The 113,146-nt window shown below is 45.2% G+C and overlaps 6 protein-coding genes and 2 long non-coding RNA genes across 13 annotated transcripts; 4 read left to right on the forward strand and 4 right to left on the reverse strand.

Annotated features, from left to right (window-relative positions):
• The first annotated feature begins 9,083 nt into the window (after positions 1 to 9,083).
• Positions 9,084 to 11,260, forward strand: NR0B2 (nuclear receptor subfamily 0 group B member 2). Its single transcript, XM_077137582.1, has 2 exons — positions 9,084 to 9,653; positions 10,508 to 11,260. Exons 1-2 carry the CDS (start codon positions 9,113 to 9,115, stop codon positions 10,747 to 10,749), a joined length of 783 nt encoding a protein of 260 aa, XP_076993697.1. The 5' UTR covers positions 9,084 to 9,112; the 3' UTR covers positions 10,750 to 11,260.
• Positions 11,261 to 15,881: 4,621 nt separating this feature from the next.
• On the forward strand, positions 15,882 to 22,576 carry GPATCH3 (G-patch domain containing 3). Its single transcript, XM_077150700.1, has 7 exons — positions 15,882 to 16,640; positions 17,942 to 18,366; positions 19,926 to 20,100; positions 20,319 to 20,378; positions 20,968 to 21,089; positions 21,198 to 21,325; positions 21,811 to 22,576. Exons 1-7 carry the CDS (start codon positions 16,190 to 16,192, stop codon positions 22,025 to 22,027), a joined length of 1,578 nt encoding a protein of 525 aa, XP_077006815.1. The 5' UTR covers positions 15,882 to 16,189; the 3' UTR covers positions 22,028 to 22,576.
• Positions 22,577 to 22,704: 128 nt separating this feature from the next.
• GPN2 (GPN-loop GTPase 2) lies at positions 22,705 to 48,329 on the forward strand. The gene is made up of 5 exons (XM_077150702.1): positions 22,705 to 23,304; positions 23,874 to 24,030; positions 26,135 to 26,295; positions 42,802 to 42,932; positions 45,146 to 48,329. Exons 1-5 carry the CDS (start codon positions 22,894 to 22,896, stop codon positions 45,216 to 45,218), a joined length of 933 nt encoding a protein of 310 aa, XP_077006817.1. The 5' UTR covers positions 22,705 to 22,893; the 3' UTR covers positions 45,219 to 48,329.
• LOC143674663 (uncharacterized) lies at positions 45,477 to 54,068 on the reverse strand. Its single transcript, XR_013171147.1, has 4 exons — positions 53,545 to 54,068; positions 51,337 to 51,485; positions 49,401 to 49,521; positions 45,477 to 48,268 (listed from the first exon to the last, which is right to left on the reverse strand). It is a non-coding gene; the product is annotated as an uncharacterized LOC143674663 (long non-coding RNA).
• Positions 54,069 to 54,840: 772 nt separating this feature from the next.
• Positions 54,841 to 56,249, reverse strand: SFN (stratifin). The gene has a single exon (XM_077150708.1). It carries the CDS (start codon positions 56,080 to 56,082, stop codon positions 55,336 to 55,338), a length of 747 nt encoding a protein of 248 aa, XP_077006823.1. The 5' UTR covers positions 56,083 to 56,249; the 3' UTR covers positions 54,841 to 55,335.
• A 5,837-nt stretch (positions 56,250 to 62,086) lies between these two features.
• Positions 62,087 to 86,324, reverse strand: ZDHHC18 (zDHHC palmitoyltransferase 18). Its single transcript, XM_077150707.1, has 8 exons — positions 85,990 to 86,324; positions 80,212 to 80,372; positions 69,128 to 69,277; positions 67,432 to 67,569; positions 67,273 to 67,321; positions 66,582 to 66,684; positions 65,031 to 65,143; positions 62,087 to 64,141 (listed from the first exon to the last, which is right to left on the reverse strand). The coding sequence occupies exons 1-8, from the start codon at positions 86,322 to 86,324 to the stop codon at positions 64,024 to 64,026; spliced, it is 1,167 nt and encodes a 388-aa protein (XP_077006822.1). The 3' UTR covers positions 62,087 to 64,023.
• On the forward strand, positions 84,192 to 107,520 carry LOC143674667 (uncharacterized). The gene is made up of 3 exons (XR_013171150.1): positions 84,192 to 84,219; positions 97,516 to 97,638; positions 107,460 to 107,520. It is a non-coding gene; the product is annotated as an uncharacterized LOC143674667 (long non-coding RNA).
• On the reverse strand, positions 99,478 to 109,086 carry PIGV (phosphatidylinositol glycan anchor biosynthesis class V). 6 transcript variants are annotated; one of them, XM_077150705.1, is made up of 5 exons: positions 108,737 to 109,086; positions 107,956 to 108,044; positions 106,103 to 106,242; positions 101,592 to 102,713; positions 99,478 to 100,310 (listed from the first exon to the last, which is right to left on the reverse strand). In XM_077150705.1, exons 3-5 carry the CDS (start codon positions 106,178 to 106,180, stop codon positions 100,029 to 100,031), a joined length of 1,482 nt encoding a protein of 493 aa, XP_077006820.1. In that variant the 5' UTR covers positions 106,181 to 106,242; positions 107,956 to 108,044; positions 108,737 to 109,086; the 3' UTR covers positions 99,478 to 100,028. The 6 variants fall into 6 exon arrangements, 4 of the variants coding, with proteins under 4 accessions (XP_077006820.1, XP_077006819.1, XP_077006818.1 ...); XM_077150704.1 differs by having other exon boundaries at positions 106,103 to 106,237; positions 107,956 to 108,049; XM_077150703.1 differs by having other exon boundaries at positions 107,956 to 108,049.
• Positions 109,087 to 113,146: the final 4,060 nt, after the last annotated feature.

Consider the following 113,146-nt stretch of genomic DNA (forward strand, 5'->3'; position numbering starts at 1 on the left):
ACTATGCAGTTTTCCCTTTTGTATCTCCTGCATCACAAATTTCTTCCTTCTGGATCATTCCTATCTACTTACAAATATGGTATAATAGTAATTAAAAAACAAAATCCATGAGTTCACTTTTCTCCTCCTGCTCCGATTTTTAGTGCTCATTCTATAGCACAATTCTATGCTTGTTTCTCCACTTTCCACCTCTCATCTTGCCTCAACTTATTCTAATTGGTCTTTTCTTAAACAGCTCTGATCAAATTACAATGACCTACATATTACCAAAGCCAATGGACCGCTGTTATCTTATGCAACTTTTCAGCTGCAACTGCTGCAGTTGACCCCTTCTTCCTTCTGGAAACACTTTTTTTCTTTAGGCTTCTGTGTCACCATTTAACTGGTTTTCTTCCCAACTTATTAACATTTCTCAGTGTCCTGTGCGTCACAGACTTGTAAAATGTTGGAGGTTCTATCCCCTGCTTTTTCCTCTTTTCCTCTCTAGCCACACTCTCTCCTTAGGTGATCTCATTGACTCCAGTGGTTGTCCTGATGATGTCCAAATCGATATCTGTGGCCCTGACCTTTCCTGAGCTCCAGGCTCATCTATCTAACTGCCTCCTGGACAGCTCCACTTAAATAGTAGACATCTGAAAAGTAACATGGCGGACTTGGAACACCCCCTCCCCAACTACTTCCTCCCAAAGTCTTCCTGATTGAGTTAAATGGCTCTTTCAAACTCCCATTTGCCAAAGCCAAAATCTCCATTCATTCACACATTTGTCCAAGCCCAATTCTAGTTTCATCTAATCCATTAGTAAATTCTGTCAGCTCTCCCTCCAAAATATATCCTGATTCTGATCCCTTTTGATCATCTATGCTGCTACCACTCCAGTCGTTGCTTTGACAACCACTCCTACAGTTTCCTAACTGGGCTCCTTACTTCCTTTCTTGTCCTTTTATAGTCCACTCTCCACCCAGTAGCCAGATCAATCCTTCTAAAATGTAAGCCAGATTTTGTTACTTCCTTCTTAAAACCAGCCCTTTGGTGGAACTGCCATTGCATTCAGGATAAATTCCAAACTCCCAACTGTGGCCTCATCAGGGACTTGGCCACCTCTCCAGTCTTATTACATCCTGCTTCCTTCTTCATTCACCCGGCTCCCTCTTCACTGGCTTCCTTCACTTCTTCTAATTCCTTGCCCTAGGTTCTAGACCTTTTCTGGCCAACTCCTTTTCATTCATCAGGTCTCAGCCCAAGTGCCACTTCATCTATGAGGCCTTTACTGACCATTATGTACAGATTAAATCTTTATAGCTTTTACTTTCAAAATGTCCTCTGCTATGTGGCCTCTCTCTCCAGCCAACACAACAAGCAAACTCACTGCCCTCCCTCTGTCTATGTGGGACATGACTCCCAGGGATGTGGACCTTCCTGGCAACGTGGGACAGAAATCCTAGAATGAGCTGAGACTCAGCATCAAGGGATTGAGAAAACCTTCTCAACCAAAAGGGGGAAAGAGAGAAATGAGACAAAATTAAGTGTCAATGGCTGAGAGATTCCAAACAGAGTTGAGAGGTTATCCTGGAGGTTATTCTTACGCATTAAATAGATGTCACCTTGTTAGTCAAGAGGTAATGGAGAGGCTGGAGGGAACTGCCTGAAAATGCAGAGCTGTGTTCCAGTAGCTATGTTTCTTGACGATGATTGTATAATGATATAGCTTTCACAAAGTGACTGTGTAATTGTGAAAACCTTGTGTCTGATGCTCCTTTTATCTACCTTATCAACAGACAAGTAAAGCATATGGAATAAAAATAATTAGGGAGAACAGATGTTAAAATAAATTTAGTAACTTGAAATGCTAGTGATCAATGAAAGGGAGGGATAAGGGGTATGATATGTATGAATTTTTTTCTGTTGTCTTTTTATTTCTTTTTCTGTATTGATGCAGATGTTCTAAGAAATGATCATGATGATGAATATGCAACTATGTGATGATATTGTGAATTACTGATTATATATGTAGAACGGAATGATCATATGTTAAGAATGTTTGTTTTTTGTTATATATATTTTTTAAAGAATGTTTTTGTTTGTTAGGTGTTATATTTTTTAAAAAAAATTAATTTAAAAAGGGGGAAAAATGTCCTCTGCTTGTCCTTTGTAATTACTTATTATAATTTGAAATTTATGATCAAGAAATTGTGGTTCTACACCAAGATCCAGTAATCTTCTCTTGCTGGAATATAAGCTCTATGAAAGCACGTGTCTGATTTTTCACTATATTCTGAGCATTCATCTCAGAGCCTCAAACATTGTAAAAACCTCAATAAATACCTGGGAAATGAACAAATGGTCTTTGCCTGATACCTTTGAATCTCATTATAAATTTATCAATAAATATTGGTAGAATTTACTGACTTCTCACTGTGTCCAGTACTTGACTGAGCACTTTAAAAATATTATTTGACTTAACCTATACAGTGTTCCTATGATGTAAATGCTGATATCCCCATTTGGGGAGTGAGAAAACAGGGACAGAGAAGTGAAGTCACATGCTGAAGTTTGCACAGCTGGAAGGGCAGAGGCAGGATTCAAACCCAAGCAATCTTGCCCAACAGCCCACACACTTACCCACTTCATCTTAGAATTCTACCTCCCTGAATTGACATTCTGATTTTGTAAATCAGTCCTGGATGTTTGTTTGATGAGAAACCAAGACCTGAAATTAGACCCTGGTAAGTTCACCGAGATAATAAATATTGTCCAGGAAGGCCCCTTGGTGACTAGTCAGCCTCCCCTAATGCCTTCTGACCCCATCCACATTTGGTAATGAGTGACGGCACTATGTGCTAAGTGCTTCATTAGATGTGGACTAGGTGACCTTGGAACTCAGGGAGGGAGCAATTTATTCTACTGAAGAGGTGGAGAGGGAAAGACCAGAAGGCTGTGCTTAAGTGGTAACATTGGAGCTAGACCAGGAGCTTACCAAGCAAACAGGCATCCCAGGCAGTGGGTGACCATGAGCAAAAGCTTTGAGGCATGGATGTGTATGACACCTCCAGGAAATGAAAAGGTGCCCAGTGCTGGCTTGCATACTCCCAATCCTTAACCCCGCTGACTGCAATCTGGGATTTTCCAGCTGCCCCCTGGACCAGTCCAAGACTTCTGCACACAAGAGTAACCGTATGCACCCTGGTCATGGGATTGTAAAGCAATTTCAAATACATTATCTCATTGGATGCTCTTTAATCTTACAGTTAATGTCCCGTCCAGTACCTGGCACATGGTAGATGATCAAAGTGACAGCTATTATTATTGTTAATGGCAACGATTGAGGTTTCTACTTGAATAGTAGCATTGGCCTCCCATTGCTGCCTGAAAATTAACTGAGATAACCGTTGTCAAGTACTTTGTAAACTGTGAAGTGCTATACAGATGGGAGCCTATCCTTTCTAGTTCAAGCTCTGCCCACTCCATTTTAGCATTCACTTCCACCACTGATGTGGATGTCCTGGCTCCCCTATTAGACTTGAAGCTACTAAAAGCAGGTCTGTGTCTCTAGATCTTAGATTTCCTGAAGGTTGATGCCTAAACTAACTACCACACTATATAACCATGAAAATCAGAAAATTAACATTAAATATTTTACCATCTAATCTCAGACCCCATTTAAGTTTCACCAAATGTTCCAGTGAAATTTGTAGTAGTGAAAGGACTCAGTCTAAAGTCTCTCCTGACATTTACTGTCATGTCTCTTTAGTCTGTCAGTCTGGAACAGTTCCTTGACCTTTCCTTGCCTTTCACAACCTTGAAACTTTGAAGAGTTGTAGTTATTTTGTGGCATGTCACCCAAGTTGAGTTTGTCTGACGTTTCCTTGTGATGAGACTCAGGCTATGAACCTTTATCAGAAATATCACAGAAGTGATGCTGTATTCTTGGTACATCCTATCAGGTAGTGCACAATTTCCATTTGTCCTGTAGTTTATTTTGGCCACTTGATTAAGGTGGTATCTGCTAGGTTATCCTTCCCCCTTTGTGATGAATGAGTATTCTAAAACCCTCCTCATACTTTCCATGTATGGTTTGAAACTATTATGTATCCCAGAAAAGCCATGGTCTTCTAATCCATTCTTGTGGCTGCAGACCTATTGTTGGGTGGGGTCTTTTGAGTAGGTTGTTTCCATGGAGATATGACCCACTCAATCCAAGATGGGTCTTAATCTTTTTTTTTTTTTTTTTTTTTTTTTTTTTTTAAAGACAGAGAAGGAAGGAAGGATGGAAGGAAGGAAGGGAGGAAGAAAGGGAAACATCTTTAAACATTTTCTTATTTTATTATATTTTGTTTGTTTGTTTGTTTTTTACATGGGCTGGGGCCGGGAATCGAACCGGGGTCCTCCGGCATGGCAGGCAAGCACTCTTGCCCGCTGAGCCACCGCGGCCCGCCCGGGTCTTAATCTTTTATAGGAATCCTTCAAGAGCTCATAGGGAGAGAGAAAGCTTAGATAGAAATGCCCTGGAAGAAACAAGCAAGGACTGGCAGAAGCCAGCAGAAGTCGTCATGTGCCTTCCCATGTGACAGAAGAATCTCAGTTGCCATCGGCCTTTTTTCAGTGAAGGTGTTCTCTTGTTGATGCCTTACTTTGGACATTTCCATGGCCTTAGAATATAACTTGTAACTTTATAAATCCCTTTTGCAAAAGCCAATCCATTTTTGGTATAATGCATTCTGGCAGCATTTTAGCAAATTGAAAACTATGTATTTATTTCTTTATTTTGGTGTGTACTGATGGCCTCCTATTTTACTCAGTGGGTTACAATCTGCAACTATCATTATTTATTTTGATGCTCAGATTGTCCCAGATTAGGCCAATGGGAATTCCTTCCAGTTGGAGTCTATGTCCTTTTGCCATGTCCCCATCATTCTTTGAACACCTCTTTGTTTTCTGGTGTAAAAAGTATTTACTTCTCCAGCCCCAGCCTTGGAATCAATCAGTACTCCAAGAAGCTCTGAAGGTCCCTAGTTCTGTTGCTGTGAACATGAGCCAATGGTATATGAAGCTCATCTATTGCAGATTACATCTGCAGTTGGCTAGGAGGTGTGCCTGCTGCAATGTATGATGTTTGAATTAATTGGCTGGAAGCTTAAATGTGAGAGCTCAATGCAGCTCTCTGCCCAAGTAGCTCAGAATACTTCATCTCAGCACTTCTCAGCTCAGTCCAGGCCTTTGGAGATGCAGAAAGGAATCACCCCGGGGAAAGTTGTTGGGACCCAGAGGCCTGGAGAGAAGGCCAGCAGAGATCGCCCTGTACCTTCTCGCAAAGAAAGAACCTCAGTTGAAAGTTATCTGCCTTTCCTCTGAAGAACTATATGTTTTTAACTAAGTAAATCCTCTTTTATTAAAAGCCAATCCATCTCTGGTGTGCTGCATTCTGGTAGCTTTGGCAGACTAAAACAGATTTGATACCAGGAGTGGGGTGCTGCTGCAGTTTGCAAATACCAGACATGCTGGAACAGTTTTTTGGATGGATAAGGGGAAGATTTGGGAGGAACTGTGAAGAGAATGATGGAGAAGTCCTGGAGTGCTTGAAGAGACTGTTGGTGTAAGTGGAACCACTGCCAATCTGAACAAAGTGGGACACAAAAAGAACAAATTGGAGTTTGCAGAGTGAGAACCATGGAAGCTTAGGTCTGAAGCCAAGAAATCTCAGGCCAGGAGAGTGAACCCACCTATATACATGGAGAGAGTGAATTTTCCCTGAAGGCAGAGGATGAGTCTCCCACCTCATTGCAGTGGAAGAGTTGTGTCACCTCAGGCTTTGGAGAAGGTACTCCTTGGGAATTGGGGAGAGCCTGGCTACCATCAAATGGAGGGGTTGAGCGTGTGCCCCAGAAATGGCAGAGCCCAGGTGTGGCCCCGATGCTTGGAGCCAAGAAAAAGGTGGTCTCCTCAATGTCCCCTGAGGTTGATTCAGAAAGAGGTGGGCCACCACATAGGCCCTTGGAAAGGGTGGGATTGCCACTTTGTAAAGCCAAAGGATATATGACTTTCAGACTTTGAAATCCAATGGAATTTGCCCTGCAAGTTTTCAGAACTGTTTGAGTCTTGTGACTCCTGTGTTCCCTCCAATTTTTCCTTATAGAAATGAAAACATGTATCCTGTGACTGTCCTTCCTTTGCATATTGGCATCAGATAACTTGTTTTGAGATTCATAGGTCCACAGCCAGAAGAGATTTTTTGCCACTTTAATATCGTTTAAAGTGATATGTATAGTTGCCAAGTTGACAAGGGGTAGACATGTGGTAGTTAGGTTCAAGTGTAAACTTGGCCAGGTGTAGGTGCCTAGTTCTGTTGCTGTGGACATGAGCCAATGGCATATGAAGCTCATCTATTGCTGATTACATATGCAGTCAGCTAGGAGGCATGTCTGCTGCAATGAATGATGTTTGATTTAATTGTCTGGATGCTTAAATGTGAGAGCTCAGTGTAGTACAGCCAAGCAGCTCAGCATGCTTCATCTCAGCACTCACAGCTCAGTCCTGTCCTTTGGAAATGCAGAAAGAAATCACCCCGGGGAAAGTTGCTGGGACCCAGAGGCCTGGAGCGAAGGCCAGCAGAGATCACCCTGTGCCTTTTCACATAAGAAAGAACCTCAGTTGAAAGTTAGCTCCTTTCCTCTGAAGAACTATACATTTTTAACTAGATAAATCCTCTTTTATTAAAAGCCAATCCATCTCTGATGTATTGCATTCTGGCAGCTTTGGCAGACTAAAACATATGGGGTTATGTAGGAGAATGTCCTTGTTTGTAGGAATTATACACTAAAGTATTCAGGGGTTATAGGGCAAAAAAAAAAAAAATAGCAAAGTATTCTCAAACGGTGAAGGAAATAAAAAAGCTTCCTTCTACTGTACTTAGGACTTTTCTGAAAGTTTGTGAATGCTCCAAAATTAAAATTAAAATATCATTGACATATGAAGAGCTAAGCAAAGATTATGCAGCTACAAAGTGTAGGCAAATTGATCAGGCAATTGATGAATAAAAATATTTTATTGTTCTCCTAGTTTAGGGATGTTTGTGCCTTCTGTCAGTTTAATTTGTAGTGATTTATCTTCTCTTTGTTAATATTCACCTTCACACCTGATTTTCAATTCTTTTCTTACAGAAGGCCCTCCAAACTGTGTAAGTTTCTAGCCCCACAAAACCAATATCCTCTCTTGAATGTTCTGCCACACTTTAAAAATGAGAAAATAGTGATGCACAGGTGGTTAAATGGTAGAATGCTTCCCTACCATGTGGGGGACCCAGCTTCGATTCCAGGCCCATGCTCCCCTACCCCCAACAAATGAGGAAACTGAGGACAAGGAGAGAAGTGAAGTGGCTTGCCCAAGGTCACTCATTAGGAAGTGATGAAGCCAGGATTTGAACCCAGGCAGTCTGACTCTAGAGTCTCCGTCAGTGGGATGGTGTGAGGATCCAGTGAGGTAGGAGGACATAGAAAGAACTTAACAAATGAAAGGAATTAAGATTATTCACAAGCAAATGAAAGATATTTGCCTGTTTGTGTGCTGGTGCTTAGTTCCTTAGGGAGAGGAAAAGAGCAAAGTCCCCAAATGAATGCCCAAACTGCTTAGAACTTGACATCTAGAACCTCACTTGGTCCTCACAACAGCTCTGCAGACAGATATTATTGTCCCCAAAGAAACTCCTGAGGTCCACAGAGGTCTGAGGATCAGTTCAAGGACATAGCTAGTATGTGATGGACCCAGGAGCAGATGCCAGGGCTGGATGATGCCAGAGCCTATCACTCTCTGTCCAGGGCACCACACTGCCTGGCACTGTGGTAGCAGAAGTTTGCCAGGCTGGACATGCCAAAGTCCAGGGATGTGACACAGTCAAGGAGACTCATGCTCCTTCTCATACCATATGTCTTACCATCTGAGGACAGAGGACCCAGGGGATGGGCAGAGCAATATTTCCCTCCAGATCACAAGTGGGCATCACCTATAGACCAGGAAGCAGCTAGGTGGGGGCCCAGGTAGCCACCAGCTCTGAGAAAGTCAGGTAGCATAGCTCTGGCTGCATGTTGGGTCAGCGAGTACAGAGGGACAGCAAGGACTTCGGAATCAGGTAGATCCAGGCTCTGACCCTTCCCAGTTGCATGACCTTGGGCAAGTTGCTTCACCAATTTGAGTCTCACAAAGTAAGACCTTTGCCTCATAGGGAAGCTGTGAATATTTACATGGGAAGTGCCTGGCACGTAGCAGATCCTTGATAAAGAGCAGCCATATTTCATTATCGATCCATGAGGACTTCGTGGCAGACATGTCCTTTTAGGAGTTATAGGAATCTAGGCTGGGGAGAAAGTGTTCTGAAGGACCTCATTTCTGCAGGGCACCCAGAACTGGAGTCAGAGAAAGGGGACCCCTTGATTGCATAGTGGGCATAATCTTCCCAGCCCCCAGGGTCCTGGCTCTCTTCCTGGCTCTCCTCCTGACAGCAGGAACACGTTCCCAAGGCTAGGCAAACAAACCAGTGATAAGGCACTTCCTGGTTGGGCCTTGCATTCAAGGCTTCTCCAGCTCTGCTGGGACTGGCTTCCCGGCTTAGGAAGAGTGCTGGGTTTTTTTTTGTTTGTTTTTTGAGTATACAACAGGCTTCTCCACTTTTGGGGCTGGCTTCTCAGTTTAGCAAAAGCCCTGGTTTTCTGTGCCTAAAAGAGCAGGCACCAGTTGGGATACCTGTCATGGCCACCTGCTGATTGTGCACCTGAGACCTTGGTGTCCTGGTACAGCCTGGGTTAATGACCCTTTATATTCTCTTGAGTCATCCGATAAGGGGCAACGGGCCAGCGGGCAGGCAGCCTGTGCCCTGCAGTGGCCCCTACATTGACTGAAGCCATATCAGCGCCACGTGGAGCTTCTACTGCCCTCCTCCCCCACCATTCCCCGCCAGTCCTGCCAGGGTCAGTATGTTTTTTTTTTCTCAATGAACATGACTTCTGGAGTCAAGGCTATTGGGGCCGTTCCTTCCCACCCCCCACCCTGAGGGATATAAATAGCACCCACAGTACAGAGCAGAGGGCAAAAGAGCCAGGAGAAAGAAGGAGCAGATTCTGAAACATGAATTCCAGCCAGCCAGGGGCTTGCCCATGTCGAGGTGCTGCAGGCCGCCCAGCCATCCTGTATGCACTTCTGAGCCCAAGCCCTGGGGCCAGGCCCTCAGTCCCAGCATCCCGTAGCCACTGCCTGTGCAGGCAGCACCGACCCGTCCGCCTGTGTGCTCCCCATCGCACCTGCCAGGAGGCCTTGGACGTTCTGGCCAAGACAGTGGCCTTCCTCAAGAACCTGCCATCCTTCTACCAGCTGCCCGTCCAGGATCAGCAGCGCCTGCTGCGGGGCTCCTGGGGCCCCCTCTTCTTGCTTGGGTTGGCCCAAGACACTGTGACCTTCCAGGTGGCCGAGGCCCCAATGCCCAGCATACTCAAGAAGATCCTGCTGGAGGAGCCTGGCAGCAGTCGTGGCAGTGTTCAGCTGCCCGACAGGCCCCAGCCCTCCCTGGCTGCAGTGCAGTGGCTTCAGTACTGCTTAGAGTCCTTTTGGAGCCTGGAGCTGGGCCCCAAGGAGTATGCCTACCTGAAAGGGACAGTCCTCTTCAACCCTGGTGAGCTCCCAGACACTCCGGGATGGGGGCCAAAGTGGAGGGAGGACTCATCCAGGGAGGGTACCTTTGAAGGGCTTGACATCCATCACCTCTTTGGTTCCCCATTATCGTTAAATATTCATCACACAGAAAAAACTCAGAGAGAAGTGGGAGGGGAAGATGAGAAGAGAAAGGGGAAGACTGTGTGGTGAGGTTCTGAAGGTAGAACTCCATAGGTCTGGAAAGACCACACAGACAGGAAGAACGAAGGGGGTGTAAAAGAGAAAAGGGAGGGAGTCTTAGTGAAATGCACCTAGGAGAGCAGCAGATGGAGACCATGTTCTCTATAATCTGGAGAGCATCTAAGATAAGACTATTCCACCAAATGGCCCCTGTGGAATGCTTAAATTATAGCAATTGATTATAATAATACTTATTATTATAACTGAAATAATTATAATAGTGAACACATATTATACTTACTGTATGCTAGACCTTATTTCTAAGGGTTTTACATATACTAAATATCATTTAAACATCATAACAAGCTTAAGAGTAGGTATTATTATTAGCCCCATTTTATAGATGAGGAAACTGAGGCACAGAGATTAAGTAACTTGTCCACAGTCGTGCACTAAATAAGGGATGGCACTGGGATTGAAACCCAGGTAGTCCGGCTCTTAACCATTACTCTATGCTGCCTCTCCATAAATGGATGATGAATAAAAAGATAAATGAATAAATGAATGAAGTAGGAATGGGGCCTTAAAAGCTGAGCAAAGAAGCAGGGCAGTGCCTGCTGGCAGCCTCAGGTCTCGTCCCTTGGTGGCTAGGAGTGGGGTGCTAACCAGCCTTCTCACCCTCTCTGCCTACAGATGTGCCTGGCCTCCACGCCTCCTCCCACATTGGGTACCTGCAGCAGGAGGCTCATCAGGCACTATGTGAGGTCCTGGAGCCCCAGTGCCCAATAGGCCAAATCCGCTTGGCCCGTGTCCTCCTCATGGCCTCTATCCTCAAGTCATTTCCACCCAGCCTGCTCAGAGACCTCTTCTTTCGCCCGGTGATTGGAGACACTGACATCACCAGCCTCCTCGAGGATGTGCTTTTGCTGAGGTGATCTGCCCCGGCCCTAGCAGAGATCCAGTGTAGATTGTGCAGAGGTTGGCAATGTTAATTCAATCTGGCTTGGCCTGCCTGTCCCCAGGAGTGACCTGATGCTCCTGGAAGGACTAAGCCTGTATAGCCAGCACTCAGCCCTCTAGGATCAAGCTGAGCCTGGCTCAGCCAGATGGCCTGTGGAGCCCCTCACTCCAGCCAGGCCCTATCTTGGACTTCCCTCATTTGGACACAGTGCTTCAGCCAACTGGCCAGCTCTTGGTGATCCCCAGAGTCTCTGGACCAAGACTCCTGTCTCCTCCTGGGATATGGAGGGCTTAGGTTGCTCATAGGCCAGAAGTCCTACTTACTTTGTACAGAACTGACTTAAATTATTACTTTTTGTAATAAAAGGTGTGACACTTTGGAGCCAGACATTGTGGTTTGTACATAGGTAAAGAACCACCTCACCTCCAGGGCCCTTCCTGCCCCTATGAGTAGGAGCCCAAGGGAAAGAACCCATAATGGGTGTAGGAGCTGGGTCTCAGGGAATCAGGGTATTAATTTCTCAGAGTGAGATGATGATTTCATTTCTGAGGATGAGATGCATTTTGCCTCTGCTTGTGAACCCAAGGGATAGCATCAGTTCCCAAGCCCCTTACATATCTGCCTTTATCCTTGGTGGGGGAGTGGGGCGGGGGGAGGATTCTCCCTTATCTCCAACCCCTACCGACTCTTCCCTGGTCCCATCCCCTACAGGCTTCCATTCACCTCAGTGAGTCTGATCATGGTCAGTCAGGAAAATGAAGCAGCCCATTCCCAAATTGAAACAGAGACGCTCACTGGAATTTCTGCAAGTTTGGGACAATTCATTCCCCTACCCGACCCCCATTCCCCGTAGTCCATAGAAGAATGTGCCATTTTTCTCCTAGTTGTGGGGAGTGTGTGTGGGGGGAAAGTCTCCCTGGGCTGCCTAGAAGCTGCTTAGAGGCCAAGGCAGGCTGAAGTTTAGCTGGCCCACAGTGTTACAGCTACACAAGTTGTTAAGAATCTGAGATGCCTCCATGAAGTTTAGCTGGCCCACAGTGTTACAGCTGCACAAGTTGTTAAGAATCTGAGATGCCTCCATGAAGTTTAGCTGGCCCACAGTGTTACAGCTACACAAGTTAAGAATCTGAGATGCCTCCATGACAGGCAGTTAACAGCTCCCTCCCTGGGTCCCCTTCTACTGCCCTTCTGCCCCAGCCTCTGTCCCAGGATCCTCTTCCCAGACATTCCCATCATCCAGCTAGAGGTAAAAACTTGACATGACCATGGCCTCCAGGACTGCTCCATTCAGTGCCACAGCTTGTGTCTTCTCTGGTTGGGTGATGCCTGTGGCTCACTGTTTGTTAATCAGATTGAATATCACCTCTGGGTCAGGGTGACTGACCCCTCTGGTGGGCAAGAGGGAATGATAACACTCATGACTAGAGGACCTCCTTTTGGAGCTCCTCTCTCCACCCTCTTCACCACCACAGTTTGGATTCCTCTCATGGGGGTTCAGGTTAATTATTGCTCAACCAGAGATCATTCACTCAGGGCCCACAGTCCAGGAGTCATCACCCAGGCCTTTTACAGGATGGGGACCACAGCTGAACTGGCCACATATCCATCATAGGGTCCTGGTGCTGGCAGGAAGGGCATGACTGTCCCTTACCCAACGACCCACTCACAACTCAGACACCCTGGAGGAGTAAAAAACATACAACTCAGACCCCACAACAAAGACCCACACAACTCAGACCTACAACTCTTATACACACACTAAGACCTATATGAACTCATGAAACAGCACAGCCCAGACTTGTCTGCTCAGCAAATACAACAGACTCAAAAACATTCATGTAACAGTCACGTAATGAACCCAAGTCAAACAGTCACACAATGACCCCTGCACCCGAGGGTTGGGTGTGCAACAAGGATATGCCCTCACACAAGGGTATGTTCTTCATCTTCCTTACATTACAGCAAAGGGAGGCATGGGCCCCAGAGAGGATAACCTGTATCTGTCTGTCTCCAGAGTCTCTCCTGAACCTGCAAATCCAGGCCAAATTATTTGGCCTGGCATTTGGGACCTCATCTAACCAATTAGTCCCTTGTCCATGGAGACCACAGCATCCTTCCTCCCTTAGCCAGGCCACACCATACTTAACAACTCCACCTGAAAAGCACCCTGTCCTCAGCCAGGAAGTAATAAAATTTCCAAATTGACGTTTCCTTTAGATTCTAGAACAAGGAACCTACTCCCAGCCCTTGGAAGACACCCCTAGACCCAGACCTCAGCACCCCTGGTACCTCTTCCTGCCCTGCCCTCCTCAGCTCTCTGGAACATACTACCCCATCTAACATTGTAGACTCATCCTTCTTAAAGGGCATATAACTTGACCTGAATCAGTAACAAGCACTGAGGTCCAACTGTTTTCTTCTCTTCTAATGCCCTATTTAGATTGGACATATAAAAGGCACTTGGTTGAAGCTTCTTAAACAGAATTTTAAAGTTCATGGAGTCAAATCCAGCAGATTCATGTCACTCACCATCTTTTGAGCCCCTTTACTAAGTGCCCCCATTAGTTAACTGTTGTACCTCTTGAATCCTTATACTGAGTCTTCCTTATCCTCTTCCTGTCTGTCCATCAATCCTGAACTACCTCTACAAAGCATTCCTCTTCATCCCTCACCCTGCCTTCTTCCCTCAGAGTGTTTAATATTTCCAGCATCCAAACAGCTTCTCTATTAATTTCTTGTAGCTCCTTTTTAAATTTCTTTCCTACCTTTCCACATGGTGGGGGAGCTACACTGCTGTATGCTTACTGCCTGCATTGCTTGTGTCACTCTGTGTGCCCTATCTCCAGGCCTTGTACTAGAACATGAAGATAAATACAGCCAGACTAAAGAGATAATTGTGGTACAATGTAATAGAGGCAATGATGCTTTCTCTATGAGGTTGCAGGCTCCCAAAAGGTAGGGAGCTGTGTCCCAATTATCAGCGGTGTAGGGGTGGAATCTGTGTCTCATCTCCCAATGAGGGTAGGAAAAAGGCCTCGACGGGATATGTAACTTACCCAAGGTTCTGGGCTGATTACTGTTCTGCTTTGAAATGCAAACTCAAGCCTATGTGACTCAAGGTCAGGCTCTCACTACTAGCCCAGGCCAGAGTGAGTCATGGCAGAAGTCCAGCTGTCTGGAGACAGCTCAGAAACTGTTTACTGACCATTTATTTCTCAGGCAGGATCCCAATTCTCAAGTCCAGACAGAGGTGACTCATTCGAAAGCAGGAGAGTGGCTGCCGCTCCAAGTCAGCATTTTACTGCCATCATTACCTCTACCTTCATTAGTCAAATCATTAACTGCTTATTAAGAAGAAGATCAGGCAGCTGATAAGTGCTATGTTCTGTACTGACACACTCTGCTCTTGGGACATTCACGTAACCTAGAACCAAAGAGCCAGTGGCCACTCTCCATCCATTCATTCTTTTCATCATTCAAACTTTCTTGACATCCACTTGCACCAGACACTGTGCTAGATGCTGGGAGCACAGAATTAATAATTCATAGATCCTGCCCTCATGAAACTAATTCCCTGTCTGTGGTAGAGGAAGACACAGAAATAATTGTAACACAAAGTGGTTCAAACTGTAATAGAAATATGAACTACAGGTAGCAGGAGCTCAGAAGAGGTGATGATTAAATTTGCCTGGAGGTAGGAAAAATGCTTCACCCAAGAAGTGAATGGATTGAACTAAAGAGAATGATAGATGTTGCCAGATAAATCAAGGGATGGACATTCCAGACAGAGAGAATGGCATGTGCAAAGCACAGAGATGTGAGAGCCAAACAAAAGAAAATTACGATCTAAAGTATGTAAAATATAAAGAATAACAATACAATTAACCCTCATCGTTTCAGAAGTTTATTACCTTCACTTGAAGTCCCTTCTTTAAACCCATCACTCTCTGATTCTGATTCTCCTCAGAGATAATCACTATCCTGAATTTTGGGTTAATTGTTCATTTGTTATGGTTTTACAGCATGTTCATTTATGATCCCTAAAAAATATTTTTTTAGTTTGCATTTTTTGAACTTTATATAAACAGAATGATTCTGTGTTTTGCAACTAGCTTTTTACACTCAACTTCACATACCTGAGATTGTTAATACTAAATGCCAAGTTTTTTGCTCTTACAAACTCTGCAGCTACGAACATTCATATAAACAATTTGCAAGGTATATATTTGGAAGTGTAATTGCTAGGTCAAAAGACATACATGCAAGCTTCAGCTAGATATTGCTAATTGCCACTGTTCGCCAAATTTCGACCAACATCATTCTTGTTAACCCTAAAGAACAACTAGGACTCTAAGATTCTACAAAAGTTTCATGTGCTAGGTTTACTTTCCAGAAACCTATAACCTCCAGATAGTTCCTAGGCCACATAAATCTTGAAACCTAGAGGGGCCAGCCTCTCCAAGAACATCAAGTAAATTCTATCCCCTATCCTATGTTGTCAACACCCCTTTTCAACATGAAAATGTTAGAATGTACATAGCCCAAATAGTCCCTAAAAATTGGGAGAAGGATCAAAGAAGAAGGAGGAGATATAACCCAGAAGATAGGATTTAATGACTGCTGAATCATTAATACGGATATTTCTTTTAATTTCCAGCGTGTTGGAGCAGCTAGAAGGGAAAATATCAAATTGTGGAATTGTAACCCATACCAAACTTTGAAATGTGTTCCATAACTACTTGTTAAAATGTACTTAGAAACGTACTGCTTTTATATATATATATATATATTTCACAATAAAAAACGTTAAAACATAAAGATAAAAGACATACGTGTACCTTCACACTTTTACTACATAATGCCAAATAGTTTTCCAAAGTAGTTGCACCAGATTACGCTTCCTCGAAAAGTGAGAGCTCCAGTTGCCCCACGTCGTCACCGCTGGGGAAGGCGAAGCGTCTCACTGTGATTCCTCAACTATTAATGAGGTTATTAATTATCGAGGTTATTGGACTCCGAGTGTCCTGTGAATTGTCTTCGGCCCATTTTTCTATTGGGTTTCTGTCTTTTTCCTACTGATTCGTGGGAGTTTATCAGTATGTTTTGGAACAATAAATGACTAGACGACTGAAACAAAGACTAAATTGAGAAAGAACTGAGATTAGGTTTGGGAAATCTCTAACAGGTGATCATTTTAAAAAGGGCCCGTTCCGTAGGCTTCTTACGAAAGAGTCTGATGATCCCATTTCTAAGATAAGTTTTCCCATCATCACCAGCTTTTCTCCAGCTCTAGGTTTCAACTCCAAGCAACGCGGGCGAAGCAATCACTCGTCTCACGACGTTGTTACACTAAACACCTCATCGCGGATTGCCACGGTATCGCGAGACTTAGGTCGGTCATGTGACAACCCAAGATGGCAGCGCCCAGCGAGGTGGTGGAAGAAGGGGCCGTTTACCTGGTAGTGAGCGGTATCCCTCCGGGGTTGCACTCGGCCCAGCTACGGAGCTACTTTAGCCAGTTCCGAGAGCAACGCAGTGGTGGTTTTCTCTGTTTCCACTACCGGCATCGGCCTGAGCGCGTCCCTCTCCAGGCTGTTTCCGACTCTGCCCTGGCTCCTAACGATCTTACAGCTGAGCGCCAGGTTCTCCCCCAGACTTCGGCAGTCGACGCCCGAGCTCTCTCGTCCCGGGGTTCTGTTCCGGTCGAGACTCCCACCTGCTGCTGCGTTATCTCGGTACGGGGGACGGCTCAAGCCCAGAAGTTTCTTCGCATGTACTCTGGTCGCCAGTGGCTGGATTCTCAGGGGACTTGGCTGCCGGGTCGCTGTCTCATTCGCAAACTTCGGCTGCCTACCGAGACGTCAGGTAAGAGTGAAAAACGTAATAGGAACAGAGCAGCTTTTCTGGGGAGTAGAGAGGATAAGTCAGGCCTCCTGTTCCGACTCATTAGGAGTTTAGGTCATTTCCGATTAGAACTTCAGGCTCAGTCTGTACGTTAGTTTAACGCAGGAAAGAACAAACACCGGAGATGTTCAGATGATCTTCCATTTTCCAATTTATTGGGTCCTTTCTGACACCCTTTTCTCTACCTGAGGAGCTGTGTTTGCACTGACACAGAAAGAAAAAGAAAAAGAAACCAGATTTCAGGCCCCCTAATTGTTTTTCTCTCCTGCACCCACTTCCTATTTCCCAACTGTCCTCAGTCTTGCCAAGGAGAAAATGAAGATGCAATCTCTTTCCTCTGGTCAGCTCCTTATTTAATTATCTATTAAACCACTTTGTTGGGGAAAGAGAAAACACAGAGCCCTCCAATTCGTTCATTCTTACAAATGCTTATACTGCTAGATCTAATGTGTCTCTACCTTGGTATGCAAAGAACAGTTTCACAGTCTGTGACTCAGACTCCACAGAAAAGACAGATTGTATAAAGGTAATTGTCAGACACGTCATTATAGTTGTTAACATTTACTGAAATCTTGCTATATACTAGGCATTGTTGTAAGCCTTTCATTTCATTATTGACTTCTCACAACAAACCTATGAAGAGGGAACTATTGTTATTCTTACTTTATAGCTGAGGAAACTGAGGGATGCAGAAGTTATGTTGCTTGTCCAAGATTACAGAATTAGTAAGTGGCAAAATCATAAAACAAACTCAGAAAGTCTGTTCCAGAGCCTGTGCTCTTTATCACTGAGTGCTATGAGGTGACAGAGGAGGGAGAAACCAACTTCCTAGAAGGATTAGCAAATGTGGCTTTTCATCTGAGTCTGGACAGATAAAAAGGAGTTTGTGAGGAAGATTGGTATTCAAGATAATATTTTCAGAAAAACATCAAGATGTGGAAGCTTCTGAAACTTTCAGGGCATGGTAAATCATTCAGTGTGGCTGAAGTACTTGGTTGGTATGAGGGTGTAGAGGGGGTAGGGGTTGGTGACAGTTGAGGCTGGAAAGGTTAGCAGGAGCCAGCTCTGGAAGAAATGCATGCACTTGGCCAAGTTGTTGAGAAATATGAAATTGCTAGGTGGGTCTGGTCAGGGAAGGGAGGAGAACTTAGAAAGAGAAGAATGACATTAGGTTAAGGGATTTAAAGCTTGACTGATTTCTAGCTCATGTGTTGCTGGAGGCTTCTGGGTTTCAAGAGCCATTCTTCTCCCTCCTTCCTAAGGCTTGGACTCCTTTCCTTTCAAGACACGAAAGGAGCTGCAGAGTCAGAAGTCCAAGGGTGAAACCTTTACCCTGGCTGACTTGAGACAACTGCCAGAGTTGAACCCACCAGTGCTGATGCCTAATGGAAATGTGGGGACTCCCCTGCACATATTTTTGCAGTTGATCCAGGCCTGCCGCCTACCCCCCCGGATCATTACCCAACTGCAGCTCCAGTTCCCCAAGACTGGTTCCTCCCGGCGCTATGGCAATGTGCCTTTTGAATATGAGGACACAGAGACTGTGGAGCAGGAAGACCTTGTGTACACTGCTGAGGGCGAGGAAATACCCCAGGGAGTCTGCTTGGCAGATCCTCCAGCCAGTCCCTCTGGAGAGCCAGAGAAGGAAGGGGAAAAGGAGGAAGAAGAAGATTCTCACTCAGATGATGTGAGTACAGTGAGGCCTCTCTGTCCTTGCTGACAGCTTGGAGAGGCCAAGGCATTAATAATCTCTCTCTTCAATTGTATATTACAAGCTTTCTTAACTTGGGGTCTTCAGGAGAGTTCCAAGGAACGTGAGAACAATATGACATTGAATGTAAAACCTCATTTTCGGGGGCATATATGCATTTTTTTAGGGAGAGAGAGGGCCCACTCTTTTATTAGAAATTTCTCAAACTTTTCATTGTCTCACATGGAATGTAAAGAGGGTTCCTTCTGATAGATGAAAACCTACCTACCAAGAGATGTGCAATGACTTGTGTGAAGTCATCTACGGAAAATAGAAGTAGATCTGGAAGGTAAACCCAGTCCCTCTCACTGCAACCTCTATGCGTTTTTATGGTGCAGCTGAGAAGTCGTCTCTGTTTTCTGACCTTGAGCCTGTGGATTGAATGCTAGCATCTACTCTGACCTTGTTATCAATGAAATAGACATTTCTTCTGTCCCTTGCTTCAAACTTGGTTGTCCATCCATTAAACCAGGGGGGTGCAATTTGTTGGGGAAACTTTTTTTGTGGATATTCTGGAAATAAAATAAAACAAAACTCATTCATTTATGTCTTCCAAGTTCCCAGGCCAGAGTTGCTAACACACAAGGACCACATCCTTAGTGTGGTCCTGTCCTGACTTTTCTCTACTATCTGGTGTGAGCAGTGAGTCCTGAGGCCTCTTGGGAATTTAGCTGGGACATGGGTCCCAAGGTTTCTAGCCAGAAGTCATTTCATCATTCTACAATTCAAATCAGACATTTGTGAGACAGAGGCTTTTCCTGCTCTCAGAGAGCCTAAAATCTTCCTAAGAGAGAAAATCTGTGTCTAGAGAGGCTGCAAAATGTGGCAGCTGGGTTTGAACACTGTCTCTGCCATTCTCAGGGTACTTTCTTGGGCAAATTACTTTACTCCTCTGAACCCAGGTTTTCATAGCTGTAGAATAGAACAGCAATAATGGTACTTTCCTCAGAGGCTTGTTGGGATGATTAAAGGAGCTAAGTGATGTGCAGGCCTGATGACAGTTGACAAGTGTTAGTTCCTATCCCTTCTTTCCTTGTGAAATAGTGTATAAAGGGCTAAGCTGTGTACTAATTAGCACTGAAAAGTTCAGAGATTGGTACAAGCGCTGTGGGCCCAAATATAGGGGGACTTCATGTGGGGTATAGGACTTGAGAGATAAAGATGAGGAAGATTTAACTAAATGGAGAAGAGAAGGTTGTATAAGAGCAGGGTATATATTTCAGGCAGAGGGAACAGCATAGCCAAAAGCACAGAGATGAGCATGAGTCAGTCTTGTGGAGTGGGTGGGGGAGAGCAATGTATGTTGAGAAACAGTGAGGGGATGGAGAGATATATTGAATAAATCCTCAAGTGCCAAATATGTGCTGCTTCTCAGAGAAATTTGAAGGAATGGTGTCAAGGACTTAGTCTCACATACCTCCTTTGCCCTGAATAGCCGCCTTTCTGGGCATGAGGTCAGAAAGTTAGACAAGTTACCTGTCCCCACCTTTTCCTAGGATGAAGACCGGTGTGAGGAATGGGAGCGGCATGAAGCACTGCATGAGGATGTGACCAGGCAGGAGCGTACAACTGAACGGCTCTTCGAAGAAGAGATTGAGCTCAAGTGGGAAAAGGGTGGCTCTGGCCTGGTTTTCTACACTGATGCCCAGTTCTGGCAGGAGGAAGAAGGAGGTAAAGCTAGTACTCAGGCAGGGGCAGGGGTGAGCCCTGCTGCATTATCTCAGGGTTCTCTGTTCCATGCCAAATTCTAACTGAACCTGTCAAAGGAGAGATTAAAAAATACAAACAAAGTCCCAAGTTCAGGAACATGTGTCTAACTCTAGATTTTGCTCTCAGCAGAACTGAATGACCTTATCCCATTCTGTTGGATGCTTTTGTTGTTTCTGCAGACTTCGATGAACAGACAGCTGATGACTGGGACATAGACATGAGTGTGTACTACGACAGAGGTACTGAGCCAGGGGTTGCAATACTGGGAGGTGGAACTGGTGACCTGGCCTTGTACTCTTTATAGACCTGCTTAACAGAAGTTGAGATGGAGGTGGGAAAGGGACCAATTCCCTTGGGATAGCTTATGGAGAGCATTCCCTTCTTAAAACATCTCTAATTGAGTGCATTAAGTGTTTGTGTGGGCAGAACCTTTTCCTGTAATCTTTGTGGAAGAGGAAGGACAGGTAGGATCACCCTCAGGGAGCTCTAGGTCTGATAGCAGGCCCTAGTTGAGTGAAATGGTCAAGAGCTCAGGCTGTGGTTGAGAGTTTAGATTCTGGCATCAAAACTGACCTGTTTGTTGGCTGTCTGACCAGTTCTGTCATTTGTTGGCCCTCTGACCTCTCTACTCCAGTTTCCTTATCTATAAAATGGTAGACATGGTACCTACTCTTGGTGAACTCCCAATCTAATGAGAGATAACTTAATATAACAGATCCCCATAAAAGTAAGTAAGTAAATCATGTGAGGGGATCCTAAAAACCTGATTCCCTCCCCTCACATTCTGCTAAGAGGGACCTTCTCCCAAACTGGGCTCTGGTTCCTCAGATGGTGGAGACAAGGATGCCCGAGACTCTGTCCAAATGCGTCTGGAACAGAGACTCCGTGATGGCCAGGAGGATGGCTCAGTGATCGAAGGCCAGGTGGGCACCTTTGAACGCCACACCAAGGTGAGCTCTGTGCCCAGACCAACTATCCCTCTTTTTACCTTCCCAATCCCCACTCCCCCACCCCACCACAGGAGGCTCAGCTCTAAATCTTGTTCCTTCTCTCTGCAGGGCATTGGGCGGAAGGTAATGGAGCGGCAGGGCTGGGCGGAGGGCCAGGGCCTGGGCAGCAGGTGCTCAGGGGTACCTGAGGCCCTGGATGGTGATGGCCAGCATCCAAGGTGTAAACATGGATTGGGGTGAGTGTTGCTAAGGGGCTTCCCTGGGGATCCAAGCCGACCTTTCAGCTGTTCCGTGGTTCCCCTTCCCACTTGTTTGTGGGTAGGTACTGGAGACTTCTAGGCAATGAACTTTGAAGCAGAATTAGGAGGAAAAAGTAGTTCTGGTACTTTTTTTAGACCAATCCTCAGGGCACATCTTGATCCCTTGTCATTGATTCCCCCCAGTTTGAGTAGTTTGGATTTGGGAAATGTGATTGGCATTAGGAGGTTACTCCCTGAGCAGAGTGGTGACAGAATTAAAGTAGTATGTGAGACCCTGGTTGCTGGCACTGACTGTTGATGGATGAGGGCGCTGAAGAGCAAAGATAGAGATTTAAAGGCTTGGCCTTTGGGAGAAACCAGATATGCAGATATGTAATAGCCCCATCCCTGTCCCTTCCCAATACCTTCTTTTGGGGGATTTGAGAGAGATCAGCCTTCAGTAAGAGCTTTTCTTTATCCAGGTACCATGGAGAGAAGCTGCAGCCATTTGGGCAACTGAAGAAGCCCCGTGGAACTGGCTTGGGGCTCATTTCCACCATCTATGATGAGCCCCTACCCCAGGACCAAGGGGAGTCACTGCTCCGACGTCAGCCACCCACTAGCATGAAGTTTCGGACAAATATGACGTTTGTGAGGGGCTCCAGCTGTGCCCTGGACAGCACTTCAGAGCCTGAGTGACAGGGTTAGAGGCTTCCTCGGTAATAGATCACTTACAAATTGCAGAATGCAGCTCTCTGTTCCAGCCTTACATACCACTGAGGCAGAAAGGAGTCTGGGAGCAGTAGACAGAATCTGCTCAGGGTGCTTTGTTCTGAATTTGCCTTCCAGTTTTCTACCTCGAGGTCTTTTTTACAAAAGTTCCTTACCCACCCCTTTGATATTAAGTCTTACTGACCTCTCCTTACTGGTCTCCTAAGTCCCTGTGTTTGCTCTTGCCTCCTTAAAGACTTTGAAAAGCTGTATTTACCGAGGTTATCAGCACACACTTCCTTGGGGGCTCTTAAAGGGGTCACCGTGAAGGTCAGAAAGGAAAGGGAAAGGGAAAGAGTAGAGGATATGTGGAGCTAGGGAGAAAAGGTCTTGGGGCGGGCCCTCCACCGCCGTCTGCCCCTCCTTGGCCGGAACCGGGCAGCGGAGACTCTGCAGAGGGTCTGGGTCTGCGACGTAACGAGAGAATAAAGACATTTACGAAACAGTTCTCTGTTTTTCTTTCGATTTGGCTCTGAAGAAAGCTCGGAGAAATCCCAAGAAAAGTTCTTAGTTCCCACACCCAGTGGGGCAGAAATGCGGCTGCGTCGCCAGCTTGGGGGCGGGACTTCCTCTCCCGGCCCTCGCCGCTTCCGACGTCGTCCGGAAGTCGAGCGCTGACCTCGGTCAGTTCCGGGAGGTTTGCTGGCTTTAGTGGCGGTTTTGCTTTACGTGATCCCCGGGCCTCACCGTTAGCCCTCACTGAGGTGCACGTTGAAGATCCTCCGCCCTGGGGTCTGTTTCCGGCCCATTTTTCCGCTGAGCTTCCCGGCTTTTCACGGGGCTGTGTTTCATCCATGGCGGGGACCGCCCCGACCACGGCCTTCGGACAGGCGGTGATCGGTCCGCCGGGATCTGGGAAGACCACGTACTGCCTGGGCATGAGTGAATTCCTGCGCGCGCTGGGCCGTCGCGTGGCTGTGGTGAACTTGGACCCGGCCAACGAGGGGCTGCCGTACGAGTGCGCCGTGGACGTGGGCGAGCTGGTAGGACTGGCGGACGTGATGGACGCGTTGCGGCTAGGGCCCAACGGCGGCCTGCTTTACTGCATGGAATACCTGGAGGCCAACTTGGACTGGCTGCGTGCCAAGCTTGATCCCCTCCGTGGCCATTACTTTCTCTTCGATTGCCCCGGCCAGGTGGAGCTCTGCACGCACCACGGCGCCCTACGCAGCATCTTCTCTCAGATGGCGCAGTGGGACCTCAGGGTGCGTCTTGGGTCCGGGAGACCCGTTATACAGATGGAGGAACTAAGGTTTAGGGGGGAGGTTGTGTGTCACGCCCACGTCAAAATGAGGTAGGGGCTGAGTCATTTTGGAGTAAAATGTATTGTGTTCAGGGCTCTGTCCTGACTGGTTGTGTGGTCCTGTGTAAGTTGGTTCCCCTCTCTGAAGTTCAGTTTCCTCATTTGTAAAATAGATATGTTAATACTCAACTTGGGATTTTTAGAAGTATAGAAGGGGTTATGTGTAAAGTGGCACAATGGTTGTCATTGTGAGTTAGCGGGCAAATAAGTGCAAATAATGGAGTCAGGTGCAGTGGGAAGTGAGCCAGTTGTCCACTGAGAGGCTCAGTGCTAGATATCTTTTAAGAAAAAAATGCCCCATATCCTCTGGAAGAAGACTAGGGTGGCTGTTAGCATGAAACAAGCAGGAGTAGACTAATGGGGAAGATTTGCCTTTGTCCTCAGGAACCCCCGCTATCTGATGGCATGACATAAGACCTAATATTCTTGGCCTCCCCAGACAAAATCTCATTTTGTCTCTTTCTCTCCCAGCTGACTGCAGTCCACTTGGTAGATTCTCATTACTGCACAGACCCAGCCAAGTTCATTTCAGTATTGTGTACCTCCCTGGCCACCATGCTGCATGTGGAGCTACCCCACATCAACCTCCTTTCCAAGATGGACCTCATTGAGCACTATGGGAAGCTGGGTAAGGGCTTCTGAGTCTGTCAGAAAGTGGCTGGCTAGGATTGAGGCAGATTTCTGCTGAAGCCTTAACAATGGTAGTCTTAGGCAGGTCCTGACCCTTGCCTGTTTATTTTGTGTTACTCTTTGTCAGTTAGAGCTACAGATGGTGATATGTATTACGATGAAATTTAAAAAGGGGGATGTGACAGCGAGTGGCTGGGAGTGAGGGACTGCTCTCGAAAGCAGTGACATCTGAGGTAAAAGCTGAAGATGCTGAGAAGGAGCCAGCCAAGGACTGTAGTGGTAGGGGAAAAGCCTCTTAAGCAGGAAATAACTTTCTGTGTTTTAAGAAAAGGGGGGAAAAAGAGTCCAGATTAGCTAAGATAGTGGTCAGGAAAGTGATAGGAAATGAGGGTCAGAAAGGTAGACAATGGCCAGACAATGTACTTTTTAAACACAGAGGAAAGCCACTGATGAATATTAAGCAAGGGAGTGGTATGATCTGTAAAGATCATTTTGACTGCTTTGTAAAGAATGGATTGAAAGGAGTAAACGTGAAAGCAAAGATCAATTAAAAGGTTTTTGCAGCAGCCCAATCATGTGTAGTGGGCATGAGGAGAAATGGATATATTCAAAACCTAAACAGGAAGTAGAATTGGCAAGACTTCCTAGGGATTGGACATTATGGGTAAAAGAGCAAGAGGAATTAGGGATGATTCTCAGGTTTCTGACCAAGCCAGTGGATAGGCGTGGGTGCTCTTTGTCAAAGGAGGGAAAACTAAGGATTCCAAATGCTGGCTGTTACAAGATAGGGCAGTTGCCTAGGGGGCCCTCAGCCAGCTTTTTATTTTTCCTGCCGAATTAGTGCTCTCCTAAGCTGGGGGCATCAGTACCCTAGCTAGCATCACTGGCCACAAAGAAACCTAGAGAAGAGCAACTAAAATGACCAAGCATAAGCAGGGAGGGAGGTTATTAGGAAAGTGATGAATCAGGAGCCTTGTCCAGGGAGACCAACTGGCTGACAGCCAGGACATAGAGGCACATCAACACTGTGAAGGGACCACTGCAGCACAGCATCTTGGTCCATCTTTTGGCAAGCTCAGAAACCGCATTTTCTCTGTACCCAAATTTGCAGTTCTCTTTAGCCCTTCTCCCTGTCACGGTCTCCAACCCAGATAGCTATATGGTGGTCCTTTCTAGCTCCGACTCTTACTAGTCATTCTCACAAAAGACTTATTTGCAAACCAGATGAAGAAACCAAGGCCCAGAGACATTACATGAACTACTCAAAGTCATGCACACAACTAATAAGTTAGCTGAGATGCAATCCAAATCTAAGTGTATCTGGCTCCATATTGTCATTTCTCAGAACCGTACCTTTCAGGCAATCTAGGAAGTTTTTGTTGGGGTGCACAGGACACCTTCATTCTTGAACCTTCGTTCTTAATTTCTGATTAATAGTTTGCTTATTGAGCTTGGAGGTAGGGCACAGGAAGTGAGTTATCTATAACAGCCTGATTCCCCATCTTACTTTGAAACAGATCTACCAAGCAGCCTAAGTGCTTGCATGATCTGAGCAGAAATGGACTGCCAGGAGAGGGACCCCACTTTCTTCTGATGGGAAGTTCGTAGAATTGAATCAGGGACCTCAGAATCTTTTCTCTTCATTTTGTATTAAGAAGAAACGAGCCCAGAAAGGGAAGTTATCTACCCAAGAGACCATCCTGGATACTAAATGTATCATTCATGCTATTTGACCAGCATTTATGAAGTCTTTCCACTACATGTGCAGGCCTGGGGGTACTACTTGACTGTGAGCTCCTTAAGGAGGAAACCATGTTCCCTGCTTTGGTTCTAGCACCAAGCATGATTCTTGATCCATGATCGTTATCATCATTTCTGCCATTGATTAAATATTTTTTGTACCAGACACTATACCACCCCTGAGGTGAAATACCTGCCCATATAGCTAGTAAATAACAGAGCCAGTATTCTCTCCTTATTCACCTCATTTTATTGCCTCAACAAATATTTGTTGAATGAAACCAAAGAAAGAAAGTATGGTCTCTGTTGTCAGGATTTTGACCCAATGCCATCTACTCCTGAGCACTGATTTCTCTCCTTAGCCTTCAACCTGGACTTCTACACAGAGGTTCTGGACCTCTCCTACCTGCTGGACCACCTAGCTTCTGACCGTTTCTTCCGCCACTACCGCCAGCTCAACAAAAAACTGGTGCAGCTCATTGAAGACTACAGCCTGGTCTCCTTCATCCCTCTCAACATCCAGGTACTGGGGACCAGGAGGCCTCTTCTTGGTTGTAGGCTCTGATAGTATCTAGGACCTCACCAAGCCAAGGGTACCAGAAGCTTTGAGGGCACAAACGGTGGTCTTTGCTCTGTTCAACGCAGAACAAAGGTATGTGTCCTTTAGTTTCAGGGCCAGTGATTATGGGGGGCAGAATTTCAACAAAGGAGTTGGACCAGACTTCTGATCCCATCTATTTTGTAATACTGGGTCCTCTTTACACACATTCCCTCCTCAGTGTGAAAATGGTTGAGTTCAGAAATTCATCAGCAAGGGAATTGACCTGAGGTGTCTCTTTAAAAAAACATCTTCAAGATGGGTAACCTCCTATTGACTTCAAGATGGGTAACCTTCTTCAAGATGGGTAACCTCCTATTGACTTTTTTTTTTTCAATTTTTACTAGAGAAATTGTGGGTTTATAGAACAATCACGCATAAAATACAGGATTCCCATATACCAACCTGTTATTTTTTAACTCTTTGCATTGGTGTGGTATATTTGTTACGACCAGTGAAACTTTATTTTTGTTTTATTTTTAATTGCCTTATTTTTAAAATATAAAATGTATTTCATAGCATCACGTTACTCTTTTTTTTTTAAGTTTCCAAATAACTTTATGTTTAACATTACGCTCAAATTGGTGCTCAACTCATCTGCTTCCTACCGTGCACCCTGCAGAGATAAAAACCAGGGAGACCCAGGTACATGTTAGAATCCTTTTTACAGTGGCTAACCTTGAAGTAACTTGTCTCCCTTTCTAGTGTCACACCATTCTCTTCTGAAAAGAGTAGATTGAACCCTCTGACATTAATCATAAAAACTACCACTTAATGAAAGCAGGCACTATACTAAGGATTCTACATATATTACCTGGATCTGTCCTTCACACCATCTGATTTGTATACTATTCCTTTTTTTAAATTTTTATTGTGGTAATATATATACAAATAATATTTCCCATTTTAACCACTCTCAAGTATACGATTTAGTGGTAATAGTTATATTCACAGTTTTTCTGTCATCATCATTTGATATTATTAAAACTCTTCCATCATCTCAACAGAAACACTGCACCCTTAAGTATTAACTCCCCATTCCCCACCCCTACCCCTGCCATTGTTAACCTGGAATTTACATTCTGTTTTATGAATTTGCATATTTTAGTTATTTCATATGAACAAGATCAAACGATATTTGTTCTTTTGTGTCTGGCTTATTTCATTTAGTCTTCAACGTTAACAGGTATCATAGCCTGTGTCAAAACATCATTCCTTTTTATGGCTAAATAATACTCCATTGTATAGATAGATCACATTTTGTTTATCCATTCATCCGTTGATAGACACTAGGGTTCCTTCCATCTTTTGGCTTTTGTGAGTAATGCTCCTTTGAGCATTAATATGTAAATATCTGAGTCCCTGCTTGTAATGCATTTGGATATATACCTAGAAGTAAAATTGCCAGACCATATGCTAATTCTATATTTAACATTCTGAAGAAACCCAAACTATTTTCCACAATGGCTGCACCATTTTACATTCCTACCAACAATGTACAAGGGTTCCTATTTCTCTGTGTCCTTGCAAACATTTGTTATTTTCCATTTTTAAAGTAATAGCCTTTCTCGTGGGTGTGACATGATACCTTCTTGTGGTCTTAATTTGCATTTCTCTTATGACTAATGATATGGAACATCTTTTTCCTGTATTTATTGACAATTTGTTTATTTTCTTTGGAGCTGTGTCCATTCAAGTCTTTGACTCATTTTTTTTTTAACTTTTTTATTGTATAGTATAACATATATACAAAGCAATGGTTTTCAAAGCACTCTTCAACAGGTGGTTACAGGACAGATCCCAGAGTTTGTCATGGGTTACCTTACAATGCTCATGTTTTTCCCTCTAGCTGCTCCAGAATATAGGAGGCTAGAGGGCTTAAGTGTTTTTTTATCATCACAATCGACTTTTTTTCCTTCATTTTTTTTGTGAAAAATAACATATATACAAAAAAGCTATAAATTTCAAAGCACAGCACCCCAATTAGTTGTAGAACATATTTCAGAGTTTAACACAATTTTAGGTTTTTACTTCTAGCTGCTCTAAAATACTGGAGACTAAAAGAGATATCAATTTAATGATTCAGCGTTCATATTCATTTGTTAAATCCTGTCTTCTATATATAACTCCACCATCACCTTTGATCTTTCCATCCCTCTCTTTAGGGGTGTTTGGGCTGTGGCAATTCTAAATTTTTCATATTAGAAGGGTCTTTCATTAATATGGGGTCAGGAAATGGAACTATCTTATGTTCTGGAGAGGCTGGGCTCTTTGGCCCATTTTTAAATTAGGTCTTTTGTCATTGAGTTGAAGGAATTCTTTATCTAGTCTGGATATTAAACCCTTATCAGATAGATGTTTTCTCAGAATTTTCTCCCATTTTGTAGGTTGTCTTTTCACTTTATTGATAATATCATTTGATACACAAAAGTTTTTTTTAATTTATTTTTTATATTTATTAATCTTTGTGATACACAGAAGTTTTTAATTTTAATGAGGTCCGGTTTATTTGTTTTTTCTTTTGTTGCTTATGCTTTTTGTGTAAAGTCTTAAAAATCCATTATCTGATATAAGGTCCTGAAGGTATTCCCTTATGTTTTCATTTAGAAATTTTATACTTTTAGTTCTGCATTTAGGTCTTTGATCCATTCTGAGATAATTTTTTTTTTTTTTTTAAAGTATTTTGTTTATTTTATTATTTTTTGTTTGTTTGTTTGTTTTTTACATGGGCTGGGGCCGGGAATCGAACCGGGGTCCTCCGGCATGGCAGGCAAGCACTCTTGCCCACTGAGCCACCGCGGCCCGCCGATAATTTTTTTTATATGGTGGGAGGTAGGCGTCCTCTTTCATTCTTTTGCTTGTGAATATCCAGTTTTCCCAGCACCAGTTAATGAAGAGATCATTCTTTTCCCATGGAGTAGACATATCACCTCTGTCAAAAATCACCTGGTGAATGTTTCTTGAAGATGATTGTATAATGATATAGCTTTCGCAATGTGACTGTGATTGTGAAAACCCTGTGTCTGATGCTCCTTTTATCTACCTTATTGACAGATGAGTAAAATATATGGATTAAAAATAAATAAATAATAGGGGGAACAAATGTTTAAATAAAATTAAATTAAAAATTAAATTAAAAATAAAATAAAGTAAATGAAATACTAGTGGTCAATGAAAGGGAAAGTTAAGAGGTATGGTATGTATTTTTTTTTCTGTTTTCTTTTTATTTCTTTTTCTGAATTGATTGATGCAAATGTTCTAAGAAACGATCATGATGATGAACATTAAAAAAAAGAAAAGAAAACATTCCTGCCAATCCTGAAGAACGCTTAGGACATTATATACAATTCTGCAAAGGTTCCATGTACTAGGGTAACTTTCCAGAAACCTACAACCTCCAGGTGGGTCTCTGGACCAGATAAGTCCTGAAATGCAGAGTACCCAGTCTCTCCAGATCATCAACTAGTTCCATCCCCCTATTCCCTAGTATCAACAATCCCTTCCAACATGAGAAGTTAGAATGGGCATGGCCCAAATACTCCTGAAGAGTGGGAGAAAGATCAAAGTTGATGGTGAAGTTATACAGAGAAGGTAGGGTTTAACAAATTAACATGATTGCTGAATCTTTATATTGATGTTTTTAGTCTGCAGTATATTAGAGCAGCTAGAAGTAAAAACGTAAAATTGTGAAATTGTAACCCATATCGAACTCTGAAATCTGTTCTACAACTAATTGTTGTGATGTGCTTTGAAATTTATTGCTTTTTTGTATATGTTATTTTTCACACACAAAAAAGTCAATTGTGATGATAAATGAAAAAAAGTTGTAAGCTCTTACAGAAGTCACATTTACTCTTGAGCTTCAAGTGTTATTTCTAAATCCTGAAATGCTTTGCTGTTTGTATAACCTAGTAGTTTCTTAGAACTTTTTAAGTATGGGTGTAACACCTAAGACTCAGAATTAAAGTGTATGCCATATAACAAAATGTAAAAAAAAAAGAAGTCTGAGATTAAAATAAAAGTGTATTTAAAACAAAACAAAACAAAACAAAAAAATCAACTGGCAATAAAATGCTTACCAAGATGGTGGAGTGAGATGCCTCAGGGTTCTCTCCTTCTACAGAAGCTTTGAACAACCAGCAAGAATTGGCAGAAACATTTTTCTAAAAGCACCAGAAAATAAAGGATTGCAGTAACAGAGTGAGTACCAAATTGAGAAAAAGACCGCTTAAAAGCAGTAGGATCTTGTGGTATCCCAGCTGGCCCCTGGCCCCTCACCAGCTCCATGTGGAGCTGGCCCACATTCCCAGTACACATCCCCAGTTCTGGTTCCAGACGGAGCACAGTAGCTCTCGTGCACATACTGGGAGCATGTGTGTCTGCTGTCCCAGAATTTGTCCTGCGTGTAGAAGAAGGCTCACCAAAAGCTGTAGGAGATCAGTCAAGTGTTACTACCTGGGGCAAAGGATTGCTGACTCTAGGACATGTAGTTTCCTGCCTGGGACTGTCAGGAAACTGTTTCCTAGAGAAGAGGGAACATGCTGAACCATGTGTGGGAATTTCTAGGTTCACAAGCCCATGTATAAGACAAGAGGCATTCTCAGGATTAGGAAGGCTCTATACATTGCCATGGATCTACTCTCTACCTTCTGTATGGATAAGCCCTGAGGGAGAGGAGTTGCACAGGTCAGTCAGCAAAGAGTGGGAAACCTGTTTTCTTTTTATCCTGTTTTGTTGTTGTTAGCTCCTGGCATTCAAACACTAGTTTGTCATGGGCTACCATATGATCCTCTCATATTTTTCCTTCTAGTGCTCCAGAATATAGGAGGCTAGAGGGCTTAAATACTTTTTTATCATCACAATCAACTTTTTTTCCCTTTTTTTGTGAACAATAACATACATACAAAAAAAGCTATAAATTTCAAAGCACAGCACCACAATTAGTTGTCAAACATATTTCAAACTTTGACATGGGTTACAATTTCACAATTTTAGGTTTTTACTTCTAGTTACTCTAAAATACTGGAGACTAAAAGATACCAGTTTAATAATTCAGCATTCATATTCATTTGTTAAGTCCTATCTTCTGAGTATAATTCCACCTTCACCTTTGATCTTTCCATACCTCTCACTGAGGTTGTTTCAGCTATGGCAATTCTAGATTTTTTATATTGGAAGGGTCTGTCACTGATATGGGGTAGGGAGATGGAAACATCTGATGTTCTGGAGAGGCTGGGCTAGGTTTCAGGACTTCTCTGGACCAGGGACCCATCTGGAGGTTGTAGGTTTCTGGCAAGTTACTCTAGTGCCTGAAACCCTCATGGAATCTTATAAATTGCCCTGAGTGTTCTGCTGGATTGGTCTTGTATGGGAGTTGGCAGGTTATGATAGGTAGCAAGATCTCCCTGAAGCTTACATAAGAGCAACCTCCCGAGTATCCCCTCTACTCTACTTGAACTCTCTCTGCCACTGATACTTCATTAATTACACTTCTTTTCCCCCATTTGGTCAGGATGTAAAGTTGATCCCATGGTGCTAGGTCTAGATTCATTCCTGGGAGTCCTCTCCCACGTCACCAGGGAGACTTTCACCTCTGGATGTCATATCCCACATAAGGGAGAGGGCAATGATTTCACTCCCAGAGTTTGGCTTAGAGAGACTGAGGCCACATCTGAGCAACAACAGAGGTCCTCCAGAAGTAACTCTTAGGCATGCCTATATAGTCTAAGCGTCTATGCTACCTACATAAGCTTGACAAGAGTAAGCCTTATGATCAAGGAAATGGCCTATTGATTTGGATGTCCCTAAAGTTTGACACAGGGCGGGCCACGGTGGCTCAGCAGGCAAGAATGCTTGCCTGCCATGCCAGAGGACCCGGGTTCGATTCCTGGTGCTTGCCCATGTAAAAAATAATAATAATAATAAATAAATAAATAAAAAGTTTGACACAGTATCAGGGGATTCCCTGATGGTAAGGTTTAATAGTTCCATAGTCTTTCTCTCCTCCTTCAGGGTACTTTGCCAATACTTTTTGATTATCTGCTTAATATACTCTAGGATTTTTCCAGGCATTACAATAATCTATACAGGATTAAAGTATCTCTTTCTCATTCTGTGCTCTCTGTATTTCATTTGTTCATATAAGCTATACAGATAGGTTGGATTGGATCGTGCACTACAGAAAATTTCAGTTCCAGATCAAATAAACCTTTCTTCTGTTGGTCTCAAAGAGTATGTATGGTTCTGAAATATAGAGATCGTCTTCCTTACCTCTATGTTCTAAATTATTTTAACCGCAACCTGTTCAGCTTTGTTCTTACCTCTAAATATCAGATTATATATAAAACAATCTCTTAAAATCCAGAAATAATAATCACCACTCTGGACTTAATGTGTCTGCTCTAAAAGTTTACAGTCTAGGCCCCTGTTTTCTTATAAGCATTTTCTAAAGGTGACCCTAACATTTTTAGTTTTTTGTTTCTGGCTTATTTTGTCTCACCAAATGTCCCACACGTTCATTCACATCGTTGCATGCCTCACGACATTGTTCCTGTTTGTAGCTGCACAGCCTTTGTTCATAAGTATACATCATCGTTTGCCATTCTTCTTCTCCATCACTGCAGCCTTCAGCCACCCGCATTCATTGGGAAGCAGGTAGAGGGCCCAAAGTCCACAGTCTATCAACATTCTAAATTCTAAATCATTTCATTGTTCCCAAGAGACAGAAAACCACTAAACACATCCTCACCAAATAGAAAATGTAAACCTCCTCTTAACTCTTGTCCCTCACCCCATTATTTACTTCAGCTGTTGCTCTGGTAATGCTGATGGTTTCCTTTTGGACATAGCTCATAGCATGCAATGGCGGTTTTCCCCAATACCCTGGACTTGAACACTCTTTATACAACAATCTTATCTTTGAAGTAATTCTTATAAGAGCTCATTCATATTTCTAGTGTGAGTCAGTGGGACACGTAGGTCTGTACAACCCCTTTCAATCTTGTTCATCTTCAATATGGTGATGTTACTTCTAGACCCACTAGAGAATCACCTTCGCTCCTATCTATTCCCTTACATTGAAGTTCAACCTCATTAGCTAACGGTTCACCCATCTCTTCCTGTCTTGTATGATGTCTTTACATTTAAAGTCTATTTTGTCTGATATTAGTACAGCTACTCCTGCTTTCTTTTGGTTACAACTGGCGTGGAAGATCTTTTTCCATCCTTTCACTTTCAATCTATTTGTATACTTGTGTCTAAGATGAGTCTCTTGTAAACAGCATATAGCTGGATTATGTTTCTTAATCCATTCTTCCAGTCTGTATCTTTTCATTGGTAAGTTTAGTCCATTAACATTAAAAGTTATTACTGAAAAAGGCATTTCTTGATTCCACCATCTTATCTTTTTTATTTTATTTGTCAGATCTATATATTCTTTTCCCTCTTACTCTTTGTATTCTTTATGTTACCCTTAGTGCTACTCTTCAATTCTGTGCCCTCCTCCAGACCTCCTTCTCCTGTCTTTTTTTTTTTTTCCAGCTGGCATAACTCCTTTTAGTATTTCTCTTAGGGCCAGTCTCTTGATGACAAATTCTTTCAGGACTTCTTTGTCTGTGAAAACTTTAATCTCTCCCTCACTTTTAAAGGACAATTTGGCTAGGTATAGAATTCTTGGCTGGAAGTCTTTCTCTTTCAGGATCTTGAATATATCATACCACTGCCTTCTTGCTTCCAGGGTGCTAGTTGAGTAGTCTGAACTCAATCTTATTTGATTTCCCTTGTATGTGGTAGATTGTTTTTCTCTTGCCACTTTCAGGATTTTCTGCTTCTCTTCAACATTTGACAGGCTGATTAGTATGTGCCTTGGGGAAGGCTTGTTTGGATTTATTCTGTTTGGAATTCTTTGGGTTTCTTTGACTTGTATATTAAGTCCTTTATGAGGGATGGGAAGTTTTCCCCCATTATATCCTCAACTACTCTTCCTAGCCCTTTACTCCTCTCTTCTCCTTCTGGGACACCAATGATTCTTATATTTGTGTGCTTTGTTTTGTCTGTCATTTCCCTGAGTTCCCATTGAATTTTTTCCGTCTTTTTTGCCATTAGCTGTTTTGAGTCTTCGGAGTCAATTATCCTGTCCTCTATATTACTTATTCTTTCATCTGTCTCTTCAAATCTGGTGTTGTGTGCCTCTGTTATGTTTTTTATTTGGTCAACAGTCTTCAGTCTCTGTAATTTCACTATTTTTCTATTTATTCTTTCAAATTCCTCTTTGTGCTCTTCTACTGTCTTCTTGATCTCCTTTATGTTATTTGCTATCCTGCTTATTTTATTAAGTAGAGTTGTATGAACTTCTTTGATTAGTTGTTCCAATGTCTTTGTCTCCTTAGGTGTTTTAATTTGGTCATTAGGCAGGGCGATATCTGTCTGCATTGTGATATGCGTAGTGATCTTCTGCTGTCTTCGTCACATGTAGATATCTTGTTAATTTACTTTGGAAGTTGATTTCTTTCAGTAGTCTAAGGCCTTGTGTTTGCGGGATGGTTGTACAGCAAGAAGCAGGGCACAGGGTGGAGCACTGAGTAAGGTGATTTGTTTCAGGGCAGGTATGGGTGCAGGTTGGGGATGTTACACTGATGCTTGTGAACATGGGCACCCAGCAGCCAGGGAGGATGTAGCTGTGCGAGTGCACTGGTCTGGGGAACATAATCCTGGTGTGTGCTGTCTAAGGCATGGGGCCCTTTGTGCACTTGCATAAAGTTGCAGCAGTTCGGCGTTATGACTTTGTGGATTGGGGGCAGATGTGACCTGGCTGTGCCGGTCGGCACTTTCTCAGAGCTGGGGAGTGAGGCTGAGGGCTTTGCACATGCGCAGTTCTAGGACTGCTGTAGTGTGCAGTTCCTAGAGCTGAATGATGTGATTGGGGGCCTGAGCGCGTGCATGGGCCTGGGAGTGCCATAAATGGATGCGCTGAGCTCAGGGAGGATGGGTTGAGGCTGTGCGACACTATGTGTAGGGGAAGGGGTATAGCCTAAGTATGGAGTTAGTGCCCATAACTTTTATTCGCTGGCAACAGCCTGCAGGGAACAGGGAGTGGGAGGTAGTGCTTGGGAGGGATGCAGGAGAGGTGGGTTGGGCTGCAATTGTGGTGGCGGTGGGAGGCAGGTACATGCACTTGGAGCTGATGGGGTGGGGGCACCCAGATCGTGGGGAATGGGAGTGGGTGAGAGGGTTCAGTGGCGTGGGGTGTGGGGTGTGGGGTGAGTCGCCAGTCACGGAGCTGTCTTGCTGAGGGTAGTGCACCCAGGGAATGCTGCCTGGCTTACTTCCTAGTCTCGTGCTCCCATCCGTGGACTCCGCCACTCCATGTCTCCTCGCCAGGCTATGCTCTAGCTTTCTGCCTTTTAGTTCCTCAGCCTCTGCAACCAGGGCCGTCACATGTGGGGCAGAAGGCTCTCCAGGTTCAGATGCACTCCAAAATGCTGCTTCAATCACACTCCTGTCCCTTCTCTAACTTTTCTGTGGAGCAGGGCTAATCTCAAGCTACTCTAGTTGGCCATCTTCCCGGAAGTCCCTATTTATTTATTTTTAACCCATGTGTTTTACTCATCTGCCCATAACCATAGATGAAAGGAACATCAGACACAAGGTTTTCACAATCATGCAGTCACATTGCGAAAGCTATATCATTATCCATCATCTTCAAGAAACATGGCCACTGTTTCTTTCAATAAATAAAAAGAAAAAGAGACTGACTAAAGAGACAATAACAACTAAATGCAATACATGATTTTGGACTGTATAATAATGGAGGAGAAAAGGCCCCAAAAGACATCATTGGGGCATAGGAGAAAATTGGATGTAAGTTTTATATCAATGTAACATTTCTTGAATTTGATAACTATACTAAGAGTGATTACATAAGTGAATATCCTTGCTTTTAAGGAAAGTACATACAAGTAGTAAGTATTTAGGAACATGATATATACAACATAGTCTCAAGTGTTTAGAAAATAGGTAGGTAGATAGGTGGGTGGCTGGGTGGATGGAATGACTGGGTGAGGAGGTATGTTGGAGATTTTCACGTGGATTTTTTATTCCTTTTTTCTCCTTTTTTTTTTTTGCATGGTCACGCACTGGGAATTGAACCCAAACCCGGGTGTTCTAGTTTGCTAGCTGCCAGAATGCAATGTACCAGAAACGGAATGGTTTTTAAAAAGAGGAATTTAATAAGTTGCTAGTTTACAGTTCTAAGGCTGAGAAAATGTCCCGATTTAAACAAGTCTATAGAAATGTCCAATCTAAGGCATCCAGGGAAAGATACCTTGGTTCAAGAAGGCCGATGAAGTTCAGGGTTTCTCTCTCAAGTGAGAAGTCACATGGTGAACATAGTCAGAGTTTCTCTCTCTCATCTGGAAAGGCACATGGTGAACACAGCATCATCTGCTAGCTTTCTCTCCTGGCTTCCAGTTTCATGAAGCTCCCCACGAGGCGTTTTCCTTCTTCATTTTCATAGGTTGCTGGCTGGTGCACTCTGCTTCATGGTGCTACAGCATTCTCTGCTCTCTCCGAATCTCTTGCTCTCTCCAATATGTTTCCTCCTTTATAGGACTCCAGAAACTAATCAAGACTCACCTGAAGACAATATTTGGAAATGATATATCAGATAAAGTTCTAGTATCCAGAATATATAGATATGGTTCAACTCAACAACAAAAAGACAGACAACCCAATTACAAAATGGGCAAAAGACATGAACAGACACTTCTCAGAAGAGGAAATAGAAATGGCCAAAAGGCACATGAAAAGATGCTCAACTTCCCTGGCTATTAGGGAAATGCAAAGCAAAACCACAGTGAGATATCATCTCACACCCACCAGAATGGCCATTATCAATAAAACAGCAAATGACAAGTGCTGGAGAGGATGTGGAGAAAGAGATAACTTATCCACTAACTTATCCACTGTTGGTGGAAATGTCAAATGGTACAACCACTGTGGAAGGCAGTTTGGCAGTTCCTCAGGAAGCTAAGTATAGAATTGCCATATTATTCGGCAATACCATTGCTAGGTATCTACTCCGAGGACATGAGGGCAAGAACTGAAATGGACATTTGCACACCAGTGTTTATAGCAGCATTATTTACAATTGCAAAGAGATGGAAACAGCCAAAATGTCCATCAACAGACGAATGGCTAAGCAAGCAGTGGTATATACATACGATGGAATATTATGCAGCTGTAAGACAGAATAAAGTCATGAAGCATGTAACAACATGGATGGACCTTAAGGACATTATGCTGAGTGAGATTAGCCAGAAACAAAGGGATAAATATTGTGGTCTCACTGATATGAACTGACATTAGTGAATGAACTTGGAGAATTTCAGTTGGTAACAGAGACCATCAGGAGATAGAAATAGGGTATATATTGGGTAATTGGAGCTGAACGGATACAGACAGTGCAACAGGACTGATGGTAAAAATTCAGAAATGGATAGCACAATACTACCTAACTGTAATACAATAATGTTAGAACACTGAATGAAGCTGAATGTGAGAATGATAGAGGGAGGAGGCATGGGGGGGGCACAAATGAAATCAGAAGGGAAGATAGACAATAAAAACTGAGATGGTGGGTGGGCCACGGTGGCTCAACAGGCAAGAATGCTTGCCTGCCATGCCAGAGGACCCAGGTTCAATTCCCAGTGCCTGCCCATGTTAAAAAAAAAGTTAAAAAACTGAGATGGTATGTATAATCTAGGAATGCCTAGAGTGTATAATGATAGTGACTAAATGTGCAAATTTTAAAATGTTTCTGCATGAGGAAGAACAAAGGAATGTCAGTAATGCAGGGTGTTGAAAATAGATGGTAATTAATATTTTAAAACTTTAATGTATGTGTGAAACAAGCAAAAAATATTTATTGGTACAAAATTTATGTTTTGACTAGTGCACTTCCTAATATAACTTATGTGGACAGCTTAATCAAACACCATAGTACTTGAAACCTTGTGTAGGGCATGGGATTTTATAGGTTTGTCCAGAGTGATGCCCAGATAAATCCCAGAGCGATTTGAACAGAGAATAGGGAAGTATTTGCAGAGTCCCGTAGGAGGAATGGTGAGAAAGGGGGAAAATTCAACTTCCCCAAGTGGAGAATACTTGATGTTCTCACAGGCAGTGGGGACAGCTAAAGCAATAGGCCGAGCCTCCAATCTTGGGGGTTGTTCAGATGAAACTTAATCCCACAAAGGATAGGCTAAGCCTACTTAAAATTAGGTCTAAGAGTCACCCCCAAGAGAACCTCTTCTGTTGCTCAGATGTGGCCTCTCTCTTGGCCGACACAGCAAGCAAACTCACTGTCCTCCCCCTCTCTACGTGGGACATGACTCCCAGGGGTCTGGAGCTTCCTGGCAACGTGGGACAGAAATCCTAGAATGAGCTGGAACTCAGCATTAAGGGATTGAGAATATCTTCTCGACCAAAAGGGGGAAGAGGAAAATGAGACAAAATAGAGTGTCAGTGGCTGAGAAATTCCAAGCAGAGTTGAGAGGTTATCCTGGAGGTTATTCTTACGCATTAAATAGACATCAACTGTTTAGTTAAGGTGTAATGGAGAGGCTGGGGGGAGCTGCCTGAAAATGTGGAGCTTTGCTCCGGTGGCCGTGTTTCTTGAAGATAATTGTATGATCATATGGCTGTCGCAGTGTGACTGTGGTTGTGAGATCCTTGTGTCTAATGCTCCTTTTGTCTACCTTATTGATGGACAAGTAAAACGTATGGATTAAAAATAAATAAATAATAGGGGGAACAAATGTTAAAATAAATTTAGGAGATTGAAATGCTGGTGATTGGTGAGGGAGGGGTAAGAAGTATGGTATGTATGAATTTTTTTCTGTTTTCTTTTTCTTTTTCTGAATTGATGCAGATGTTTTAAGAAATGATCATGATGAATATACAACTATGTGATGATAGTGTGAGCTATTGATTATATAACAAGAATGGAATGATCATATGATAAGATAGTTTATGTTTGTATGTGGTTTTGTATCATAAATAAAAAATAAATTGATTAAAAAAAAAATACCCACCCAAATGGGTGGAAACATGCCTCCATCTAATCCAGTTTAACAACCACTCTTAATTAAATCACTTCTCCAGGGAAATTATCTAATTATAGTTTTCAAACATACAGTACTGAATAGGGGTTAGAAGAAACGGCTGCCTTTACAAAATGGGATTAGGATTAAAACATGGCTTTTCTAGGGTACGTACATCCTTTCAAACGAGCACACCGAGTCTCCGGCATGGCAGGCAAGAACTCTGCCTGCTGAGCCACCGTGGCCCACCCTTTATATTCTTTTTACATCTGTCCTATAAGTTTGAAATTGTTTCAAAATAAAACGTTTATATTCAATAAAAACCAGTTGGCCATAGATGTGAGTGTTTATTTCTGATCCTTCAATTCTGTACCATTGGTCTTTATATGTCTGTCCTCGTGCCAGTACCATACTGTTTTGATTACTGTCACTTTGAATTTCTTTCAGCGGTGTTGTATAATTTTCTGTATACAAGTCCTTTACATCTTTGGTTAAATTTATTCCTGGATATTTGAATCTTTTTGTTGCTATTATAATTGGAATTGTTTTCTTGATTTCCTTTTTGAAAATTGTTCATTTGCTGGTGTATAGAAATATCACTGATTTTTGAGTGTTAATCATGAATCCCACCACCTTGCAGAATTCCTTTATTAGCTTTCTTGTGAATTCTTTGGGATTTTTTACACATAGGATCATGTCAGCTGTAAGTAGAGAAAGCATCTTCCTTTCCAAATTTGGATACCTTTTATTTATTTTTCTTGCTTAATTTCTCTGGCTAGTACTTCCAGTGTGGTGTTGAATAGCGACGAAGGTAAGTATCCTTGACTTGTTCCTGATCTTAGGAAGAAAGCTTTCCGTCTTTTACCACGGAGTATGATGTTATTTGTAGATTCTTCATATATGACCTGTATTATGTTGAGGACTTTTCCTTCTGTTCCAAGTTTGCTGAGTGTTTTTATCAAAAAGAGGTGCTGAATTTTGTCAAATGCCTTTTTTGTGTCTATTGATATAATCATGTGGGGGTTTTTTTTCCTTCATTCTATTATATAGGTTGATTTTCTTTTGTTGAACAACTACCCTTGCATACCTGGGATAAATCCCACTTGGTCATGGTATATAATCCTTTTAATGTGATATTGGATTTGGCTTGCTAGTATATTGTTGAGGATTTTTGTTTCTGCATTCATAAGGGATATTCTGTAATTTACTTATAATGACTTTTTCTGGCTTTCCAATTAGTTAATACTGGCCTCATAGAATGAGTTAGGAAGTGTTCCCACCTTTTCAGTATTTTGGAAGAATATGAGCAGAATTGATGGTAATTCTTTGAATATTTGGTAAAATTCACAAGTGAAGCCATCTGGCTCTTGACCTTTTTCTGTTGGGAGGCTTTTGGTTAATTCTGTCTCTTTACTTGTCATTGGTCAGTTGGGTCTTTTATTTCTTCTTGAGTCAGTTTAGGTAATTTGCATGTTTCTAGGAATTGTCCATTTCATTGGGGTGTCTAATTAACAAATTTTTATAGCAAGCATTTGTTATAGTATCCTCTAATATTCCTTTTTATTACTGTAGGATTGGTAATAATGTTCCTCCTTTCATTTGTGATTTTAGCTATTTGCTTCTACTTTATTTTTCGTTTGTCTAGTTAAAGGTTTGCTGATTTTATTTATCTTTTTAAAGAACCAACTATTGGTTTTCATTGATTCTAACTATTTTTTTCTGGCTTCTATTTCATCTATCTCCACTCTGATCTTTTATTTCCTTCCTTCTGCTTGCTTTGGGTTTAGTTTGCTCTTTTTCTGGTTTCTTCAGGTGTGAGGCTAGGTTACTGATTTGAGGTCTTTCTTTTTTAATGTAAGCATTAGAGCCATAAATTTCCCACATATCACTGCTTTTGCTGTATCCCATAAGTTTTAATATGTTGCATTTTCATTTTCCTTCATCTCTAGATATTTCCTCATTTTCCTTGTGATATCTTCTTTCACCCATTGATAAGTGTACATTGTTTAATTTTCACGTTTGTGAATTTTCCAGGTCTCCTTCTGTTACTGATTTCTAGCTTCATTCCATTGTAGTTAGAGAAATTACTGTTTTAGTTTCCTTGGCTGCTCAAGCCAATACCATGCAATGGATTGGCTTAAACACTGGGAATTTATGAGTTCACATTTTGCAACTAAGAAAAAGTCTAAATCAAGGCATTTTAAAGTCAGTGCTTTATTCCCAAAGACAGACGTTTTGGGACTGGCTACTGGTGATCTTTGGTCCTAGGCTCCTCCTTATCACGTGGCAATGCACATAGCGGCTTCTCCTGACCTTTCTTTATTCTGGGTTCTCTTCACTGTCAACTTCTTGTTTCCGTGGCTTTCTCTCTCTGTCTGGATTTCATTCTGCTTATAAAGGATTCCACTAACAGGATTAAACTCCATCAAAAGGTCCTGTTTATGATGGTGTTCACACTCACAGTAACAGATTAAATTTAAGAACATGTTTTTCTGGGGTACATAGCTCCAGACCACCACAGATGCTTTTTATGATTGCAGCCTTTTTAAATTCACTGTGACCTGTTTTGTGTTTCCTACTGCTTTTAAGTTGCCCTTTACTTGACTTGATGCCCAGTTACTGTAACCCTTTAATTGTTTTCCAGAACTCTGAGAAAGATGGTTCTGCCAGTTTTTGTTAGTTATTTAAAGATTTTGTGGGGCCGCGGAATTCTGGAGCATCTCATTCTGCCATCTTGGTCAGAAATGATCTTTTAACAAACTGACAAATTCTGGGGCCATGACTAGAACCAGTTCCTATCCCTGGTTCCTCATCCCCAGTTCAGTACCCAGAGATCCTATGCTACCAACACCCTCTTAATGGACTGTTCTTATCACTATTAGATGGGTGATGAAACAGTGCTAGGTTGATTTACTCATATTCGATAGGTGTCTGCTATTAGCCAGGTACTGTGCCAGACTCTGGGGATACCTCAATAAATTGGTCCCTAACCTCAAGATAAACAGTCAAGTAGGAGAGGCAGATGAGTTATTAGGCATTTATTAGATGGTAAGATCAGAGTTACAATAGGGATAAACCCTGGGGACTGTTGGCGTGCCTAAGAGGAACTTATATGTTCTCATCAGGGTGGGTTGGTCATCAGGGAAGACGGAATTTGGCCAGGCTGCTGGGAGGGTGTAGAGGTACTCTAGATTGAGGAAGCTGCATGTACAAATGCATCATGAGACAAGACTGAAGGCTTTTATTTGGAGATTGTAAGCAGTTTGGTATAAACTGAGTTCCTCACACCTCTGTTATCACTCACGGAGCTGTTTCTGTTCTCCCTGCCCAGGACAAGGAGAGCATCCAGCGAGTTTTGCAAGCTGTGGACAAAGCCAATGGCTACTGCTTTGGGGTCCAAGAACAACGAAGCCTGGAGGCCATGATGTCTGCCGCAATGGGAGCCGACTTCCATTTCTCTTCGTATCCTTGCTCTCTAGCCTCACCCTTTTCCTGGCCATGGCCAAGAGGATGAGACCTGTGGCTCAGGGATGACCTCAGTCATTCCGTGACAGTCATTCATTATTCAAGGGTTTGGTCCTCAGAAAGCTTCATTCATTGTTCATGGAACCTGAGGATGAGGGTGGAAATTGATCAGAAAGAACAACACATATAGAGCCTGGAAATGAGAGGCCATTGGGCTTTTGGATAGAATGTATAGGGTTTACTTTGCCTGGTATATTGCATATGAAGGGGACAGGGAGATAGCGGGCATTCAGGGGAGGTAGGGAGCGCTTACTATGGAGAGCCTTAGTGCCCTTCTAAGCAGTTTGTAGTCTTTAGTTTGTGGGTAGGCAGCATAGTGTTAAACAAGGTATGACATGACCAATTGTACATTTTAGAAACACCTCTGAGTTTGGATAATGCTTTTAAAGGCTGTGATTGTGGGCAGGGGGATTTTTGCATTCTTTTTAGATAGAAGGGTGAAACACTTACAGTGAGAATAGAAAGAAGAGTGGATTGGGAACTATGAAGAGATAGAGTACAAGATTTAGGGTCTGTGTAGTTATGGGATAGATGGAGGAGGAGCAGAATTTAAATTACTAGCTTTCTGGGCTAGACAGTGGGATGGGTGGTTTGCTGTTCACTGAGACAAGAAAAGAAAGAGGATAGGCATGTTTGTCTTGGGGGTAGACAAGATGAGAATAGGTAGTAGGGGGTGCTATGTTTGAGTGGACTGTGGGACATTCAGAGATATCCAGGGCAGTTACCTTCACAACTGGTGCTGGGTTAGTGACCAGTGGGGTTGGAGCCAAGGGCATGGGTGGTGTTTCTCAGGCTATGTGTGAGGCAGGACAAGAAAGTTGAGGCCTTCTAGGCTGACAGTCTCAAAGAGATTTGGCATCTGAACAAAGAATGCTGGAGACAAAGGAAGCTCCCGAGTCTGAGTATAGAGGAAAAAAATTCCTACCAATTATCAGAGGACGGACAAGTTATAAATGATAGCATTAGAGTGTGCAGTGACTGATGAAGGTGCCAAGGAGCTGTCTCACACATGCAGTTAATGTTGGTAAATTTAACAGCATGTGCTAAGCAAACAAAAAGTGGGGGGTCAGCAATTTAAATAATACTGTATGTTTTGCACACTGTACATTACTTTGTGCATTCATACATACACAGAATTATGTTCACAAAACCATGTATACTGTAGTTAATGGGTGATTTAAGGAATTTTCAAGGGTAATTTTAACCATAACTATTTGTGATTTTAGACCCTACCCCCTTAAGGGTCTAAAATCCTTAAAGGAATAAGGTTCCACATCACTCTATAGTTAAGATAGGGATTGGTACAAAGAAGGAAACTGTCAGCTCTGCTGGGGGTGGGGGTAGGGGGTAAAGGAAGCTTCGTAGTGGTGTCCTATCTGGACATTAAGCCAGCCAGGTGTATAGGCTCCTTCAGCAAGGTCAGTCTTTTCCTTTTTGAATCTGGTTTTTGTCCTTCCTGCCTCATTTTTCTGCTGTCTCAGAGAGAGATAGAGATAGAAGCCCAAGCAGAAATTTGTTAATTTTTTGGAGCCCCTGTTACATTCCCTCCCTTGGCATAAAAAGTGAAGTCACGGGCAGGCCACGGTGGCTCAGCAGGCAGGAATGCTTGCCTGCAATGCCAGAGGACCTGTGTTCAATTCCCGGTCCCTGTCCATGTAAAAAATTAATAATAAAAAAAAAAAAGTGAAGTCACAAACACTTTTTGAGCTGAGCACCTACTGTGTGTCAGATGCCATGCTAGGCACTCCTTTATTGTCTCCTATAAGCCTCACAACAACTCTTAGAGATGTTTTACAAATGAGAACAAAAGAAGTGACAAAATCATGTTTTGAGCCCCTGCAGTCTGGTTCCAGGGCATATACCATGACACAGAGATGGAGGGTTAGCAGTCTCTGGATCCTCAGCAGTGTAGTCAAGAGGCAAATATAGAAGCATTTTGATTTGGATGCTTTGGTGGACTTCTTACACCTAAGAAGTATTCTTCTTACACCTTTAGCTGTGGCCTGAAGATATAATTATCAGGAAGGGAAGGATATGGGAGGACTATACCAGACATGGTTGAGGGGTGGGCATCCATGGAAGTCAGATCCTGCCCATAGCAGTTCCACATCCTCTGCCTTTGCTATCAGCCTTGACATGCTTTCCCTCAGCACGCTGGGCATCCAGGAGAAGTACATGGAGTCCTCAGACCAGTCAGTAGAGCAGGAAACCATGCAGCTGTAGCAAAAAGCTGGGCCCTGGAGGGCAGGACCACGGCCCTAGGAAAGTGGTGGTTCTTGGAGGACAGCAAGCAAACCAGCCAAGAGGAAATCCTCCCAGCCAAAACTGGGGGCCTGATGGGGGAACACTCAGCTTTGCAAAGGACTGCTGACCAAATAAGCCAGCCAAGGCCCCAAGCATAACACCCACTGCTCAGGGGTGCTCACAAGCTCTGGGCCCTGCCAGCAGGCTCACTGAGCATCAGCCCCATTCAGCCTCTGATGGAATGTACTATAACAATACAGTAGCTTATTTTCTACTTTTGGTGGCTTCCAAACTCTTCAACCATCCAGGCCCAGGGAGTTCGGGCAGAACAAGGGAATGTCACCTATTTCTTATTATAGGGTAGTATTTCCACTGTAGCACAGGATCATACTAGAAGATTGACACTCAGTTTCCAATCAAGTGCTTTTGTTAATCTCCAATTTTAACAGAGCCAGTCCTAGCCTTGAGCCTTCAGAGCAACACTTTCTAGCTAGATGTTAATGTATTTTATTTTCATTGTATTTATTTTACAATTGTATTCTATTTTTGGCAGTTGTTACTAGTTTTCCATTTTAGTGATTAAAAGTTTACTTTAAAAATAAAATTAACATTGTGAATGTAATTAATGCTACTACGTTGTACACTTAAAAATAAAGTGGCACATTTTGTTACATATATTTTACAATAAAAATTTTGTAATACAAAAATTAAAGTAACATAAAATGAATCATTTTAAATAAAATATTAAGTACATAATATGACAGTTACGAGGGTGTGGCAAAAATTGTCAGGACAGCTCAAACTTGGGAAATAACTAGTGTTTCCTTCCTTTGCACTTCTTGATCTGGTTAAGTATAGCTCATACTTTCAACCAATAGGTGGCAGCCCAGGCCCATTTTTGCAGTAAGGCCTGGAGGCAGAAGGTGACAGATGGCCTAGGGAAGGCTCATGTGCCAGTTTTCTTTGCAGATATTCGGGCTTGTTAATGCATGTGAAAGGCTTGGCAGTTTACAAAGTGCTTCCACACACATGGCTCTCATGTGATTCTTAGAGCAACCCCTAAAGATAGACAAAATGGGGAATATTACTAAGCCCCATTTTACAGTAGGAACCCAGAAAGATGAGTTTGAACTTCTGCTAACCTGGCATTCTTATAGCCCACTTTGCCGAATTCTTAATTGTTAGTCCCTCCTTTGCTATCCCACAGGATCTGTAGCCAACCAGGAGAAAGAATCTAGGTACCTGTAAAGCATTACTGAATCATAAATTGAGGAGGAAGGCAGGTCACTGGTGGTTTCAGCAGTTGGAGAATTCAGTTTAGCAACATCTCTTCTGAAGTAATATTGAGATGAGGGTGACTCTGAACTTTGTTTTCCATCTTTGGCAGCCAGAGCAGAAGACAGAAGAGCGACAGGCTCTGTGGAGGCTTCTATAGCTGGAATAGTATGAAAGCAGCTGACCTCAGCTTCCACGCCTGGTTGTACGAGGAATAATAAGTGGGTGCTGCCTCCACAGTCTCTTTCATCTGAGGAGTTCAAAGCACCTCACCCAGTTTAACATCCTGCACAGTAGGTGAGGAGTATCAATCAACTGAGCAGGCCAGGGAAACTGAGGCCAGGAGGCACAGTTTGGAGCTGTCTATGAGTCATCTGTGGGACCAAGAGCTGAAGCATCCTGACGCCCAGGCTACTGGACAAATCCCTCATCAGCTAGGTTATGAGGGTGGGTACTGTGTTTTTGAAAACAGTACCAATATTTGTGGTCATAGGTTTTGATGTTTACCCTACACGGAGGCCCCAGATCTCACCAAAGCAATCCAGGCGTGAGGGCTGAAAGGCGTCACCTAGAGCTTTATGGCCTCATTCCAAGCACCCTCAGCATTTATTCTCCACAGTCATAGAGTGGAGAAGGATGGAAACAATCCAAAACTTTATTTCCAGGCCTTGACAGAACAGCAAGGGTGTTTTGTGTTTCTTTGTGTTTTTTTTTTGGCTTTTGAAAAGGGAGAATTTATTAAGTTGCAAGTTTACAGTTCTAAAGCCATAAAAATGTCCAAATTAAAGCAAGGATATAGAAATGTCTAATCTACAGCATCCAGGGAAAGATACCTTGGTTCAAGAAGGACACTGACATTCAGGGTTTCTTTCTGAAATGGAAAGGCAGATGGCAAACACAGCGACAGCTAGCTTTCTCTCCAGATTTTTTGTTTTATGAGGCTCCCTCAGGGGTATTTTTCTTCTCATCTCCAAAGGTGTCTGGCTGTGTGGGCTCTGGTGATTCTTATGGCTCTCTAGCATTTTCCAAAATGTTTCCTCTTTTTTTAAATTAATTAAAAAAATTTTTTTTAAATACCAAAAAACACCAAACGCAAACATTCTTATCTTTTGATCATTCCGTTCTACATATATAATCAGTAATTCACAATATCATCACATAGCTGCATATTCATCATCATGATCATTTCTTGGAATATTTGCATCTATTCAGAAAAAGAAACAAAAACAAAACCGAAAAAAATTCATACATACCATACTCCTTACCCCTCCCTTTCATTGAGCACTAGCATTTCAATCTAAATTTAATTTGTTCCCCCTATTATTTATTTTTATTCCATAAGTTTTACTCATCTGTCGATAAGGTAGATAAGAGGAACATCAGACAGAGGTTTTCACAATCACACAGTCACATTGTGAAAGCTATATCATTATACACTCATCTTCAAGAAACATGTCTACTAGAACACAGCTCTACATTTTCAGGCAGTTCCCTCCAGCGTCTCCATTACATCTACAGCAAGGGTGTTTTATTCCCCAGGAAATGTAGCTTCTGTCCACCTCCCACTGATACCAAAATGAATCTCTATTCCCCTGTGCACATACTGACAGGGACAGCACCATGCAGAAAGGGAGAGACATCTGGGTTCCAGGTGAGGCCAGTTCAGGTTGAAACACATAGGCTGAGAGAAAGAGCATCCACCAATATGGTTGGCATGTGGTAGCCGTTCTTAAGGTTTCCTTTCTTTTCCTTGCCTGATAAAAATAGAAAGGTAAAAGATTTGTTAAAAAGAAAAATAAGTCACTTATAATTCTGTAGCAGAAATAATAATTAGTATTTATAATCTATAATAAACTTTCTATATAAATGTATCAATATATTTTGTGTATTTTCTTTCAGTCTTATTTTTCTGTCCATACAAAGGGATGATATAATTATAAAAGTGGGATAGTTCGTAATTGTGACTTGCTTTTTTCAGTTAACATCATTCTGTGTAGTTAAAAATACCAAGACCTTTTCATGTTTATTCTGTGGTATGGCTATGACATTGTTTACCTCTCTAGACTTCCATGGTTATTGCCAATTTTTTGCTGTTGTGAATAGTGCTGTGAGTACTATCTTTGTACCTAATCTTTGTGTGAATCTCTGATTTTTTTCCTTATGAGAAAGTCCTAAGAGTGAAAGAACTGACATTTTCCAGGTTCTGGATTCATATTGCCCAAGTGCTTTCCAGAAAGTGCTACTTTTTACTGTCCCCAACAGTATGTGAAGGTGTCCATGTCACCCCCGGACCTCACTTGGCAATTTTAAACAACTTCTGGAGAGAAGAAACCAAAATGACTCTGAGTGCCTTAGAATGGAACTTACTGATCATCTCTGCTAACCACTGCCATTAGTATATAGGCAATTCTTGGCTCTGATTTAGAGACCCCTAACAGTTGGGAGGTAGCATCTCTACCTTATCAGAGGCCACTGGTAACTGGAAAGGCTTCCAACCTAGACAGGTTTAGGTGTGAGGGTAACAAATTCATTCTGCTCTCAGCTATTTCTGAATTAGCAAAATGCAGAATGCTGAGAATAAGAAGCATTAGGGCCTGTGGGAAGGAGGAAAGGAGAGTAGATTTTAGGGGTTCTCTGTCCCTTGTTAATGCTATTGGTAAGGGGAGTAGCTTCAGACTCATCCCAACAATACCAAGGCCTACCCTGATTTTGAAAGGAGGGAAGCCCAACTACCCCATAATCCTGGAAGAAAATTCTCCAGCAAGCTGAGTAGCTCTCTCTTTTCCACTTTTCTTCTCCTCTCTTGCCCCTGGCTGTTGAGCCTTCACTCAGCCTGGTCTGGTATGTCCACCTCCTCTTTCCCTCCCCTTCAGAAAGGGAAGATACCTCAGATTTGGGCCTCTTCTTCCAGCCAGGGAGCCCACATCAGATGGTCCCCAAACCCGGGTAGCTAGGTGGATTAAGACTGAGGGGCAGGGAAGGCTTGGGTTGCGTATTTGGGACCTGGCTGAGGTGAAAAAAAGACTTTTGTTAAAGTATCTGGGCTAGAATACACAGCAAGGTTTTAATTATTTTCCCTATTCCAACTTCTGGAGCAGCAGAGGGAAATGAGAGATCCCTTCAAAGCCACCCCAGCAGTATGGTATGTATAATCTTTTTTTTTCTGTTTTCGTTTTATTTCTTTTTCTGAGGTCTTTTTATTTCTTTTTTCTGAATTGATGCAAATGTTCTAAGAAATGATGAATATGCAATGAAGTGATGATATTGTGAATTACTGATTATATATGTAGAAGGAAGTGATCACATGTTAATATTTTAGTTCGTTTGTTGTTAAATTTTTTAAATTAATAAATTAATAAATTAAAAAAAAAGCTACCCCAGAAAAATGTAAAATCTACAGCAGCATGCTTGCTGTACAAATAATAGTTTGGAGAAATATCCCCTAGTGCTCTTCTTCACACTGTCACCCCTAAGCTTTTCCTTTATATTAATCCTGCAGTCTCCACATTGCACTGTGGAACATAGAAACAGCAAAGAAAGGAGACTGGGGACATAGGTAACATTCCCCCAACTCACAATCTATTCTGAGCTGAAAGTCGCTCCCTCTACAGTTGGACAAGGAAACTTCAGGTTAGTCTTACTCTGGAGGAAGATGGGGGGAAATATATTTCTTCTTCCCTCCCTCCCTCCCTCCCTCCCTTCCCTTTGAACATATATTAATTGAATACTTTAATCTGGTATATTAAATGCTGTAACTAGCCACAGATTGAAGACTCCATACTTTTCAGAGTCAGGGACTGTTCTCTTTTATCTTGAGACAAGTAAAGAGTTAAATTTCCCAGACAGCAGTAAAGAGAAGATTGGGTGGAGATGAGAGATGAATCAACCTCTGACACCCCCAGGGTGACATACCTGTCTGCTGCCCCCATAGACATTCCAGGCTCCTGACTCAGTGTGTAGGTGGGACTAGGGGAGCTCTGAGTGGAGGGGGACCTACCCTGCAGAAACCTGACCCCCCACACACACGCACGCAAAATACAGAGCAAGGATTAGGATAGAGGTGGGGGTCCATATAAACAGGGTGAAAAATCTAAAGGGACAAAGGATGGAACCACATTAAAGAAACCTAAACTTGGTGAATGAGCTTAGAAATTGGTCCACTATATACTCTTTTCTCATTTAAGGTAATTCCTTTCTTCTGGCCCCTTGGGTGGAGTTAGATTGAGAGTGGAATCAGAACAAAGCTTTCTTGATTCTTAGAAAGTCAAAAAGAGAAGCAGGGCAGCAGAGCAGAATGTGATTCTCAAACTTATTTTTAGTTCATGAAATTCCAATATACAAAGACATGTGTGTGACTATTTTAGCCAAAGTGAAATGGGGGAACCTGACCACTGAACTCCTGCCCAGAGGCAGCTTCTGGGGAACCCTCTGAACACACTTTGAAAACAACTGTAGTTTTAAAATCATGGGCCTTGAAGTTAGACCCTGTTCCACTCCCTGGGCACAAAACAGTTGTATAACTAAGGTTGTTAAGTTTTTTAGTCACTCTGAGCCTAAGTCTCTTCACATGCAAAGCAAAGATGATAAGACCAGTTGCTCTAAGGATTAAGGTATGAAACTGCCTGAGATCTAGTAGTCATGCCAGCTGCTATAATTACTGTACTCTGTTCTCTAGGAAGAAGCAGGAGTGGAGCACTGTTAGAAAAGCAATCTTGGGCAAACATCTAAAATCAGAAGGTTTTGGAGAAAGCAGTGGACATTGAACACGTGTCTATGTGTTCACAGTGGTGGTAGTGGTGGAACTAAGTGGGGGATATCTTACCTTTCTGGAAGGAGTTTACAGTGGTGGCCTGCCTGACCTCAGTGTGGCCTTCCTGGGATGCCTGGCTAGTTCTGAGAAGTCAGTCCTGGCCTCTGCCACCTCCTTCTGTAGATCTTCAGAGCCAATTTAGAGTTTTCTCTCTGAAGTAACTATATATCAGATAGAGAATAGTAGATACCTTTTCTGGAGAATCTTTGGTTGCAAAATTTCCCCATACCACTCAAGAAATCTTGGGAAGAGAAGATCTTTGCAAGCCCTGGCCTCCATTTCCTGGGGGATAATCTGGTTGTCATGAAGGGCTGGGGTTCCTTGAATTTCTGACCAGACTGCCCTACTTCAGCCTAGGACCAGCTAGATCTACATAGCCACAACAGAAGATCTAGCACCAAAAGTATTTCAATATGTTTGTAAGGATGGTTAAGCTTAAATTCTGAACACCTTCCTGTTCACAAAACCTTGCTGCATTCATTGTGGGAAGAAAGGAGGAAGAATGGGACAAAATCACCATTCTTAAGGTGCTCCCTAATTGAGATAAGAACCCCAGGCATAATGACAAACCCAGAGACAGAACCAAGTAGATATGAAAGCGTAACTGAATAAATGCATATGCATACATGTGAGGGATAGGTAGAATAGTTAGCATAGTCAAAGCTCCACGTATGTGTTAAACGGAAAGGAAAAGCGATTAGTCAAGTTTTGAGCTGAAAGTGGGCTTTAAATTTTGAAAAAGTTTAAAAGAACATGCTTGTGTGGGGAAGAGAAAATGGCCCCCATGAAGCTTCCAGTGGAAGTTGACATTCTTATCTGCCTTAATCTTTTTATCAAAATTATTAATTATTATCTGAGACTGACTTTTAAAATTGAGATATAATCCACATATCATAAAATTCACCCTTTTACTGTGTATAACTTATCATATTGTTTAATCACCACCACTGTTTAAATCCAGAACATTTTATCACTTCTCAAAGAAACCCATACAAATTAGCAAGACTAAAAATTTTTAAATGTCAAACTAGGTCAGAAAAAGATGGCAAGAAATGTTCAGTGAGACCCCACCTGGGGTGACAGTAAGAAAGGTTGTTCTAGAGAGAGAATATTTTTCTCTAATATGTCATAGACAAAAGGTCTGGGACCCTCAGGGTCAGAAGCTGGTGCCTAAGTTAGTCCAGCAACCCTGTGATTCAATGATCCTCCAATCCCTAGGCATTTGCTTTGAAAATCTACCTTCACGCCAACATGCTACTTTAGGGCAGTTCATTTCTTTCCTGTATAGTGTAACCACAGCAGAGTGGTCTGGAACCATTAGGCAATAGTCAGATGTGGAGGGAGAGGATGAAAGAAATTCCTTTCCCAGGACCCACCCCATTAAGCGAAAGTCACTAGACCTGTCTGGTGAGAGAAACCGGATCACCTCCAGAGCTGAGGGGGAGTCACTTGCCTTGAGCTTAGCACAGACTCTCTACCTGGCATGGAACCTTTAAACTACACACACTTCCAGGACAGAAGGGGGAAAAACCAGGGGACCCAGAAGGGATCAGAGTGGTCCTGCCAGCTTCCCCTATAGAATTAGTAGCTGTCAAAAGAACCCATCAGTATTGACTTCCATGGGTGTGGCCAGACTTGGATTCTGGGGAACCTGATGAGGCTGGACTCAGTTTCCCCAATCTTGCCAGCCAGAGGAGCAAACGACCACTTGATATCAGGCCAGCATTCTCAGATAACCTAGGGAATAGGCAAGTCAGCTTTAGCAGTAAAGCTGCTCCTCAGTGCTGGGCCTGACTGATTATTCTGCTTTTGGCACAGAAATGTTGGCTAAGTCCTACACTGTTAGAAGGGTTAATAACAGCCAACATTTGTTGAGCATGTATTCTGAGCTACTTTATTGTGCTTTATTTTATTAAACTTCACAGCAACTTTGAGGACGGCACTTTGAGTTTTTCTTTTTTGTTGCTGTTTTTTTTTTTTTTTTTTTTTGCATTGGATGTATTTGTTCATTCTTAGCAATGATCACCATCTAAACTAAATTCTTTATTGTTATTAATTTAAATTTTTTCCCCAAATTTACACTCTGTACCCAGCAAGCAACAACTCCCCCCCCCACCCCTATCGGTAGTTATTTAATATCCGCCTTACAGATGAGGACACAAAGGTAAGATTAAAAGCCTTGGCCAAGGTGCTCGGGTGGTTCAGTGGTAGAATGCTCACCTTGCTTGGTAGAAAGCTCGCCTTGCTTGCGGGTCGATTCCCTTCAGTGCACACACACAGAAAAGCCTTGGCCAGGCCAAGCTGGGATCCAAACTTAGGATGCTTGACTCCAGAGCCCACATTTTCCACTTCTATTGCGTTAGCTTTTATTAGCCCAAGCCCTTATGATACGGAAAGGGAAACTGAGATGGGGGGAATACAATGGTTTAGCCAAGGTCTCACTGCCGATCAGGGGCACAAGCCAAGCCTCCTGGCGATCAGGGCACGGCTACCTGGGCTGTGGGGTGTGATGGTGACGTCTTGGTGGCCTTTTAAACCGACCCTGCCTGCCCAGCCTGGCCCAGGCACCGCGAGCTGAGCAAATGACTCAAAGGGCGGACACTGAACTTTCCGCCCGGCGCCGCCCCGTCCCGCTGCTCTGAGGGAGCCAAGCTCTCGGGATGGGCAGGTGGCAACTTGTCCAAGTGAAACCGGGAAAGCCGCCGCACAGAGCTCGGCGGGCGGCGAGGCAGCTCCTTAGTCAGTCAGCGAGTCCTGGCAGCCGCAGCGTCCGGCCGGGGGCAGGAAGACGCGCCGCGCGCGTTCCGCTCCTCACTCCGCATTGGTCCGTCGAGCCCCGGGTGCGGTGTCCTGAGCAGCCTATTGGGCAGTTTCGGCCTCAGGCCCCGCCTCCAGCTCCCAGCTCCCAGGTCACCGGCCCCGGCTTGTAGCTGCTGCGAGCGGAGGCGGCGGGCGTTGACGTCCTGGGCAAGTCCCGGTTCTCCGCTGCCCTTCACTCCCACTTTGCGCCTCTTTCCCAACAGCGCGTTTCATTCTGTTCTCCCCTCTCCTCAGATCTGAACTTTTAATGGCGGCGTCATACCCTTGCCTCATACTCCCTTTCCCCGCCCAGATCTGAACACTTAATGGGACTTTTCTTGGCTTTCAAATCTGGAGCGCTCGTGCTAGGGGCCTTGTCCTGAGACCTCAGCCTGAGCCCTCGCTAGTTTCCTGCCTCCTCAGACCCAAGCTCCCTGGCTTCCTGCACTGAGGCATCCCTCACCTCCCTTCAATCTGGCGGAGGAGTCTCACCCTCGCCTTGGCCCAGTTTGTTTGGGGCCAGCCTGACGAGAGCTGGCCCATCTGCCTCTCATCTCGAGCCACCCCCCCACACACACACCAAAATCCCGTCTGTGGGGCCTGAGTTGGCCCTTCGAGGAGGTCGGGACCCTTAAACTAGAGCTCCAAAGTCGGTCTCTGTAAATTATACACCAATCCCAGGCCCAGCCCACCGACAATAACTGGAAAAGACAGGAGTAGTGTCACAGGGGATCTTTATTGAGAGGAAACATGGTCACACCCAGCAAACATGCTTTCCCTCTCATTCTCCATCTTGCTCTCACACTCACACACACGGTCACACACACACTCATTCCCAACCTCCCCACCACAGTCCCCTCTCAGACACAAGGGTGGGACACTCCTCAATTCCGAAGATCCAGAGGCAGCAGGGGCAGGAGGGAGGCAGGAGAGGAAGAAGAAGAAGAGGCCCAGGTCCCAGACGGGATACGGAGGAAGGGGTGCAGAGAGCTGGGGCAGGTGGGGAGATCAGTGGTCACAAGCACCTGACAGCTGAGATGCTGTGGCTCCAGGTGGCCTCAGCTCTGCTGGTTCCTCTCCATGGAGCCTTCCTGAGCTGAGGGCAGGGCATTAAGGGAGAAGGGTCGGGCCTCCCACCCCATACGAGTCCTCTCTGCCGGGGGTGGGGGACTGGAGAGGGTGGGGTAGGGCAGGGTGGATGGCAGGCCCGGCTCAGCTCTGGGGCTCTTCAGGAGCCTCGACCCCTTCCTCCCCAGTGTTGTCGGCCGTCCACAGCGTCAGGTTGTCTCGCAGCAGCTGCATGATGAGGGTGCTGTCTTTGTAGGAGTCCTCGCTGAGGGTGTGCAGGTCAGCCATGGCCTCATCGAAGGTGGTCTTGGCCAGCGAGATGGCCTCCTCGGGGCTGTTGGCAATCTCATAGTGAAAGACGGAAAAGTTCAGGGCCAGGCCCAGGCGGATGGGGTGGGTGGGCGGCATCTCCTTCTTGCTGATGTCCATGGCCTCCTGGTAGGCCGACCGGGCTGAGTCGATGATGCGCTTCTTGTCATCACCTGTGGCCACCTCAGCTAGATAGCGGTAGTAGTCGCCCTTCATCTTCAGGTAGAAGACCCGGCTCTCGGCATCACCCGCCTCCTTGATGAGATGGGTGTCCAGCAGGCCGAGCACAGTGTTGCAGACGCCTTGGAGCTCGGTCTCCACCTTCTCCCGGTACTCTCGCACCTCGGGCCCTTTCTCTTCCGAGCCCTCCTCATTGCTTTTCTGCTCGATACTGGACAGCACCCTCCAGGCGGCCCTCTGGCCACCGACCACGTTCTTGTAGGCCACAGAGAGCAGGTTGCGCTCTTCACAGGATAGCTCCTCACCCTTCTCCACAGCGCCCTTCATGAAGGCTGCCATGTCCTCATAGCGTTCAGATTGCTCTGCCAACTTGGCCTTCTGGATCAGACTGGCTCTCTCCATGGCTCTGGGGACAGTCGTACAGGCGCTGGGCTTACTAGCTGCCTCAGGACCAATGCTGGACTCAGCTCTGTGCCTCTCCTGCTTTCCGCCTGCCTTTTGGCTGGGTGGCCTGGCCCAGAGGAGGGTGGGGAGTGGTAGGGGGAGGGACTAAGGCCTGGGACCTACTTCCCTCTCCTCTTCTCCCCACACCCTTTCCGGCTCTTCCTTAAAGGTAAAAGGGCCAGGACGTGGAGGTGAGTCATCAGAACAGTCAGCAGGAGAAATGCAGGAGTGGGCCCCACCTGCACCAACACCTTTTGGGGCTCCTGGCTGCCTCCTCTTGTTCAGGACTGCCATTACACGGGTGTTCCTTTTAGCTGTCTGGGTTTCTCATATTAGATCCTCCTTCACAGCATCTTTCCAGGGGAAACAGATGGCATCAGCCACCTGGCTACTTAGCCCAGGCAGTGCCCATATAGACAGGTACAGGAGGATGGGGTTCCTCATCCTGCCTCCTTGGTTCAGATGAGGTAACTCATGTTTAGGTGGGATTATACAGTTTCCCAAGCACTTCATATCCATGATCTAATTTTTTTCCTACTATGGCTTTGTAAGGTGGGCAGCACTGTTCCCACTTCAAAGATGGAAAAACTGAGGCTCAGAGAGGGATGAAATTTGCTCAAGGTCACATAGCTAGTAAATCCCTATGACTCTCCCTTCTGTACCCTACTTCCTTTGGTTTCTCTCCCATCAAGGCCTTTTATGATCTGTGAGCTCCAGGCTGTATTTAGACCCTGAAGAAGGTCCCAAGCTCTCGTCCTCATTTCCCCTCAGGGTCCTGGTCCCTTTGAGCTCCCAGACTACAGAGGTGGCAGCTTTCAGGGTGCCACTTAATGAGGTGTTTAACAAGCGGCCACTGACGCTCCAATCCGGCCTTTGTAATTAGTCACGCAATAGGTTTGTCAGGCACCTTCCCTATCACAGCACAATTTTCCCTTTCAAGTCAGTGGCCTGTTGCCACTTGTTTGAGGACTTACTCTCTGGCTCTCTGTGCTAGGCCACCTGCCCCCTCCAAGCCACCTGCCATCATTATGTATCAGCAGGGCTCATGGGGGGTGAGGGCCCAGTTCCTTGGCTGTCCCACTTTCCTGCCTGACTCAGCCTGCTCTTCTGTCAGAGGGTGGGAAGCAGACCACGTGGGTACTCAGCCCGGTCTGATTCCCCAGGGGGGACGCCAGCAATGTGGGGAGAGAGACAGTACTGAGGAAATGGAGGTGGTGGTGACACATACCATTTTGTTTTATGGGGCATCAATCCAGCATATACTCCTTCCTCAGCCTAGCCTCTCAGAAGTTTCCCTATCCCTTCCCTTTGCCCATTACACCACCTCTGACCCCTGGCAGAGGTCCCAAAGATGGAATCTTCTCCTTGCCAACCTTCTGTCCCTGCTCACTGAGCCCTGCCCTCCAGTCATTCCAGAGTTTCACCTAAGGGTATTGGCACTGAGCCTATGAGAGTGGATTCCTCTTATCTGCCCCACCCCTAGCCAAAGCTCATCTGGGACTCAGGGGAGGGACTGCCCTTGCTGGAACTCAACCAGTCTAATCCTTGAGCTAGGACCGCTTTGCAGGGCTGTGCCTTCCCTGGTTCCTCTTGGTATCTGAACACCCACCCTGCCCTCCTGGAAGGAGCCCAAAGATGAGGTATGCCTCTTTGCTTCATGGAAGAGTAGGGACATGTCTAGGCTTATGCCTAGACCTAGGTTTTCCAAGGAAGCAGAAAGGATTTTAGGCTAGACATCCCAAAGACTCTGCTCAATTTGGAGCACTGACACAGAAAACGATGGAAAGGAAATACACTAAAATGTCAACTTATAGAGGGTAACTTTAGATAGTGAGGCTCTGACTTTTCTGCTTTGGGATTTTCCTATCCTTTCCAAATTTTCAGTAGTGAATATGTATCATTTTCTATGAAAGACAGAACACAGCCTAGTATCTTTGGATGGACTGCTTGGGTTCATTCACTACAAACTGTTGTGGCCTTGGTCAAGTTACTTAATCTCTGTGAGCCACAGTTTCCCTAAATGTAAAATGAGACTTGTGAGGATTAAATGAGTCCAGGGAAAGCACTTGAGAGTGGTGGTGACTACAGTAACTATTATTATTATGTGAAAAAACCAACCAACTTTCTTATATAAACATATTCACACAAAGCATTAACATGGAGCTGGGTTTATGAAATGAGGAAGAGCTGTCAACCAGACCTCAGTCGAAGACCAGATGTTGCCCAGCTGGGCACCCACAGGAGAGAGAAGGAGGCAATGTTGGCCCACATTCTCCCCTCTCCAGCTGAATGAATGGACAGATGTGCTGAAACCTTGCCTCTTCTCTCTCCATCTAGGACATTCCTCTGGTCTAAGGAAGGCTGTGGGCCCTCAAGTACTTTCCTTTGCACTAGTCATTTAGCCAGGCTTTCCCAAGTCCTGAGGGGAAAGCTCGAGGTCCCAGGGTACCAGGAAACTTCTTTGGACTCCAGGGAGTCCTCCCTTCCCACCATTTAAGCCAGGGGACCTGGTGGTGATTCATGCCAAAGCTCTATGCCCTCAGCACAGCCCCAGAGCAAGGGAAAGGAGTCCCCCTTCATACCTGCCCCTCCCCTGCCGAAGCTCAGGGGTGAATCTGGGAGACAGGTTGCTAGAAACCTCTTGCTCGCTCTGGCCTGTCAGTCCTGACTCAGTTCCTGCACCTCCCTTTGCCTCCAGGCTTCTGTTTCCCAAGTCCAGAGCCCAGACAGGCAGGAGGCAGCAGGTCCTGGCATAGCACAGAGCTCCACTGTCAGTCACCTGAGTCAGCAGGACAGAAGTTGGGGCTGCTGCTCAATGGTACTTTCCCCATCCCTTCTACTAACCTCCCCACCCCTCCACACAGCATCTGTCCTATCAGCAGCCTCAAGGTCTCTGGGCCTATAGACAATCAATTCCTAGTGGAAGGGTTGTGACACAGTAACCAATTGCTATCTACTTTCACAAGAACAGAGAACAGGGCTTTGACTGCAGTAAGAAAGACTCTAGTTAGATTCAGAAAGAACTTCCTAGGAAATTTTTCAGTCTTGGAATGTTCGAACTAAAAGGTGACACGAGGAGGCTATGGCACCTTCTTCCCATTTAGTTGTGAAGAAGAGGCTAGTTTTCCAGCTCTTTTAGAGCTCACTACGGTAGTTGCCTTTGGGAGCAGATACATTTTAAGAGACTCAGCTGTTTTGTTTTTTTCTCCTCATGGTACTGCTGTTTAGAGTATCCCTCATTTCCTAAACCAATCTAGTCTAGGAGATAGTGTGGAATTTGTAGAAAGAAAATGGTACGAGGTCAGGGTATAGGACTACATTCCAGCTCTGTATATAAGGCCTTGGGTAAGTCTCTGCCTGCCTCTGGGCCTTGGTTTCCCCATCAATACAATTTGAAGAGGCTGGCCCAGATTTTTTCTAAGCCCCCTTTCTGCTGTCTCTGACATTCTCCTCTGTTTGGGTCACTCCCTCTGCAGTGCCCACTCTCCTGGAACAGCCCTCATCACTCCTTAGGTAGGGCAGACAGGCCAGAGATCAGGGCAGGGATCAGGTGCAAATCCTGGATTTGCTGCTTTACCAGCAAGGTGACCAAGGGCAGGTCCTGTAACTGCCCTGAGCTGCAGTAAAACAGGACTGACAGCACCTTCGTCATTGGTTAAGGTAAGAAAAGGGGTCTGGTGTTTGGTCAGTCCTTGGTAAATGGTAGCTGTGATTATTTTCTAGCTCTTGCACACTGTATGTGTTTGACTGGATGTTGGGCAGCAGCTGGGGACAGGATAAATTCCATGAGATTGTTACCCTGGGTGGGGCTCAATTCAAAAGTGTGACAGCCACGAACTGGGGCTAAACTCTCTGTCTCAGCCTGGGTTTGGGGATCCCTGGAACTGAGACCGGAGTTGTGGAGGTGCAGAGTGATAAGGATGCTGGCTACTCTTGTCTCTTTTGGCTTTATTGTGTGTGTGTGTGTATGTGTGTGTGTCTTTTAAAATCTCTAGACAAGCTGGAACAAAGCTAGAGGTGAGAGATAGCCATATGTTGTCTTGCACACTGACCACAGACTCTACCCCCAGCCCCCACAGTAAAGGCGGCAGCAGACAGTCGAGAGTATGGCAAGAAAAGGGGTATCTTTATTTTGGTTAAAAAAGGTACAGGACAGCAGACAAGCAGCCCCCGACCCTGGGTTCAACTGGTTTCCAAGGCCTGGTCCAGTTTCCTTTAATTCTTCTGAAAACATGGGGCAGTCAGTGCCTGGAGCTAAAGGTACAAGCACCCTCCTTGCATCCTTACCTATTCCAGGTTGTGGGGGTGGAGGGGGCCGTGGGAACAGTGTCAAGCCAGTTGTGCTTAGAACAGTCACCAAACTTGTTCAGCAGCGTCATCAACCATCAGCACTCCAGATGGCTCCTGAAGAAACCTGCTCAACCTGACTATGGCAATGCCGGCCATTTTTTGGGGGGGTGGGGGGGTGGGGAGTTGGGGGAGATTGTAAGGCAAGATTCCTAGGGTCTTGCCACCTCACAAATCTGGGGAAGGGAAAGTAAGGGGAGGTGGGAAGGGAGAGTTTCAGCATAGTATTACATTATTGTGCTGACAGCTGCATTATGGCTTTCTACACTCTGGCCAGCATGGAGCGTGGATGGGGGGCAAAGAGGTCAGCCCCGTCCTCTTTTGGAGGGGGCTGTGCCAAGAGAGCACACATGTGGGGCAGACTTGGGGGCAGACCCTGTAGGCACAGATGGTGGCAGACGGGCCACAGGTTAGGCAGGTGGGGGTGCCGGGTGCCTGGCTTCCCCAAGGCCACCCCTGGAGAGGCAGAGAGCAGCGGTCCTCAGGAGGTCCTTAAGCCCCAGCACACACTGGAGATCCAGGACAGGACAGCAAAGAAGGAGAAGAGAGAGGGTTAGCAGGATTGGGAAGAACAAGGAAGCCTACAGGGGCCCTGGCAGTGGGAACAGGTGCTATCATAGCATCTGCCTCTCCCCCAGAGAAAGGCCAGGACTGGGGCAGCAGACAACAAAGCAGGAGAGAAAACGGGCAAGTGAGAGAAAGCGCAGCTGGGACACAAGAGTGTTAGTGACCAATGGCCCCTGTATACCTGGATGTCACCAGAGCAGGCCCAAGCAACTCAGAGCAGGTACACCACCCTCTCCCCAACCTCACCCTTCACCTCCTGCTCCAGCTGGAGAGCTGCTCTGCACGAAGCTTACTTCCTCAGTCCGCAAGAGGGCTGGGCTCTTAGCGCTGCCCCCTACCCCGATCCTTCTGCTTAGTGGGGGAGGCCTGGGGCCCTACGACCGCCAGCATACAGACCACACCACACACCAGACAGATGAATGAGCTCCGTGGGGCTGGTAAGGCATGCGATGAAGATGAGATGGTGTGTGAGGGGAGCGGGCAATGCTGGCCAACAGGGGAGATATGGTCTTACCAGCTAACCCTCTGCAAAGAGGCCTGTTAGCTCCCCTCAGGCTGTGCAGGAGATGGCAAAATCCTGACAGGTGTCCTCCTGGGGGAGATACCAGAGAGGTGGGCCAGTGTTATGAGTTGTCTGGCTGGGCCCTGCTGCCCAGACTGGGGGTGGTGGCCAGGGGTGCTCAGGCTCTCCAACTGGAATCTGTCTCATAAAAATTTTCTTAGCTGAGCAGTCACTAGAGATGAAGGTGGAAAGGCAACGGGGAAGAACTCGAGGGTCTTCAAGCCCCTGAGGCAGGGGAAGGTAGAAGATGAAGTGGGGCAGGATGGCCTCTTGTCACATGCCCATGGGGACACAGCTACAGCCCTCTCTGCTCTGCCTCCAGCCGATAAAGCTCCACCAGGCAAGGAAAACTTTAGCCAGATTGGTGGGCTGCCTATTTTCTCTCTGTCTCCCCAGGGAAGACCCAAGTCTGAGCGAAAGGAAAGAGAACTCCGAGCTAGGGCCTCAGCAGAGGAAAAGCAAACAAAAACCAAACCAAAGCAAATCAACTCTTAAAAAACAAAAGTTTTATTACAGACAGGAACAAAGAACACTGGCTTAAATAAAAGGCAGGTGGGGGCCCCCTCCTCTGGCCAGCTTCTCTCCCCACTTCTGGGACCACTGGAGAAGGTCCAGGCCCAGAGGCTAGGGCAAAGCTGTTTCTCCCAGAGAAGTCCCTCTATGGCTGCTACTTCCCAGCTCTATCTATGACCCACTAGCCTCTGGACTGTGAAAGGCAAGATCCAGGGGTTTCCTATGTCACCTCCCAAGGGCTTCACTCACTTGAAGGGCCAAAGAGAGGGACATGGAAATGATTTTCTGTTTTGATACAAAAAACTACAGCTCCCAGCAGAGGGAAGTCCATCCCTTCTGAGTTTCTGGCCCAGGATTAGGCCAACCTTCACTCTCCTTTTGGCTCACTCCCCTTCTGCCTTCTTTTTCTCTGGATGGAGGCCCCTTGTCAGCAGAGACACCCTGTCTTCCAGCCCCTGGCACTGGGTCCCCTCCTCAAAGCTGGGAGGAGGGGGTGTGGTTTGTGGGATGGCAGACGCTCCCCAAGCAGCCATTGCCCCACCCACCACGCCCTGCCTCAGTCTGTATGAACAGGTTCCAGCTGGAAGCCTAACCTTGGGGCTGCGGGTGGGGTGGGGAGGCAGAGGGTGGCAGAGTTCCCCCTGCCCCTGGCTATCTGAAGTCCATGGAGATAGGAGAGATAGGAGGATGGGGGCTGAGCCCAGGGGTCCTTTGTGACCAATGTACATACTTTTCCAGTCCATGTGGCTCAAACTGTGCCTGCTGCCGGCTGACACCCAAGGGGCATGGTGGAGCAGAGGACAGTTTAGGGGATGTGGGGAAGTGGGAGCCAGCCACATTCATGCACAGCGCAAACATACACACACACACACACACACACACACACACACACACACACTTGCTCGCTCACTCACAGAAGGTATCTTGTAACAAACTTATTAAAACCGAATTGAATTGCGCTAACCCTCACCTGGCACTATACAGACAGCAATGCATCTGCCTTTGGCTTTTTCTTCTTTCTATCTAAAAAAATGCTATGTAGAAAAGAGGGCTATAAAATTGTGCAAAATACCCAGCATTAATAAACCCGTTTCAAGTATTGCCAGCAAGACTATAACCGACCCATCCCCAGACCTGACTTGAGAAAGAAGTGGGGGGCCAGGCTGAGAAACCTTAGAGAGCCCTCCATGGAGAGGGTAAGGAAGCATACCCACTTCCAAGAATGCTGCCAGGAATTAGGCAGGAGCTGCGAGTTTGGAGGCCTGGCTGGCTGGTTTGGCTTCCCCTCGCACAGGCTGCCCCAACTTGGCCCTCTCTACCTGGAACCTGAACCCTATCCTATTGGTTATCACAATACAAAAGCAAACACATACACACACATACATAAAAACAACAATTATCACAAAAAGAATGAAGGAGCCCACAAACCAAAGCAACCCACAGAGGCTTCCTCCCCAACAGCCTGTTGTCCAGAGCTGACCGACCAGTTCTCCATTTCACCCCCAAACCCCTGGCTCAGCAACTCCCCAGCAGCTCCCCTAACTGGGAGGTCTCAAGCTCAGTTCACACCCTCATTCATACAGGGCTTGCCCTGGCACAGGCAGAGATTCAGCATGGCCCCTGTGGTGGCCTCCAAAGGCTCTGGTCTCTCCTGTCACCCCTGCTGGACGGTGAGCTGGAGAGACGTAGGGCCCAAGGCTGTGGGAACCTGGATCTGGGGAGCAGAGGGTACAGCCATGGAACAGTTTGGGGAAAGCCACACAGGGGTGGGAAATAAATATGAAACGGTTTGACTCTTTGGCAGCTCTGCTTCCCTTGGATGGCATGGGGAGGGTCCTGGCAGGTGTGGAGGGCAGCAGGTGAGTGTGGAGGGGAAGACAGGCCAGCAGGCGGCAAGTACTGAGCCCAGTTCAGGGGTGGCCTCCTACCATGTGGGCGTCGGGCTTGGCTCCGCAGGCCGGCTCGTCGCTTCTCACGGGTGAGGGTAACATGGTGTCGGGCTGCACGAATCCCCTCCGGTCAATCAGGCTTCCAAAACACAACGGGGGTGGGGTGGGGGCACATGAGGGCTCTGTCCAACACTTAAGCAGCTATGGGAACAGCTATAGGGTCGGGGGTAGAGTCCACCTCCATCCAAGGAAAACCCAAGTCCCAGAAAGGCTGAGTAAAAGGAGAGCTGCTTTCAATTTGGGATATCAAGTCCCTTTCCTTCTGGAAGCCCCTTCCCTCTCTGTTCTATGATCACCTGGCTTTTGGCCACAGAACTCATTCCCTTTTCATTTAGATTGGCCCACCAGTCTGTCTGGATGCCATAAAATCAGACTGCGGGTGCAGGAGAAAGCAAGGATGAAAGGGCATTTGGGGATAGTGAGATTTCTACCGCATCCCTCCCCCTAGGAGTGGGAGGCAGGAGTGTAGGGGGTAATGCATGGGGTGCCCTACCCCAGCAGTCACCTGCAACTCCTGTTCTGGTGCTTTTGTGCCCCCTGGTGTTGGGAAGGTGAGGCAGCGTCCCAGCAGAACTGAGCCAGCAGGGTTCTCCTTGGCCAAAAAGGAGGATGGAGGCCCTACCCAGTCCCGGCAATCACCACCAGAAGGGCAGTGTGGCTCAAACAGGACTGAAATATTAATTGTGGTTATCCCCGGAGGTAGGATTACACGTAATCTCTAATACACCTCTTTTTCATCTAATTTTTTTCTTTAAGGAACATGTGATTAAAAATTACAACTCAACACAGAATTCCATTATGTGACAAATGTCCTGAATGCATCCAGCAGGGGATCATCAGCAGAGGGTGTCTGAAGTGTGAGGGGAGGTCTACTGATGCCCACAACTTCTCTGAGGTGGGGACTCACATCCCCATGCCCCCTGGCCAGGCCAAGCACTGTGGCCTCTCTCCGGCACCTCCTCGCTTACCTGGGAGGTAGGGGGCCACAGAGCACAGCACAGCAGTTGGTGATAACACTTTTATGGCTGTAGGGGTTGACAGAGGTCTCACCGCCCCTCTTGCTGGACCACGAGCCTTTTATCTGCAAAAAGGAAGGAGGCTTGGTCAGGCACCTATCTTCCTTTCACTTTTATAAGAGGCTTTTCTAGAGACTAGAAAAAACTGGTGAATTTTGAAGCCAATTCTGGTTCGGCTATTAGAAGGGGTCTGTCTTTAACCCAGGTAAGGATGTGGGGGACTGTGGGATGTAGAGGGTCACCCAGAAGAGAGAAGGAGGCCCCCAACCAGGACAGAAGAGAGAGTAAAGCCAAAGAAAAGCCTCCAGTGAAAAATTTTTGGGTGAATTCTCCCTTCCTCTGGCCAGCCACCTAAGAGGGAGGGTAGGACAAGGGCAAAGGGTCAGGATGACCTGGCTGGGAACCCTGGTCCTGCCACTGACTAGCTGTATGACCGTGAACGGACCATCAGTTCTGAATCTAAAGTCTCATTTGAAAAACAGGGACAATACCAACTCTCTGATAGCATTGTTGGAGAGCTAAACGAGATCATGTCCATCCCTAGCCCTGTGCAGGCACTGAGGAGCTCTGCAGTAAAGAATACCTGCTTGACTTGAACCCAGAACTTTCCAAACTTATTTGGCCACAACAACCTTTTTTACTTAGCACCTAATAATATTCTGCAAATCAGCATCCAGGAAACCATTTTCGGAGACACTGGCTGATGTCATTCCTGCTCTGTACCAATCACTTGGCACATGACACACTGTCATGTGTATGAAGTTTTGTTTCCCAGAAGGAGAGGCTGAGGCGAAAGAATGGATTTTCCATCAAAGGCTGGGTCTCTGATCAGATGGTGGCCCCTGAAACAGATGCTCTCATTTGTTCTCTTATTGTTTGGGAGGACCAGAATAGGGAAGTGAGGTCTGGCCCTGGGCTGGGCACACAGTGGGTATTCAGACGTGCTTGTTGGTAGACTTCTGCATGACAGCAATTAGGGAAGGTCAGTGGATCCCTACTGCTCTATTCTGGCTGCCCCCCTCAATATAGTTGCCTCAGGGGGCCCAAGAAACACCCCGGGAGGACAGTCATGTTTCTGATGGCTATAAGTGCAATATGGTGAAAAAGACGTCTATGATATGACTTCTGGCCACCAACCCTGGCTCTGCTCCTTTCCACTGGTGATACAGGGCAAGTCACTCAGTCATCAAATACAAAAGATTCTCAGGGTTGGCAAGAAAACTGAAGAGATGATGGGAACTGAAAGAACTCTCCAGATAGTAAGGTGCTTGCCAAACAAAATGACCTACTTCTCGTGGGGTTGTAGAGAAAAGCAACTTGTGGGCCATGGGAGCCTCAGAAACCTACATTAGGTCTCCAGGGCCAAGACGTGAGTACTGGAAGGAGACATGTGGCTGCCTTATATTTCCACCATGCTTCCCCAGCAGTCTCTGAGGCAGAGCTGCACCAGGGCTGCAGGCTCCCTCAGCCCTGCCTCCTGGGCCCAGTCCAAATCTTACTCACGTCTTCATTAGTTGTCAGGTTGGAGGCGACGAGGTAAGTGTGAAACCCTGAGAGGCCCAGGATGGACCAGATGGAGAAGAAGCAGATCACCAACTCCAGCACGGTGAGGGGAACAGTCAAGGACCCACAGGGGGGAAACACAGCTGGGCGTATAAGGCAGGGAGCCTCCCCTGGGGCTGGAAGCTTGCCACACTCAGCCTTTTTTACCTCTCCTTCTGTGGAGCTATTTCCCCAGAAAGGAAATCAGTTTTGTAACCAAGCCCTTCTTGTTGCCCAGTCATCATTTCTCAGCAGGATCAGCCTTTGGGCCTCAGGAGGGAGTGGGAGCCACCCCAAGAAGAGGACAAGACCAGAGATGATGGGTGGTACAGGGAACAGAGGGTTCCAAACACAGAGTTGGAGGCATGACGTGGTCTAGGGGGATAGACGTTTTAAGGGGCAAGCTCCCTTTCAAGCCCTTCAAGATGGGAATTATGCCTTCTGAGAGTTCTCAGCCACTCCAGCCCCACTATTCCCCATTTAGAGCCAGCTCTAGCCTGGCATGAACAGAAGCAGCTGGCATATTGAATTCTAGAGGATGATCACGTGTGTTCCATGCCATTCCTTTCTGTTTTTGAGATAAGGTGTGGGGACCAGCCCTAGTAAACGGGCCTCACATTCCACCAAGGGCCCACTAGCCAATAAAGGATATCTTGCTGGTGTCTCCTTCAGAGTGGAGAGGAAGGTGCTTCCCTGAGAGCCTGGGGAGGAAAAGAGAGAAGAGGACATAGCCGAGAGGGCAGCGACTACAGCCCCTTGCCAGGCCGAGCTTGCCAACCTGCCCTTTAGCCCCGCCGTCCCCCCAACTCACGCAGCGTCAGGTGGGTGACCACACAGGCGAAGATGAAGGCTGTCAGGAATGAGAGGGAGAGAATAAACGCGTAGAAGAAGCGGTAGTTCCGTCTCCCCACACAGTTGCCCACCCAAGGGCAATGATGGTCAAACCGTTCTGGAAAAAGACAAGGGAAGATGGGTTAGTGCCTGCCTGGCCCACAGCCAGTATGAGTGTTTAGAGTCCTCGCCCTGCAGCTGGGACTTTCCTACCCCTCTCACTCTCTCCTATGGCTGACTCCCAGTCCCTTGGACCCACTCTGCTTCTGGTCCACACGCAGCGGTCCCCATCAGCCCACGCACGCTCCTCTTGTCTCATTACCTGGATAACGATACATCCTCCTTTCTATCTCAATCCCTCATGAGAGTCTTCTCTGAACTCCAACCAAGGTGTGGGGGTGTGGGGGGTGGGGGTCCCCTGTTATCTGCTCCTGTGGCTCCTGGCCATTCTTTTCTGTGGCACTTGGCCCATCTTTACTTACATACTTATTTATAAGTACTGGATAGACCAGTTACCCCTGCTTGATTGTCAGCTCCACAAGGGGGGACCTCTGTTGGCCTTCCACTGTGCTGATGAACCCCCAGGGCCCAGAGCAGTGCCCGGTACAGAGAAGACCCCAAAAAAGTACATGTTGCCTGACTTGCCACCCAGGCCACATGCTGACAATGGCCCCTGTCCCTTGCCCTGTAACCTAGGCCCAGGGAGGGGCTGGATCGCTAGGTAACTTGTGGAGAAGCAGCATCCCCAGATGAGGTCAGAAGGCTGAGTTCATACTGGCATTATATCCCTAGGGGTGGGAAAAGTCCCCTGTGGGAATGTGGGTCACCAGCCCATTGCAGGCCTCATTCCAGGGCTAGCACCTTTTGCAGAGCATGGGTGGGGCAGGTTCTTAGGGATGAATGATGCCTACTGAGTCACCCACTTCACTGCCTACCGTCATGGGGTGTTCCCCACAATTCTCTTGCTCAGGGAGTGCTGAGCTAGCGTGATGAGCTCACTGTCCTGGGAACTGTGCAGTCACCACAGTTCAGCTTGCCTGGGTCCTTTCACATAGCGTTTCCCTTACAACACCTTCCCATGGAACCACTTTCGTTCCCCCTCAGAGCCGTGTGGGCCCTGAAGAGCAGAAAGAAGGGAGGAAACAAACTGGCTGCCCAGCAACCCCTGCAGTTGTGGGCCAGAAACCTAGACCCAATCTTGATTACATTCTTTATACCTTATCAGCTTATAAACCCCTCTGTTGTTCCCACATTTTTGTCCCTCCCAAATTCTCAAATCAGATCAAAGTCCTTCAGTATAGCTGGCCCCTGGGCCACTGGATGGCAAATCACTCTGTTTCCCAAACACATCTGGAACACTATTGTTCCAGTCTCTGGTTCCTAGAATCCTGGACATACTGGAGACCCGGCCAAGTCTGGAGACGAGAGGTTCAGGACCTCTATGTCCACTCCACACTTTAAAGTCAGGGGAAGAAATCCACCAACCCTGAGCTGAAACCAGGATATTTGGGGCGTGCCTCCTGCCCCCTACTCAGTCACAGCAAATCTAAAGTAACCAGACTTTCTATCCAGCCCTGGATATTTCAGACATAGTCCTCTCCCACTTCCCAGCCCTGCCCCCACAGCTCAGCCTCACTCAGAGGTCTCTGCATCCCTCCCTGCTGCCTGTCACTTACCCACACAGTTATCACAGACACTGCAGTGTGAGGTCCGGGGTGGCCGAAACATCTTGCAGGTGAAGCAGTACTTCAGCTTCACCATCTGCCCGTTGACCATCACCTCCCGGGTCCGCGGGGGAGGCCGATATGTGGAGCTGCCTGTGTTGTCTGAGAGTGGGAGGAGAAGAAGATGGAGGATGCCCAAGGCAGTCCAGAGTCAGGAGCCCTGGCTGGAGGAAAGCCACTGTTGAGTGACTGGGACAGGAGAAGCCTGTGGGGGAACTGTCCTGAGAGCAAACGGTGTAAAATGTTGGATCTAAGTCAGGGCAACCAGTAAGAGCAGCTGCCACATACTGAGCACTTGGCCCGTCCCAGGCACGGTACCCAAAGCTTCCAACCCTGCTATCATCCCTGCTGTCCTCACACAACTCAGAAAAGGGCTTTCAGAGAAGGAACCCCAGGAAGGTTTAGTGAAGGTTATCTACTCCAGCACGGATCTAACTTCCAGTTCACAGGAACGTCAGGGGATTGGGAAACAAAGTAAACTACACCTCGAGGAAACAACTGAACAAATACAGAATGTGGGACATATGCACGCTCATGGGTTGAGCTGTAAAAAAAGTCAATGTCACTTATAAAAAGAGAGGGAAGATGGTTCTAAATTAAGAGGTTTAGGAGACATAACAAACTAATGTAGTACATAAGCCTTGACTGGATCTTATTTTGGAAAACACACACACACACAGAGCAGCAAAAGACATTAGGGGAGCAATAGAGGAAATTTAACTGTAGAATAGAAGTTAGGGAATTATTAGCTTTCCTAGGCGTGTAATGGAATTGTGGTTATATAGGAGACTGTCCTTAGATTTTGAAGATGCATGATGAAGTATTATGATGTGTGTAATTTACTATGAAATGGTTAAATAAGAACAAAAAACATATATATAGAGATAAAACAAATGAGATACACTATTAACTATTGAATCTGGAGAGCACATGTACAGGACTTTATGTTCTTCCTACTTTTCTATACCTTTGAAATTTTTCATAATAAAAAGCTTTTTTTTCATGCAGAGATATATCATGTTCTAAGATTGGAAGAATCAATATTGTAAAGGGATTTATTCTCCCTAAATTAATCTACAGATTTAACTAATCCAAGTGAAAAATCCCAGTAGGTTTTTGTATGTGGAAATTCTAAAATGTATATGGAAATGCAAAGGGCCAGAATAGCCAAGGCACTCTTGAACAAAGCTGGAGGACTTATACTACCAGATAGCAAGAGCTATGATAAAAGACAGCTTGGTTTTGGTGCAAGGGTAGAAACACTGACCAGAAATAGAGAAAAGAGAGTCCAGAAACAGACCCACATGTATATGATCACATGGTTTTTGACAAAGGCAATACTGCAGTATAGTGAAGACAATGGTCTTTTCACACACATACAAAAATGGTGCTGGGTCCATTGGATATAAAAATGAGGGGGAATTGTAGCTATACCCCTGCCACACACCAAACACAAACTTCAATCCAGGGGATTTCAGCTTTAGATGCAAAAGGTATAAAAAAAAGTTTTGAATTAAAAAAATAAATAAAGAATGTCTTAGAGACTTTGGAGTAGACAAAAATTTCTTAAGCAAGATACAAAGAGGCTAACCATTAAAGAACAATTTGATAAACTGGATTACAAAATTAAGAACATCTGTTCATCTAAAGACATCATTAAAAGAATGGAAAAGCAGGCAGTGCGGTGGTTCAGTGGCAGAATTCTCACCCGCTATGCCGGGAGACCCAGGTTCAATTCCTGGAGTCTGCCCATGCCAAAAAGAGAAAAAAAAAAAAAGAATGAAAAAGTGACCCTGAGAGTAGATGATATTTATAATACGTTTATCTGACAAAGGATGTGTATCCAGAATATATAAATAAGTCCTATAATTCAGTAAGAAAAAGTCAGACAATTGAATAGAAAAAAGACTTTAACAGGCATGTCACAGAAGCAGCCGTCCAAAACACCCAATAAACACATGAAAAGGTGCTCATCTTCATCAGCCTTCAGCGAAGTACAAAGTAAAACCACAATGAAAAGCCTCTTCACACCCACCAGAATGGCTTACAATGAAAAAAATAAAAAATACTAAGTGTTGACAAAGATGGCAGGCAACTGGAACTCCCATATGACCACTGTGGAAAACTGTGGGGCAATAACTACCAAAAGGGAACAGATGCACACCCAACAATCGACTCTTAGGTATCTACCCAATGGAAATGTGCATGATATGACGTGGACTAAAAGACACGTAAATTAGGGGAACTCTATGTTCTGCAGGAGTTTAAAAACAAGCACACAAATAAACAAATACATAAATTTTATTTAAAAAGACACATACAAGGGTGTGCATGCAACAATTCTCACAATACCCCAAATCTAGAACTACTCAAATGCCCAACAATAGAATGGATTTTTAAAAAATGTAATAAATTAAAAAAAAAAGTAGTATATTCACCCGGTGGAATTCTATAAGGCAATGAGAACAAATAATCCTCAACTGCACACAGCAGTATGAATACATCTCATAAACATCATGGAAAGTTAAGAAACCAGACACGAAAGAGAACAAATTCTCAAAAACAGTAAAGCTCATCTATGGTGTTAAAAGTTCAGACTGTGGATGGATGAGAGTGACCACAAAGGGGCTCAACGGGGTTGTGGAGATGCTGGTTGTATGTTATGCATTGATCTGGGTGCTAATTACCCGTGTGTGTTTAGTTTGTGAACATTCATCGAATAGAACACTTATGATTTATACACTTCTGAAAGCATAAGTAAATAAAATAAGAAAAAGAAAAAAGGAAAGGTTTAAGTCACTTGTCTGAAATCATGCTGCTGATATTCTAGAAGAGCAGGAATCTGAACCCAGATCTGTCATATCCCAAAGCTCATGCTTCCACTCACGGCGCCCCTCCGTACCCCAGGACACAGAGGATCAAAGTCTCCACAGCAGTGCTCCTTTCTGGACAGAAGTCTGAGAGTCACACAGGGCAGCCTGTCAGGTCTCCAGCTCTCACCATGTTCCCAGCCATTGCTTCCATGGGATCACCACCCCAGATAATATCTCGTTTGGCTACTTGCCTCCAATGATTATTTACTGAGCGTCTCCCATGTCCCAGGCACTATTCTAAGTGCTTGGCACACATAAGGAAAGCAAACAGACTGCAGGCTCACATTTCCAACCACTAAGTGGACATTACTAGGCTGTTTCACCATCACTACAACCACAGCATTTTAAAAACAGAACCAAGCATCTAAGCCTCTCCCATTCTCAATGCCCAGACCCAGGGCAGGCCCACAGCACCAAACAGCTTCCCCAGAAGACACACTGCTCCCAGCCCCTCTGCCTTCCAACCCACCCTGCACTCACTGCCCCGTTTCTCTAAATATTCCTTTCAAGTCACTTCCCAGCTCAAAACCTGTCACTGGCCTCCCCTAAAAAAATAAGATGAAGGACAAACTTCTTCTTTTTTTTCTTTTTTTTTTTTGCATGGGCAGGCACAGGGAATCAAACCTGGGTCTCTGGCATGGCAGACGAGAACTCTGCCTGCTGAGCCACCATGGCCCGCCCAACGACAAACTTCTTATCCCAATACTGAGGGCCACCCACAGTTGAGTCCAAGCTCTGTTCCCCGGCTTTTCTCCCTCTATTTTTCTCCACCGAGTCTCTGGAGGCTTAGTCTTCCTGCCCTCACTCTCAGCATGCCTGGCCTCTCCTCAGCTCACCAGGATGCACCCCAGCCCGACCCGCTCTCCCTCTGCTTCTGCTGCCTCGTACACCCCCACTGCTCAATGTTGTGTTGTGACGGCACTTTCTGCGTTTGTGTATACTTTGTTTTACTATAGAGTCCATGTGAGTACAGACAGTAAAAAACAGGCAGTCCAGAACCTATGAACTAAGAAGCAGCATGGCATGGAGAAGAGAAAACGTGTTTCGGATTCAGACAGGGTTGGGATTTGGGTCCCAACGCTTCCATGTATGAGCTGGTGCCTCGGAGAAGTTGGTTAACCTCCCTGAGCCTGCCGTCTCACCTATCAAAATAGATGAATGACAATAACTACCCTGAAGGGTTGTAAGGGTAAGAACTCATCCACCCAAAGGTAATGGCACTAGGTAAGTGCTTACCAGTAGCTGTTTCCATGAGAGGCAGCAAGGCACAAGCTTTGGAGTCAGAACACTGAGTTCAAACTCTGCTTCTGCTGTGTACTTCCTACTTAAAGTCCCCTCAGCGGTCTGAGCCTCAGTCTCCTCATCTATAGAATGAGGATAAGACTAGTGTCCTCCTCACAGGGTTGTTGTCAGGGCTGAAGGAGATCCTGGGAGGACAGCCCTGAGCACAATGCCAAGTTCAGAGGAGTCCCTGATAGGAGTTCTGACAAGCTGTTCACGCCACAATACTCGAGCATACAGAACTTGCCAGCTCGTTCCAGAGCTGTTGATGCTATTCCAAATCAAACCCCTCATTCTGCCCCAAAGACCCCAGGGTCCCTGCCCACTGCTGCCTCCCCCAGCTTAGACACAGTCTTTGGCATCAGAGTGTGGGTATGGACCTCAGCTCAGGCACTTCTTAGCTGTGTGGTATGGGTGAAGCCGCCTAACTTCTCTGTTCCTTCATCTACTAAAAAAAAGAACGGGACATAATCGAACCTACCTCACAGGGTTGTTGGTAGAATGAGGTGAGGTAACTCGCCAGTGGGTTTAACAAAGTGTCTAGTACCTGACAAGAGCTTAATAAATATTAGGCATCATTGTTGTTGTTTCTGTAAAACATTAGATTCCAAACAACTGATTTACAAAGAAATCTTTGGAACACAACCCACTGTGAATGAAGGACAGCCAGCACCCATGGACCCTCCTCGGCACTGGAAGGAAACTGGAAGCCCTCATCGGACTCCCGCAGGCCCTTGCCAGGTGAGAGGCGAGCCCAAGGACCCTCCCCAAGGCAGGGGGACCCCATCAGCATGCTCTGGCCTCCGGCAGCCAGGCTTCCTCCTCTCTAGAGCTCTGCAAAAGAGGAACCAAGCTCTGCATACCCAACTTCCTCAGGCCGTCAGGAGCTGGGGAGGCCGAGAGGGAGAGGGTGTCATGCTGAAGCGAGGATGCCGCCCAGGTGCTGGGTGAAAGTCACCAGTCTCGGGGCCCTACAGGAGCCTGGGGCAAAGGAGGCATCACAAGGGATGTTGACGTGACGAGAAGACAAGCAGCTGCCAGGGTCCGTCGCTTCCTTTCAGGACACACAGTGCTGACCAGTCACAACCCCTGTCTTGGCCTCAGAATCCTCCTCAATCCACTCCTCTGGCAGCCATTAATGGTAGCCTGTTGGCACCCAGACAAGTTCTTTTGCCATTCCTGACCAAAAAGCCCAGGTCTCTTAGGTTTCCTTTGAACAACACGATTTTCAAAGTAGATCAACATTCCTCATCTTACTTGATTCACAAAATAATCCTCTGGCTCAGCAAAGGGATAAATGCCCATGTTTTACAGATGGGGAAACTGAGTTCACTAACGATATAAGGTGAAGTGGAAATTAGAACCCATCTCTTCCCAGGCATTCAATTGTTCATTCTTTCATACATGAACATCGACTACATACAAGGAATTATACAAGGTCTGGGTGGCAAGCGAGGGGAGAAATAAGTAGCAAGTACATATATAGATGAGTCAAAGCTGTCTTTTTGTTCACCCTCTGCCTATCTGGTATATCATAGATGCTCAGAAAATGTCTGTTGACATGAAGGAAAGGAGGGACATGATAGTAAGAAATGCCATCTTTCTCCTAAAGCTAAGTTCTACTTCAGGGCTCTTTCTGCTATATCAGATTCCTTGCCAAGAAGTGACAGATGCCCTTGCAGGTATCGAGGCCTCCTGCAGCCTCCCAGATTGGAAACTACAGCCCCTGGGGACCTATGGAGGGAGGAGAAACACTCATCCTGAGTAGTTGTGAGAAGCAAAGGAATTTCTCCATGCCTTCCTCCTGAAAGGAGGGGCACACGGTGGGACTCTTGCCCCAGAGCACAGCCCTCGGAGAGGACCAGGCCAGGCATTTTACTGTCAGAGCCTGACTGGCTATGGCTGGGACAGAAGCCCAGTGCCTGGCATGGAAGCCCCCTAGGGCTGGCCGTGAGTTACCAAGAGAAGGCCCTTGATCTCTGTCTCCTCTGCTAGCCCTGACTGCCTCTTGTCCTTCTGTTGTCACCACCTGTAGAGGAAACAGCTGTAGGACTATGGTCTCCCTAGCCCCCAGGGCCAGCTCAAGGTCAGCCACAGCACCAGGCTGCCAGCGGTAGGTCACTGCAATCCCCATCTGACCATTCCTGCTCATTCCAGAACTTCTCAGAGTCACTAAGACCTACTGGACTTGGTGCTATGCCTAGGGATATGGGAAGTGCTCAGCCCGGGGGCAGAAGCAGCTGGAGAAGAGGATAATTAGAGGCAGTGTAATAAGCTCTGTGAGTCCATACGGTGCACGGACTCTGGGGCAAGCCTGATCTCATTCTGAAACCTGGCCTGACCACTGGTTATAACTTTGAGGAACCTTTTAACCTCTATGAGCCTCAGTTTCCTCACCTCTACAATGGGTAACAATAACATGAACCTTATGAGGTACAGACTACTGATGATATAATGTCAAGGTCTAACCCACAGCAGGCCAATTAATGGGATAATTGGTACACAAACTCAATACCTTGAGAATACAGAGGGGAATAGGTGGGGTGGGCACAGGGAGGCAGAGTTGTAAGAAGCTACAAAAGAAAAGGCAATTAAATTGGATCAGAAAGAGTGGAACCTTAGGCTCACCAGGGGTGATGGGGATAGGAACAGCAGAAGCAAGCTGAAGGCTGGAGGCATTCGGGTGTACAGTGTGCCTGGGGGGTGCTGGGACATGGTAGGAGATGAGGTGAGAAGGGTGGGCTGGGAGCCAACTGCCCAGGGTCTCTCCTGACGGATGAGGAGCTCGCCCTGTACGTAGCAGGCAAGTGGGCTCAGGGCTCCCCACCAGGGGTGAGTGCAGGGTTTTCAGGAAGTTGTGGGAGATGGTGTTTCCTGCCCAGGACATGAAGCAACACTGACTCACGTGGTAAGAAAGTTATTCCCCTTTCAATTCCCTTTCAAACTTTTGACTCCATCAAGGAGAAAGTATCAACTTTTAATACTAACACTTAAGAATCTCAAAGTCCTCACTCAAAGTTCCTGCTTTCTGTAGGCCACTGTTACTAACCACCAAGCATTCAGTAACACTGTTAAGTTTTTCAAATGATTATTTTCTGATCAGAGCAAATGATCCCGGCTTTTCATTTACAGGGGTGATATAAATTTTCCTTTTAGAATTCATTTAAAAAGTGAGCCATTGAAATGAAATTACTAAAAAAATAAAGACGAGATGCAGGGATGGCAAAAATCATGACAGTTGTACTCAAATGACTGATATTTAGGAAACGATGCTGAAGGCACTAGTGAGGCGCCCAAATTCTGAGCCAGGGAAGGCCGGGGTCAAATCTGAGTCTTGGAAATACTCTGTGACTGAAAGGGGAGATCAGACATTAAGGGACTGGTCAGCAGAGACCCGAGTTAATCCAGGTAGAAAATGAGGCAGGTCTGCCTTGGGACAGTGGGCTTCAGGTCAAAGACCTGGGGGAGATATTCCGGAAGCAGACAGCACAGGGGTCTGGGCCCTGTTGCCTGGCAGCAGAGCGGGGAGACCATACCTTTTTTGTCTGTCCTGTAAGCTGTAACCAACCTAGGTGGCATCTGTTACTTGGATTCAGATGCTTATCTCTATCATCTCTCATTAGACCACAAGCTTCTTAGGGTGATATTCTTATGTCCTACCTCTTTTCCAACTGCCCAGAGCACCTGGACTGTGTGGTCTTGCAGGCTGCTCCAGCTGTACAGCCCACCCCTTGAAAGGTTGGGATCTTAGCCTAGTGTGAACAACCATCCTAGTTTGCCTGGGACTGAGGGGTTTCCCAGGATGTAGGACTTTTGGTGCTGAACCTTGGACAGTCCTGACACACTGGGACAAGTTGGTTACCCTATGCAAGGTGGTCCTTGTAAGGTGGGCCAGAATCCTGCTGGACCCATCTCATTCTGAATCCTGGCTTGAGACGCAAGAGGCAGTGAGAAGCCCACACTGTCTACAGGAGCCAGGCCAGGCCAACGGGATTTCATGCTCGCCTGGTTCCACGTTTATGTGCACAGCACCACTCGTCTCTCAAAAAGGCTCAGTAACCTTAGTCCTTTCAAGAAACTAGGTTTCACCCTAGTTTGAAGCCTCCTGGACACATCCCAGAATTTGAGTCCAGCTCAAGTTTAAGAATTTGAAGGCTCCCAAGATGCCCTTTTTCAGGCTGAGCAACTATTCTATTAGGAAGAGTCTTAGACCTTGGCTTTCAGGGCCCTACAAGACCGATTCCACCCCATCATTCTAATATTACCCTAATTCTCTGAAGGGCAGCTTGTGTTCCAGCTAAAATGCTTGCATGGTGTTCCCATGGTTGGCCCTCCTCCTTCCTACTTCTGGTCTCTCTTCCTTCTGTTCCATCTGCCTGGAGGGATCCCTTTATATATCTTCTTGTGTCTGAATTCTACCCAAACTTTAAGGCTCAGCTCAAGTGCCATCTCTCCAAGAAAATTTCCAAGTTTCCCAGGCGGAAGATAATCCTGATTCCTCTGACCTGCTTCCAAAGTCTGGTCTCACTCACAACGGACTAAACTAGACTGGAAGCCACCGGAGGGCAGGTTCAGCTCATACCCATGTTTGGCCCTCCCCCTGTTGTCCGAAGTCAGCATACAGAATTAACATATACTTCCTGATCAAAAGACAAACCCATAATGCCTACTTGGGAGAAGTTCCAATGGCTTCTCAACAAGTTACTTTGGGACAGCAAGAAAGAACTTCAAAGGGGCTCAGCCACTCTTCAGTCCCTTCATTCATCCATTTAGCCCAAAGTCATGAAATCTTCTACATGGCAGACAAGGTGACTGAGACACAGTCAGTCTGTACCCTCACAGTTCAACGAAAAGGCAGAGACCTGCCCCAACAACTCTGTAAAAACTGCCATGCAGCTCAGGGCTGGAGAGGGAAGGCAATGGCACTCTGGAATGTGTGACTGAGAGTGTAGCTCAATGGGGGCCATGGCGGCTTCTCACGAAAGGGACATTGGGGTTGAGACTGAAGATGTGGAGGGAGGGGCTGTGCATGATTGAGGCTGTGTCCCTGCTACCATCTCAGATGAGGAAGCAAGGGACTTTGGAGTCTAAAGACACACACTCTGTCTCTGCGCTTTCACTCTCAGGCTATGTGACCGCCCGCCTCAGTTTCTCCGTTGGCATAACTAGTTAGCAGGGCTGACTTCACCGGGTGGTTGTGAGGATTTGCGAGGATAAGGGGTAGGACGCACTCAGCACACAGCAAAGCTCTCCCCAAACCTGGGGGATTACTGCTGTCATTGTCACCTAAACAGCTCACAGGAGCAGAGGATTCCAGGCAATGAGCCTGCAGTCTGGGCGGAGCTAGACAATAATCCTGCCTCACAATTAGCCCTGACCTGGCAGGGAAAGAAAGGTGCTGCCGCCAGGTCAGACTGTGGAATTCTGTATGAGCAGGAGGTTGTGTGGCCCCAGAGTGCAAGGGGAAAGAAGCCGGATGTAGGCAAGATGACGATGGCAGCCAGGGACATGGCCAAGGCCAGGCCTGGACAAAGGAATGAAACTAAGAACAGACGGAAGTGCAAGAGAACATCCTCTCGCCAGCCTGCCAGCCTGAGCTCTGGAGAATTAGTGAAACAATTTCCTGTGATGATGCAGTAGGGCTCTGACATTTACAGGCCACTAGGGCTCCTCAGGACCAGCTGGGTATTTAAAAGCCTGTCTGAAAGCCACCCTGTTAGGGGAAGGAGCCAACCAGGGGTGGAAAGCCCAGGGGTGTCATAAATACCTGCGTCACTTCTTAGCAGGAAGGAGCTAGGGTGGAGCAAGCGGAGATCAAGGCCCTGGCTCCAGTGCCCAGACACCCAGTGGGTAGGAGGAGCCAAGGGCCACCCAGGCTACCTGGGAGTACAGGTTCTCTCTAGCTACACTGGCTTCCCTGCCACTCCTCAAACATACCAGCTTCTTCCCCACTCAGGGTTTATGCCTTTACTCTTCCCCCTGCGAGGAGCACTCTTTCCAAATTCTCACATTACTGGTTCCTCTCAAGTGCCACCTCCTCCTAGAGGCCTCCCCTGACTACCTAATCTAAGCCCACCCCTCCCCCACACCTACTGTGCTGTCCACGATACCCATATGGCTCAATCCCTCATCTCTGCTTCTTCGCTCCTTCGTAAGGCCTTCCCTGACCACCGCATTTTGAGTCACACACCCATTCCTTCTTCCAGGCGTTACTCTTTTCTGACATCCTAGATACCTGGTACCTGTCTTTGGTTTACTGTCTTTCTCCTTCCACTGGAATGTCAGCTCACAAGGTTAGGGGTGGTTGTCTGTTTTGTTCACTGCTGTATTGTCAGCATCAAAAAAAGTGCCTGGCACATAGTAGAGGCTCAACAAATGCTTGATATGTGAATGAATAAGTGTACAGTGAAGTGTTTAAGAGCAGGGGCTCTGGTTAGACTGACAGGGGTCTCATCTGAGCTCCTTCACTTACTGTGTGATCTTGGACCATTTACTTAACCTCTCTGTGTTTCAATCTAATTAATCTATAAAATGAGAATAATCTACAAAAAGAGAATAACAATAGCACATACCTCCTAGGATTACTGAGGAATTAAATGAGATTATGCATATGAAGAGCTTGACATAGTACTTGGCCCCAGGGGACACTCAGTACATGGCTGCTGCCAGCACCGCCTTCACCTGCTAACATTTCTTGCTTACTGTCTGTTCACTTGTTTGTCATCTGTCTCCCTCCACTCCAGTGTCAGATCCAGCCTGCTTGCCCACTGCTGTATCCCTAATTCTTAGTACAGTATGGGAAGAGAAAAATCAGGCCTCTTCCTGTGTCAGGAAATGTGGAGCAGGGGAGGTGCAGCTTTGGCTGGGAGCAGGGAGCCTCACCGATCTGTTTCTCCAAGGCAGCTGCCTCACAAACAGTGGCTCGGGGCAGGATCCCAGGGTCGGTGAAACTTGTGTGCAGCAAGCAGCTCATGACGAAGAAGAAGAGGATGGCAGCAATGATGGGGATGGCGAGGGTCAGCTGGCGGGCCAGGAAGGGACAGCTAGAACGAGAGAGGGACAGAGATATCAGCAGATACCCCAAGAACGAGAGAGGGAGAGAGAGATCAGCAAATACCTCAAGGGCTCACCTGACGAAAGACTATAGTGTTAGACAGGTGTCTTCAACCAGCAAACATACCATATCCTTGAATAGAACCTTTCCCTGAGCTACAGCCCCTAGGCAAGTGCAGTCACTTGCCCTACAAGTGCCTCGAGCAGACATTACTAAGTGACCCTTGCATTCTCCCCCTGAGCCCACAGCAGATATGACCAACAGATCCCAGAACTCTTAAACCCTGCACTTAGCTGTCCCCTGCCCCACTCAGAATCCTAAACACAGTCTCAGGCAGCAACTACCCAATTAATCGGACTGGCACTTGAGATGAACCTTCCCTGTCAACATCCACTCACTCATTCATTCAGTCATTCATGCCACAAATACATCTTGAGGACTTCTACATGGTAGTCAACACCTTCAATAAACAGTGGGAATAAGGACAGTGAATAAGATGACCCCGCCCCAGAGTGGCTTACGGTCTAGTAGGGAAAACAGACAAGTGAATAGGTAATTGCCGCACAGGACAATGTGTGCTAGATTTGGAACAGGGAAGCATCCTGTGAACTAACCAGCTATGCTCTAATGGGAGGGTAGTGGAATAGTCAGAAAAGGCTGGCTGAAGGAGTTCATGCCTAAGCTAAAACCTGAAGGATGAGCAGGGGTCAGCCAGATGAAGGGAGGAGAGGGGAGGAGCAGGGTGCAGCCATCACCATTTTCACCCAAGGGCTGGTGTCCCGGAGGCTGGTCTATCAGGCCCTCTGGCCCTAGGTTGTTCAAAGAGCCTATGCCTGCTGCATGGTCATGCGTCCTCTTCCACAAGACAGGCTGCCCATTACGGATTCCCATACCAGTCTCCTCCTCCATCTTAGGGCTGGTAAATTCTAGAAGTCCTGGACACTGGGGGGCCATGGCTTCATGATGGAGGAAACCTATGAGGACTCTCTACAGCCACTCTTCTCTGTTGCCACGCCACCGTCCACACGGAAGAAAGAGTCATCTTCTGGAAATATCCATTAGACCGTGTATTTCCCAGCTTAGTAGCTTTCGATGGCTTTCCATTATATTTTGAATAAAACCCAAACTCCCTACGATGGCCTTCTAGGTCATGAATGACTAATGAAGGCTTCTCTGGCCCATTCCCCACAACTCTCCCCATGCTGCTGCTGCACCCATCACACTAGCTCTTTTTTTTTTTTCCAGTTATTTAAAAAATTATTTATTTATTTATTTTTGTATGCTGGATGGTGGGGTCACATTTCATTCTTTTTCCATGTGAGTGTCCCATTATTGCAGTACCATTTGCTCAATTTTTGCTTCAACAAAAATTGTTTAGTTTGTTTGTTTTGGGAATTGCATGGGCCAGGAATTGAACTTAAATTTATTTTTATTAGAGAAGTTGTAGGCTTACAGAAAAATCATGCAAAAAACACAGAGTTCCCAGGCTACCACCCTCATGCACAGTTTTTCCTAATATAAACACTCTGCATTAGTATGGTAACTTTGTTATAATTAATCAAAGAATATTATTAAATCTATTTTTAGATTTAATCTACTATTAACTAGATTAAATCTACTATTAACTAGAGTCCATAGTTAACATTGGGGTTCACTGTTTCTATTGTGTAATCCTATGCTTGCTTTTTAAAAATTTTATTCTAATAACATACATGCAACCTAAAATTTCCTCCTTTTAACCACATTCAAAAATATGTGATATCAAGTACTTTCAGAATGTTGTGCTACCATCATCAACATCTACTACAAAAACCTTTCTATTGTCCCAGATAGAAACTCAGCACCAATTAAGCATTAACTCCCTATTCGCTTCATCTACCCAGGCCCCTGGTAACCTGCATTCTAATTTCTGACTCTATGAATTTGCTTTTCTAATTATTTTATATCAGTGAGATTATACAATATCTGCCTTTTTACACACTAGCTCTTGACAGTTCCTGGAACAAGCCTGGCTTTTTCCCACCTCAGGGCCTTTGCACTTGCTGTTCCTCCTCTTTGGAATGCTCTTTGGAATGCTCTTCTCTCCTTAGAAGGATCTTTCTTAAGAGCTCTGGACAGAGCAGGCCTGCCTACTACCACAATTCTCTACTGCACTACTCTTTATTCGTAACCCATCATAACTTTTAACCATTTGTTCATTTATGTGCTGGCCATGTCCCCTCACTGGACTGTAAATTCCTCCGATGGGAGAGACTATGATCTCTGTCTCACCACTGCATTCCCAGGACACTGCACAGTACCTGGCAAGCTGTCTTCCCTAGTGCCAGGGGACAGAAACAGAAGAGCTACCATCTTTTAAGGGCTTACTATGTGTCAAACATTGCCCTACTGAATAAATCATTGTTAATAAAATCTGAAGTACTGAACAGTTACTATGTGCCAGGTACTATGCTAAGCATTTCACATGTACTTTCTCAACAAATCCTCGCCTCAATCCTCACAAGTATGTGCCCCATTTTACAGATGAGAAAACTGAGGGTCAGAGAGCTCATATAATCTGCCCAACATCTCGCACTTTGTGAGTAGTGAAGCAGGGACTCAAGCCAGGTCTGCTTCCATACTGTTAACCACCGTTACAATGGGTAGCACCTGACAGGGGGAGGGGCTGCTGTGTGGGAGATGAGCAGCCGCAGGGAGGCCTGAGTTAGCCACAGTTTCAGAAGTGGGCTCAGTAGCAGGAAGCAAACCAGCCATGGCCTGTGAAGGGCCCTGCGGGAATCTAAGTGCTGTTTCTGGCACCTCCATTGACTGAGCACTTAACTACATGCCAGGCACTGTTCTGGGCTCTGAGGATACAGCAGTGAACAAAGCTAAGCCCTGCTCCCAGGGAGAATAACAGGCAAAAAAACAAACTACCAAATGTACATATAATTATATCAGACGTTGGCAAATACTCTCGAGAACAATAAATCAGGGTAGAGGGAATAGGAAGGAGGGGAGTGGTTTGCTCTTTTATAGGAATGGTCAGGAGAGATCTAAAGGAAGTGAGGGAGTGAGCCCTGAGGCTATCTATAGGGTAGAATATTCCAAGCAGTGCAAAGGTCCGGAGGTAGGAGTGTGCAAGAAGGCCACTGTGCTTGGAGAAGAATGGGGAGGGAGTGAATGGGAGATGGGCACAGAGAGGGAACAGGGGTCAGAGGAAGCCCATTATCAGAGCTTTGACTCTTATCCAGGGGGAGTTGGGGAGTCAGGGAGGAGTCAGCTCTAACCTAGAACTAAAGAGGCACTCTGTGGGGGTGAGGAATAGGGTTGAAGTTCAGGCTTGTACAATAAACCCCTAAACCAAAAAATGAAATAAAACTATTCACAGCAGGGAGGGCCCTAGAGAACCACTTCTACCTTTTCTCAGAGCAGCGGGAAAGTGTGAGTATCTTCCAGGCTTCTCGTCCTTACCAACACCACTCCCATCAAACCAAGTCCCGACTGAGGCTTTACCCCAGGCCAGACCCAAGGGAGCCCTCAGCCCAAACCCAAACCCTCCCACTAAATTCACCACCCCAGATGAGGGGCAGAGACAAAAGTCAAGATGACTCACAAGTTCTCCCTGAATCCAAAAGTCCTTGCTTCCTCCCTCTTCAGGGACAAATCAGTCACCAGTGAAGACAGCCACTCAGCCCAGAAGGTCCTGCCCCTAACCAGACCAAACTGCACATTGTAGGTTAGAGGCACCCGACTCCAGCAAGCACCACTCCTGCCTGCCCTGGCCCATGCCCGGGTATGGGGGCTGCTCCTGGCTCAGAACTGCAGAACTCTGAGCACCCACATGGGCCAACCAGGTGAGGTGGCTCTGAAACAGCCCAGGGACCATGCTGGGGGGTGGGGGCTCCCAGAGCTTCTGCTTCTTAAGTCATCCCTGAACTCTTTACCCTGACTCAGAAAGGAAGGGCAGAGCGTTCTGCGAGAGGGCAAAAGGGAGAAGCTAATTTGTAGGAAGTCCTCACCTTGCTTCAAGGGGACAACCAAGGTTGTGGATACATGATCTGGCAGCTGGAGAAGGTACCTGGGGCTTGGTGCATTTGTGGCAGTCTTCCTGAGGCCACATGCCCTTAGGAGGTGTTTTGGTGAAGACAATAGTCACAACAGCAGCCTGCAGTCAGCGCTGCTTTCTGAGCTAAAAGCATATATGAATTATCTCATGCCACCCTCACAGCAACCTTAGGAGGTGGTACTCCTATAAATCCCATTTTACAGATGAGGAAACTGGAGCACCGAGAGGTGAGGAGAACGCCCTGTGGTCACACTGTTAGTGAGTGGTAGAACTGGGATTTGAACAAGGTCTGTCGGCTCCAGAAAGCGGGTTCTTAACCACGTATAATTAGGAAGAGAAGATGGGGCTAATGCAGCAGGAGGTGGGCATATGCGTGTGTGTACGAGTGTGAATGTGTGCAGAGGGAATCATGTAGCAGGTGGCTCACACTAGGGACTGAGGCTGGGGTGGAAAACTCCTGATACCCTGGCCAAGTGATAAGCATCCACTCCTCCATCCATAAAAAGGAGATACTGTCCCTGACATGGGCCTAATCCTGGGTCATATGAAAAGGTCAGAAACCTGCCACACGAAAGCACTCTGGCCTCTTTCTTGAAAAATAACAAGGTACCACAGCTCTTCCTGACATGGACCAGGCCAGAGAGAGGCTCAGAATATTGAGAAGTGAAAGGGAAAGAGAGTTAGGAAGTCAGGAGGTGGGGAGGACCAGGAGGGAAAGGCAGGAAACCTGGAGGAGCAAAGAAAGATGATGGAACCTGAAAGGGAGACTTGAAACATCCAGAGATATTTGAAGGCCTATGGTGAGAATGACAGGGAAAAACAAACAGCCAGGAGAGGTGGGTCTGAGAGTAGAGAAATGACAGAGGGGACCCTGAAGGGAACCTGGAAGATGACTAGGAAGTTTATGGTTGGTTAGCCAAAAGACAGGAAGAAATGTGGAAGTTGCCTGGAAGGGGTATAAAGGCAAGATGCCTTGAGGGGTCAGAAAGAACTTCAGGAGCGGACAAGAGATGGTCCAGGAAGCAGATAAGGAAGAGAGGAACTATCCAAGGAGCCAGGGAGGCCTGGGAGGAAGATGCTGAGAGAAGAGAGAGGATGGCGGGTTGTGGAGGGACATGGGATGGTGGTGTTCCTGGCAGGGCCAGGCAAAGGCAGGGTGCCAGGAGGATGGGATGGCTGGGAGGGTGGAGTGGACCAGCGCAGAAGGAGTATCCAAGCGGGCAAGGGAGGGTGGGAAGGATGGGGAACCTGGGAGGGGTCTAGAGAACCTGGGAGGTCAGATAAAGAGCTATGCAAAGACATCCCAGGGGCCTGAGGGCAAATTTGGAGAAGGGGGGCTTGGGGCCAGAGAGGAGCAGGGGAGAGGAGGGTGGAGCACCTGGGGATGCCCGGAAGGGGACCAGCGGGTATCGGAGAACCGGGCAGGAACCCAGGAAGGGGGGCCGGAGCCGGCCAAGAGCAGGGTAGAGGGGGCGGAGGGGCCCGGCGGAGGACCGCGGGGACCGCGCGCCGGAGCGGGGCGGGGATGGGGCGCTACCCGGGCGGCCGGCGAACTCACTCGAAGACGAAGAAGAGGACGGTGGTGGTGAGGATGAGCAGCAGCGTGAGCGCGAAGACGCCGCCGTGGCCGGCCAGCATGAGGCGGCCGCCGCAGTAGAAGCGGTTGCGGCCCGGGAACACCTCCCACTTGCGCCGTGGGCGGCGGCCGATGCTCCCGCTGGCGCTGCCGCTGCCGCTCCCGCTGCTGCTCCAGCGCGGCGGGGCAGGGGTGGCGGGCGGCGCGGGCCCGGGGCCCGGGCCGGGGGGCGCGGCGGGGTTGGAGCGGCGCGCCCCGGGGGAGGCGGGCGGCGGGTTGGCCCCGGGGCTAATCTGCTGGTACTCGCAGTCCTTCATGCGGCCGGCCGCGGGCCTCGGCTCCGCGCCCCGCGGGCCGGCCGGGCCGCACCGGGACCGGGCGGAGCAGTGGAGGAGGCGGCGGCAGCGGCGCGCTGCTGGAAGCGGCCCTGCCGCCGCTCCGCCCCCGCTCTGCCGCCGGCCGCCGAGCGGGCCTCCCGCCGCAGCGCCCCCTCCGCCCGGGCCCGGGATGGCGCCGGGGCCGCCACCCCCGCCCGCTCTGGGGCGGGGCGCCCACGGCACGCGAGGCCGGGTAGTGGCCTCGGCTGTTCCGCCCTCGCAGCGGGAGTCTGGCAAGTCCCTGGCACTCCCTGAGTCGCCCTTTTCCCTTCTGCATGGTGACGGGGCAGCAGAGGCGCCCTCGAGGGCGCTTGTGGATCTGTTTCAATCGAACCGTTTGTTGTGAGACCACTGTGTGCCAGGCACCGAGGCGGGCCCTGGCATTCTGCTTCGGGCAATCTGTAACTCCTGGGCCAGGCTTTGCCCAGCTCTGAGGACTGACTGGACAGGCGTATTGGGGGCAGGACCCTGATTAATACAGAAATTTGTACCAGGAGTGGGGCGCTGATATAATAAAAATATATGGAAATGGTTACTAGTAGGGCCATGTAATAAGCACATGAAAAGATTCTCTACATCGTTAGCTATAAGGGAAATGTGAATCAAGACCACAATTAGATACCATCTCACACCTACTGGGATGGCTATTATTTAAAACACAGAAAATAACAAGCATTAGGAAGTATGTGGAGAAATTGGAACTTCCATGCATTGCTGGTGGAAAGTAAAATGGCACAGCAACTGTGGTTTGGTGTTTCCTGAGAAAATTACACACAGAACTACTATGTGACCCTGCAATTCCACTCTTAGGTATATATCCCAAAGAAGTGAAAGGAGGAACACAAACAGATATCTATACACCATTGTTCAAAACGGCATTATTCGTAATAGCCAAAAGGTGGAAGTAACCCAAGTCTCCATCAACAGATAAGTGGATACACAAAATGTGTTTTATGTATATATATATATATACACACACAATGGAATAGTGCTCCGCCATAAAAAGGAATGAAATTCAGAGACATGCTACAATATGGATGAAACTTGAAGACTTCATGTTTAATGAAATAAGTCAGATACAAAAGGAAAAAAATTGTATGATTCCACATATATGAAATACCTAAGATATGCAAATTCATAGAGACAGAAAGTAGATTCTAGATTACCAGGAGAAGGGAAGAGGAGGTATGGGAAGTTATTGTTTAATGGGTACAGATTTTCTCTTTGGGGTGATAAAAAGTAATTTTGACAATGGATGGTGTGATAGTGCAAAATTGTGAGTGTAATCAATATCACTGAATTATACACATAAAAGTAGTGAAAATGGCAAGTTTTGTCATTGTCACTATACATATGAATATATATATATTACATATATACTAGCAATATAGTATATATGTTACTATGACAAAAATAATAATCAGTAGATTACATGCAAACAGATACTGCCGTTGGGTGGCTGGAGAGCTCTGTCAGGCGGTAGCAAAATACTTGGCAATATTATCATCTTCAGTAACTTGGCAGATAGATAACTTGCCTACTCAGCTTGCAACTCTAGAGGCAGGAGTTGGAAAGCGTCAGAGTAATGGTATGAGTTGCTACTATTGAGAGCTGGACCAGAGACCAATCAGAAGAAAGAAACCACACCAGCTATTTGAATAGAGAGATTTTAATATATAGAATTGGTAGCCTAGACAAAAAGTTGTTAGCAAGGTAACAAAGAAAAAAAAGGAGAACTCTGAGATACCAAGGAGATAACAACTGCAAGAAGCAGCTACATTCCAGAACTGGGGGAAAAAAGGAAAAATCTTTGGAATTATTAAAACTTAGAAGTTTATTGGGCCCTGCAGAGTTAAAACTAAGACCCCTGCGGAAGAGGTGCCAACCGACTGATTCTGGTGTCTTGGAGGTGGGGCACGATAAAGTTGGTTCTGCAATACTAGAAAAACTGCAAACTAAATTCAACTGTTACCACAGGAAGGCACTGTTTCTGCCAGGGTGAAAAAACATAACTAGTTGACTCTCAGAATAATTGAAAACGACAGGAAAGAGCAAGTCCCTTCTTCTGCTCCATATACGCATTCTCCCTCTAGTGCCCCCTGTTGGCAAAGTTAAACATAGAATCCCGGCAAAGCACATAGGTGGTTTGCAGAATCCCACCTCCAGTATCTCAAAGCAAAGTATAGACAAGCAGTGTTTGGGGCTGAGAGACAATCACTTAATATCTGGTACAGGCCACCTCTTCAGCTACTCTGTCCTCATATACACTTGTCTCCACTTCTTTGAACTTCTGTACAACAAAACAACTCTTCTTCCACCTAATAAGGTGAAACTATCTTTTACGTAAACAAAAACATTCTACCTAAGGCCCAAAAAGAGGAGATACAAAGTTCCAGTGGTTATTGTATCTACCAGTCACAGTCCTTTATGAAAACTAAATTGTAAACTAACCTTAAACAAAATTTGTGTAAAATAATAAGAGGAATGGGAAGAGAGAAGAAAAATTATACACACACACACACCACTGTATAAATAATTTATAATTATATATACATGCATAAACAAGGAAGAAAATTATACACCATTGCTGCAACAGTTTTTTTAGTTCTTTTTATTTTAAATGCCAAAAAACACAAAGAAAATGCAAACATTCCTATTTTGAACATTCCGTTCCACATATATAATCAGTAATTCACAATATCATCATATAGTTGCATATTCATCATCATAATGATTTCTTGGAACATTTGCATCTATTCAGAAAAAGAAATAAAACGAAAACAGAAAAAAAAATTTATACATACCATACCCCTTACCCCTCCCTTTCATTGATCACTAGCATTTCAAACTAAATTTATTTTAACATTTGTTCCCCTATTATTTATTTTTATTCCATATGTTCTACTTGTCTGTTGACATGGTAAATAAAAGGTGTATCAGACACAAGGTTTTCACAATCACACAGTCACATTGTGAAAGCTATATCATTATTCAATCATCATCAAGAAACATGGCTACTGGAACACAGCTCTACATTTTCAGGCAGTTCCTTCCAGCCTCTCCACTACATCTTTTTTTTTTCTTATTAATTAAAAAAATTACAAGAAACAAACATTCCCAACACATACACTCAGCAATTCACAATGTCATCACATAGTTGCATATTCATCATCATGTTCATCTCCCAGAACATTAGCATCAATTCAGAAAAAGAAATTAAAAAGACAACAGAAAAATATAACAAACAGAAAAAAAAATTTTACAGGCCATACCCCTTACTGATCCCTTTCATTGATCACTAGCATTTCAAACTAAATCTATTTTAACATTTGTTTCCCCTATTATTTATTTTTATTCCATATGTTCCTCTCATCTGTTGACAAGGTAGATAAAAGGAGCATCAGACACAAGCTTTTCACAATCACACAGTCACATTGTGAAAGCTATATCATTATACAATCATCATCAAGAAACATGGCTACTGGAACACAGCTCTACATTTTCAGGCAGTTCTCTCCAGCCTCTCCATTACATCTTGGATAACAAGGTGATATCTACTTAATGCGTAAGAATAACCTCCAGGATAACCTCTCAACTCTGTTTGGAATCTCTCAGCCATTGACACTTTGTCTCATTTCACTCTTCCCCATTTTGGTCGAGAAGGTTTTCTCAATCCCTTGATGCTGAGTTTCAGCTCATTCTAGGGTTTTTCTCAATCCCTTGATGCTGAGTCTCAGCTCATTCTAGGATTTCTGCCCCACGTTGCCAGGAAGGTCCACACCCCTGGGAGTCATGTCCCACATAGACAGGGGGAGGGTGGTGAGTTTGCTTGTTGTGTTGGCTGGAGAGAAAGGCCACATCTGAGCAACAAAAGAGGCTCTCTTGGGGGTGACTCTTAGGCCTAATTTTTTTTAAAAACTTTTTTTATTAATTAAAAAAATTAACAAACAAAACTTTAAGATATCATTCCATTCTACATATAAATCAGTAATTCTTAATACCATCACATAGTTGCATATTCATCATTTCTTAGAACATTTGTTAGGCCTAATTTTAAGTAGGCTTGACCTATCCTTTGTGGGGTTAAGTTTCATATGAACAAACCCCAAGACTGGGGGCTCAGCCTATAGCTTTGGTTGTCCATACTGCTTGTGAGAATATCAAGAATTCAACCCATTCTCATCATTCTCCAAAGGGGACTCTGCAAATACTTTTCCACTCACTGATCAAATCACTCTAGGATTTATCGGGGCATCACTCTGGACAAACCAACAAAATCTCATGTCCTACCCAAGGTTCCAAGTACTTATGGTGTTCAATCAAGCTATCTACATAAGTTATATTAGGAAATGCACTAGTCAAAACATAAATTTTGTACCAAATAAACATTTTTTGCTTTAGTCTCACACATAAGTTGAAATTTTAAAATATTAATTATCATCTATTTTCAGGACCCTGCAGTAATGACATTCCTTTGTTCTTCCTCATGCAAAAACATTTTTTAAATTTGTACATTTAGTTACTATCATTATACACTCTAGGCATTCCTAGATTATAACATCTCAATCTTTATCGTCTTTCTTTCTGATTTCATTTATGCCCTCAGCCCTCCTCCCTCTATCATTCTCACATGCAGCTTCATTCAGTGTTTTAACATAATTGTATTACAGTTAGGTAGTATTGTGCTGTCCATTTCTGAGTTTTTATATTCAGTTCTGTTGCAAAATCTGTATCCCTTCAGCTCCAATTACCCAATATCTTACCCTATTTCTATCTCCTGATGGTCTCTGTTACCAACAAAATATTTCAAGTTTATTCACTAATGTCATTTCATATCAGTGAGACCATACAGTATTTGTCCTTTTGTTTCTGGCTAATCTCACTCAGTATAATGTCCTCAAGGTCCATCCATATTGTTACATACTTCATAACTTTATTCTGTCTTACAGCTGCATAATATTCCATCATATGCATATACCACTGCTTGCTTAGCCACTCATCTGTTGATGGACATTTTGGCTGTTTCCATCTCTTTGCAATTGTAAATAATGATGCTATAAACATTGGTGTGCAAATGTCCGTTTGTGTCCTTGCCCTTATGTCCTTTGAGTAGATACCTAGCAATGGTATTGCCGGGTCATATGGCAATTCTATATTCAGCTTTTTGAGGAACTGCCAAACTGAGCATTGTGCATTTTAAATTTTAGTGGTAGGAAGTGCAAAAAAGTGCAGAAATTTTATTTCACCTTGGATGATATATTTCTACAGGTTCTAGAGTTTTGGATCCCCAGAAATCTCTCTGAACTGGCAACCCTCTGAATTTTTGTGTTGTCTACCTCCCACCCTTTATTTCACATATATCTTCCTAAGCATCTAAAGTACTTGCTTTTCCTGCCGTTAGGATCAATCAGCATAATGTTATCAATATAGCGATGTTGTGTTATGTGCGATGTCAAAATGAAGATCTCTGTGAACTAATTATGAGAGAGAACAGAAGAGATCAGGTAGCCTAAGGCAAGACTGTGATGGTGTACTTTGGACCATGCGAGGTCAAAGCAAACTGCTTTGGGAGGTTCTTACAAATTGGTATAGACAAAAAAAATCATTTGCCAGGTCAATACCTGGCATTACCACATGGCAGCAGCTGTGCTGATTTACTCTAATAAAGATACTACATCTAGAATGGCAGCTGCAGTTGGAGTCATTACTTGCTTAAAGTTACAATAGTACATAGTACTGTCAAAGAGGCAGATTAAATAAGAAAATGATAGAGCATCACCTTAATATTTGCTACGGATTGGATCATATATCCCACAAAGACATGTTCAAGTCCTAACCCCAGTTCTGTGGATGTGAACCAATATATAAATAGGACTCGAAGAGGAGGCCAAACTGAATCAGAATGGATCGTAATCCAATATGATTGGGGTCCTTATAAAGCAGGGGAAATTTGGACACAGTCAAGAGTAGGAGACAGAAAGAGACAGATGGCCATGAGATGGAGGAAGTGATTGAGGTATAGGTGGCCAGCAAGCCACCAAAAAATGCTACAGACTTCAGAGAAAGCATGATCCTGCTGATACCTTGAATTTGCACTTCTAGTCTCCAAAACTGGTAGAAAATAATTTCCTTTTGTTTAAGCCAACTAGACTGTGGTACTTTGTTACAGCAACCCTGACAAACTAAGACAGAATTTTTTAAGTCTTTGATTATGACACTAATCCCTGCCTTTCCTCCATGGATGATGTTTATTTCTGGTTTACTATTCTCTTAAAGAGAGGAAGTTTCAGGGGCATCTGCTTGGCCTGAAGTATGGGTCAGAAAGCCAACTGATCCGTGTTAGTTCCTAAGCCTGTTTATTCTAACCATAAATTCAGAACTAGGGAAATAACCCTAGCATGTGACCAGAGATGCCACCAAAACCAGTGGCATTTTGTGGTTAAGACCCCAGGAATTAGCATAAATTCAGAGCTAGTATCTGGTAATACCTTCAAGGTCTGGATATTTCCTGTTTTCCCAGCATAGCCACTCTAGTAAATGGACACATTCTTATGGTAAAATGTCTGAAGTAAGATTTACCATATACATTGAGGCAGCTTTGCAGGATCCTCCCTTAAGGGGACCTGGTTTCTCCTTCTGTCAAAGGGCTCTGGGTCTGGAAACTGGATGAGAGTAACTCAAGTCACTGAAGGGCACCCACATCAAAAATTTAGCTCAGTCCAGGGTCAGGTCTAACACTCTTAGAATCCACTCCCACACATATTCCCGATTTATGTTGATATGTTACCAAAATCTTGAAGTTATTTTGATGTTATAAGTTATTTCTTTCTGAATCAAAATGCTGAGATTTGATCCAAGTTATGAGTCGAACTTAAGAGTGGTTGGGGTGGATTTTGAGGAAAATGGCAACTGGCCCAAGCAAGGTTATTGCAGAGTTTTCAAGCAAGGGAAGACCAGTCTCCTCAGACACAAGTGGGTAAGCTGCTTCTTCTGGCAATGGAGACCCAGAGTCACATGGGAGTCTGAGATTTTTTTGCTTTGAATTCCAACCAAGTGCCCCATTACAAATTTCAGGGTCCTACTTCTTTCCCATCACATGACAGACTTAATGAGACTATGAATTTAATGAATGCAATTCTGCAACAAGTTTAAATTTTGTGTTTTATTCATAACAAATCAGCTACAAGAAATAAGAGATATTTTATGGCTATCTTAGAAGTTCTATGGTTCTTTGGCCATAACTTGAACTGAGAGTTTAAAGACCTGAGCTTGTAATTTTCTTTCTGCAAGGGCTCTGAGGTGCTCAGAAGAATCCATCCCACACCAGAGCCTCTGTAGTCACCGTCACTGTCATAATAGTCGAGTGCTACAGTCACTGGGGCCCCTAAAGTACTTGCTTCAGTTGGCACTTTATCACAAATGACAGGTGGTAATTTGATTAATCATGATACCATACCATGCCATGGATCAGTAACATCACATTTCTCATTGCAAGGCTCTTGGCACATTCGAACCCAATGACAACCAAACCCATTCCCATCTTTGGGGATCTATTTCTGGGAACCACTCCTAATACCAATTTCTCTATCAGTGAGAATCCAGCCAATGAGTCAGAAGACACAACAGTGGTTTGGACAGAGAGAATTTAATATGAAGAATGGTTAAAGTTGTAAACTACGTAACTGACAGTGTGAAAAGGGAACTCGGAGGGATCATGGAGAAAGCAACAGCAAGAAGCTGCTATAACCCCTACAGCTGGAAAGACAAAGAGAAGAGATTGGGATTATGAAAATTTAGAAATTTAGAGGAGGGGCCCTGAAGAGCTGAAACTCTGACATCTGCCTAGTGCTGGTGTCTCTGAGTGGGACACAATGAAACTGGTTCTACAATTGTTGGAAAACTGCAAAATAGAATCATGTGCTGCTACAGGAAGGCACTGCTGCTGAATGCTGGGGTGACCCTCAGAGGATGAGGAAGCAATCAGGAAGGAGCAAGTCCCTTCTTCCTCTCTGGCCTCACTGTCTTCCCCTAGTGGCCCCTATTGACAGCTCATAGAGTAAGCTGACAAAGCACAGTTGTGATTTGCAGGGTCCCAGGTCCCTTTATAAACTATTACAAGAAACAGATGAACTTAGGTGAGAATTAGCTGGTTTTCGAGCAGAGATGGAAGGGAAATAGAAAGTGCAGGGGTCAGGGGCCTTTCAGGGTTGGAAAAGTTGTCTGCCACAGGACGAAATATAGTACAAGATTGAAAAAATCTTAAACAGCCTAAGTGGAAAGCTGTGATCACCTCTGAGGCAAATACCAGGTTAAGAGTGTGGCCTTCACCCTCCTACATTTTTAGTGATCAGTGATTGGTCTGCATTACCTGTACTGAGAGGAATTTCAAAACAAGGTGACATCTAAGAAAAATGTTCTCACTCAGGAGCGGGTTCTAAGAAGTTTCTCTCTTCATATATATATATCTTGTGGTTTTCAGCTTTACCGCATTTCATCCAAAAAGATGATGCAGTTTTAACATGAATGTTACTTTATTTTAAGGAATTATGATCTATGATCCCTTTGTAAATGAAAGATAATATTGTAACTCTTTTTATTAAATAATGTAAAGATGTTTATATTTTGGATCATGTTATAGATTATGGATATACTGTTTAATAAATAAATAATTTTTTGAAACAACAACGAATAAAGAGTGCGGCCTTCGCAATTATTTAGATGGTTTCACTATGGAGAGTGAGGCAAGGCAGGTAACAAATTAGTACATCAGTTTGAGAATTTGTTCAGGAAAGAACTTGAGTGTGGTTGCTGTTATGTGGATCTAACTAGAAGCAAAAAGAGCAGAACCTATAAATGTTTGGGGGTAAATGCATTGCCAAAGAAATGATGAGCCCAAACTAAAAAAGACTTTGACCAGTTTCAGTAACTTGTAGGCCCCCATGCTAGCAGGAAGTGGGCTATGAAAGCTGAGCATTCTCCAAGGAGGTCATACCCTCAAAGCCTATCTCAGTTGTGGACATGAAGGATAATCAATGAGGAAGAACTTGCCAGGAGACATAGCCAGGTAATCAAGGAGAACAATGGACAAAAGAGTTCCTCCTAGAACAATATCAGGATTTGATCAAGGGAAGGGAGCTTTGACCCGCCTGACCAGTACAATTTAAAACTGCTTTGGACCAACTGTTGTACGTCTTCCATTCTTTCTTTTTCTGAATGGGAGTTTGTGTTGAGATTATCTTTATTCTTTCTCTATCACTGTATACTGAATGTATTTGGGGGGGGCAGATGATCTATTTATTTTTGTCTTCATATCTACTTGAATGAGAGACTTTGAGCTGGATGTAGTAACTAAATGGAATTTGGGGTTATCTCCCTTGGGAAGGGGTAAGTACATCCTCTGAGAACAGATACAGGTTATTTGGCTTAGAAAATCAGACTCTGGCAGAATGAGGAAGTCTGTAACACACAAATATCTGTGTTCTCTTCTTTCTGAACCCACAGCCAGACTTCATTTCCCAGTAGGATTGCCAAATTTAGCAAATATAAATGCAGGAGGCCCAGTTAAATTTGAATTTCTTAGTATAAATATGTCCCATGCAATATTTGGTACATAATTACACTGAAAAATTATTTGCTTTTTACCTGAAAGTCAAATTTGACTGGGCATTCTGTATTTTATTTGGCAAGCCTAATCCCAGCCTCCCTTGTAAATGTGGCCATTTGACTGAATTCCAGCCAATGGAATATAAGTGAATATGATGAACATCTTTCAGGAATGGCCTCTAAAAACCTTCCTAAAAGCAGAGAACTCCAAGAACCTGGAGGAGAGCAGAGTCATAAGATGGAAGAAAAATGAGTTCCAAATGACTGGGTAGAATAGGCAGCCCTCAAACATACACTAGACTATGCTGTAAGCAAGAAACTTTCATTATTATGCCACTAAGTTTGGGGAGTTATTTGTTATGGCAGCTAGCCTACTCTGAACTATATCCCTAATCCTTAAACTTGGCAGCTTTTGTGATAATTTCCTTAATCTTAGCAGCATATGACCCCCCAGCAACTATTTCTTTCTTCTTGAAACTCTCTCGTTCCCCAAAGATACTGTTTCTCATCCTTTAATGATAATTTAAAGTTCTATGTGCTGAGGCACTGCTTTATTTACAGTGTCTCATTTTAATCCTCAGAACTACTCAATATGGAAGGTGACATAAGCTCCATTTTATAGATGAGAAAGCAGTTTTAGAGAGGTTGAGTCACTTGCTCAGTCTCACAGCCCTTCCTTCTCTCCTCTTCCTTTTAACAGTCCCATCCAATATCATGGCTGCTGTAATTACCACGTCTGGGTGGATGGCTCCCAGACTCTTCTCCAGTGCCACATTCCCAAACACCTGGCTCCCGAATGTACTGAGGACATTGTAAAGACAAGCTGTCCAAAATACCACTCTATTCCATTCTCACCACTGTTTTAAAGACTTTTCATGTGGTAATGAACTTATTTCTGACAACAACTCTACAAGGTAGATAGTAATATCCACATTTCATAGGTGAGTAAACTGAGGTTTAGAGATTTAGTAATTGGCTCAAGCTTATGAAGCTAATATGTATGACTGAATTAGGTTTGGGGCTGATTTCCAGTAATACCTCGGCTTCATGTAAAGCAAACTCTCCCTGATCTATTCCATTACCTACGTTCTATACTCACTCTCTGCCCTTAACTTTGAAATGCTACTTATCCTTCAAAGTCCAGCTCAAATGCCACTGTTCCACAAAGTTTACTCAGATATTGGAAGCTGGAAGGGTTCTCCACATTGTGTGAATTTATAGAGTACTTGTCTATACCTTATTTACCTTTTCTAAGTACACAAGTAAAATTTTAATTCACCCTCATCATAAAGAGTTTAAGAACAGAGAAGTATAGACCAAAAAGCTTAAGTTCTCTTTACTCCCCAGCACTTATCACTTTCAACCTTGATTAATATTTCTGTGCATCTGCTAGCTATATATCAGATAGTTACTTAAGGACAGAAACCATAGCTGAGCCATCTTTATTTCCCTAAAACAGACATTAATAAACAGTTGTTGAATTAATCAATTTCAAATCCCTTGACTACTGCACATACTTTATTTTTAGATAAAAGAGGAGCGTCTGTTCAGAAAAAGAAGTGGCCTTTTCAATAGAGACTGGTAAAGACTTGTCAAATACTCCGTCTCCTCCCACCTTCATTAAAGAACAAAAAACCCCATCTACTTCCAGGTATGTGAAGTGTCTGGTTTCTGATTTAGCAGGGTCTCAAAAGGAAATGACTTTTCTCTGAAATTGTAGACGCTCAACCCAGCTGCGGCATTGTCAGACCTCAGAGTAAACAGGAAGCTTCCTGCCTTGGGCCCTTCAAGTCTCTTTCCAAGCCTATTAAAGACTGTAACAGGATGGTAAAAGGGCAGCTGCTGGCCATAAAACCAGCCCATTCTTTAGATTCTTAGAGAACAGCAATGAGATCCCTCCAAGGTCAGAGAAAACTGTGTTCTTCTCCAGGCCATACCAGTTGCTTCCACCTAGCTGTGGGCCTCAGTTATCAACTTGATTATCAACTGTAACCATGACAGTCTTCGCAGAAAATCAGAAAGATTTCATTCTTTGGTATTAATCAAGAAGATAGGACCCCCACTTACAGGGTTTTTGATGCTTGAAATCACTTTTTTCTGGGGTGATGAGAACTAGTGTGAAGGTCAAGCTGAGATTGCCAGGGCAGTGAAATCACACTCTACCCCACAAGGTTTGAGTCCCCTATTACAGGAGGGGAGCAATCAGTCCCAATGATCCTCCCAAAGGAGACAATGAGGAGAATCTATGAGAGCAAAGAATCTGGTACTCCTACCTCAGCAATAAGAGCTGAAACAGGACCCCAAATCTTCCTGTACAAAGAGTGGAAGTCCCTGGATTTGCAGCTGTTGTGAAGAGAGAGGAAACAGTTTCTGCCAACTGGAGGGACACTAGGGCAGGGGTGAGTGTGTTTCGCCAAGAAGGGCACTTGGGCATCTTGGCAGAAGGCAGAGGGCTGCCCCAATCTATGTGTACATTTTCAGAAGCATTTGAATCTGGACCAAACTTGTTCAGCTGTGCTTAGTCCTGGGGCATTGGATGGGAAATGCTCACTGGCCAGGCTGACCAGAAGCTCCAACAGAGGGTGCTGGGGCTCAGCCAGGAGCTTCCCTTCAGCTGGCAAGTTTAGTTTTCTGTCACAGTCAGAGGGATCATGTCAAAATTCCAATTCTCAGAGCCCTCCAGACGCTGCTTATGATTCCCATCTATTTTGAAGAGTTCATGCTTGTTGGAATTTTTGCCTCAAATGGAGAAATGAGTGATGGTGCAAAGCCTCTTTCCTGGCTTAAAGAAGGAGCAAAAATCACTCAGCAGAAGTCAATGATCTTACTCCCATCACAATGAAGGTCTCATAAGCAAATGGAGGACAAAAAAACAGGATGGATACCATTTCAATTTTTGCCTTACCTATGATTTAGCAATTCATGCTGCCATGATGGCTCCTCTGACCCATGTCTGCTGTGCAAGACACTCAAGAATGGCAGGAAAATAGGCCAGATGCAGGTTCTTACACAGGACAGGCATCTTGTTTGCTAGGTGTTACTGCTTTCCCTCATTCAAAGGAAAGATCACTTAGGTTACTGCTCAGAGTTGTTCCCAGGTGGGGTTTCTTCTACTTGCTGAAAGTAGTAGAACTTGAGACATTTCCTCCTAAAATCACATCTGAGCCTCTATATAAAGTGTTTAGACCAGAATGATTCCATTTAAGGCAGTTCTTAAGATCCTAGAGCTGAAAGGGACCTACAAGAGATTATATGGTTCAGCCTCCCTCTGCCCCTATATAAATAGTGTCATTTGCCCTGGTTCCAGAAGAGGCTACTAAGGTTCTGAATAATTGCCCAAGATTACATAGCTGGTAAATGGGGTTTTACTGGGAGGACTAAAATCCAGGTCTTCTGCTCTTCATGCAGCATTCTCTTTATCCTGGCTTTTTCTTAGAAAAACAACTTTTCCAAGTAATTTGTATTAGTTTTTAAAAGGTAATTCATTGCATGCATTGCTGAATGATATTTAATTTGCATCTTAGCAATATTTCTCATATACACAAATTGCCAAATCATGAAAAAAAATAATCAGAAACCATGTTCCATTTAGAAAAGATGGCCCCACTTACCACTGCTACCACACTGCTCAGGCTGCCACCATGTTATGCGGTGACTATCAGTCTGTCAGCTAGAGCCTTTGGTGAAATTTATACTTAAATAATTTACATTTAATTTTATATATGGGTCAGTGGTAGACCTAAGACTATCTCTGCTATATTTGGATGAGTAGAGAGATGCACGTGTACTTTAGACCTGGAAAAAGATATCTTTGCTTACAGAGAAAATAGTTAATACTTTAAAATTTGTCCTAGCCAGCACCAGAAGGGGCTCTCTAGGAGCTCACGCTTCTCCCATCCTTAATTAACCTTCAAAGAAAGAGGAAAAGAGAGAGACTCTAATGGACAAAGCTGTAATCCCAAGGCAGCACAGGCTGTCCCAGTATGTACTTGCAGACCTCTGGGTCAAGTATGCTGCAAGTCTGTCCCTTGAGACTCCAGGTCATGTCCAAGGCAGGAAGTTGCAATGCAGAAGTAGACCCAGGAGCCAGTAAGTCAAAAAGTAGCCTAGAATGTTTCGTGTGACTGGAGAACAGGTTTTCCAGTTGTACAAAAGTTCCATGATAGGATTTCTGGGGCCCTTTTGTCCTGGTGGGGAGTCCCCTGAAAGAGGCTTCTGACCCACAGTCTCTAGGGATCTCAGCAGCGGCTCTTGAGCCTGAAGCAGATGAGCTGGAAACCAGTAAATGATAGGTGTGGAGGAGCCCAAAAACCTGGTGAGAACCTGGAAATCATAGAAAAGGAAAATACCCACACATTAATTGGATGACACTAACTCTAAAATGACCAATTGGGGGCTTAGTTTCCCAAGACATACACTAGAAACTTATTACACTGGAAAAGATATTCAGCAGAGCTTAAGATCTGCTCTATAAAGATATCTGTGAAACCAGCCAGGCAACCTCAATGTTACAAACAAATACAACTACAGATTAATTAGTTACCACAATAATGGACCAACCAATACCAAAAATTCTGTGGAGTCCAATGTTAGCCTAAGGCCTAGACCCTAAATTCTGGGACTATGACATAGGACTTGTGAACCTGGCATCATTCCCTCATCCCATGGGGACAGTAAAGCAGAAGAGAAGGGGGAAGGGAATCCTATGGTCCAACAGTGCCCCTTCTTGGAGAGATCAGAGCCAGGTCTCCAAATGGCCTTTCTCATCTAACCTTTTGGAAGCTTTAAGCTTCACTGGCACTCACTCTACCAGATAATCTGGCTGGAAAAAACTTTACAAACAGCCAATGTGCACCTTCAACAGGCAGAAACCACTAAAGAAAGGTCAGCATGGGGACAAACAAGACTTTCTTGGGTTATATTGAAACTGGAGCGAGAGCCAGAGCAAAACATTCTGATGTATGTTCACCCTCTTTCACCCCTCTCTATTCCCACCACCCCAAACACTGGATATATCCTCTGAAAGTTGGGCACCTGCATGATCTTAGAGAATCACAAGAAGCCAATATTTAAGTAGACATTCTGGATATCAGCATACTTCAGGGAAGGTGCTAGAAACATCCTCTCTGCTTATTACTATATTTCAGCTTAATCAGGTCATTTCATAACCCTCAAATTTTTACACACACTGTTCCATTTGCCTAGTATGTTCTTCCTGTACTCATACAGAAAATTCCTGCTTACTCTTTAGGAACTCAAATGTGATGTCATCTTCAACTCCTCCACTTAGTCAGCTACTTATTCCTCCAAACCTCCACAAGACCTTATCTCAACACAGCAATCCCTTTTCCATCCTACAGTACTATAATTTTATTTTAAATATATGTTTACCTACTTATGCCATGAGGGCACAATTTTATATTACTTGCGTTCTACCTCAGTGGTGTAATGTAGGGCCTGGCATAAAGAAAGCCCCACACAGTTGTTGAGTGAATAAATTAAGTATGAGTCATTCAAATGAGAGAAGTTAGTGCTCCATTCTGCTCTCTTGTCAAGGGATTTTTCCATATTCACACTCTAATCCCAGCCAGGAATCCATCTCACCTGAACGTGCATGCACAGACCTCCAAACAGCAGCAGAGCTGCAGCATGGACCAGGTACACAAACACCTGAGGACTGAGGAATCCAGGGTCAGGCTTCTCTAGGGTTTTATTTTTCTTGCTCCTTTGCAGCCCAAGTGTAAGGCAGAGCCAAGGATGGGTGGTCACGTATGTCCAAGTTGCCCAGACAACTAGTATAGCCACTGGCGCAGCCAGAAGGAAATTTGGCACCTGCCTGAGCTTATAGTATCTTAAAAAGCCAACATTCCAGTAGATATCCTGGATATAGTTGTATATTAGGGGAAGGTCCCAGGAGCACCAAGGTGGCACATTTCCATCTGCAGTCCGGTAGCCCTTGTCCACAGCTAACTGCTGCAAGGGTTTAGGGATGGGGTGAGCTGAGCCTGGCAGACAGAACTGGGTATAGGCATAATATTGAAAGAGGACAAAGGGAAGGCCAAGTATGAGCACTGACAGGAACAAAGAGGCCATCAGCTTAATGAGCAGCTTCAAGGGGCTCTCCACCAGGATAGAAGAGAAAAAGTTTTGGCACTGGGCATGCACAAGAAAGCCAATGTTGACCAGCCCATTGGAACGTACACTAGAGGCAAAGGAAAAGAGTAGTCCACTGGTCCAGGTTTGGCCTCTCTCTAGCTGCTCCATGGCACTGAATGTCAGGAGGGCAAACAAAGCTTCTGAGTAACCAGCTGCGAGGAAGACATTGGCAGGGCTGAGGCAGAAAAGCAGTGCTGCATAAAAGGCCTGGCGGGGACAGTGCAAAACCCGACAGCCCAGGTTGTGAAGTGTAACTGCTGCCAGTACAAAGAACAAGGAGTTAAGCAGTGCTACTGAAATTAGCAGGCAACTTCGTATGCTCAGTAATCCCCACAGGGGTCTCAGCAGTTCAGTCCCTACCAGCAGGGCCAGGGGGAAACCAGGAAAGAAGGCAAAGTTGTGCTCAAAGACATAGCCATGCTCAGCAATGAACAGGAAGTGTTCAGCATCCCAACGAGACAGGCCACCCAGAAGACCTTCCACAAGTTGGTCCACAGGGCCAGAGGGAGCCAGGCGAGGAGGAGAAAAGGCTTCTGCACGGTGATCTGGAATGATGGCATTGAACACGGCCTATAGGATGAGGGAGAAACAAGATTTTGGTTGAGTAACTGGAAGAAAAGAATTGCCATTTAATATAATAAGAGCAGGATTATTGGGGGAAATCAGAAGTTCAGCTTTAGATTACTTATGTTTGAGTGGGAATCCAAGAGCAGAGTAAAGTAGGCAGTAATATGAGTCTATGGGTCAGAAGAGAGACTAGGGCTCGAGACGTAAATTTGGGTATTAATAAGTGCCTGGATGGCATTTAAAGCTGTGAGACTAGGTGAAATTACCTAGGAGAAATTACAAATAGAGAAAAGAAAAGGTCTGAAAACTGAGCGCTGGAGACATTAACATTTGGAGATAACATCAAGGGGGAAGATCCAACAGTGAAGACAAAGAAGGAATAGTTGGTGAGGTCAGGGAAAAAACAGGAGAAAACTGTGTCTCAGAACCAAGTGCAGAAAGGGAGTAATCAACTCTGCTAAATGGTGCTGGAAGGTCAAGTAAACTGTGGACTGAAAACCAGCCATCACATTTAATAATGTGGTGGTCACCGGTGACCTTGACAAGAGCTATTTTAATGCAGGGAAAGAGAGAAGCTGCTCAGAGGGGTTCACAGAGAATGGGAGAAGAGAAATTAGTGACAGTGCATATAAGCAATTTTTGAGGAGGTATGCTGTATTTTGAGGAGGTATGCTATAAAGAGGAGGGGAGATATAGGGTCATAAGTAAATAAGGATGTGAGGGCACCTCTGCTAAATGCTACTGGTAGGTCAAGTAAACTGGGGACTGAAAACCAATCATCATATTTAACAACGTGGTGGTCACTGGTGACCTTATTTTTTTTTAAGGTGAGAGATAAATGTCTGTATGCCAGTGGGAATAATCCTGTGGAAAGGAAACTATTGAGGGAGGAAAAAGAGAAGAATTGCAGGAGCAGGGGAAAGCAGGTGGCATCTGATACACAGGTGGAGGAGCTAGTCTTAGAGCAGAGTACACACAGTTCACTAACCTCCAACAGCAAAGGCAAAGAGGTGTAGGTGTTGGGTAGGCTGGGAGAGGTGGTGGGAGCAGGTGGAAGATCTCTGCTGATTGCTTCTGTTTTTTCTGAGTTTTCACTCAGGAAAGCAAGTTATCAGTCGAAAGTGAAGATTGGGAAAAAGGTATTAAGAGAGTTGAGGAAAGCAGAAAATGTGTAAAATAAGTCATCTGTGACCCTGGTTCTCAAAACAGGCTACACACAGGAATTACCCATGGAGTTTTAAAAATACTGATATTTGAATCCCTCCCACAGGGCTGATGATTTAACTGGTATAGGGAGAAGCCTGGGCACTAGGATTTTTAAAAGTTCTCCAGGTGATTATGATATGTAAAAAAAGTTTGAGAGAAAATATACTAAGACTGCCAGAGAAGACTAAGGATTCACTAGGGCTAGTGATCTTCAGTAAAAGAGACTAGATAACACAGTTATCTGTTTTTCTATGTGTAGGTATAGGTATGGAGTAGGCAGAGAACTGGATTTAACAAGGCTAAGCTTTTGCCTTATGAATAAGACACGGAGAGGGGAGCTTGAGCTGAATGTGTATGCCTGGGAATGATGATCACGAAGGACCATGCAATCTGAGCTGAGTAAGTAGGGGAAGCTGAAGCCATGACAGGGGTAACACAATGAAACAGTGGCAGGATCAATGGAGTGTAGGTCCTGAGGAGATGGAAGATTTATTAGATCTTTTAACCAGAGGGAGTGTGCTGGAAAGAAAGGAGATGGTCAGAGAACCGGATGCTTAAATTTTAGATTATTTGGTAGGGTAATGGAGTCTACGGTATGACTAAGAGAGTGGGGAGGACAAGATCATTAGAAGGAAGCAGAACAAGGAACTGAAAGCCAGGATGTATCATCTTCATTAATACTGAAATCACCAAGAAAACCACTAATGCTGGAAAGAGTGATAGTGAACCAGGAGCTAGAACTCTCAGGAACGAGGAGGAACGTCCTGTGCCTCTGACATGATGGCAACACCAAGGGGTAACCAGAGATATAATCTGATGGCATGAGCTTTAAAACTCAGGTGGGTGGTGGTGGTTGGGGTTTGAAGGGAGAGAGAATGAATAGCGCTTATTGTTAAATGTCTTTTTCACCCATTAAATGGTAAACACCTTAAGGGAAAAGGATCCATGACTTTTTATACCCACCACATAGCACACTTCTTGGGATATATTAGGTGCTTAATAAAATTTTGGTAGTTGAGTGAACTGTCTCAGGAAATATATTCATTCCAAAACCACCATCTGAATGAGAATCCAACTGTCCTAGTTCACTGTCCCAGATGACAATTCACAGTACTGTCCTTTTGGTTATATTGATAACCCAACTGACAGTGGCTCAGAGCCACTTTCCTTAGCCTGACAACAGGAGAACAACCCCATTTTTGAGGCTTTTCTCTTTTTGGTCTGTTTCTTAATCAGACCACTTCAAACAGTGAAAACAAATGGAAAGCCCTGACAGTCATAGATAACAGCCCTAGCCTCCAAGTGGAAGACAGTTTCAACTAAACCTGGGACCCAGGAGACCTTGCTATGCCTTCTTGTAGTGGGGGACGAGAGAGGAAATATTTCCCCAAAGAAACTGAGTATAAGCCTCTGGAAAAAAGGTACTTGCAATAAATGGCACATAAGAGTATGCTAATGTAACATCTCTAGGACGCTGACATGCATTCAACAACATTCATTCATTTATGAACATAGACTAAGGACCTACCAAACACCGAGCACTATGTTAGACACCAGATATAATTCATAAACATGGGAAATTTTATTAAAATATCTATCAGGGGGAGTCTTGGAGGGAAAAGACAGTTGTAAAGGGGCAAATGCATCCTGAGGGTTGTGTGTGGTTGAGGTAGCATGGAGGGGGATGCCCGTGGAAAGAGGAGACATTACTGAGTCAATGAATATTCACAAACCTCTCAGGACTCAAAACAGTATCACTTCTCTTCCATTTAACTGACACAATACTCTGTCTCCCAGCAAGGGCACCCAGGGCAATATTTTGAGCCCTTACACCCTAAGGGCATCTATGGTTGTAGAACATCCTGGTCTGTTGGAAAGATCACTACATCAGGAATTAGGAAACTAGAGGTCTAATTATGGCCCTTATTTAATTAGCTATGTGATTTTGGGAAAGTCATTTCACCTTTCTGGGCCTCTGCCGCTTCATGCATAAAATAAGGGATTAACAGATCATTTGCAAGATCCCTGCCTATTTTTCAGTTTTAAGTCTACATCTCTATGGTTCCAACGACATGGATGAGCACAGGGTGTGTTCTCCTGGGAGTTGGAAAGGGGTGGTAACTACCCTTAGTGTCTAGCCCAGTCATGTAGCAGTGGCATGTTCAGGACAAGGATCAGAGACTGACCTGCAGTACCAGAGTCAGGACACGGCAGCTGAACGCAAACTTCAGCACCTCTTTCCTGCATGGGTCCAGGGACCACATGCTCTTGCCACCAGGAATCCAGGGGTGTTGCTACCACAACTGAGCTCTTTCAGGCTTCTAAGCTACAAAACCCAAGAAGGAAATGTCACACATGGGCCAAAGGCAAATTCTTGAAAGCACTTTTCACAGGAACCTCCCCTTTCAGCATTACTATAGCAAACTTAACCACCTCACTGCCAGATGAAGGAAAAGCATCTAGAAGGTAGACAGGACCAGCTGGTATCACTTTGAAACACTGTGTTCTCATAGGAAGAGTTCCACACAGATAGTCGTGAAGCTGGAAAGCCAAGCATGCAGAACGTCTTTAAAAGCCTAGCGAGTGCTCCTATGCAGGAACTAAAGACCTTGGTTCAAGTCCTGTCTTTGACACTTATAAGCTCTCATTTAGTATCTCTGAGCCTCAATTCTATATGCATAGAATGGGGGTGAAACTCTCTGCTTTGCCTATCTCACCAAGTTGTCATGATGGTGAAAAACATTAAAATGTGAAAGAGCCCTCCACAAATCTATAATGTTGCTGCTATTATTTGGTTTGTTTCTTTTTCTTCTTGTCCAGAATTATAACTATATGCCAAGGCAGAGTCCCAAAAGTGGGCCAGAGAACTGTACTGGAAGGCCATACTGACTACAGACTGCCAGTTTAGCTCTGATGTGTGCTTAGCGGGTTTGTTAAACTAAGTGGAGAAGAAAAACAAAACCACTACTCAGCAGGACTTTAGCCAGCTCACACTGCTAAAACAAACTTAGGGAGAAGACAGAACTGGCTACTAAGGATGGAGGAAACTGTTATTTCCCATCTCTTTGCTGTAATGACAGCAATGTATAAACAATTGGAAAGCCATTCTGAGACAAGGGATGCATTTTAAGGCCTTTTTTTTTTGCAATTCCTTGGGCTAAAAGAAATAGTCATGGCTCCTACAGAACTTTCAAACACCATGTTGGGGAATCAGAAAGGAGGGCAATAGCATCAGAAGTTCATCAGTTTGGGGTGAAGAAAATCTATCCCCAAAGGAAAAAAGTATTTAAACTGAGAAATTAATATAGAGGACTAGAAGACTTCTTCCTTCTCTTATCTAGATAATACCTATAAAAGCTTTATGTATCATTTTTTTTTCTAGAATTCTCTGATTCTCACTAGACTATGTGATATGCTTCCATTGCACTCTGCCTTGTCGTGTTTACTACCTATTGCTTATTTAAGCTGCTAGTCAACCCCAATAGACTAGAAGTTCTATGAGAATATGGGCTTTGTCTACCTTGCTCACTGCTGTTTCCCCAGGTGAAATCCCTGCATGAAAACGGTAACAGAAGGATAAGGCATCACAAGCTCACTGGCTCTGGATATAAAATCGCTGCGGCAAATATTTCTCCCACCATATTTCATGTTAAGAGCGAGAGGACAAAGTCACAGAAGCCACAGGAAAATAAAAGTTCCCTTTGGCCAACAGCAAAAGTGCTGTTTCCTCAGCACAAGAGGGCGCCTGCTGCTTATTCCATCAACCGGTGGCCTGCAGGAAGGGAGGAGCCACCAACCCACACTGGTTAGCTCATGAAAATTCAGTTCAAAAGGCAAGTTTCTGAAATCCCCCCCGAGAGCAGCCGTAGTTTGTGAACCCACCTAACATTTCCAACATCGGACTTGCTGAATCGAGAGAAATCAGAAAAACCGGCAAAGCCAACCTCACACGGCTGCTCTTTCTCTATACCACCGCGACTTCAGTCTTGTTCTCTTCCCACCCACATGCAGAAAAGTAGTTGGGAATAGAACAACCCACCTCTACCTCTTCACCAGGCTTCCATTCTTCCTGTCTCCTCTCCAGAGTCAAGCTGCAGCCTCAGCGGCCACAGGAGACTTTAGCTTACACTTAGCTTACAGGTAAGACAAATAAAAACAAAATAAAACCAGTCAGTTCTCCCTCTCGTCTGATTGACAACCTCATTTCCCAACAACCTCTTTGCCAAATCACAGATTTTAAGCGGCAGGTCACTTAAGAGATATCTAGTTTCATTCTTTTACTTCCTCGTGAGGGAAACAGACCCCAGAGAGGTAATACAAGTCTACATCGTTAAAACATTTTTATATTGGGGATCTCAGATTCTGTGAGGTCAGTATAATTACCATCCCCTCTTTATGGAAGTGGAAACTGAGGCTCACTGTGGTCAACTGAAACACGCAAGACTACTTAAGAGAATGTTCGGGGTCATGTTTTCTGCTTGGGAAACCTCATCGTCTTCCCCTCTAACTTCATCTCTGGTCAAAGGATCTGTGCTCTTTCAGTGCCAGGTTTATAAACCAGGTCTCCCAACTCCTAGCCCTATACTTTAGCCAACGACAGAACATGCTCTCGCTGGGCAGGCTGAGAGCAGGGAGGGCCTTAACCGACAATTTACGAGAGCCTGTTGAGTTAGGGCCCCGGACCCTCTGAGTTAGACTCTCATCTTCCGGGGTGGGGAATGAGATCTGACCTAGCGACCTCAGGGCCAGAGGCCTAGCAGGCCGTCCCAGACTAGAGGCCGCCTTCGGCCAGTCATGCCAGGCCCGAAGTCCGTTCTGACCTGCTCCTTTCTGACACAGCCGCTACCGGGCACCGGGCATCTATCTTCCACGGCCCAGGGGCCACTCCCGAGGGGCCAGCGGAATTCCGCCAGGCCGTAGGGTCGGAAAGCGGGAGAGGGCGGGAGGCTGTAGAGGAAGAGGCGGCGCCAGGAGACCAGTGGAGCGAAGGGGCGGGGACTCTTGCTCCTCCACGGGCATCATCGCCCGCCTCTCGGCCTCCATTTGACGACCTCTCATAGCACCAGGGTTCCCAGGGTAGCACCCAGTCCCCAGCGCCCGCGCGTCTGGACCTCCCAGACAGGGCCCGAGCCGTAGCACCTCCATCCGGGAACCCGAGCGATCCGCGCCTGCGCACTGGCACGGCCGACGGCGATCCCGCCTTGCTCCTGCCCGGACTCGGAGCGCCCCCCCCGCCTCTTCCCGCGGCGGCCATGTTGGCTCCGGGTGCGCCGGACGGGAACGGTGTAGCCCGACGACTCTGCTTGTCAGCTTTAGCACCTTCCCGCCCTGATGACACCTGAAGAGTCCTCCCTCGCACTTCACCCTCCCTCAAAGCCTCTCCCCCCGCCTTCGTTTGGTCCTCCGGGATTGCTGTCTCAAAGTCGGTGGTCTTGTTCCAGTTCCATCCCGCAGACATTCACTGAATTTCCGTAGTGTGCCCAGGCTCTCTTAACTGGGCACCTGCAGCCTCTTCGCAGAAGCCAGAGCCGCACTAGCCCTACTGTCAGCCAACAGCAGCTTAGTACAGGGCCTGGCACGTAATAGGTGTTCTCTGGAAAGAAAAGCCTTCTTGGGGCTTCTGTGGCTGGCAGCGGTAACTTGCGTTCTGGGTGTGAAGAAAGTGGGGGATCCCCTTGACTGTTCACCTCCTCCGGCAACCAAGGACCTTATGTCCTCATTCAATCCCCAGCCCCACCTCAGGTGACTAATGAGGATGGTGAAGGAAACCTCAGAGAACAGCCCCATGATTCTTTTCTCCTCCCTCATTAAAGCAGTTTCTTTCATAGGAAGTGGGGTCAAAAAAGAAGAAGAAAGTGAGAAGCTGACTCAATAAAACCGTTTGTTGAGGAGAAGCAGCGCAGTTGGGACCCCTGTAACGGAAACTGTTAGAACAACTTTGCACCCTCCTCAAAGGAAACAGATAATAAATCCTTCTCCGTTGGTGGATTTCTTGTTTCTCAGGATTCCAAAGCCTTCTGTGGTTTCAGTTATCTGCCCTCCAAAACGAAGCTGGGGTCCGGGTTAGCCTCTGGCCACAGCCCTGGCTGAGGGAGGGGTTTATCTTCTCCAACAGCTACTAATGTGGGTGGGAACAAAGAGGTGTTTACTATCTCTTCAGGCAAAGACGCTAGCCCACATCAGCTCTATGGTGGCCAGGAACTCTTGTCTTTTGATTCTCTATAATTTTTCACAGACCTTAAGACCTAAACTGCTCCCAGATATTTATTGTAAAGTGGACAGAGAACAAATCACGTATTAGTCATTAGGTGTTGGAGAAGAAGGGGAAAAATGGAATTTAGAAGGCCTTCCCCCCCCACCCCAGGTTTTTCAACGAGGCACCATTTTCAGCCTCGGAGACCTGTGAGTGAAATGTCAAAATTGGGGCACTCTTGTGATGGAGACCTAAGATTATGGTTTGAATGTCTAAAGCCTGGGAAGCTCCAGGCAGCACTCTGCAAAATGAGAACTGTGAAATGAACTGTCCTTGCTCTGTGAATTCACACAGGAAAAATACATACATTCTCGGTGTTCCTTCTGTCTACACCAAATTCCCTCAAATTTCTATTTATACAAAGGACAGGGGTCTCTTGTGAGAAGTCAAAATGTTTTCTAAAAGCTCAATTGTCCCTCTTGAGGTAGAACTTTGTCCAGATCTTCAGCTCTACTTTCCTGCAATTTCTCCTCCTTTCCTTCTCTGCTACCCAACCCCCTCCTCTTCGGCTCTGTTTCCTGTTTCATTTTCTGGCTCCTGCTCCGACAGGAAAACAGGGAAGCTGAATCTTGGTGTTCTCAAAGCCCTGGCTCGTCAGATTAGAACGAGATTGGGTGAGATGGGAGGGGGTTCTGGGCCTCCAAGGCTGTGAGTGAGTAGTGGAGGAGGCGGCTCTCTCCAGTCTTTGCTTGTAGAGCCTGCAGCTAAAATGGAGCCTCCATCAACACAGGGAGTCAGCTGTGCAACTAGAATAGCAGAAAGCAAGCGAGAGAGAGCTGGATCCCAGTGCTCCGGAAGACTTACCCCTCCCAGCTACTTCCACTAAGAAGCAAATATCCCACACCATCAAGGATCGGTTTCATAATACAAACCCCTAACCCAAACAATGCAAGCAATGCGGTCTCTAGAATGTAAGAGGGTTCTAGTATTTCTGTTTCTTGAAATTGCCTGGCTCTTGCTGTTTCCCCTGCTTAGAACATTCTGCTACCAGACCACCCCTTGGCAGGCCCAGTATATTTGGGTCTTAGTTCAAATGGCGTCTCCTCCTTGTAGAGGCCTTCCCTGACTACCCAGTCACAACTACCACCCTGTACTATCCCATCACCCTGTTTTATTTTATTCATAACACTTAACACCTGGTTATGTCATCCATGAGTTTTACTTGTTTTGTCGTTTGTATCCCTCTTCTGGCACGTAAGCTCTATGAGAGCAGGGGCCTTGTTCACCAAGGTATTCCCAGCACCTAGTGCACATTCTGCTTATTCAATAAAGACCTGCTAAGTGATTTAATTATTTTAAATCCAATACCTACTTTATATGGATGAGGGAACTATGGTTCAGAGAGGGCAAGTGCCTGGCTTGAGGTCACATAGTTAGCGGCTACAGAGGTTATGAATTCACAAATGAAAAAGACCTGCATTCAGGTCTCCAGCCTCCCAGGCTGGTACTTTCCACTACTCTACAGTATTCTAATCTCTCTCTCAGGTTTACCGCATTTCTATTTCTTCCTTTTCCTACCAGGAGTCTTTACGCAGTATGCCAAGGACACAGGGCATGCTGAGTTTTAACAGGTCTTACCTACTCTTTTCTCCACAAAATTCCTATCCCGTTTGGTTTATTCAACAATTTTGGATTGCTTAGGAAGTGAGGATGCACCACTGAGCAAGAAAGGCACAGTGTTTGCCCTCTTGAGGATGACAATATCTGCTTTATAGGATGTAGGTTGCTTGGCATAAAGTACTTAATAAAGGTGGGCTATTATAACTCCCTGAACAAATAAGGGGAGCATGATTTCCCCAGTGAAGGTGTGGAGAAGGAAATTTGGTAGTTCTCATGGAGTACTTACTTCCTTCCCCGATGACTTGTTTCTCTGCAGCTTACTTGCATTGCCTCTGCCTCCACATCTGGAGGCCTTGGCCCTAGTCAGTAGAGGGATGTCCCAGTATATTTATGTTTAGTAATTCAGTTTCCAGAAACGAAACTTTCCATGGTCCTAACTCTGCAGGAATGAATGGAGTTGCTGACCCTGTTGCTGGACATCGACTGAGGCCACACCATTATGGGGCAGAAGTGATCATGCTGGCCTCTGGTTTCTGTCACTTCCAGCTGTTAGGAGGCAGACTAATGCTTTTTGCTGTGGATGAAAGGGCATTTGCTGGCAATTTCCAAGGATGCTGGGAGACACCTACATCCATCCTTACACCTGGGTGGCATCAGTCAGGTCTTGGACATCTACCAAAAGCATCCTTTTTGGCTTCTGCCATGCCACTCGATACCCATCCCCAAGACAAAGCCCCTGCCCTGCTTCCCAACTTCAGGAGCCATACACTGATCCTTTAAAGTCATGGATGCTAGACAGTCTTCATCCTCCCTGCTTGTCTTTTCAGTTAGAAAACCAAACCTACGGTTGTTTCTCAGACCAGAAGCCTAGCGGGAAGGGCCTCACCCACTTGGGGGTGGCAGTGGCTGCAGGGCAAAAGAGCCAATGAGGTTGAGAGTATTGTTTAGGCTGGACTTGGCTGCTCTCCAGCTGTGAAAGAAGGTTAAGGTCATTTGGGGGGTGGGGAGGGAGGAGCCTGGGAAAAGAACTACTGGCCACACCCCTGCGTTCTCCACTGGCTAGGTTCTATTTACTTCTCAAAAGGACATTACTCACAGCTCAGTGACTAGCAGTTCTCTTGGCCCCGTGGTAACTCCAGTGAGAAATTGGAGACCAGGCTAGGCTGCCCCTGCATTGCAGTAAAGCAGATGAAAGGAACCCAGGAAACCGAACTCCTCGGTAATGCTCCACACACTGCCCAGAAATGCACTTTCTAGACTAGAAAATGGAGCTTAAAAGGCCTTGAGCAAAGATAGCCATTAACAACACTGTTCACCTAGATGTGAAAATTTTCCTATTTATTCTTCTCTAGAAGAGTCCTAGAGGGGCAAATGGGCTGAGGAAGGCTAGCCCGTTGTCTCCCTTGTTCAATAGATA

The sequence above is a fragment of the Tamandua tetradactyla genome, chromosome 2 (assembly GCF_023851605.1).
Source record: "Tamandua tetradactyla isolate mTamTet1 chromosome 2, mTamTet1.pri, whole genome shotgun sequence".
Lineage (NCBI taxonomy): Eukaryota > Metazoa > Chordata > Mammalia > Pilosa > Myrmecophagidae > Tamandua > Tamandua tetradactyla.

Excerpts from the sequence above, each read along its gene's own strand:
- SFN (XM_077150708.1), bottom strand. The coding sequence starts at position 56,082 with ATGGAGAGAGCCAGTCTGATCCAGAAGGCCAAGTTGGCAGAGCAATCT.
- GPN2 (XM_077150702.1), top strand. The coding sequence starts at position 22,894 with ATGGCGGGGACCGCCCCGACCACGGCCTTCGGACAGGCGGTGATCGGT. Across the intron at positions 23,305-23,873 it reads TGGCGCAGTGGGACCTCAGG|CTGACTGCAGTCCACTTGGT; the intron begins GTGCGTCTTGGG and ends TTTCTCTCCCAG. Across the intron at positions 26,296-42,801 it reads TCATCCCTCTCAACATCCAG|GACAAGGAGAGCATCCAGCG; the intron begins GTACTGGGGACC and ends CTCCCTGCCCAG.
- PIGV (XM_077150705.1), bottom strand. The coding sequence starts at position 106,180 with ATGTGGTCCCTGGACCCATGCAGGAAAGAGGTGCTGAAGTTTGCGTTC. Across the intron at positions 102,714-106,102 it reads TCCTGACTCTGGTACTGCAG|GCCGTGTTCAATGCCATCAT; the intron begins GTCAGTCTCTGA and ends CTCATCCTATAG. Across the intron at positions 100,311-101,591 it reads GTCTGTGCATGCACGTTCAG|GTTCTCACCAGGTTTTTGGG; the intron begins GTGAGATGGATT and ends TATGATTTCCAG.
- GPATCH3 (XM_077150700.1), top strand. The coding sequence starts at position 16,190 with ATGGCAGCGCCCAGCGAGGTGGTGGAAGAAGGGGCCGTTTACCTGGTA. Across the intron at positions 16,641-17,941 it reads GCTGCCTACCGAGACGTCAG|GCTTGGACTCCTTTCCTTTC; the intron begins GTAAGAGTGAAA and ends CTCCTTCCTAAG. Across the intron at positions 20,101-20,318 it reads CTGGCAGGAGGAAGAAGGAG|ACTTCGATGAACAGACAGCT; the intron begins GTAAAGCTAGTA and ends TTGTTTCTGCAG.
- NR0B2 (XM_077137582.1), top strand. The coding sequence starts at position 9,113 with ATGAATTCCAGCCAGCCAGGGGCTTGCCCATGTCGAGGTGCTGCAGGC. Across the intron at positions 9,654-10,507 it reads GACAGTCCTCTTCAACCCTG|ATGTGCCTGGCCTCCACGCC; the intron begins GTGAGCTCCCAG and ends CTCTGCCTACAG.
- ZDHHC18 (XM_077150707.1), bottom strand. The coding sequence starts at position 86,324 with ATGAAGGACTGCGAGTACCAGCAGATTAGCCCCGGGGCCAACCCGCCG. Across the intron at positions 67,570-69,127 it reads TGTCTGTGATAACTGTGTGG|AACGGTTTGACCATCATTGC; the intron begins GTAAGTGACAGG and ends GTCTTTTTCCAG. Across the intron at positions 64,142-65,030 it reads TGTGGCCCCCTACCTCCCAG|CCTGATTGACCGGAGGGGAT; the intron begins GTAAGCGAGGAG and ends GTGTTTTGGAAG.